Below are 144,179 nucleotides of genomic sequence, written 5' to 3'. Positions count from 1 at the left end.
AATATGGAATGGGCTTTCCAAGCACATCTACCATTTTATCCTGATTTCCCTCAGGAGCCTCTGTGAATCCCATCCTCACGCTGCGTCTACACTTCTCTCTTACCACATTACACACTTGTTGATGTGGACTCTGCATAAACTTGCTTACAGAGACATTTCAGAGATCTGATGTCACAGTGCTGCTCACTGCACATAGCCTACTGTTATGCACGCTTTGTCGATGTTCTGCTGTGAAAAGGCAACAAGAGATGTTCTCTTTCTATAAGACACTGATAGTGTAAAACAGCCTAGCATCATCAGTGCAAGTGCAAGTGCACCAGAGAATGATGAAATGTCATCATGTCTTTCAGGAATACAAATAATAACAGTGTGTACAGTTTAAGTTACGCTCAGCTTTGGCGATCTGTGCACTTGTAATTTTCAAGTCTGCACATGGCAGTCAGTTGATATGTGGTTGGGTTTTTGCTGGAACACAAAATACCAAAGAAACCACATTAAAACAATCATACACTGTCCTCTGGGGTAGAGGGCTTCCCCTGTCTGCCAAGGTGCCACTGAAGGCCAGGGCCCTAATTGTGACCTGCAATAAACACTATGCAGTGGGTGTGACTCTTGGGATTTCAGGACATGATGGTAAAAGCGCTCTGTGAACAAGCTGTCTATAACTTTGAGATGCAGCTAAATGTGGTGGGGGTGGTGAAAAAAGCCTCTTGACATAAGGCGCCTGTTTAACTTGGAGCAGCTCTCTTTTACAGAAATGTCACAATATGGGAGATCAATTGCAGCCATCTGAAAACCCAAATTGTACTACTTGACTGGTGCTTACGTAGGTTTCCATGCTCTGGAAGCCCCCACATATGGCACACGGGACAAGCATATATATATTTTCCTTTTCAGTCTCCATGTATGAAGAAAAAAAAGAAATATTCCAGTAGAAACACTTCACAGGCATTATATTTTGATTTCTGACAGAAGCAATCAGAGTTGGCAATCTCTAAAATGAACAGTTGTGCACTAAAAATTGAGGTAAGGTTGAGGTGCTCTCTGTGGTTTTGAAATAGTTCCTGTTCCATCTAGATTTCTTTTTCGTTGGTGTTGTACAGTGAGTTGCGGAAAATGAAGACAGATGCAATTAGCAACAATGTTTGGACTCAGCCCTCTGGAGCCGGCGGCACTGTGTTTACTTTGAAATCTGATTAGGTCCACTGTCTGACCAAGTTGCTTTCACCTCACCGCGAATAACTCTGTACAGATGACTTCAGCACGCTTTGCTTCTGATGGACTCCCTCTATTGCACCTTTGACCTCGCCCATATCCTGAGCGAGAGGCCCTGAGCGGGAAATTATGACACATCAGAATTAGGCTTCCTCACTCTCTTGCTCTTCTCTCGCTTGGCTTCAGTGTCAAGAATAATATTCAGCCCCTTGTCAGAGCGGCACCATACTAGGAATTGACATTACATACACAGTACGAATCCGAGGATGTATTGCTCCCCTGCTACCTCATGTAGTAGCATGATTGCTTATTGTGGATTGAAGTATTACGACATGTAGTATATTATGTGTTGTTAGATTGGTTTTAATGGCCAATTGTCCCGTCTCATTCGATTTGAACAGGGATTTAACATTAACATGCATGAGATTACCTCCAACAGACTTCTGCACAGACTGGTGATGTGCTTCATTCATCATAAGAAATGATGGTAATTTGGAATTAGAAATACTGACACCATAAATTGATTTCCACTCGAACACACTCCTGTGCTCCTGGAAATTATTACAGTAAAAAAAAGAGATATTGGAGGACTTTACATTTGAACCTAATCTTACATAACCCTCATAGAGTCTTATTAAAGTGAAAATTTGATCTCTTTGAAGGGAGGATTTGGCTTTAACGTAACAATTTTGACACCTCCAAGCCAAATATTGAAATTTTTTTTCTGCGTTGTATCCAAGAATCACATCATCTTCATTCTAAGTTGCGGCAGCTGGTGAAGTTCGGTCATTCCAGCAGCATTTTTTTGTATCAGTCCAACTTGAAATTATAATAATATAAAGCACTTCTACAGCCTCTCAGGGGGTCTAAGTTGAGGTTTGACATTCATAGAAGTCGTGGCTATTGTTCACTGGTCTTACTTTCTTTCCACTATTTCAAGAGCGGTTTTATTCAGAGGCCCCCACTTAGCTACATAAATACACACAATAGCAATTATTACAGAAATGTTCAATCCACAGGAAGAATATTCAAATCCCATCCCCTGTGCAGTGGAAGCCTGTAACTAAACAGCATAATCTGGAGTTATCAGATTTCACTTTTCTTTTCTGGTAAGAATACTCATGACCGCAAATTTGGAGATAGCGCCATGTTCTCTGTAATGTCATGTTTTCAAAGAAAATTGCAGAGGAAAAGTGAAGTTATGCATGACGAGAGGAGAGAGCCTTGGAGCAGAGCTTGTTGAGCGAGGATTAGAGGGGTCAAATATTGATCGACTTCCCTGTGTGCCTCTTGTGTGATATTGCTGATGTGTGAGAGTACAAGTCACTCCTTGTTTGTGCAGTGGACATGTGTTGTGCAGATGTTCTGCCACCCTCCGTGCCATTGGGTATAGTTGCTGTAAGTTTATATTGTTTTCTGGCCCATAGGCCTGGTCGATAACCTTCCTTCCATTGCCATCGAGTGTGACACTGCTGAAGTCAGCACTGGGTTCTGAATCAGGAGCGTGGGCCGCTGATTTATAACCTGACACGCACTTGGAGTGAGATGATGCATAGCTAAAAAGTTTACAAAAGAATAATTTAAATTCGTATGAGATGCTGGAATCCGGATTCAGGGCTGGGATGCTTGGCTTTGCAACATCCAGCACCGAGTCATTTGTCTTAAGATCTTATTGATTTATATTTTGACAGATATTAGTATGAGGCCAGTGGTGGGTGTCTTTGGCAGTGTCATCTCCTCTCCCTCTCTTCGACTCATTTGTTGACCAAGAAAGCTTTCAGGGAACTAGAGAGTTGAGGTTTTTCATGGAATATTTGGCCCATCACTCTAGCACCCCTTTCAGTTTATCCCATTAAGGCAGAGGAGTATTTTCTGCAAGACAGACAAGTAGAATGATGGATAACTGTTTTGGATGCTGACATGTGTTGGTGTTCCTGACAGCATCCCAGTATTGAACCTGGATATCATGTGTGGTCAAAGCCATCACTGCCTGCAACTGCTTGATCCAACAAAAACACACACATGCTTTGATTTACAGAGACAGAAATGGTGGATGACTGTTTATGTTTACTCTGCTATTATGGACTTTGTTTAAAGTTTTGATAAGCCTTTAGCCCAAACCTATTCATTCACTGGCTAGGTAGTGTGAGTGCTGTTGGGAGCAAATCATTAGCTACAGTCACTGTGTTGGAAGGAGGATATTACAGAGTTGCAGAAACATTGCCAACACGCAGTTATGTTAGAGAGCAGATCAGCGTAAACTGTATCCACACAGACATTGAATTTGACAAACAACAGTCAAAGCAAAATAAGATTAAGTTCATCTTTCACAATAACTGTGCACAATAGTACACTTTGCCTGGGAATTGCTTGGCATTTTGGGAAATTTGCTTATTTGATTTCTTGTCAAAAGTGAGGGGAGAAGATTGACACCACTCTCATAGCTGCATGCTACATATGAAACTACAGCCAACCGCTGGTTATCTTAGTTTAGCATACAGATTAGAAACTGGGGGAAACAGCTAGCTGGTTCTAAATTGCCTACCGGCACCTCTAAAGACTAAAAACAAACAAAGCATATCTTGTTTGTTTAATTCGTACAGAACAAAAATGTAAAGTTGCAGACTGTTTCTCAGACAGGACTTCCTGGTAACTTAATGTTGTCAACAAGACTTTGGGAAGTTGTTGGTCATGGCCAAGAAATATTTGGATACATAATTCCTTGTAAAACTGCAACTTGTTGATTGTATAGCTGAGGGGAGATAAGTTTGTATGGACGTACAAAAATTTAAAAAGTGCCAATAAATAATTAAGCAAGCTGTTTCACACTGTTTCCAGTGTTTATTGCTAAGTTACACTAACTGTCTGCTGGCTCCAGCTTCATATTGAAAGGACAGATATGAGTGGTATCAATCTTATCTTTTAACTCTCTGCAAATTCCCAAACTGTTAAATGATTTCTTTAAGCAGTTGTAACTTTAAGTTTGTTTGCTCTAACCATATCTCTAAACTGTTGCCCTCATTTTCAATACAAACTTATCTAGTAAGTAAAGTAAAAAGTAAAGTAAATTCTACAGTATTATCTTAAATATTTTATGGTTTAAACTGTTTTCATTTCCCTCGCGCCAAATGCTCCCTCTTGCAGTTTATTTATCATATGTTTAATATTTAATACTCAAGATATTACTAGAAAGTGTCCAGCGGGAAACCGCCTGGATCCGTCCACCGTATTTGCTTTATTGTTAGTTTCAATCTTCCCGTGCCCATTTTCCCAACTCTCTGCAATTCATGGGTTTGGCTTTGCTTTTCTCTAAGGAGATGGATGAGCAAGCTGGCACCGCATCTTTTAAAAAACATTGGTTAGTTTCAGGCCCTAATGGTGTTCAGTGGCTAGGATTGTTTGGTTTGCAAATTTCAATATGGACTCTATCTGAGACATTTTTTTTTCAGTGCACTGATCAAGGGCTAGTGTTGAACAGAAAACTGATTCCAAGAGTCTGAACTCTGGATGAGATGAACTGATTGAACAGATTTTTGTGAGATCAACATGTTAGCAGCAAAATGACATTAGAGTGGCATCAGCAAAGAACTGAACAAAATCAGAAGGAAGGAAAGAGAATTCCCCTGCACATTTCTCCAAAAGACCACCTCCCAAGCACCTTTTTTTTTTTTGTAAAGATTGGCTGGTTGAAACAAGAGAAACCAATGCAATTTGGCCCTCATATCAGTGTTTAAAATACATGATTTCTTGTCATTTTGGATTTAGCATGTGGTATTTAACTTATCGGAGAATGCTTATTAGCTTTGCCTGCACCAGTTAAGATTTTTCCCACTGTTTCCTAATTCAATATTGTTTAATAACAAGTATTATTGCCTGCACTTAAAATGCCTGCACACAACTCACATTACACTGAGAATGGACAATATAGTGCGCGTGCTTGTTTCATAGAGGAACAATTACTGGGTTTTGATAATTTTGCTCTAAAGTAAGGGTGGAGGGACACATAGGTTTTCCTGCTCAGTAAGGTACTGTACAAAAATTATTTCTTGGTTTTTCAACTTGTTTGTTACAAATACAGAATACAGAATACAGAATACAGAATAAAGAATACAAATACAAAATACAAATACCAAACAAGCAAAAACTATGTGTCATAATGACATTTGTGTATTAATTAAACAACCATAGGTTACTTGTCCCCACCCTTGGACACGACTCAGAGAAGCACACAAGCGGCAGGCGGACCTCCAATAATAAACATGCGTAATTCTATTCTAGAACGGTCACAGTTTTTTCAGGTTAAGGCACAAAAACCACTTGGTTAGGTTTAGGCAAAGATCATGGTTTGGGTTAAAATAATTACACACACTAAACCATGTCATGTATAAAAGAGACAATGCCGGCTATTGTTTTCATACAGAAAACAAAGTGCATTCTGCTGTCTGAAAGTCCCGTGTTCTGTCGACCCCATCCATCTACCCCAACCTCCTTATCTCACAGACTTTGTTGCTTTATACTACCTAACCTGATTTAGTAATTACTACAGCTGCTAGAGGTCGCCTAACAATAAAACGTAGCAATGTGTTGTAACAAGCTACTTGCACACACGACCTATTCATGGGCTCATTTTTAAAATGAAAAATTACAATGCCCTCATCCTTTTTTGACCCCTTTTCCCACCCTCATACTTTTTGTACAGTCCCTAACTTGTTAAGAAAAGTAATGCAGAATTGAAAGAATGAAAATATACAAACAGCCTACACCAAGAAAATATGAGCGTGAAGGAATGGATATAAGCACTAGCTATACTCACATCAGTGAAAACGTGTCAAGAAAACCTTAACACAGACAGTATTTCATTGTGACCTTATGAAGCCAACTTAGCAAAACTGGCTGGAGCTTTTAATTTTTTTAATTAAATCCATGAATCATTTAATAAACTAAATTGCCCAATGATACTTGCCAAAATTGATCAAATGATTGTATGGGTGACTCTTTGTACTGCAAAACCTTTCCTGAAACAAGGAAGACGACACAAAGGAGGCTTCAGTGGAGTAAAAGCTGTGTTTTCTCGTTTTTTTTTTTCTTTTTAATTTTAAAGTAAGCTGCCACTGAGCCCGAGCTGACTATGTCAGAAACACCCAGTAAAACAGCAACTGGCCATGGTGAGTGGTGTCTGTTTATGACTCATTTCTACCTGCTGTCAGGGAGAGTGGAAGAGAGAGAGCCCAGTGGTAACAAGGGCAGAATTGTGTGAGGACACAAGACAGTACCGTGTGGTTGTCAAGAAAACAAGCTAGTAGTGAAACCTATTAGAGATGGGTCATTTAGTAGCTGATATTGGCTGTTGTTGGCCGTGTATGGTGGACACATGGGCACCTTTATGAGGCAGCTGCTGAAATGACGGGGGAGGAAAGAGGATGGTTCAGATGCACAGTGAACACATTCTAACCTTGTGGAAAAGTCAAATGATTGGAAATGATCTGGTTGTTTTCATTAAAATTTAGCAGGCTGGTAGTGGGGGTTCATCATGACTATATTTACCCTCAAATGGTTTTAGTCTCATAAAGAAGTCACACACAGGCTTTTAGGAGAAATATTGGTGGTGTCTGGAGGAAAGCCGATGTTTTCACATTCAACAAAAACCTTCACTTGGATCCCTCTTTATAAATTAAATGTTTCACTGTATCAACACCACAAGGAAATTATGGGAAGTTTGAAAGGTTTACAAGTTACAGTCATGCATCCTTTTCAGAAACCAAAAAAAGTTTTTTGGGCACTTAGTGTTTAAGGTTTTTATCTATCAAGCACAAGCAATGCCATCAAGAAGGAGTCTGATCAGTCAGTCCTAAATTCATTCTGTAGCATGACAACAACCCCAAACATACAGCCAGAGGTATAAAGAATCTTTAGCAATAAGAAAAGGCAGATTCTATTTTCATATAGGCTACATATATTATAGCCTATAAAGCATGGTAGAGACAAGCACCCAGGTGTCTGTAGCCAACAATGCTATTTGCACCCGAGGTGCCAATGTAGCTATTTATACCTGTGTTTTAGACTCTCCAGGATCACTTCAATGAGTCACATGGGAAAAGGCTTTCTAACACATGATTAAGGTTCTGAACGAGTCTATTTTAACACAAACCATGATCTTTTCCTAAATATAACCAAGTAGTTTTGGTGCATAAACCATAAACTGCGACTGAAAACTGAATATAATAAAAAAATAAAAAAACGAGTCAACTAAGTCCTAAATAAAATACGTAAATACCATCTTTTGATACAACCCAGTCTCCTGGAGGAGTCATGTGCTTAACCCATTCATCCACCAGGACCTCTATATGTGGATTCGTCGATCTTTAAATCTCGCCTGACTAACCCTATAGTAGTTTATTAATTAAAACACCTAGTGTATGGCGCTTATTATATGGATCATTGCAACAATGTACACCATCCTGTACACTGTTTTTCAACAGCGCAAAAAACATGACGGAGCCATTGGGTGTAAATAGCTGAATACCTGCTGTGTGACTATTTTGACCTGGGTGCAAAGAGACACTTGGTTTAGAAAAGCAAGGATCCCTGCAACAGGTGTTATCCCCCCCACAACCCCCTCCAGAGCCCTGATCTCAGGAAGTTGCCTGGGTATTACATGAAGAGACAAAAGACACTGAGACAGCCTAAACCCACAGAACAACTGTGGCAAGTTCTCCAGGATGCTTGGCACAACCTACTTGCCAAGTTTCTTAAAAAGAACTTTCTTTTTAAAACGTCAATTGTTCAGGAGGTTTTTACCTAGAGCCAAATTATCTAGAGCTCTCCTCCTCTCCAAAACAAACAGACCAGGTGATTTAAACCAGTAAAAATACTAAATAAAGTAGTTTCATGTTAAAAATTGTCCCAGAGGGGCTGTGAGCTGAGCTGCTGCTAATGTTTGCTCAGCTTGTTTCTCTGATAACTTATGATCCAGACGTTCAGGAGTTTTTTTTTCTTCACCACGAGCCGAGTGATCTGAGTTGAATTATTTTTCTCTCTAAAAAAAATGGACCCGGTGATTAAATCTGCAAAAAACACTTAATAAAATAGTTTCACAGTTTCATCACTTGTGACAGATAAACACAATACTGACAAATGTGCAAAATGGATATGACGCCATACAAATGGCTGAACAAATGAAAAGGACTGTTGCCTTGATTAAAATTATAGATTTCTCTAGGTTTGAAGATTGCAGGAAACATTTGGGTAAGTACACAACTCAACAAAATAGATCACATAGTATAGTAAATATATCACATTTTTATGTGGAATAATTACATTATACCTTTAAAATTTAATTTAATTTATTCATTTTAGTTCCTGCACACTGCAAAAACATAAAGGGAAGCAAAAAGTCATTTGAAACTATGGAATTAGCCATCATATATATAAAAAACTCAACAGTATTAAAATACCTGCATCTATCTATCTATAGAACTGCATATATATGTATCATATAATAACTGCGTACAAACTTCATAAAAGCACTATATATATATATATTCTTTGTATATATATATATATATATATATATATATATATATATTTTTTTTTTTTTTTTTTTTTTGAGGATGCTGACAATGTCGCTGATTGGTCGGCCCCTCTCTACACAACTGCATCATACATCCACTTCCCTTTCCCCGGAGCAAAGATGGCGGAATACGACCTCACCACCAAGATTGCTCACTTTTTAGACCGTCATCTCGTTTTTCCTCTGCTGGAGTTCCTGTCTGTCAAAGAGGTACGAAATATATCAAGATATAAACACTTCGCTGCCATTTTTGGCTAATTTTGATAACTATTTATGGCTTTGAAACAGTTGTAAAAGCCATGTACGCCGACGAGTTGGTCACATTTTTTGCAGCTGTGTAAAGAAACCACGTTTAACCGTAGCGGAGCCGGAAATGTAGCTCTCTACGTTCAAAATAAAAGGGGAAAAACACATTACTTTTGACAGGGCATGGGGAACAGAACAAAAGAAATTGCTATAAACACTTAAGTGATTAGATCGATGTATGCAGTTAAACCACAGTTTAACATTACGAAAACATTACGCTGAGAAAGTTTGCGCACAATATCGATATCGAAAGGTTACAATTGTTTTTTACATTTGAAAATACAGTACCGGAAGTTGTGCGTTTCATAGGGATTAGCTTTACACTGGTAAAACGAGCCACGCGCTGTTTCAGATTCAGATGTTTGTAGGAGTGCGCGTTTCCTACACTAGGAGCATTAAGTTTTTCACATTTGTTGGGCGGTGCTCCTTTATACGTTACCACACTACAGGTCAACGATGTTGCCGCCCAATAGGGAGGTACTGGGCAATGAAGCACTCGAAACAGAGCTCCCAGGCAATGCTAATCCATAGAAGGTGAAAACGTGGTTGATTTGAAAGAATAACTCCAAATGAACGGCAATGTACACTTAGGCAACGGTTTGAGGGGTATCGAGGATATGTTGGAAAATATTTATTAACACTGATAAGAACATTTAACTACTACGGCCCGTAGACATCGCTGAAACTAACGTTAGCGTTAGCTAACCGTGGGAAGCTAATATGAACGTCAATTCCTGCTATGTTCGGCAAGTTAAGCTGAACGTTGTAATAGTACCACGAAGCATAGCCAGTAGACCATACTGGTTTGTTCAGTACAAATTTTATGTTCATAATGTAACACCATAATGTCATATATATATATATAACTGATATATTAAAGGAAAACCCCCAAAGATGAGTGGAAGAAATAGGACAATACGGCACGTGGGCTCACTATATGGTTTGAGTATGGAAATAATGTGAATCATTTAACACACCTATGGGAGTTTTTGGACTGACAGGGAAGTAGAAACCTCCAGTAGAGTTTAGAGACTTGTAGAATCAATGGCAAGGATCTTTGAAGCCGTTCTGGAGGCACATAGTGGCCCAATATCTTGTTATGGCACTATATGCTGGTATATCCTTTAATTTGTCACCCATCTGTATATATTGGCGTATGAAGGCTGATTCAACTCACTGGATCAAAAGCTATGAATGGAGAAAATGTGCTAAAGCCATTATCCACTAAATACTGTATTTTATTAAACTAAATACTTTAATTATTTATTTGGAAACTCAATGTATCAGTCTTTGTAACTTAGTCAGAGCTTAGTGGTCACATAATAGGCCTATTGTTTAAAGCCTTCCCCCTCACCTCTGTTTTATTGACTCTGTTTCTTAGATCTACAATGAGCAGGAGCTGCTTCATGGCAAACTGGACCTCCTCAGTGACACAAACATGGTGGACTTCGCCATGGATGTGTACAGGAGCCTTTTTCCTGACAAGGAAATCCCCCATAGTAAGTGTTGACGAGTGGTGCATATACAGTACTCACCCCCATTTCTCTAGAGCTAACTCACACAAAACCAAGAAAGATATTAATATTGCTTGATAGACATCATAAAGGGCAGCTCCGCTACACCGCTTACTCCATTCAGAATTGATTTAGCAGTAAACTTTGTTTTACAGCATTTTCAGTGCTGGGGTGCAGCCCATGCACATCTATGTTTATGTTGTTGCTGTAGCTAATGACTTTCTTTATCTTCCCTGTGTCAGCTCTGAGGGAGAAGAGGACGGAGGTTGTGGCCCAGCTTAAGCAGCTGCAATCAGAGACAGAACCCATTGTGAAGATGTTCGAGGACCCTGAGACAACAAGGCAGATGCAGTCTACCAGGTAAAGCCTGTAATTATTTTTATTCAAGAGTAGTATGAAATTTATTGCTGAGCTTAGTTGCCATGATTCTAGTATTAGTAAAAACCTGTTATTTGAAACAGTAGACTGCATGGCAGTATTGCAAAGGGATTTTGTAGAGTCCATGGAACTGTATCTTGAATGAATAATGTTTTTAGCTTTTTCAGTGCTCTCACTGAGCGAAGTCAGCAAAGACAGAAGTAAAAAGAGACAGACGCAAGATGTTGTGGTTAACTTTATTAAGACTGTTTTGTCATCTACAGTGATTAAAATATTTTGGTCATATTCAGTCTTTATCCTTTCCTTTGTTTCTTGGCGAGAGCATGTATAGTTAATCAAAAGCATTTTCCATTTTCATCTCATCTCAGTTTGTACTGCTTTATTATATTGTTTCAGCTGGGCTGTAGACATATGTTTATTTAAGCCACAGATTTGTAGGAACTGTTATGTGAGATTTAAAGCCTGATAATAGCAATATTGACTTAGCACATGTCTATGTGATTGTTAGTTTGCTGTCAGTATGAAGTAAGGAGGAAATCTACCTTTTGGATGAGGAATCATGTGTCTGTCTTTAGTTATACATTATTCTTTCTTCATACCATTGGATTTGTAAAACAATAGGAAACGCATCTGGGGTCAATGAAGAATTCTCTCTAAGGCCAGCGGACATGAACAGTTTTATTCCACCATTATGGCCTAAATTATTGTTGATGCAGTTGTTTGTTTTTAACATTGTGTCTGGATTAGAGGATCATCCAGTGCTGAAAATGTGAAATGGGTTGATATTTGAACCCTGATGCCCTGTCTATTGAGGTTAATATGTACAGATCCGCAAAGCATTTTACAGGGTAATAGAACCTATTGGTCTTGGTACCTTTTTATTGAATGGTTACCAGGCTTTATTTCGACTACTATTTAAGCCAGAAAATAAGCCCGGCGATCATAGTAAATCACATTATTGTCATATTTATAAACAATGTCATTATCAGATAGACAGTCTGCGGATTATGTTGAACATTAGGGTAATGTATGATTTCTTTTCTCATTTGTTTGGACTTGTTAAAATATGGAACTACCTTTGGGTTTTCCAGTCAACATGCTACTGATGGCTCCTTGACGTTTTCAGTGCAGAAGGTGGCAGTAATGCTGTGCAGACTTTTTCATGAACAGTTGCCACTTGTAAATCTCAGTAGCTGGCTCTCATCTAAATCTCTTTTAACAAGTGAAGAGTAAAATGTAATATGTTTTGTATCACTGTTAAGACATGGTGCAGAAATTGTTTTTGTTCTTTCTGTGTCTATGCGGGAGGATATATCTGCAGTGTCGTTTGATATAGGGTTTAAAAAGTAAAAAAAAAATAAAATTAGGTATTGACATTAATGGAAAGTGAGTGTCCTCTATTAGCTTCCAAGCAGGAGATGGCCCCCTCCTAAAGCAGTGGAGAATCCCACCTCAGACTAAATGAAAATCTCTTCACACACATCACACATGCCAGCAAATGCACATTCTAAAAGTACGCATGCCCGAGGTTGACATGTAGGTTTAGTTTGGTGTCTACAGAAATTCCAAGATTTTAGGTCACAGGCAAAGTTGTAAAATGCAGTAGGGATAAGACAGCTAAGAAGAGCCAGTGCATTCCTCTATTTTGACAAAGCCATAGAGACTCAGAGGCTGTGCTGAGAAATCAGGATTCACTTTATTCACCAGACATAATTTGTTAGACATGGCTAGCATAGATTTGTAGTAGCCAAACCAAATGTAATAAACAGCCCATCACACTGTTTTAAATATGAAATGGTCTTCATTTATGTACGGCTCTTGATTTAGACCAGAAGTGGAAAAATATACCTGAATGGGGCTCCAAACACCAGGATGTCAGCCAAACGGCGACTCAAGTTAAATGGCCTCTAACTACAGGAACTGTCTTGATTTTTTTTTTTTTTTTTTTTTTTCTTTTTTTGTTGCAGGGATGGACGAATGCTCTTTGACTATTTGGCAGAAAAACATAACGTAAGTTGGCCTGATTTGCTGACATCTCACTTCTTCACTGCATTTCCCATGGCTCTTGTGTGAACCCATGGTTGTTTTAGGGGCGAAGTGGGAGGGGCAGGCTGAGCAGGGAAATGCAGAATTACTTCCCAAAACCCTTAACTCATTTTCAGGGTTTGTATGGCTTGCACAAATTCTGCGGACATTTACATTCTGTGGTGAATTGTTAAGAATAAACGGAGTAGCTCGGGACTCGTGGATAGAGCCGCAAGAATGCCGGAGGTTCTATATTTACCGTGATGTTTGGCTTCCTACCCTCCCCTCCATCGGTCCCCTCCCACTCCGGTATCCCGCTGACCTGCATGCTGTCCTCAGTGCACCTCCACACAGCCCAGGCTCAGGGTCCCACAGCCTGCTGTGGGAAAGGCTTGGGCGGCCCGGAGCACCCACTGCCTGTCACAGTTTGACTGAACCTTAGTGAAGGGCCTGACGTCAGTGCACACTGCTCTGAGATACTGGACAGCAGGAAGGACAGTTAAATATAGGAAAACAAGTAGGCTTGAAATGATAGCCCTATATATACATATACATCGCTAATTTAGTTCACATGACCACTTCTTGGCAGATTTGTTCCAAAAGTTAAATATTCTCTTGCCATGGCCAAATACCACTGATATGATATAGCAGTGTTTACTCTATATTCATTTAGCAGTGGTGTGCCACCACAGTGGAAACTATGTTGCTGCTACAAGTAAATATGAAATTAAAATTGGATTTGCAATTTAGTTACAGTGATCTAAAATATATTTGGTGTAGCTAAGACATTTGAGAATTGATTTTTTTAAATTATGATTTAAAAAAAAAAATACAACACCCTAGCTCTGATGAAACACCAACACAAAACTGGAATTTCCTTAGGCACCAGAGCGGCATAAAATAACAGAGGACGCACAATGTTTCAATTGAAAATATGCTCAAGTATTGTTTGACTTGGTCTGTCAACGATTCACATGTTCTCTGTTTGTGATATCGATACACTCGTATTTCTCTTGAAGTTTCGTCAGGAGTACTTGGACACGCTATACAGATATGCCAAGTTCCAGTACGAGTGTGGAAACTACTCCGGTGCTGCAGAGTACCTCTACTTCTTCCGTGTCTTGGTAAGTTTTCAAATTTTTATCTCACTCATTCAACACCATTTAACATTAATAGTGATGTTTGCTGATAACTGTACACATAACTGTGTCTGCAGTGTTTTACTGTCTGTTATGTACTGCTTAAGGCATTCCTCTGACATATTAAAATTGAACATCACATTACGTCTGCCAGATTGCTTTAATTCCTCAAAAGGCCAATGCTCGCACAGGATAGGAAAAGAACACTTAGAAGTAATTGAATGTGAAAAGCTTACGTCATTGCCTATTCAATTCACTGCACGTCTTCTGTATTAGGAGGAGACTGCTGCTCTAGGACTTGAGTAGGATCTTTTACTGGGCCAAGTGATCAGTGGCGGAATGCATAATCTGTCTGTAGTCTTCTCAAGGGGCGGGCCTCAGTAGACAGTTTATTGATTTGAGTGCTGTGGCCAAGAGTCCCTTGTCACGACTTCTGAGCTTATGGTGTGCTTAGTTATGCAAGGCATCTGTTAGTTAGCACGAAGAGGGTTCCACACATTTTGCAAGGTGTTTCTGGAAGGGTGTGTGCCTGTGATGGGAGGGGTGCTGCTCTTCCTTTCCTCTATTTAAAATGATAAGTTGGAAAGAAATGACAATTGTATACGTTTATATTTATACGTATACGTTTGATTAAATGATATTCAAGTTAACTGTTTTTAAAAATCAGATAATGCCAATGTTTGCTTTACAGAGGAAGATAATTACAGTTCACAGAGAGCATTGGCAGAATTCTTGTTAGTGCACATGCACACTCCCTATTTCCTCTATAAACAAAGAGATTTGTTGCCTGGGTTCTGGAGTTTGTGGTTTTCTCCCTTTGCCCTCATGAGTGAAGGATGAACGAGGCTGTGACTGTGCTAGGTGCAGCTCGACTACAAGACTCGACTGCTGCTTCTCTGTATTCTTAGTCAAAAGCTTTTTATTCTGTGAAAGGTACCACCTCACCTCGTCTTTTTAGAGGCGTCTTTTTTATATTCGTGAACAAGTGGTTTAGGGTTTGACTGTTAAGGTTTTATCTTCTGTGCTATGCTAGTCTTTAGTCTTTAGACGTAGACTAGCAGAGGTAGCTGCATCTCTGCAGTAATTGGTATTTTTAGAGAGGCGAAAATCTCCAAAGTAGTGGACATGTCAAGAAACGAACACTGTTGTGCAAGATGTTTATATCAGGTGCTGATGTGCTGTTGATTAGATTCTGTGGCATTTTTTCCAGTCAGTTCGAAGTATTGTGCATCCCTGCAAAAGACAACGAAATGAGGACTCAAGTCAGTGACTCAGATATTCAGAATTGCTGGCTCCTTAACATTTTTCAAGCTTGTTTAATATCCTATCACAAGTCACTGTGGATCTTGACAGAGTGAAATGAATAAAACACAAAAGCAGGAACAGCACCAGCCATAACTACCAAAAGAAGTGGGAACTTGGGAGAGAAATAAACTTTTCACACATTGACTGTGGAAGTTCTTCACCGTGAATGAAGACGACCCAAAGGTTGCAATTTGTAATACTTCTAAAGACAAAGTAAGACATGGAGGAACTGCCACAAAAACATTTGGAACAGCGAACTTAAAATTAGACACTTAAAACACAATCACCCTGCTGAGCATGTCCAATTTCAAGAAGGTAGCATCTCTATTGCCTACTGTAATGCTTCCTTCAAGATCACATGCCGAGTATCTTCAAGCTTGTGTCGACCTCCTTGTTGACTTAGATTATTGCTCCATTTGGAATAAAACCAAATTTCCAGCAGAAATGTAGCAACTTCTGACTCCTGATATGATCCTGTATGAAGTGTGAGTAAGTTCAACTCAACTGAATGTCCTATAATGACCAGTGAAACCAGCCTGCATAGTCAGTGGTTTCCAAGTGTCATTCACTTGTCCTCTTGCTTTTGTTTGTCTTTGGTTCAACATTTAGCTTTGCGGTAAAGCCAGGACTCATGCCAAAACCAGCCCTGAAAGAATGGGCAAGAATCAGATCAACATTTTGTCTATTCATTAGAGTGAAAAACATTAAGACCATCTTTTGTTCCTATTCTAATTGGCATTTGATACTGCACTGTGTTGCCTCTTGTCTTTCGGATGTCAGTGACTCTGGCTAGTCATGCACATTCACTATGCCGGAGTGTCCCCTCCTGAAAAACTTGGCAGTGGCTCTGTGCAATGATGAACCGTCTTCGCTATAAACAACCCTCTTAACGCAAAGCAGTTGGGTACTTCATTTGATGGGTTTTTCACTGATCTGCCCAAATCTGTAGAAGGAAGAGTTGCATCTGAGACAAAATGACAAGTAATTCACCCAAGCTTTCCACTTCCACTCCCTTGCCTAAAAAAAAAAAAAAAGCATTAAAGAAAAGTTTTCAAAAGCTTGCAACGGATATGTCTCACTGCTCCAGCAACAGTTGTTTATGGCTTTGCAACTCAGTCTAAATAAACCAAAATTGCTCTAATTGAGGTATGTTGTTCGAAGTCCAGCAGAGAGGGTTTTTTTGTGTTTTGTTTTTTTGTTTTTACCCCTCAAATTGTGAGACCCCACATTTTAAGTTCCAGCCAGATCGGGCTCTGTAACTAGATATCTGTTGCTTACTCTCGACAATGCAAGAGGCTTTTTAGATGGTGAGGGGGAAAGGTAGAAATGGATTTCATTAGTGGGATTCTGTGTACTGCTCTCCCCCTCCCCTCTTCTTGGTGTTTTGTGGACCTCCCATCCTCACAGGCCCCTTGTCTGTCTCCCCCTCCCCCGTATGGGAGAGGTGAGGCTCCATAAAGTCATTTAACGTGGGAAACCCAGTCAATTAAACGAAGGAAGCCAGCCTTGCAAAATCCATGCCTCAGGTCTTGTTACAGTGTGGCCTAGCCCGAAAAGAGCAACTTATTCATATCCATCACTTAATGCAGGGATTGAATGTTAAGAATAAAGATTGAGTATCCCGTCGGATCCCCAGCACAGTAAATTTATTGTTGCTGGTCAGTGAGTGAAATGTTCCCATTTCACAAACCAATGGAAACTTAAGGTGGAAAAACCCAGGTATTGAAACTTTTCTAGCGTGGCCACTAGTGAAAGCCAGACAGTGTGCGTGTGTGTATGTGTGTGCGTGTGTGTATGTGTGTGTGTGTGTGTGTGTGTATGTGTGTGTGTGTGTGTGTTGTGTGTGTGTGTGTGTGTGTGTGTGTGTGTAAAGCTGCCATAACGACCTGGAGGTTAGCCAAACATAGCAGGCAGGGACTTCCAAGAGAGGGAAAAAACTAACAAACAAAACAAAACATTTCAACAGATGAAACACTGACCTTTTATCCTAGCAGTGTAGCTGTTTTTTTTTTCTCTAAGTGTTACAATACTGATCTCTCTTTTGACTTCTGAAAAAGATCATTCATAATGGACCCGAGTCGTACTCTGTGATCAAAGAAACTCTGCCGCTCTGGATGGATGAACACACCGTCTTACTGTGTTCTCCTTTGGGGGAATACCACAGGAGATTTTCCAAACATTTTCCTGTTACCTGCCATCGTCTCATATTATAGCAGTTTGTTGAAATGTTATCAGAGTGTATCTGCCCTTAGCCACGTTAAAAAGAAAAACCTTTTATATCTGAATAATTTGACCAATTTGTGGGGTTCCAGCGGAAACTTGCTCTTTTTTTAGTGTTTCCTCCGCTCGTACATCTGTCGTGTCTCACAGTCCACTTCAGCGGCTGTCCGCCGGTGTACGAGAGTGTGTGGTTAGCATCTAGGTTTCTCTGGCCGCTCAGCAGACACCCACCCTGACTTCCTGCTTGACTCATGTCACTGCGTCTGGTGTTTGGTGTTATCGTGAACTACTGTGGCGCAGAGTTTCCCATGAGCCCTAGGGTGTAGTCTAATGTCCACTACAGTGATTGCACTGCCGAGGTTCAGAGGCATTCTCAACCTGTGTTTCATTACCTGATTCTTTTTTGTTTGTTTTAGTCTGTTCTGGAAATCAGAAACAGTAGCCTGCGACATTTTTCAGGTGATTATCTTCACAAAGATGTGTCTCGTTAATGTCAGTTCATATTTCAGCCTAATTACCTTGTGATAACGACCGAGTTGTCTGCAGTTACTGAAGGTAAAGTCAAGTCACTTCATATGTCAGGGGAAGGAGATTATTGCAATTATCATTCTGTGGCCTGAAATGCAGTTAAGTTTTCAAAAACAAATGTCAGTGGCAGCAGCAAACTGGTATTTAATCACATATTAGGCATTGTTATTTGGCTAGTTAGCAGATGTCATGTTTAAGTGCTTGACAACCAGCACAGAACATTTCTTCATGATCATTTTTTTTTTTCAGTTTTTTTTTTTTTTTTTTTTTTTTTTTTACTGAACAAAAACATGACATATGTAACCAGAAGACAAAACAACAATCACAGATCAAACTAACACACTAGGTCGCACTAAACAAAGTAAATAACACATTTCTTACTAATTATCAATCAGGCTTGCCAACCTAAATAAGCAACAGGATATTAAATGGTAAAATAAATAAATAAGAAATCATAGCGATTCTTTTTTTGTGGTTCTTCAGCCTCATAAGGAATGTATTGAATATTTAATACTTATTATTATTTGACCAATAAAATAAACAAGTTATATAATGACAAATGCCCATCCCAAGATACCAGATAATTTGTTTGATCAACACTCCAAAAACTCACAGGTTTACAATAAAATGAAAATAACTATTAAATCGTCCAGTAGAAATATCACACTTCAGTATACAGGAGATCCAAAAACATTTCTCACAAGAGATACGGTCGCGGGTCAGTGCAGAGTCGGACAATGTTTCCTGCCACTTCCTAATGGATGCTAGGTGTGTTTGCCCCACCCTTTAGATTAATTGATCATTTTTCATTTAATTGCAATCAGTGACACAATCTATGGCTTTTCAAGTGCAGGGTGTGGGTGGAACCAAATATCTGGTTTAGAATGTTATGTTTGTGATATAACTACACTTTTAATACTTTTATATATATGTATTTATATATACTTTTAATACTAATGAGAGTGGATTTGACTACTGAATGGTATGGCAATTTCAAAGAAAGACTTTGGCTTCATGATCCTGTCTTCTGATTCATACTGTGGAATGAAAGTCAGGATATGTGGACCTCTGCTGCACGAATTTTGGGACTATGATACTAAATCACAGGATCATTCTTAACTGCAGACAAGTTAAATGACATTTGAAATGTTTGCTGTAACTAGGCCCAAATTATAATTGCATTGATTATAAGTCTATCATTGCTGATATGCAATTAGATTTGAGGACGTTCAACATTACACAATCAAGTCAAGCTCCACTGCTATTAAAATGATTTAGTTCTTGCAAATTGTTCAGACAGCGTAGTGGCACACATGCTCCAAACATGCCTTCACTTGATGTGGTAATTTTCAAACTGTATGGTCAACTGCAATGCAGTGGCTGTTGTATCTAAAAGTGCAGCAAATTCACTTTTATAAAAAGCTAAACAGTCTTTCATGATCCATTTCTCTCTTTCTGTCAAGCTCCATTCCCTTAGGATGACATAATTTAATCAGTTTATCCAGTATAAATAAGAAAAGTGACTGCGCCGTGCAGCCGTGCCACTGAAGCCAAGCAAGTAGTGGGAAGTCTGGTCTCACTGTGTATGGAGGCAGATGTTGCTGAGCAGTCCGCCGACCTGTATAAGGAGACGCTTAATCAGCATTTTGTCTGTCAAATAACGTGGAAAAAGTTGCTGTTTCATATGTTGTAATGTTGTGAGGTTTTAGCAAGTGTCCCGTGTTGTCTCTCCACAAGGTCCCATCGACAGACAGGAATGCCCTGAACTCTCTGTGGGGCAAGCTGGCCTCTGAGATCCTGATGCAGAACTGGGAGGCAGCCATGGAGGACCTCACCCGCCTGAGGGAGACTATCGATAACAACGTAAATGCTCCACTTCTCAGAATTTGATATCTCATCTAGATTCCCTTACATAGACTTCCAAATTGACATTTCACTTTCAGTACAGCTCTGCTGTGGCATTTTATTCCTAACCCACACGCACTCATCTGACTACTTAGGAACTTAGAGTTGAGAATGAAGTGGTTGTCTGTGTTTGATTGATGACCATTTAGGAGGCAACAGCACTTAATGTCTTTTTTCCTTGTACCTTGTTGGAGAAAAGGATTTCTTCTACGTACAGTGACTGTCTTCAAATGAATTTAAAATCTAAATTTTTTTCTTTGTTGCATGTCTGTCTCTTCTTGGCTTCTCTGTCACCTCTCTTCCCCTTTGCCTGCCTGGATTTCTGTCTTTGCCCTGTCCAGTCTGTCAGCTCCCCTCTCCAGTCTCTGCAACAGAGGACATGGCTCATTCACTGGTCTCTCTTCGTCTTCTTCAACCACCCCAAGGGCAGGGACAATATTATTGAGCTCTTCCTGTATCAGCCACAGTAAGTACATTTATAATACAAAATTATTCTTCAGTTTCTTAATTTCACTTGTTCTTTTGCACCCAGGAAACTGAAAACTCATGAGAGAATACCTGAAAGTAGTTTTAAGATGAGATTGATTTCCCCTAAACAAGGGCAACAGAAAAAGGCAACGTTCTGAAGCTTAGTTGATCCTTAAAATATTAAAATGGGTATATAGTAGTTCATTATGGTAAATATTTTGAATGTATAACATCTCTCTTTAATTATTTTGATAACAGTTGTTTTTGACAAATGTTTTTTTTTTTTGTCTCCAGCTGTGTTGTTGTATTGTGACAATTTGTGTGTATGTGGGTATTCCTCTGATGTGTTGTGTGATAGGTACTGTGTGTATATGTGTGGTTAAAGTAATTGGATTGAGTATTACATTGCATCTCCAAAATAACTCTTGATCCTAAAAGCATTTGGAGAAAAGGTTGGCCGTTTTATATCATGAACTTGATTTAGAGAAAACCATTTGCTTTAATAACACATTTTTGGGTGGTGGGCTTTTTCGTGAACCCTGCTGGTATTTTTAAAGTGGTTTCAGAAGTGTGTGTTTTTCGTGTGGTCTGTTTACTCTCCAAGTCAAGAACGAGGCCATGTGTATTGCAGATCGGAAACTTTATACACTGTGTTAAAATTTGCACACCACCTATTTTGATGTCTTTGCTCCCTCCGCCTGTTCTGATTGCAGGCTTGTATAATTGTACAGATGATTGGGCTCCACAGACAGTATGACAGGCGACCACAACACAGCACTCTCAAATGTCTGGTTCCCTGAATTTTACTCAGTTTTTAATTTTATTGTGGATGATTAAGGAGGCCAGCCCAATAATTACTCATGAAAAGCTCACCCAACCATCTGTGTGGATAAACTGAGGTAGTTTTGTGTGCTTTGCAGTTTCACAGTCTAGAAACCTCATGTTTTCCCCACTGAGGCTTGGCTTGGCTCTTGTTTCCCATCTCTTGACCAGTACTTCCTTTGGCTGAAGTCAGTGACCAGTGGCTGGCCTTCGGCTCCACATTTGACCTCCGTTACCCCTGCAGTCAGCAGATGTTGGTCCAGAGCCTTGTTTGTGTACTACTGACAGACTGCACTGACCTCAGAGCAAATAATGCCCCCTAACTAAGAATGATACAGGTGCAAACTGGTGGAATATGACTGCAGTAGTACGTGCTGTGTCACTTCCTGGTCTGTATTACTTATTCAGTTGTTTAACATCATTTTGGTTTCCAGATGAGCTGTGAAACGGGACCTTGTTTCTCTGTCCCCCGTCTGTGTTCTCCCACAGCCCCCCCTTCAGCAGAGGAAATTTGAACTCATACTTGATTTCTTGGCTGCATGCCTCAGTAGCATCTTCAGCAAACCAGTGCAGCGATGCTTGTTGCCTCAAAACTTCTCTAAGTGGAGTAGGGTGAATGCCCCCTAGATATGGTACAGTGACTCATGCAAGATTGCTTGCTATTGGACCCCCCCTTGAGAGTGAGTAGGTGTAAGTTAATCAGGAACACAGCACAGAGCGTTGCGGTCTTCCACGGGAGTCAAGCAACTACAAAGGGAGGGAGAGAGGGAGGGAGGGAGCTCTCCTAAAACCAGGCTGACGATGGCTTTGCCAAAGAGCCCACTTCTGTTTTTAGACTGAACATCACAACTGCCACAGGTCCCCTGTCCCTTTAATTGTTTCAGCTAATTAGTTGCCGGCACTCTTTCTCTGAACGCCATGTGTTCTTCTGGACCCAGCCATAGGAGACCTGAAGGGGCCCACTCCACTTCCTCTTTTCTGATTTAATTTGGTCAGTGGGGGTTTGAGTGCAGGGTGAAGTTCAAAGATAGACATTTAGAAACCAATAAGGAGCTTTGGTCATACAGTTAATGTTGACTGATTGCCATCTTGACAAGGAAAGGGGCGTGTACTTCTGTGTGTGTCTGTGTGTCTGTGTGTGTGCAGACCTTACACGTTGTTTTCACAGAACACTGTCTCCAGAGTTGGTGTGGGATTATAATCAGCCTGTAACGGCGTCCCGTCTCTTGTGTTCAGCCCATAGCCGGTTGACCTGTGGTTGAAACATCAGTCCCTGATGGATTGGGTTTCAGCTACTGGGCAGGTCCCTGCTCACTGATCTATATCCTCTTGTCAGGGTTTCCTTTTCCTCCTCCCTCTCACAGGACACTAATGAAAGAGACAGCTTAAATCTGGGACCCTTGTCCAGCAGTGAGAGTCCTGTTAGGACATTATCTGTTCAGCTGCAAAGGCTTTTTCTCTGCTCTAAATGCCAGGAGCCCCATAAGCAGCCAAAATGTTATATTATGTGTCCTTGTAAAGACCATGTCTTTGCTCTGATAAGTGATTACTTTTATCCTCCCTCATCCCAGATACCTCAATGCGATCCAGACTATGTGCCCCCACATCTTGCGTTACCTGACCACAGCGGTCATCACCAACAAGGATGTCCGTAAGCGCCGGCAGGTTCTGAAGGATTTGGTGAAGGTCATACAGCAGGTAACAGACTTTTCCTTTTCACACAGTTATCAGGTCATTGCTTATAGGCCATACATGCTTCGAAGGATGAGTAACTGACCATGTAACCCAAGAGCAATGCTATCACTTCTTTTAAGAGCAGGAAGTGTATAGTAGGGTTTGGGTCCAAGCTGTAGAAGCTTTAAACCCATTACTTCTTATAAATGTTAGTGAACTGACTGAATTGCAATGTACCAATGCCTTCTCTAGCAGTAACAGAAGCTACTTATGAACTAAGCACAGTGCTCTCTGGTCTCTGGCCTCAGCTCAGGTTGGGACTCTGAGTGTAAGCATGATTTGCAGCTGTTTAGATTTCAGAATGTGTTTTTGCTCAAGTCCTTGTAAATTGTTATGTTTATTTAGCTGTTGTGCCCAGCAGGTGGTCACTTTAACTAAATAGTCACTGAACAGCTGTAGGATTTGTGTATTTTCTTAAGTGAATATACACATGATGATTCCAAAATCTGTCTGGATCTTATTTTAGTAATTGTGTTAAATCATGTATCACATTACATTTTGCTATATATATGTATATAACTGTATGTCTGGTTTATTTACATCTTAGCATAGCTAAACAATGGTTTTATAAAAGATACGTATGTTGTGGTGATAATTGATTTGATTATGTTTAATTTTTTTTCAGGAATCTTACACCTACAAAGATCCAATCACTGAATTTGTGGAGTGCCTGTACGTGAACTTTGACTTTGACAGTGCTCAGAAGAAACTCAGGGAGTGTGAGTCGGTGAGTAACCACTTCAGTAACCTCAACAACACTCATTTCAACCTTTTTTTCCCAAACTATGAGGACGAGCTAGTCTTGGTTTATTGTGCCTCTCCATGACAATATAAAGGTCTTCTGAGGACCTCTGATTTGTGGGTCAGACTTTCACATGCAGCCCTGCAGTAAACATGGTTAGTAATCATGTGATCTCTTGTCTGACCTTCTGCCCGTTCACACAGCGTTTCTATTTGCTGGAGGTCTGCATGGGTCCAGTGCAGACAGAACAGTGATAGTCTGTCCCTTGTATCATACTGTCAGATACTGTCCAAGCTCCTTGGACACTGTATGACTCAGGCTGCAGTCAGATTTTACTATGGCCTGTAATTGACCCATCAGGCTAGTAGTTAACAGTAAAAGCTTTATAAGCAGAAGTCTCCGCAGAGGCGTGCAGACACTCGTTTTCAGTGGGAGATCTGTCATAGCTCCGCCATTTAGAGCCTTAATTTGAATTTTGGTTTGTAATGGCTAAATGTAGCTGTAGTCCTTGATGTGAGAAAGGAACATGGGTAATATACTATAAGAGTCCTCTTTTTATGTTGAATACAAAGCTAAACACACAAAGAATGCTGTGTTATGACATACACATTGCAATTTTATGTAATCATTTTGTTTATCTTAATATCAACAAATTCCTGTGATTTTGTCAGATCCCCCTCTTCTGTAGATCTGTGTCCAGTCTGTTCTAAAAAAGAGTTGTTAGATATTTATCACCATCTCCATATAAATTCAGTCAGAGAGCATCCACTGAATGTTTAGTAATAATTTGTGTTAGAAATAAGGCTGAACATTTAAATCGAAATCGCACTATCACCAAGTGCAATCTCCAAAATCACAGAAGCTGCAATTTTTTGATAAAGGTCAAATATGTCTCAACATACCCAAAACGAAGCATTGTGGGGCTACAGAGATGCCCCGGCCAACAAATCATATTCACCAGACATGGGAACATAATTCTTTGGTACAAACAAACCCTTTTTGTTATCAAAAGGGGTGGACACAGCTGAATAATATTACACAATATTGACTGTGATTTTATATTGGTTCTACCTAGGTGAAGCTGCCAACTGAACTGCCAAGTGAATATGCAAAAATGTTAGAAACACCTTATAATGCAAAATAACACTGCAACAATATAACAATGCCGTAAAACACAAACTACAGCTTCAATAATGACAATGGTCTTGAATCAACATCTCTCTGATATAGTATTTTAAAAAAAACATGAAATTACCTTCTGTCAATAAGTATCCTTTTGCATTGTAAGGTCAACTTCACGTGGTTTTTGTGGGCCCTGGTGTCAGTGTAACAAACAATTTTGAGGCTTTAATGTTTGACTTTCTACAAATTCCTCAGTGTTTTAATTCTTTCTAGATGAGCCTGCTGATCTCAAATGCTGCCACCGCTGTTTGCGTATTTTAAGACACTCCAATGCACATACAGCTGGATAAACAGGGTGCACACAATAACAGGAATACCTTTACAACGTAATAATAATGATTTAATGGCAACAAATTATGTGTTGCACTGATGGCATAAGCCCAGGATGGCTTATTATGACAGTTTGGTTAGATCTTGTGGACACAATCAGCGGACAGTAATCAGATTTAGAGAGAGAGCAGGTGTCCTAGCCGGTGTTGTCATATATGTATATTTTGTGTAACTTGATCTACTAGGGCATTCTTTGCATATACACGCTGTAATTTGGTTTTCCCAGATGACATGATAATTTGGACCTACAGTGGAATAAAAGGCTACAGGGTTATTTGGCCCCTTTTTCATCTTTTGCCTCTTGACGATAAACCTTCGAAATGAAAAACATCTGGCCTGATCAAATGGTTCTTTCCCAGGAGTAAATGTTTATAAATCATGTCAGCGGTTTAGTGAAGGTTCCGTTTCATTTTAGCCCATTTTCAAGCTAATAAAAAGAGTCTTCAGCTTCAGCACTATTTAACAAATGAGGAAGTTATAACCAAACTCATCTGGGCAGATTTGTTTTTACTTAGTTATACCCTCAAAAAAAATGTGTGCGTGGTCAGAAAAAAATCCACAGCATGTTCCAAGAGAAAATGAGATTTTTCCTGTGCAAAGGCCTCCAGGGGCCATCTCCAAATGATGACATGTACTATCAACAATATTAGAGCTGTATCCTATTTCAACTAAGACATGACACACGCCCTCAATCACAGACCTTGTTAAACACTTGCATGCACTTCTTAGGAGCTGTCTGGATTGGTCTTGACCTTGCCTCTTGGGGCTCTTTTTACAGAGACTCTTCTGTGCTTGAAACATATTCTCAATCCTTGCTAACTCGAGGTCACGGCCCAAGTTATTCCAGGTGCTTTAAACACTGGACTACCTGTCAGTCTTATCAGAGCATGTCCAGTACGCACAAAAGCCCTCTATTGACCCTGTTAAGTTCACAAGCAGGTCTAGCGAGGTGGGTGGTTCCAAAAATGTTTAACAGCACCTTTTAATGCATTGCCTGTGATGGTCTGCAAACATTTCCCAAAATGGCCCTGTTTGAAGTCAGTGGTGAATTTTTTTTTTTCCTGCAGAAATTCACACGCAAACCCTTAAAATGCGCATTATTTCAGAGGTAAAAGGATGTTTCAGTGATTGAGGTAAGCGGATACCCCATTGGGATGGGCTGTTGTCTTGATGAGCATTTGTAATGCATCAATTTTGAGTCATTGAGAAGAGTGGCACCCATCTATTTACTGATTGCTGTAATAGCAAGATATGGGTATTGTTTTCAGCTCCCCTGTGTTCAGTTCACTGTACCCTATACAATAGTTTGAGCTAAGTGCTTTCAGAGGGGGAGTTTAGCTTGGTTTAAATTGTCCCGTTCAGGCTGCGGATTTTTTTTTTTGTTTCTTTCCCACTCCACCTGAATCTGGAATCACTGTCAGATGTTTGAATCTTGCATGTCAAAGTATGAAAAGTATAGGCCTACCTATAGTCAGACCCTCAGATTGCACATAAAAGGGCTCTTTAAGCCCCTTTCAGATTTTGTTTAAGCTTTTGTGGCCTGAATCCCAGATGACAGTAATTAGGGCACTTAACTCCTCAAAGTTTATCAGCCTTAGATAAGCGTTGTCATAGCTGAAATGCGCATTGCCTGATAGCGCCATGTAGTTGGGATTTATTCAAGCAGAACTCGGGGCAGATAGCGGCTTTCTAAGCTTTAGCAAACCAAGCGCTGGTAATTCTTGAAGAACTTTTGAAGATGGAGGTCTGTGATGTGATATAGCACTTGATGGAGAGTTGGAATGCAGCAAGCATTGAGAAATGGGACCATTTCACACAGTGGTACCTCTGGGGCCATAGCTGGGTCATGAACATTTACAGTAGATGAAGTAGATGAATCGGCCATATGCAGCGGTGTCAAAGAGTCCAAGCAAGGCCGTATTTCTTACTGGTAACAAGGCACAGGTGATACAGTATATAGACGGTTGAAAAGACTTGCTCTCATCTGTGAGTTTATTTGGACTGGTGCTGCTGCTGCCGTTGGTGGATGACTGTAGCTGTGAAATTTGGTGATCCTGCACAGGAGAGTCGACACTGAACCACCAGACCAGATGACTGATGACGAGTCACAGACAATAAGGTCCTCTCTGTGGTTGGCTCTGGTCTTACTGTATTGTCTCATGTGGTGGCCAGTGAAGTCAAATATTTGTGGTTGATTTGAAGCACCTTGCATGGCCTCGGGTCATTAACTAACTGACTGACTTACTGACTGATAGAGAACTTTCATTTTTAAAACTTTTGCCAAAACAGACCTTTTGGTAATGTAACTTTTGGTTCTGTTTACTATGAATATATCTAAAATGGATTGGACCTTGGTTTTCACTGAATAGATTTTTTTGCTTAATTGAATAAGACATGGATTATAAGAGCAGACGGATTGAAACTTGTAATGCTGCTCTCATGACTCAGTCTAAAGGTCTCAGCTTGATTCTCCTAATGAGTCTAAGAAAAGCTCAGACTTGTGTGCGTATTTAACTGTTTCTCCTAACTAAAACCTTAAACTGTGAGAGAACCTTTTGAAGTGGCCCAGTAAACAGACAGAAATAACTCTTTGTGTAATATTTACACAGCTTTTAAATAACATGCTTTTTGTCTCTTAGGTTCTTGTGAATGACTTCTTCCTGGTTGCTTGCCTGGAGGACTTTATTGAGAACGCCCGCCTCTTCATCTTTGAGACCTTCTGCAGAATTCACCAGTGCATTAGCATCAGGTAAGTCACTGAATACAAACCAGACTAAGGGAAACTAAACTTTGGAAGTCAGTAGTGAGTAGGAGCAGTCACATTGGTGATTTTGTATGGGGATACTATGGTTATTGCACAGCAGAGTTCTGGCAGACATCCCTAAAGACTAACAGGAAGTCATATTTGCTATCTCCAGACTTTGTAGGCATTTAGTAAGCAGGAAGTAAGAACATGGGCTTTGTGATCTGTGGAATTTTCCTCAGATAAGTGTTTATGGCCCCGTCCACACACAGCCATGCTGACCGTACACATCTTGAGGATTAAGCATTGTGGCGTTTAACTGCTTCCAGGTCTCCACAGGTTGCTGTGCTCACTAAACTTTTAAGACCACCTGTCCGAGAGCAATTCATGGACAGGTTTCTCCCAGGAAGAGGTCAGGATTCAGATAGCTTTAGATGTTCCTAGTTACTCTAATGCACAGGAACATTTCAGCTCCTTTTCTTCAGGGCGATGCAGGTCAGAGGGTTCTTTAGGTTTCTGTTAACTCCTATTTCAAAATTTAGTTAAGTTACATTAAATAGAATAAAATTGACCTTGGATGCCTTCCCCGAAAAGCAAGAAATCTCATCAATCCTAATTATAGTGAGCATTAGCGGAGAGGGGAAAAAAAGGTTATAGTAATTGTTACAATTAAGAGAGATTACAGGATTTGGCTGCTGAGTGACAAAGATAAAGACAGAAGCATTCACCCATGTCAGCTATTAATCCTCATCTTTGTAAGGGTGGATTTGTGCTTGTTGCTGTATCTAATCTCCGATGTTAGATAATGCATATGTTATTTTATTGTTCATTTTGTCCCTCACTAATTGATAGTACAAATTTCTCACTGCTATATTCATAGTATGCTGTCCCTCAGGCATATCATGAATACTGAAGGTTTGAAGCAAAGTCTGCATTTCAAATACAGTCCACGAACACATGATGTTCAGTGGAAAGAGGGAATGAATTACTTCTGTTGACACGAAAATGATTGCATTGACTGTTATATAGAGCCGTGGAGGTCTGTAGTCAAGGTTGAACCGTGGAACATGATCAGGCCCTGTCGAAATCTCCAGTTGCAGATTGTCTGGAATTGATTAGGAGTCCTGGTTCTTTTTGGCAGACTTACTGCAATTGGATCCATTTACTTGTTAAGGACCACAAAGGTTAGTGGTAACACTGAAAGAGGAAGTTGAACGGTGATTTTTCTACTTTTCACCTTTTTCCTGCGTCCTCGGCTCTCTGTTCGTTGAGGTTTCCAAAGCAGGAACACTTATCAGGGTCAGTTTCTGGGATTTCCATGTTTATTTTTGGTGGTGTTATGACGATGGACAGAACATGTCTATTTTTGACAGACACCCAAATTCCATGTCATTAGTACTTTGCCCAGAAGCCCTCTGTACCCAAGTGTGGATTCAAATGAATTTGATGGCTGTTTTTAATGAGGACATTTTTACAGCTGTTGGCCATGATGGTTTCACAGATATTTAGCTCGCCTTTTGCCCACAGCCTGGAACACAAAAGTGGACCCGAAGTCGGCATAATTGAGTTATTTTATGCAATAAAGTCTTATGTAAAACGTACTGTAGGGAGTGAAAATGTGATTCAGACTGCACTCATAATTGCATACACACACATCCTTTTGTCTAGACTGTTCAGTGTCCTGAGTGTGTGTGTTTCCAATTTAGCTTTGTTTTCCCGGTTTGATTTACAGGGTTTATTTCCTTAGTCCTTCCATGAATGTTTCAGTGGCAAGACCCTGCGTTGACCTCAAACGCACACTTGTCCTTTGACATTTTGAGTAAATGCTTGAGACGCGATCATTTGGGCAGTTTTTTTCCCCCTCATCACTAGATTGTATTTGTACACAACAGCTCACTGGTAGTTGGAAGGAGTGTCTTGTGTATTTGGATGTAACACTGAGGATCTTTCCACCTCACAATTGAGTCATTAAAAAGACCACACGATCATTTTGGTTTCCCCGAAAAATCAATTTTACCCCAAGCCGAAAGCGAGGTTGCTCCAAATGGCTTCAAGTCTCCCAAACGCTATCATATGTTAGTGTTTAACAATGCATTCATTTTAGACCAGCCATGTTAAGAAGGGGGCTACTTTTGAGAAGCATCCCCCATCCTCCTTTCTCTTCTCAAAGCGTTAGACCCCAATCCCTGACCCCTCTCTTCAAGTGTGAGGTAGGTATTGAGACCCACAGGAGTCCCCTAGCCTGAAGTCGAAAGCTCAGGAGCCAGAGTGAGTAAAGGGTCGAAATGAAAGTGATCCCCTCTCCCCCAAGGAACGGGATCATGGTTGTGTAAAATAAAACCAGTCATGGAGGCTGTCTGCTTGGCTTAAGGGCCAAAGGATGTCAATAGTGTAGGTTGTTTGAGTCCGACCCATTCCCTGCTCCCTCTCACATCTCCCTTCTTTTCTCTTTTTTTCCTTCCCCTCTTTCTTACTTTCACTTGGGGTGGCTGCTGTAGAGCTCTCTGAGACAATGAGATAAAGTAACCCTGCTCTGATATACAAATGTCCTTCCTGGGAGGAAAACATTGCCAGACTTTCTTTTATAAATTAGATTAGAGGACTTTGACTGGTACAGGCCAAGGCCCTGGGCCTTTTGGGGCACGCTCTGTTCCTGTGTTATGCTGCACAGATCACGTTTAGAGGGGTTAGGGGTTAGCTTAACTCCCCGGTGAGGAAACCAGATCATGTTTATTTTGATCATCATATCTGACCTGGACTTGACTGACTTGTGCCCCCACTTTACTGAATTGCCAAACAAAACACCCAGTACCGCTGTGCAGCAATCACTTAATCACATGGGTAAAATCGGAACCAATAACAAATTTCATTCAAATTTGCCTTAGATTACTTGATTGTTAGATAAATAAGTGAAGGGTGTTTCTGAATGTCGGTGAGCATGATGGAGCGATGCTCTTAACAGTTGTTGACAATTGTTCTTGTAGTTTTTACACTGTTTTACAAAAAGATACAGGGTTAAACATAATGCACACAGCTATACATTGTTATGCAATCCATAATGAAGGCCCTGCTATGTCAGATGGGTAACCTTGCATAGCAGCGAGATTTCTCGTAAGTGTGAATCCAACTTGCCAGGCGCCAAGTGATTCGCTTGTGGCTGAACCACAAGGGTTTGGACCAATCAGCGTTCTATAAGGGAGAAACTATTACCAGCTCCAGAAAGGCGACTGGGTGCCTTTTATGCACAAGTTTTCCCTATAAAAATGGCAAGAATCGTCTACAAGCATGCTAAGTAGCTTTCAAAGCTCCTCAGATTGCGGCTTGTTGCGTTTCCTCTTAGGCACTCAACTTCTGCTTCTGTGTCATTTGATAGACAGATGATTCATCCAATCACCTGACAAGTATTTTTTTGAAAGTTTCTTCCCTTTTCCAACAAAGTCTTCCCAAATGGTTCTGTATAACAAACCATCTGTCACTTTATCAGACAGATGCTAATTCAACTTTATGGTCATTTTTGATGTAGCAGTTTGAGTCATGTTTGATTTCATTAATTTGGAAGGTGTTTGTTTGTTCAAATAACACCAAGTCAAGTCAAATCAATCATTATGAGGTGCAACTATTAACAATGCACCACTTGCTCTAACAACATTTAGACCCACAGACTAAAAACCTTGGTGTTAAAAGTGTCACTCTGTGATTGCTGACATGTGGTATCCATCACTGGCCAAACTTGCGTCATTAGACAGCCGACACTTTTCCGAACTTGTTAGGTTCCCATAATAATCCATAGGAGTAATTTTGTTGTCATGCGTCGTTTTCCCCAGGTTTTTTCGTGACCTGAAGTGTAATCATCTGTCCACCAGAGCTAGTGTTACTAGTTTGTGGATGTGAGTGACAGGTTAATCAGTCTCTCTATACTCTTTCCTCTCCTCTGAGCTGCTGCGATGCTCATGAATCAGCTCACAACTGGTGTTTTTCTTATTCGTTATCCACCTCCTCCATCACTTCACTGTGGTGAAAGTGTTGAGAGATATGCACTGTCACTTGGAGACCAAACCCTATTTTGCTCATTATGCTGAGGTAATGCTCTTTATTTGTTGTTTATGCTTTTAATGCCCCATCCAGACACTGACATCATTTCACTTCCCTTCTTTATGTGGTTTTGCCACCATTTGGCCAACATTCACTGGTTAGAAAGTGGTTGTCTTTTTTTCTGTTTGAGCCTTGAGGTAAGACAGACATTATCACAAATCCCAAATAAGATTACTTTCCACCAAAAGAATGTCTTAAAGAAGTCAGACTGAGAGCGACAGTTGCAATCAGAAATGGCGGTGGTGGTGGGATCTCTTTGCAGAGCCGTGGCGTGAGAAGTGGTTTGGTCTGGTCTGAGCAGATTCTAGCTTACTCACTGAAGGAGTCTCACAAAATGTGATTAATGGACCAGGAAGTGATAATTAGTTGAGTAAATTGTTTTTATATAGGCCTTATAACCCCTATTATTTTGTGCAAACAAACGGTGACTATACACAATGACAAATTTGTCCCTACAGTATTTGTGTTGGGTTTTTCAGGAGTGGGAGGGGTCAGTGTCTTGCTTTTGAGGTAGAATTGCTGTAGTAATTGTGGGCAGTGCACAGGGGGTTGAGGATATTTATTGGGGCCCTTATATGAAATGTGGTAGGCGTGGAGGGTGGTGGGGGTCAGACAGGAGGGAGGGGGCAGGAAATGTGGGGCGGGAAGGGGGACTAGATGGGGATATCGAGGGGGTCTAGTTATTTTGAAAGCCACAAGGGAAGCCAGCTGCACTGGGTAAAGCTTTGGATCAAAGAATGCCAGCCACCCTCATACCTCCCCTCCCCACGCTGTGACACATCCACGTCTAGCTGTATCAAAGAGCAGCCCAGTCTCCAACCTGGCTTTTATTTTAAGGGACAGTCACTGGTTGGACCTGTGTGTCATGACGAGCTTAAGTGGCCAGGTGTCCTGGACAGAGGTTCAAAAAATAAAAGGTTAAGTAACCACAGAGGCTCACAACATGGGGCAGTCCTAGCACTTCTAATTGAGTTATTCATACAAGTCTGTAAATCAAGCTCCCATTAGCAGAAGACCATTAGATGTGTTTTGGAACGTGCTTCATATTATACACCTTTGCCTGAAGCGCAATATGTTAGCCATCTATTAAAACTGTCAAATGAAAATAGTGACTAGTCATTTGGCAACTAATGTGCAACATCCATCATAATGTAGTGTAGTGTTAACTAAGAGTTATTTGGTGCTATTACATATTTTAAGTATACATCATGTTCAGAGAGCAGCACAGTTTAATTGAAGTCACTGTTGTCAGAAGATCTATCTTACCTCCAACCTGCACCCACATGTTGTGTTGAAGATTGAGACACTAATATCAACAGTAGTTATTTTTGATTGTTTTGATTATATTGTGAAATATGTTCTCTGTATTTTTCTGTTATGAACAAGCCAGTTCTAGCAGATCTGTGAGGTTGTTCTTTTGCACAGCAATGCTTTCAGCTAAATGCTAATGACTGTGTGCTAAAATGCTTACAAGAGAAGGCGCTGGTGTTTAGAGCGTACAATGTTTACAATGTTCACCACCTTTGTTTAGCGTGTTAACATGCTAACATTTTACTAATTAGCACTAAACACCAAGGTGCAGCTGAGGTAGACTGGAAAGTCATTCCTTTTTTAGGTATTTGACCATAAACCAAAGTATTGGTCAGAACTTTTGACCTCATGGTGGCACTAGTAGAAAAGTCACAAGATCACCAAAGTCATTCTGATGCATCCTCTGGGAACCATTAATAACTGTACAAAAAAATGTGCCTGTCCATCTTGTAGAGGGTAAGATGTTTCACTGAATAAAGGAAGACTTTGACCTTGTGGTGTTGCTAGAGGAAACGTTAGGGAATCAAGTCAAGTCAGTAGGAGTCAACCACTTGGCACCATGAATTTCTGCACAAAATTTTGTGGCAGGCCATCTGAGACCAAAGTAATGGACGGACGGACGGACCAACATTGCCATCCAAAACTTCAGGCCCTGTGGTGGAATCTATAGAGGAAAGTTTTAATGCATTGACAAACACCAAAGGTTTTTATTTTTATTTTGTCATCCCTCAAAATGTAATTTAGTAAATTAATGAATTATATGAGGGCCTTGCATACAGTAATATTAGTCTCATGTCAGCAGCGTTATAGACTGAGCCCTTAGGCATTATATACATCCCAGGGTGTTCCCTTTCATTTTCTGGAGAATCTGCACACCACTGAGACGGACGACCCTTTCTTTTCCCTCATACCCAGACCCAGGTTTGAGCTCCATGTCTCTCTGTTTTCTCAACAGCATGCTAGCAGACAAACTGAACATGACGCCTGAAGAAGCTGAGAGATGGATCGTGAACCTTATCCGCAACGCCAGGCTGGATGCCAAGATAGACTCCAAACTGGTGAGACCTTGTGTCTTCTTCCTAAATCAATCGGCTCAGTGCTGAAGTGTTAAATCAAAGCTTTTCAAACAGACTTTTTCAATATAACGGTGGTTGTGCTGTGTGACATCGCCCCTTACAGAAGCTCCTCCTGCTTGTCCTCAGGAGGATAAAGAGGCATTATTTGTGTCCTGATTTTGTAATTGAAGGGTAAAGACTACTGTAAGGACATCACAACCACAATATCTCACCCTTATTAGGTCCCCTGCATGTTTTGACATAGACATTACAACAGTTCTCTGTAATCAGCAAATCATAGCCCAGTCTTTCAGAATGACATGAATTATCTGGATGTGCCTGCAGTAGATGTGAATGTGACCTGTGTAACTTGTGGTTGGTGTTTGTAGGATGGTGTGTCTGCAAGACCAAATTTGATTGGCTTATTGGCGTTATTGTGAATCTGTTGTCTATTTTTGTCTGTATTTTCCAGGGCCATGTGGTCATGGGGAACAACGCCATCTCTCCATACCAGCAGGTGATTGAGAAGACTAAGAGCCTTTCATTCCGCAGCCAAATGCTGGCAATGAACATTGAGAAAAAGCAGGCTCACAGCACCAGGAACGAGGTGAGTAACACACATACTGTACATACAAAATGCACACAGACCACCTCTCCCAGCTGGAGGGGACCGTCCCTCCCTTTACCGATCAGATCGCTAGAAGGTCAACATGAGCTCAGGGCAGTTCAAAGCTTCTCAAATGATCAGCTCAGAAGAACAAGGCTGAAGAATGTTGATGAACAACCATCAACAAAAGCTCTCTTTACACGAAATAAGCCAGTAAGAGCAAGTTTAACAGAGTGAAGGCTTTCATCCCTCCATTGCTCTTCAAAGGCCTAATGACAAGGTAGATTCCAAACAACCATAAAACGAGTCCTGAGCTCAGTGACTCAGCTCAGCAACGTAAATAAGGTGGACCCTCACTGGCTTTTGGTGAACATTACTCAAACCTAGAGTTCCCTGCACTTAGGACCTGTTGCAGATGTCTGGCTCAGGGTCCAGTCATGCCATTTAAGTGTGTTTTTGATGTTGACCTTGTGCATTTTAGTGGTATGTAGACTGCTCAAGTACTACAACTACACAGAATGTCATAATCACACACATACTCTGATCTGAAGCTGGGAGCTGTTGCTTCACACAGCTCTCCACTGCATGAAGACATGCGTGTCTGTGAAAGCAGATTGATGGGCCGATTCCAGCACCTGACAGCACCAAGGCCACAAGAGTTACAACAGACATGTTAAATGTTCACTTTTTAACTGTGCAGCTCTTGAGTGGCTATCTTTTGATGTGCTCAATTACCCTCCTTCCTATTGTTCTAATATCTGTAGCAGGAGTGCTGCCATAACCCTGTCCTGTAAAAAAAAAAGCATAGACCCCCCTCATTAAGGAGTTTTTGTAATTAGACAAAAGAGGCTGCAAACAACTCACAGAGCACCACTACATCCTGCTGTCCTCAAGGCTACAAATCACTTACATATAGAGAACATTTACTGCCTGCCATCTGGACTGGCTGCTTAGGGTCCCTGTCAGCTCTCACAACCACCCAGCGCTCACCAACAGAGCACACACATTACACACTCCCGACAGGGAAAACATCAGCGCCTAACTGCTTGCACATGTATGATACTTTTTCACATTGCCTACAATCAACAGCAAAATTTTGTTGTGATCGGTTTCAGTAATCCACAAATGGTCTAATGTGACTTTTTTTCATGCTTTTCTTCCAGACACCAAACTGGGCAGGTCAGGAAGGTGGATTTTAGTGACACAGTGAAGATGGATCATCCGACTGATTGTTTTACATCCTTTTTCCACACTTGTCTCTCCAGGAGCACAGTACTGTTTTGCACTTGGTTCAAATCATCACCAATTCAATAAAAGTGACCAACAAAACCATTTTCACCCATGATTGCCTTATTTCTGGACATTACAAATGGCGGTTGAGGTTTGAGTGGTCAGTGTTTTTTGTATCGGTAATACTTGATGAAGTTTTAATGTGTGCATTGAGTCACTGAGTGGGACAGTTAAGACTGCTGTGTGTGATGCGGCTCGTGTGCGCAGTAATGATGAATGGCTGTTTAGTCAGTTGGTTTTATGGTGTTTTAGTGGTTCGCTTCACCGTGGCAGGCAGTCTCACTGAGTGGGACGTCAGCTGAAGGGGGCAAACAGAGGTGATGTACAGTTACCAGTGGTCACACTCTCTGCCAGTCATCCTGCCCATCTGAGGACATGAGGGAGCCATAAAGAACCATTAGCCAGACGGACACAATCTTTTTAATGTCCCACCCCACCCCCGCTTTTCTCTGCTTTCGACCTTCTCATAACTCAGTCCTCTGACTCTACCTCCCTCCCTCCTTTATCGCAGTTGCTCACAAACAGGCCTTTATTCCTTCACCTCTTTAATTTTCTCCATCTTACATGTAATTTAACTACCAAACAAGGGTTTTATGTAAAAAATACACCTGCTTTATTAGGTTAATAGTGCAAAGAGTGTCTCATCACTTGAACGTGTGCTTCACCCACAAATCCCTCTCAACAGAGGTATGACAATGTTCTGTGCAGAGAAGTAGGACAGACTGATGATAGGTGTTTTCCTTCTTATTTTTTCATATAATGCATCAGTCCTAAGTGCACTGTGTAATATGGAGGTGAAAATGTGCTTCTTCTTTTAGTGCAGTGGTTTTTGAAAGTATTCATTACTGTAAATCCCAGTGTATTTTTTTTCAATATACTTTCAAATAAGGCCATAAAAGTTTTAAATTACTGACTCAACGTGACGCATCAGGACATTGTGACCGGAGGAAATAGACAAAACTGTAGCACTATATGTCTCAGTCAATACACAGAGTCTGTTTCCATTTGTTTTGTTAGTACCTGCAGTAAGTCGGTCCAGGATGCCTGGCAGTACAGCTTTAAGGTACGTATGAATGGTGGAGCTCACTAAATGTATATTTGTGTACATCAGGTAAAAGCAAAAAAAAAACAAAAAACGTATCGACTAAAAGCCCCTGAGAACTTGGTTACAGATCTTAAGATTTTCTTTAACAGTAAACATCCCATGGTCATATTTATTAAAAACTGAACAGTCAAAAACATATAATCTTGGTTGATCAGAACCCTTGTTCAGATACTTGTAAATCCTGATTGGTGCAGCAAATGTCCAGCTGAGCCCCGCCCCCACCCATTCAAATTAGTGAGAACAAACTAACAGAAAACCCTCAATGAAGCAACCAAAACTCTTCCAACTTTGTCAAAATATGCTGACACTTTTCTCCACTTTGAAAACTTTGAATCTGACCTGAGTACAGCCTCTGTTCAGTAAACTTTTTTTTTTTTTAAGTCACATTTTAAGCATTGAGAGTTTCATATTGAAAAGACAGATTTTGGATGGAGTTTAATACATTAAAATGAATTATTAGATTTATGGTGGCAGTTCAAAGATCATTCTGGACCTTGTAAACAGCATTTGACATGATCTCACCTCCAGGTCCATTAAATAACTTCTGGAGCTTGCAATCATATCCCATGATCCTCATCACCAGTTGGAATATACAGAGTTGTAGGTGTTTAAATTTCCTTTTTATTTTTCAGTTCATTTTTTAATTCAAGCTCCAGAACGGCGGCCAAATGCACCTTGAGGTGAGAGTTTTGTCGACTAGACTTAGGCTGACTGCAAAATTGTTTTTGTACACGTGGCCCATAATGTATCAGCTTTGTTTGTGAATGTCATGTTAGATTATTTCTGGACACTGAAGTTTGCCTCTTTTCCATTTGGAGCCACAAACATGGAAAGTTGCTAAGTATAACATGAACTTTCTCATTTTGCCTCACTCTCATCCTGCCCCTGACATTTTGGAGATTCTGACTTTTAAATGACCAGTCTGGGCTGGATCTTTATTTTATTATTTTTTTCTTATAGTAAACTGTGACAGCAGCCCACGCTGAAGACCATCCAGTCTGGAGCTCTGATGAACAGAGTGTATAGCAGCTCCCCTCATTGCTGTTATGTCACTGAGGGCTCGGAGCCAGACCATCCAAATGCTGACGTCACCCCCCTACTTCTGTGCACTGCAACGAGTGGGAGGGAGGGATGGAGAGAATAAAGTGATTGGTTTACCGGCCCCCTTCTCCATGACACATCATGAAAATAAAAGTGCCTGAGGCCTAAATTATCACATTCACCTTAACCGTGCACTTTGAGATGTTTTTTTAGAGAGGAATCCAAACCAGCGGCACTGCCTGTGGCTAACAGCCCTCCTCACCACAACCTCTGTCACTGCTCTCTGGATAAATAAATAAACAAAGTCAGGACAAAGGTCACTATAGGTTTTGGCAAGGAAACAACCATCAACCATGATTCCTCCTCATCTTTTTTTTTTTTTTTCATATAGGTTTTTCCCCCACACACTTTTTTCAATCAGTTCCAGTTATGAGATGGAAACTTTAGTTGTGTGTGTTTTACTGTCTAAGGGTAAAAATCTCTCTCATTGGTTTCTTTGGTGTAAAACCACCTTCTAAATGAACCTCTGTCATGTTTAACATGGGAGGTCTGTGTGATCTTATATAAGGGCAACCAGTCTGAATTTAGATTTTTTTTTTTTTTTAGAAAGGAAATAGTTCAATGTCTGGAATAATGGACATTATAGTATTATTTTAATATATATATTTGTCTTATGAACGGCTTTGCAGTCATCCTGACTTTCCTCTGCTTTGCAGTGATACTGACATGGACCAAACAGCTCTCACATGAAAATAATTTCCTGAAATAAATAAAAGATTAAGTGCCACACCTAGTGGCTGAAGGGGGTAGAGCATTCACAACTCGACTTCTAATCAGGCTGTGGAGCAGCAGCTGAAGGTGATAAAGTGGCAGCAGAAATCCTCCGTACAGTTTGGTCGCCCGTCTTGCATGTGCGAACTGAACTCCGGGAACACCTCTGTCACTAACTTCTCTGACGCCGCTGTCTCGCACTTCAGCTCTGATTTGTAATTATTCTCTGCACTTATCTGCAGAGTTGACGAGCTGCCAGACTCTGAATGTCACAGAGGAGTGGACGGCTGCCAGCTCCTCATGCCCCCCCCCCCCCCCCCCCCCCCCCACACACACACACACACACACACACACACACGCGCGCACGCACGCACACGCACACAAAGGTAAGCTGTTTCTGAGTGAGGGAGGCACTCTGCCTCCACGCTGACCAGATCACGTCTGCGCTGATGAGGTCGCGCGGGTCAGTGTGAAAGGCCCGGGCCTGGAAAAGCCTGAACTTATTGAATGATTTATTCCATGTTCCACAATTACAGCCCCTCCAACGGTTATCACTGATTCTATGAAGAGGGAGGAGGAGGAGGGGGTGGGGGGGTGAAAGAGGCGTGACGAGATGGCTGACTTGCGGGCCCTCCTCATTACGCACGTTATGCAGATAATTGCTTTTTTTTGGCGAACCTCTAATTATTCAATAGGGCTATCATCAGTGGAAGAAAGCTGAACCCAGATAGTAACTGGACTGACTGTGCAGCAATTACTCCATTTTTCTAAACTTTAATTTGAAACGTGTATGAAGACATCCAGGAGAAATTAAGTAGAAGCTTAATTATGTAATGAATTCCCAAAGAATTTGGATCTGCATTGGGATTTTAAAGGAATATTCTGGGTGTTGAAATAACTTTAGTTACACACAAGCTGTGATCTCCTTTAAAAAAAAAAAAAAAAAAAAAATATCATGGACTTTCTTTCCTGAAGGATGTTTCCAGCTTTTTCCGCTCACTAGGACCCAGAGGCAGCCTCGTACCGGCCAGTGTGGGTGAGTGCAGCGGGGGTGGGGGGAGACTACACGAAATGTCATCTTCAACATCTCAAATAAGAAGAAACACAAAACTTGAAAATCTCCACACGTGACAGCCGCGCGGCGCTATATGAGGAAAAAGGCAGCAAGCATCAGGACCAGTGGAAGAGTCAGTCACCGCTCAACCTCAGCAGCGCGCAAAACGCAGAATCACTTACTCAACACTCGCCGGCTCTCGTTTTCTGCTTTAAAAAAAAAAGAAACTGAAGCAACACATGTGAGTTTGTTTCTGCTGCGCTGCAGGACACGGACAGGACGAGCTGGTGGGAGGAAACGCAGGTAAACGGAATCTAAAGCTTTTCCAGAGAGGAAGAAAAGGACCCCCCCCCCTACACACACACACATACACACGCACGCACACACACACACACACACACACACACACACACACTTCATTCACAGCTACCACCTTTTTCCTCCTCCTCGGACCTCTTGCTCTCTTCTGTGGGACACAAGTTTCTCACACAAAAAGGGATGCTGCATGTTCCCGAGCCACACTTGCACTCAGAGGGAACCCAAAGTGGACCGGAGCGGAATTACACTTCATCTGGTGCAAGGTATACGCTCGACCGACACGTTATCTCACGGAGCGTTTTGGCTACTATTACGCACGGCTGCGCTCATTTTTGGAGGGGGCGTTTGAGCAGTACGCATTGCCTTTGCATCTGCGATTGTTCCAACACATTAACACACAGAAGAAGCTTTTCTTTTTTTCTTTCTTTTTTTTTTTTGTTTTGTTATAATCCCCACCTCTCTCTATCAGCTCCACGCATCATTATTTTGGGAAGGTGTTGATTTCGTTCCTCTGTTATCACAGTAACCTCCTTTGTCATTCTCCCCGCAGCGCACCAAAAAACGGACACTTTTACTGACTGGAGGATCAGCGCGCTCCATAAAATGATCCCAGTCGGCGACGTGATACCATGTCGCATCTCGTCTGATGTTTGACACATTTGAGGAGCTACTAAAGGAACTGGAGGAGGACATTGCAAAGTCAGAGAATTCATCCCAAGCCCCGCTGGCACCTTTTTACTGGAGTCCGAACAACAGATCGCCGTCCAGATGCAGTTTCGACTCTTCTCATTTGCCCTGATCGTATTGAACTGTATGGAGTACAGCAACTGTCAGGCGCCATCGCACCGCTGGAGGAGAAGCAAAAGAGGTAACGCGGGGTTATAACCTACAGGTCTCACAGCAGCATCCAGGCAGTGACTTTAACAGATGGTTAGAGAGTTTGTGTGGGTCACGGGAGGCAACGGTCCTAAGTCCTAAACAAGGTTTCTCTCACGGTCCTCTGAAAGTCTCCTTCTCTTCGTGTGTATGTGCACGTTCTCTGCAGGTTCTCATGGAGCACGGTGCGCAGGGAAAGTCGGAAAAAAAAACACATCAGATATCGAAAACTATCAGTGTTTGACTTTGAAATCGCACAGGTGAGAGTGTCCGACGCAGATTGTAATTCAGGAAAATTCCAGAAAATTTAAAACTAAGCCACAATTCAACTCTGCAGCATCTGGTGTAACTTATTTACCTAGTGAAAGAACATTTTCCGTATTATGTAACAGTTTCAGAGCCGGTAGCTAATGCGTAAAATGTGCGCAAAATTGGCCGCGCGTGTGGCTGTCCAAAATTAATATTAAATCGCGTTGCGTCAGTGGATTGGCTAATCGTATTTAAAGCACGTTGTCAGACGCGCTGCTAACGCCACTTCCCGATGGTGTGGCCCCAAACAAAAGGCGCCCTATATTATTTATATGTGGAACTGCTAAGAAAAAAAAAAAAAAAAAAAAGCTGCCGCTGCGGGTCGATCTATAGAGAGCAGCGGCTTATAGGAGGGGAGGGAGGCGGGGGTCGTATTGTTGGGAGTTATTTAGTGAAAGGATACGGAATCCCTTTCCTCTGACTTATGAATTGCACATCTCCACCCCAGCCCCCCTAAGCTGCTTTTAATTGATCTCATAACCACTTTGAACAATTGGTAGGAAACCCGCATGACAATCGCTCAGCGGAGGCGCGCGGAGTTGAGGAGGAGATCAGCCCCTTTGTAAATACTACTCTATCCTCTGAATGAATGAGGAGACAGTGGGATTAGGAAAGTGGCCCCTGCCGAGACCTCCTCAGACCTGTGACATAACGCATCGCCGAGATCCTCAGGGTGACCATGAGAGGAGACCGTGTAGCGGACCTTGTGGTGGTACAGTAGAAAAACTCATTTAAAGTCAGGGGAGAGACAGGGAGGGGTGGGGGGGTCTTGTAAATTGTAAGGCAATCACAGATTTAATCATATGCGCTGCGTGCCAAGGGGGAACCTCCACACTCTGCAAGCCCTCCACTGCCCATCTGCAAATAATCAGGCAAACACTGCGGGGTACTGGCACACACACGTTTTTCAGCCCCTCTGTGTGTGTCTCTCTCTCTCTCTCTGGACTGTGTGATCTTAGATAGTGTGTAGGTGATAGAGTGCAGTTTTCTTTGTGTGATCACTCTTTTATGAGAACTGTGGCTGGTATTCTGGATGGTCAAGCGGCAAATCCAAGTCTTTCCATTTGTCTTTAGGGGCCTGTTTATCTATGTAGTGTGCATGCCTGTGTGTGTGTGTGTGTGTGTGTGTGTGTGTGTGTGTGTGTGTGTGTGTGTCAGAGAGAGAGAGAGGGCTGAGCACTATAAACTACACATTGTTACCGCCAGCTCTCAGAGCGGATGTTACACTTGTCAATCTAATCCCATTCAAATATGTACAGGTTTCGGCCTTACAGTAATGCTGAAAGTGTATGTGTGTGTGTGTGTTTGGAGGGGGAGGTTGAACAGCACTTTGGGCCAAAAGTGCCATTCTAGCAAGCAGTGGCAGCCGGCCAAGTTTTCGGTATTTGCTTCCTTCCTTTATTTATCACGGTTATATTGAAAGAAGCATGTGTAAGAGATCATTGTCCAATAGGCCCAGAAATGCTTGAATATTTTTCTAGCCCTCAAGGTCCCTGTGACAGCTTTATATACAGCCTGTCTGGCATGCACGGGGAGCTATCCAAACCTATCAGGAGTGTTGAGACCCAGACATGTTCGAAACTCAGTTTGGCCACACTCCGCTCCCCAGGCGTGACAATTTTAATGCGTAACAAGACACATCCTGCGTGATTTCACAAATTTCTTTTTCCTTTTTACACGCATAAAAGTTTTGCCCTTGACATACTGCGTGCACGCGGCCACATGACTTGAGTGAGGTGTAAGGGATAGAGCCGCCGTTATAATTAGGGGATGTCAAGAAGAAAAACAGCCATCGCCTGTGACTCGGAGCGCTGCTATAATGTACGGGCACGGTCGAGATTGGGATCTTTGTGTGGTTTTCTGGGCCGATCTTGTCTTGCTCTCACACTGGATGGCATGACCCAATCTCCCACTTAGCTGTGGTAATTGTACATATACATTTTTTTTTTCATGTAAAACAGATGACAAAACATATTAAATTTACACCTCCTTACCCCCTATCCTGCCCACCAGAAACAGGGAAATGATGCCAATGAGCCCTGCTATGATATCATAGTTAGACACAAGGGTATTGCATTTCATTTTTATTCTCTGGCTAATGATGCCACCTGCTGACTACATAAAATCAGGCTGGAGCACCAGTGCTGCCTGAAGGAACAGAGACACACAGTGGGGCCCTAAGACATTTAAACAGGTAATGAATAGCTAATGGCAGTGGAGAGTGGTGAAAAGTTGCCATGCGATACTGTTAACCCTTCCACATCTACCCAGAAATCCCCAAATTTAAATTCCCAGCAGGCCTCAGCATGTTTCAGATCACATTCGACTGTGTAATCTGTTACTCAACTCCATTCCCAGATGTTTTTGAAGGACAAAAAGTGATTAGATGAAACCAGTGCAGCCTTGCAGGGCGGAGGGTGTGAGGTCAGAGATGCATGACATTTTGTACTGCTGGTGACAGTCAGCAACAAGGGTGGGTGTGTGTGTGTGTGTGTGTGTGTGTGCGGTGAGTTTTTTATGCAAAAGTACATAGAAAATAATCCTGATTTGTGGCTGAATGTGCCATTTTTTCAACAAAGACTCACATAGAGTGTGTAGAAACATGAAACTCTCAAGTATTACACTCTTGTAAATTGAGTCTGTGTTTGTTGATAATGGGGCTAAAAAAACTGGTGATTTGGAGCTATTTTCAAGTCAGATGGCTGCACAAATCAAAAAAAATGATAGCATCTCTGGACACATAGTGACCTCTCTCTTTCTAAGCGTTGGAAATCAAGCCTGTGTGTGCTGAAGGCTCATACGAAGTCCCAGGTTTGTGGGTGTAAGTGTTAATGTTGGAACCCGGCACTTCAGCGCAATATAATATGTTGATTAAGTGCCTGACGGGGAGGAGAGGGAGCGCTCCAAGAGGCTGCTTTTAAACCAGCCTTGCCACTCTCGCCTTTGGAAAAAGTGAAAAAGCTCTTTAAGATGGCACGACTGCTAACAAGGTCTTCTCACATGATGCCACTGCTCTAATCCAGGTGGTGTTAACCCCCGCATCCTGACCTTTTCTGACTCCATGAAACTGAAGGAGTCGGTTTGTTTGATTCACGTGAGGCACCAGATTGATCGGCTAACAGAAATGCTGAAGTTTGACAGTATGGAATAGCAGCAGCCCTCTCTCTTCTCCTCTCCTCTCCTCTCTTTGGAGGTTGTGCTAGTTGAAGAGAGGTGGGGGGCTTTTTAGGGGATGAGGAAGGCATATTTAAGCAGATCAGCTGGAAAGGGCTGAATGTGAACAGCATCACCTGAGAGGGATTACAGCGAGCTGAGTCTTGACCTGAGCCCGAGCTCTGGCGTCAAGGAACAGAGCTCTGTCTTTTCTCTCCCAGGCCCCATCAGCCAGGCCTCGATAAGTGTAAATCTGTGTATGTGTGTGTGTGTGCTCAAGTATGTGTGTGTGTGTGTGAGAGAGAGAGAGAAGGAGAAAAGAGAGAGATACACGGGCAGCCTGCAGGTGCGTGTTCCCGATGCTCTAATCAAGACATCAAGTCTAGAACGACGTATACACCCCCCTATCAGCTACGCACACCCAGCCCCCCCCCCCCAGTTCTTCGACCAATCAAATCCACAGTCTGTCTCAGGGATTATCATGCCCATTAAGTACAATGATTCACTTATGTGCCGTATTGATAAATCACATTAGTCTGACCCAGCCTCCGAACTCTGTCGAAAGACTACCTCCTTGTTTGACCTACTAACCCATGCATGTCGATCCTGGCCTGTAGCACAGCTCCTGCTCCGAGTCACAGCGGTATCAGATGAAGCCGGTGAAAGGCTCCTCAGTGCGCTCATGCCATGCTACACTGCCGAAAACCCCAGCAGAGGAAAAAACATGCAGTGGCATGAACTTTCTACCGGAGAGAAAGACACTGAGAGATTCTTTCGGGCACCACGTGATAAAGTGGGGATGATCTGTTTCACTTTTTCTTTGTTTTTCCTCAGGTTAAAAAAAACAAAACAAACTACTCTTCCCCTTCTTGTAATAATCCTAAAAACTGAATGAATCCTAATGAATTTGATTGGACAAATGATCCTTTCTCTCACTTTTCTGCAGTTGGTTTGAGAATTGAACAAGGCAGGGAGGTGGGAGACAGGATTCATAATCATCTGTCAACTCTTTGCGTGTTGCTGGATCCATTTCCCATGGATGAGAAAGAGCTTGTTTTGTAACACTTCTGCACAGTTCCATTTATCACATCACAGGGTAAAAAATATTCATTGTGCGTGGATTCGGTCTCTCCTTTTCCTTTTTTTTTTTCGAGGGGAATACGCAAGGGTATCTTCTCTTCCACCCTCAATCACTGTCAGCAGAGGATCCCATGTGCTGGCAGAGCTAAATGCCAAACAGATGGTTTTATTTCAGGCTACATTTTACCACACTGTAAATGTTCATTTTTTCGGAAATGTGAAATAAAACGAACTTATTATATAAAATCTCATAATACACTCCATGTTTCCTCGTGGTGATTGGAAACTCCCGAGCAGCAGACAAATAGTGCAGTGTCCCTCCAGAGCGTGAGGGCGATTTTGTAACCCTCACCTATGCCCGTTCCCTCAATTGCACACTCCCCTGAAGCAATTACACCTTAATATGTTTCCTTATAAAGCTACTAAATATGACCAGCCAATTTGGTCCGATGCTCTCAAGTTTATTGGGCTGTAAAAATTCTAATGTGGGAATCATTTCTAAGTGCCACACATAAAACAACAACACAAAAGGAGCATTTTTTGAAAAAATGACTCATGCAAGGGCTTCATAGGTAGGAGAGCTGCCCAGAGCCGGAGATGGAGCCCCTCAGGCGTACACTGAAATGCACTTCCAGACTACTTACCTCTCACATTACTAACACACACCTCTAAAAGAATTCAGTGAAGAGCTGTTTAGAGGTAATGACATGGACACAATAGGCATCCATTGTGTTTTTCCCCCCAATGAACGTGACCATGGGGATTGTTAAAAATGACCAATTTCCCTTTTGTTATTTACAAAAATAAAGCAACTAAATTGCACTTAACTGAGTTAAATAGGCCCAGTTACCAAGGTGAACGCTAAACAGTTGTTTAAAGCAATAATCCTTCCTTTTTATTCAAAGAGTTAAATGAGAAGATTGATACCACTCTCACATATGAAGCTATGGCTAGCAGCTGTTAGCTTAGCTTAGTATAAAGACTGGGAACAGTTAAATTGGCTCTGTCCAAAGGTAGCAAAAGCCTACTAAAGCTCACTAATGAACACATTATATCAGTAATCTGTACAAAACACAGCATCACCAATTCATTGCTTTACTTATAATTGTTGATTTTACTCTTTGGTATATGTACAGAATTAACAGGATGTGATGTGTTAATTCATTAGCTTTAGAGGTGCTCAGGCCGAACCAGGCTGGCTGTGCCTCCATGTCCAGTCTTCATGCTAAGCTAAGCATATTGGCTACAGGCCCCAGCAACATATTTACTGTACAGCTGTGAGAGTCTGTCTTCATCTAATTAATAGCATTTCCACAAATGTCAACAACTTCATGGCATGCATCTCACTAACTTTGGAAAAGCCGATCTGAGACACTGTGAATGTGATTGCACACCTTCACTAAATGTGTTGAAGAGCTGTAAGGATTTACTGATCCAACAGCCCTTCGGAAGGAACCTTAATGTCTAATGTTTCTAGAAAAGGCAACACTCTGTATCTGCTCTTGTTTGCCATGTCAGTGTGTTTCTCTCTGTGCGTGCCGACCACTACCTACTTTGCATCGATCTGCAAGGCCTCGAAATCTGAAACTCAAGGAGGCCCCTTGAGAAAATACACCGACGTGTGCAGAAACAAACACACACACACACACACACACACACACACACACACACACACACACACACAATGACTCGTTTGGCGCTAAAGCCTGTTTGCATCAGTGCCTCCTTGACTGGCTGCTGCTCGACAGAACAGGGAGGTGTGGGGCTCTGATTGCTACCCCGGTGCCCACCCCTTAACACTCGACAGATGGACAGGAGTCCTTTTTTCCCCCTCTCCCTGCTTTTATGGGACCTCTAATTATGCTTACATGCCACATCAAAATAAAGCTCAGCATGCAATGCCTTTGGTATGGGGAGGAAGTGAGCTGGTCAGATGCAATAAAGGGTCTCTCTTTGGAGCCCGCCTGTAATTTGGCCATGGAGAGGTAAAGGTAAAGGTGCTGCAGCCACCACTGTCACTTACTGACTGTCTGAGGCTCTGTGTGGAATTACTGCACATCTGTTGTGTTGATACACTTGAATACTTATTAAAACAAAGAGCGACTGACTTGTTTCACAATTTGATCATGACATTCTAAGAAAGATAAATCCAGCAAAACAAAAAACAAAAAAAATAACATGCAAATATGTGACAGGATATTTTAGCCACACCCTTGATGTATCCCAGCCAGGGACTGTATGCAGCCTCTGTTATGACTTTGTTATGGTTTTGGCTGAGGTTGGGGTTACTCTTGGTAATTGGGCACCCTTAGACTAAATGAAGACTTGCCTGTGGTATTAGGCTCGGACTAGTTGGGACAAGAGCTTTGAATACTACAGGCTTACACTGGATCTTTTTGTTTTCCTGGGCATGGAGCTGTGTTGAGGCTGGCTTGTGCTTCTATCTCTGAGCTCTCAGGCCTTGTGGTGTGATGAGGGGAAGGCCTCATGGCTGCCTGCGGAGTGCAGAAGCACCCGGCGTGTTTTTAATCAGGAACAAGGCTGGGAGTCATTACTGGGCCCTCGATGCTGAGCTCATTGTCTCCCTGACTCCCTCTGTGGAGAGAGAGGAAGACACAGCGAGGGGAGGGGATAGTGTGTGAGTGAGGGGGTGTGGGGGGCAACATAGCGTGCATTTCACATGTAAAGAGGTCTTAGGGGGTCATTCCCTGTAGATTTATGTGGTCAGAAGAGAATGACCAAGGAGGAGGACAGCAATATGAAGAGAGGATGCACACAGCAGTAGAGGAGTGATTGAATGAGACATCCATCTGTCTGTTATCAGACCATAGCAATAAGATTGTAGATCAATCATGTAATGGAAGCTACAGTACGTAATATTTTGCCTTGAGGCAGCAGAGTGTATTGCTTCAGACTCACACCCTAATTATGAGCTGTGCGATCAGACAGCACCTCTGTCTTTACACCACTTTTAGCCAACACCGCCTCACATCCTAGTCGTCGAGCTGTAAGCACATTAGCCCGTCTGCTCTTCCCTGTCCTTGAGCTTGAACAAACCGCACAGATGTTCACTGTTTTTCAACATGCATTATGTGGCATACATTAAGCTGTTTTGCTGCCTTTCTTTACCGTTGCTGACGTGACTCTCCTAATAGCCTTACCTCACTAGGGACAACCATGCTGACCACAGGCCAAGAAAAAAAACAAAAAAGGGCCTTGAATTCTCTCTGAGTCTCCCAGGAAACAATGCTTTAGGTTATTGATGTTTAAACCTGCTTCTTTGTCCACTTGGGGGCAGCCCAACAAGCTGTAGAGACAACATATTTCCACATTTTTAAAGTTGATATGGGGAAACAGTTGTTTACTTACACATCCAGAAGATAAGGAGTAACAGTAGCCTTTATTTAGAGTTGACTAATGTAAGTGTAGTATTAATTCTGCCTTTAGCTGTGGTCTGGTCTGCTGATGCTAATGCTAATGCTCCACTATGTTCAACAGCTAACCAAAACAGGGAAGCTGCATGTTCATAAAACCAAAACAATGAGCGGAAAGACTGTAAAAACAAAAAAAGAACGCTGTTCGTTCATTATTCGGTTATTCATTTGATCCATTTATTGCTAATATATAAGTATTTATTACTGCTGTTTTAAGGTTTAGGGTCGTTGGTGTTAGTCTTCATTGACAGAAGCAGGGACTTTTTTTCCAGTGTGCGTACACCCAGACTGAATGGCGGCCTTGCTGACGCCTCTCACAATCAGCCTTTTGTGGGTGGATCCAACATCTTGTCAATCCAATTACAGCTCACAGTTTGCTTCCATGGTTGTTGCAGTTGGGTTTTATAAGTGAAACAGCCCACAGACAGGTGACAAATTAAAGGAAAGGACGTGGATAAATGAGTGGACCAAAACAAACGCAGATGCAGTGGGGTGGGGTGGGGGTGGTGTGTGTCACTGAATAGTTTGATGATTGTGAAAATAATGTGAATCAAGACTCTTTTATGTTCCTTTAATGTGTCACATATGTAGGTTGGCGAAGGATCTTAGTCTCAGCGGAGGCTTATTTCAAGCAGTAAAATGTTAGGCTAATGTATTAACAACAAAATGACAAAAAATATTGGTTGTAATTGGTTACCATGACACCGGTTTCAATTATCTGAACTGTTGCCACCTGTCAGTTCTGCACATTGGATCATGCCTCTGTTCACCTGTCGCTGAATACATATGAGCTGTCGTGTGTTTCTCCACCGCCGGGCCCTCTCTGCACCAGAGTGGGCCCGGCCCTGTTCGGTGTAATACAATGCATGACTGACCCAGCTTGTCGTGTGGTTGTGGTCTTCGTTGTTGTTTGTCTTGTTGTTGCCTGTGTTGACTTAAGCTCATGCATGATTTCTGTGCTTTGCTCTGGCTAAAAAGAGAAAGAATGGGCCAAATTTGTAAAAGCGTGTTATGATTTTAAAGCAGAACATTTTTTTATGTTGCGCTTTGTCAAAGAGAACATCAATTGTGGTGACTTTTCTCTCCCCATCCGGGTTTCTCACTAATCTTGTTTTAGTATCCAGACAATGAAACAAGACTGTGGTAGAGACAAATGCTAGACAGAAAAGAATAAAGCTTAAAAAGAAAAAGAAGTCCATTTACATTTCTCACATTCCTTCACTCTTTTTTCCTTTCTTGTTATGCACTTGTATTACATCTTGGCTGACTTCTCCTTAACTGGATATTATTTTATTTGGACTGGGGCCAGGTCTCAGGAGCAGCGGCCTTAGCTGTGTAAACAGCTGTCACCAGCAGGAGTCATAACTAATAGATATGTGTAGGCAGGGGTCACATGTAGTTTACATGTTTACCAGCTAATGGCTTCAGAGATGGTACTGCCCTGGTGCGGTAATGGACAGTAGTGAAGTTTAGTGGTGCAACGTATGGCTGGTTATCATCATCATCAACGACCGTGAACACACACATGCATATTCATAAGCGTAGCTAAACAGTGTCTTCTTTAAAAAAAAAAAAAGAAAGAAAGAAAAGAGTTTACATAACTGATGAGATTAAAGGTTATTTTTGGAGAAGAGGAGAATATATCTAAGCTGTTTAGAGAAGTAGAGACAACTCCTGTGGTTGAGTTACTGCACAGCCCTTTGGCACATCCAGCACCTTAGAACATTGTTGGAACAGCAGCCAATACATGACAACCCAATTTGCTGCTCATTTGTTGCAGTAAACACTGTGGCATGTAGACACAAGACAGGTACAGCTCCGTGCATCTGACTCTGCTGCCTCCATGAAATAATACACTGAGTGACCTCATGCCACCCAGAGATTTTGGATGCAAGTCTCTGTTTCTTCATCCAAAAGTTCTTTTTATCGCAACATCTAACACCTTCGTTAGACTCTAGCTCACCTGCATACCAAAGCTCTTTTTTTTTCTTTTCTTTTTGTGGCAACAGATTACGTTTCAACACCCAACGAGCGCATGTAGTGCTTTTACTGAGAGGAAATTAACTTTGCGCCACAGAAATAGTTGTTCATTTTACCTTATGTGCTCTACTCTGGCCTGTGGAATATACTCATCCTTCATACTTTATGAAAGGGTTTGTTCCAAGTTTCCCTCACAGGGCGCTGTAGAAAAGAAATGTGTACTCCTGAGGGCTGAGCGCGGCCTTTTAGAGCCAACACGAGCCGGTTCCTGTTAAGAAGCTCACGCAGTGCCAGCCATTCAGGTGCAGCTCTGTGGTTGTGTTTGAGAACATGAGGCCAGATGTGACCCAGACACCTGCTAGAGAAGGAGGTGGCGTCTCTCATCTGGATGCAGAATACCCGTCTAAACAAACTGTATATCACAGGCCCGTGAAGCACCTCAGATGAACTTCTCTTTAAAGCTCTTTTGTGTGTTTGTGTGCGTGCCTGTAATAACCTTCATGTTTTTGATCAAGACATGGCAACATTTAAAGACAGCTGAAACAACATAATGGCTTCAGTAGAAAAATATCAGTATTCTTCTAATATTTAACCCTCTAACCAGCACAGTTATCAAATCATGGTGTGGCCCTTTATCTAGCATGAAGCAGACTTCAGTTAGGTGAGAAAACAAGCAAGGTTGTCTCCTTTTCCCATGAAAGACATCATGTAGATATTGGATCTTGCCTGTTTTTTTTGGGGAGAAAAATAAGGCTTTGATGTTTAGGAGTTTTCTTTTGTGGCAGGCACCATGTGTGAAAGTGAGACCAGGTCTTTACCATCTGTCCCCTGTGGTGCACTCCACTTTTGACCCGGGCGATCACCTCAGATCTCCCTGCTGGCCTCTGCGGACGAGGAGTGTGAAGTTGTATCTTGTTAAAGGGTTAATGAGGTCGAAACTTTGCGGCAGACATTCACGTCGTGCCAACTCGAGAAGAGAGGAAAATATCCCAACAATAATAAAACTCTAAACGGAACCATTCTGCTGCATAATAAGTACTTTCACTTTTGATACTCTTGGTATATTTTGCTGATACTGTACTTTTACTTTCGTAAACTGTCACGAGAGTCGATCTTTTCATCTAACTGTCAGAGAAAATGCATATTTCCCCAAATATAAATATAAATATGAAGTTTTTCTTAAAGTATTTAGTATTTAAATATTTAGTGTTGTTTTTAACTTCTCCAACACATTTCTTTACTTTTTTCACAATAAGAGTCTGCATATTAACCGTAACAAAAGTCCATATATTAAGATTCATTATGAAAGGTTTAAGGAAAGAGGGAAAACAAAAGTGTTGGTAGAAAAAGAAATTAAGCAAAAACACAAACACTAGACCACCCACAAAGGTTCATTACTTCACTGAGCATGAAAGTGTAAAGTTGATCTTGGAGAAGCAGTTAAACAACCTCAGCGACAACAACAAAAACAAGAAAACAAACCAAAAAAAACTTTAACTCAAGGGCCACTGACTAGTTTTTTTTTTCCGCCAACCTTTAAACCGCATCCCATGGTCATCAGCAGATACACAATAGCAAAGCTTTTAGGTACTAGCAGCAAACCCCATCTACTGATGAAGGCCTAAAGATGGTGATGAAAGCTCTGGAGAAAGCAAATGAATGGACCTCCTGATTTTTATGTGAAATGAATAATTTCACTCTTAATTCTGCAGTGCATTTCATTTCCTGTCACTTTAATTCTCGTTTAACCATTTTCATGCATATCTTCACTTGCACTGACTTAATGATGCATTGAGTTTTTTTCTCTAATTCTAATTAAGTGAAGAATTTGACGACTTCTTCTGTAACAGGAACTAATACTATTTGCCTGAACATTCACATTTTTTTTAGTTTACACTCTGTTTTTGCGTGACACCTCTGCAAGAGATGAGTATCTCCCATCTGGATCTGCATATATGTTGTGCTTTCTGGCAAGTCTGAAAAATCCCCGTCCAACTCCTTTGTTTTTCAGATGTGTGAGCTGGAAGTCGGGATGAGTTTAGTCAAGGTGATGACAAATGGGGAAGGGAGAGCGAGCACGGGTTAGGGTGGGAGAGATGGAGCAATCCTACATGGGGTGCAAATATGCCAAGCATGCCCGCCGACTTCACTGATCCTCGCCTGTGATGTCCTCGTTCTCCTTCCGCGCCGAGGGGAAATCCGCGGGCCAAGTCCCTCTCGGCAGCGTGTGCGCGTGTATGTGGCAGGCGTTGTGGGTGTGTGTGTGTGTGTGTGTGAGTGAGTGAATTACTAGACTTCCAGCACGTTGAGCTACAGGTGTGAAAATTAGGTGTGAGGTTTATGTGTGATAAATTACCAACATGTGGGCTAATGGGAGCCACTCCACCTTTTACTCCACCCACCTTTTTCTCTTTTCCCTTTTCTTCTTTTCTGCTCTGAGGGGAAAACACATTTCTCCCACAGCTTGACTGGATTTGAGGGAGTGTAAATATTGAAAAATTCAAACTTCCAAAGCCTTTCCCCTTCTTTTGGGGCTCATGTCTTACTTTGCACTGCTTGTGCTTCATCTTTAGGCCGTAGTTTGATTGGTTACTGTCCTAAGACCTTTTTAGATTTATATGAGATATAACACAAAATAATCACAACAGTTTCATCCACCTGTGTTGATGAAATCATACATTTCCCTGCGGTTTATGAGATTTCTTGGAAGGAAAAACTTTAAAAAATCCCGAAAAAGTTTCAGCTGAATTTCATTGAGCACCATTTACACTGCCACCATAGTTCGTTTGCATGTCTTTCGTCTTTTTTAATTTATTGGCTTTATGTAATTGATGTGGGTGGTCTCTACATTTTGAGCCAGTACGAAAAAAATAACTAAGCCTAACTCTAATACAGTAAAAATACAGTTTCCTCTTTTTCTTCTGCAAGTATCTAAATCTTAAAAACCATAAGAGCCACAGCAAACAAGCAGCCCACATGAGTTACTGCTTGTCATTATAAAAACGTCTTCTTTCTCTAGATATTTGGACACCAGCTCCATCAGTTACATGTACAGTAGGTCCATTATATTTTGTCATGTTGGAGATTTCTCCAACAATATGAATTTCCTGACAAAAAAACAACAACAACAACAAAAAAACTTACTGTATTTTGCAAACACCTCCTGGAGAGTTGAACTAATAATTTCCAAATGTGGCGTGCATCATCTTTGGACCCTCATGACTAAAAGCTATAAAGGGATTTATTATACTCCATATAGTTTTGCAGCTTAAGTCCAATGTGTTTTGGCACAAATTTACATAGAGAGCCATGATGTATCCAGTTCAATCTTCAGAAATCGTATGTACGTCATCTCATCATCTCACTTCCTTCGACAAAGATTTTCAACTTTTATATTAATCTGAAAAGTGCTCAGCTGATAGTAGTGTAGTTGCCATTTTAATGCTAAAATACAGATACAGATCATGTATTGAGTTGCTGAGAGATGATAAAAAATGATGGAAATTTACGCAGGTGTTTCACAAGAACGTCAAAATAATTCTTTGAAAGAGTGAATAAAGATGGTTGAGAAGAAGAAGAAGAAGAAGACGACAAGTTGGCAAGAAACATAATCCACATGCTGGTCTTCTGTTGCCTGCCCAGAGACTGATAAAGCCCATCCTCGTGTGTGCTTCCATTCTTGAGTGTCATAAAGTCCTTTCTGCACCTGCGCTGACAAACGGGGCGTAGGGAGAATAAAGTGAGTATCGCCATCAAGAGAATCAAAGACAGATGCTGCGTGATGACCTGTGCCACTCAGCAGGACGTGCCAGGTTGAATTAAAAAAAAAAAAAGACAGACAGAAAGAAAAAAAATTAAAAAAACGAAGATGAGAGAGAACATATGTCAGATTTAGTTTTATCGTATGTGCATCTCACATAAAAGAAAATCCCACTCTTCATAGCTGAGCCATAAATACATAAAATACAACACCAAAAATAAAATGGAGCCTCACTCACAGCTATTTTTAAATGTGTCAAAACTCTTTTAGGATTTTTTCCCACCACTGGAACAACAGTTGAAGCGATTAGACGTTTGTAATGTTTTAGTGCATTGCTAAAATAATGTTGACACCGACTGTGAACAGATAGTTCGTTGTTTTCAAGGTCAGGCTGGACCGTAAAACATTTTATGGGACCGCAAGCCACAGTGAAGAGGCGATGCTATTACTTGGCCACCACATCAAGGTCATTGTCTCAGTTTTTTCCCCCTCTTACGTGACCGTAGGGCTTTTCCATGCTGGTCAGATGTCTGTTATGGTCAGGGGTTTTACGTGTCCATCAATGGGGGCAGAGAGTGTGAAAAGACTGCAGAGCATACCGTGAGTTTAGGTCGGCTAGGTCGCCTTTTTATTTCTAATTTTCCTCAAACAGGAATTACGAGGTCTCTTTCACATCAGGGAATCCAGATGTGGGATTTGACCCAGGACATGGGATTTAAGTTATAATCCATCATAAAGATATTAATAAGGAAGTGAACTAACCTGGGGTCCTTACATAGACTTGGAAAGAGTGCAGGGGCGAGAGCCATGATGCGTTCAGCTGGACAGATGGATGAAAGGTGCAGAGAGTCAGACTGACTACATATTCAGAAGAGAAAATGATCTGTACAGGTTAAGTTTTCTGGGAAATGTAGGAATAGTGGTCTCAATGATAGTTTCATTTACCTCCCAGAAAGACAACAAACGAGCGTCTAGCAACTCCACTGCTAACATTTTCTTTGTCGGATGGTAAATACGATCATCCGGTGAGTCAAAAGCGGTTTTCTCACCTGCATGAGTCTGTGGCTCAACCTTTTGAATCACACCAAAGTAAATTACCCCGAGCTCGTGTTTTATTGTGCACTAAAAAAAGTGTAGCTTTAAATTGGCCCCCATTTTCCAGTTGCCTGTTTGAACCGAGGTCTGCCTGTTTTACCCATTCAGTGCTTTCGAAACCACCGTCCTTTCAAGTGAGGGTTCAAATCTCCACGCTGCCCGCCTCGCCCGGTGGATCTGTGTCACAGGAACACACTCTGGCCGAGCTAATATGTCTGACAGCAAATGTGTTTGCTCAGTCTCATGCTGCAAAATCATTATAAGCAGCAGGACTGTCCTAAATTATAAACATGTGCTTACAGTATGATCTGTTAAAGTAAACTGGGGAAAAAAAAAAAATGTAGATCCTAAAACCTGACTATTTCCAGCTGGAAAAGAGTCAGAGGCAAGTCCAACATATTTTCTGCTAAATTGGAACAGAAATGTGCCTTCAGCGCACAGGCCCGATGTACCCCCCTCTTACCCCTTCTGTTTTTTCTCCACACTTTTTGAGCTAAGTGCGACTTCCAAATCCATGACAAATAAAGTCACGGGCCTGAGAAAGGTTTGATGTCATTTTCCATGTACCGCCTTTTAACGAGCTTGAACAATGTTGAGACGTTACAACAGCTGGTGAACTCTGCCTTTCACAGCCATGGAGTGTGAACCTGGGATGGTTAGGTTGGGTCGAACAGAGATCCAGAAAAAGCGGCTGCTGCTTCTTCTTAACGGTTCAGTCCGCCACCAGTCGGCCGCTGGCTGCACCGCTCCCCTGTCCCGTATCTGCCCTTTTCTCTCTCTCTCTCTCTCTCTCTCTCAAGCTTTCTCTTTCTCCTCAAAAGTGGAGCAGCAGTAAGCTTATACCATCATTTAAGGGGAACAAGGGAGGTGGACAATAAACAATAATTGTCTCAGTGCCACGAGGAAAGCGTATAATTCTGTTGGTGACTGTGATGCTTTCCACATGAGAGCACAAATCTTCTTGACCTGCTGCTGCTATGCAGCTCCAGAACCTGAGGTTTGTCATCGCTGCCTCTTCACTGTATGACATTTATGGATAAGAATATATGTAGTGAATAAAGTGAATCCCTGTTTTTTTTTTTGTCAAGTAACTTGATGATGCCAAACTTTCTCATGTGTGCGGTACTGTAAGAGCGTTTTTCCCTAACAATGGACAGTGCGGCTGCTGGTTAGTTGCATTCAGTCTGTATTATTAGATTTACATACCAGGGGCCCTCGGAGAAATGGAGGAGAACTGCGAGAATAGAAACTGTTGTGTTATATTATATAATATAAGCTGTTGTCTTCAGTTTGCTGCGTTATGATTCTTCCTCGGGTCTGCTGCATTTCCAGATCGCCCCAGTAGTCTCACTACTATCCTGTGCTGTTATTTGAGCTGTTAAAATAATACGTGAGATAAACTTTACTCTAATCAAAACAACAACGTCACAAGCCTCAAAAGAAAAGATCATTAATCCTTATAAAAGTGGTGGTAGCAGGTCAGGGAGGTGATGATGGAGGGAGTTTCTTCTTAGAGAAAGTATCGTCTGTGCTCGCTGAAACAAACTCTGTGATTGAAGTGAGCAGCTGAGAGGTGAGAAAGAGCCGTGCAACCGCTTTAAAAAAAACTTTTTCACATATGCCAGACCACAAAAAATTCCACATCTGATAAAAATATATACATGAATATGAATGTTTTGGCATCACTTCTTCCCATTTTGTTCATAAAACATGAAACAGGAGGAAGTGCCACTAAAACTAAAGATTTGTTTTAACTTTTATTAAAAATCCAACACAGTTTGTGTTGTCCACTTCTTATATGTCGGCCATAATAAAGTTTGTTTGATATATTTCTTATACTATAATGTATTTTCTTTGTGTTATTTTTTTTTTTTTAGAATGATAATAAAATAGTCACATTTAAAGACCTGAAAATGGTTGCACAGTATCAGTTTTCAGCAGCACTGGCTTTAAAATGTTTTTATTGAAGTCAGCCTGCAAGAGCCCAACCTCAGTGAAACCCTACGTAAGAATGTCTTCTTGTTCTCGATGTTAAGTTCGGGGCTCTAAAAGAAACACAAAAATTATGTGCAATCTGCCTTGTTAGGGTTTCGGGTTGCAGAGAGTTGGAATGGGTCAATGTGAATGATTTCATGGGTAACGGTAGGTGAATGGGAGGCAGGAAGTTAGCCGGCCGTGGGTGGAACCCCCTGTATATGTGGAGGCTTTTGGCAGCCCTGAGCGCAGTCTGTCACGCTTGCTTTGGACTCATAAAAACGTACCTGAGACAGAGTTTGGGTTTCTGCTGGATCTCTCCGCAGCCCCTAATTGCTCTTGAGCTGCGTTCAGAGCAAACCTCCCAGCAAGGGCTATACGGCTGCAGAAAGTGCTGCGCTCCAAACATGCTGTTACTCCTCATGTTCCAAGTGACTGATCGTTACACGTGAACAAAACTTCACCTGAACGGCTTTGATGCTTATCAGTGAATAACCGCAAGGCCATTTCACCATGTAATGTTGATTTCACGGCTTGAATTTATGATTTTTGGAACTGTCACATGCACTGGTTTTCAAAAATGATGATGATAAAAAAAAAAAAAAATGCGATCAAAGGAATAGTTTATAGACATATTGGGAAGAACACAATTTTGCTTTCTTGCTGAGAGTTAAATGAGTAGATGAGTAGTGGTGCCACTCTTACATCTGTACTGGGAGAAAAGGGAAACATCTGCCTGGCTCAGTCCAAAGCTAACAAAACCTCTCTAATTAACATGTGATATCTTTTTTTCTGCTAAGCTAAGCTAACTGACATATTTATGCAGGGTCATATGAATGGTATAAATCTTCTCATTTAATTCTTGGCAATACAAGCGAATGAGCAACTGTTGAAATATTCTTTTAAAACACAGGCCTTCGCATGAGGTACGTTTTCTACTGTACATACAAATGAACAAAGGGACTGAAATATATTTTCCTCTATTTGTTGAACAAGAATCATTCTCAGCCTGGGTGTCACAATATATTGTTGATGAGTGAGGAAGGATATGTGAAGCGTTATTTGTGTGGTCCCTTTACAAGAGCAGCAGCTCCATACAAGCCCTCTGCCTTTTACACATGACACACTGAGGCGCTTATTAAGCCTTTGTGTTAAAAAGTCCTTGTAGAGGCTTCTTCACTGATGTTCATATGGACTCGGGCTTTTGTAAATATAATACTTGAGGCTCAGAGGGATCTTCAGTTAGCTGTCAGAAGTGGGAACTGCGGATTTGTTTTGTTTCACGTAATATGTATTCTGTGGTTGAAACTGTAAACGACATTGGTTTATCGTGTGCAGGGAGTGGCACGTCGAATGACGTGTGCGCCGTTCTCCTGTCTTGAGAAACATGTATGGTGAACCTGATATCCATAATCTCACAATGCACTTTCTGTGCGGCTTTTCTATATGTCCGGGTCACTTCAGTTTCCATGTGATTGACAGAGGAAACACTAGAAGAGCTGAGGCATTATATGATTTGTGGGGGAAAGAAGAGGCTGTAGAGGGCAGTCGAGCATGTGTCAAAACACAGTTAGCATTCGGATAGACGGGGTTTTAAAAGTATCTGCCGGTTGAGAACAGGAGAAAGATATAATATTCAAAACAAAAACCACATCTAGAGCTGAGAACACAGCCCCCAGCACACTAAAATTACAGCTTCATGTTCCTGCCATATTAGGTTAATCTGCAGTGATCTATAGAGACTTCAGATTGTCATACACTAAACCCATTTCCCTTTGATTTTCTCCTCTTTGGTGCCACTTGAAATCACGGCTGCTACATGCATTATAAACTGCTTTCAATTTCCATGAAAATAAAGCATGCTGAGGTAAAAATTATTTCACTTACAAGTACTTTTTTTTTTTCTTTTTTTTTTTACAATGTCAGTTCTCATGTTGTAAAGGAGCTGCTCTTTTATTTCGTCTAGTCTCAAAAATCAGATTCATATGAATGAGTGTTTTCTGTAAGAACGGCTGAAACCTCCTGGCAGTCGACAGATTGATGTAAAGTGCGTGAGACATTATGCCGGTAGTGTTGGACGTGAGTTGGACAGCGCTGCTCCAGACACTGTGAATTGTGGCCTCCTTCCTGACATACCTGTGGCCTGAAACCTCCAAACCTTTCCACAGACGCACACACACACACTCACACTTATCTCCTTAGATCAGGCTTTCTCTCCACCATGCACAGCCGTCCCCTTCTTTTCCCCCAGTTGTCTGCTGATTCCAGGATGTGGGATCTGCTGCGTTCAAACGGCGTGTGATTATGTTCTCCTCAATCAGTGCGCATTGCGAGATTAGCAACCGGCAAAACAAATGTTTAACAACAACAGAGTTGAGCGCCATCTTTGAGCCAGACTCATGAAGAGGCTTTTCAGCGACTGTAATTTCTCTGCTGATTGACCGGCCAGTGATCTAAGATGACCACAATTCCCAGATTTTATTTTTCTATTATTGTTTGGATAGTATTGTTAGCACACTGTTAATAGTTATGTCGAGGCTGCCCCGCTCGAAATGAGCTGGAGATATAAGCTTCCCAGCCTCTCGGCTCTTTACTTTTGCCAAGTTGGCTTTCCTCTTCTGTCAGTGTTGTGTTCAAGTTTGGCGAGGGCAGAGGGAGTAAATATGACCAAATTAATGTGAATGTCAGTTTGCTGTAAACACATCCAGACAGTATATTCTACAGAAACATATGGTTAAGTATTGAGGTTTGGTCTGAGTTTAGTTTTACTGAATGGAAGGACTGACAGAATGCAATTTGAGATATATTAGAGAAAATTTAAATGTTTGTGGTGTTACCTGACGGGAAAAGAAACACCTTTTTTCTACACTTTAAAAAAAGAAAAAAAGGCATTTATTATGTTTTTTGTGTGTTTTAACATTTTATACATGTTAAAATAAAAAAATATGAAAGATTTTAGAAATTTCTGTATGGGACATGATTTAAAAACTGTATCAGAAAGTCAAAACAGCACCTGTGTCTGCCGAGTCGAGCCAAACGACTCAGAAAATGCTGTTTGGAATTGAGAGACAACCTGCATTGTCACAACTGAATGAAGAAATAATATTTTACACGCTGGATTGACAGTTGAACATATCACAGTTTTTCATGTGAGAATTAGAAGAGCCAGAACTAGTCATAATTTGGAGGTTTTCATTCCTCCTTCATGTCGTACCGAGCGAGTGTCGACTGGAGATGAACTATCACCAGTGTGTGTGATGAATAGGCTCGCCGTGCACGTCCCGGCGCTGCTGTGATCAATGGGGTGTCACTGTAAAAACCTCATCCCTAAAGACCATCGGAGACACATTTTGATTAGCACTTAATCTTACTTCCATCCACCCCAGCTTCAGGAGAATGAGCGCAGTTTGGCAGAGCCGGCGCACCTCTCTGAAGACTGTCTCCCAGCGCTCCAGCAAAAAGAAATGAAAAAAGATGAGTCCAAGGCAGCCACTGACATCTGCTGACTGATTTTCACATGATTACAAACTGATGCTTGCACTGGGCCCACTTAGCGCTCACTTTCGTCTGGGTGAATCTGTTCAGAGAAATCTAATATGCGGATCCACGGCCAGTAATGCCGGCATGCTCTGCTCTGTCTCTCAGGGTTTGTCCAGTTTGCTGCACAGTGTTTTATTAAGCGTTGTGGTAGGTCGCTCAGTTTGAGCGGCGCTCTTACCCGTTCCCTGCTTGTGATATTTAAGACTTGGCTAAGATCAATTGAAGTGTTACTCTCATTTGGAGAGATTGGATTCGCCCAAGGACATTTTCCTGTAAACGGGACGCTAAGGAGTTTACACTGAAAGTCACTTATTGTGGAATGGACCGTCTCTTTACTGGGTCCTTTGTCTTCCGCAGGCAACTCGAGCTGAGGCCACAGCCACTGCGGTTTTTGGGGGCTTTCATCGGCTGTCTCAACACAATCGTTCCGCAGGCCAGCTCTGACCAGAATTAATGCAATATTCACATTCATAACCAATCAGCATACGAACGCCGAAAGGGGAACCAGAGTTTGCATGAATGACAAATTGTTGAATTGGACACATTTACTATGAATTACAGAATATCCTGCTGATATATCTATTATGGTTGTTTTGGTTTTATCCTTGTACTCGGCTTGTTTTCTACCGGTCAGCCCTCCCAAAGTCGACTCCATCGTCTCAAGTTCACTCTGTTCTTGTCATCGGGTGAAGTCGGGGTCGTCCACACATGAGTGATGGTCGACAAGAGTTCTGCTCTTCTGTTTGCTCGCACAGAATAAACAGCCTTCTGAACCGCCATGCTAGATGCACTTTCCAATGCGTAGCAAAAACTAACAGCGCCACTGACCTACATTTAAAATTGCTACATTCTCTCAGGTCCAGTTTGAGCTACGCTCCCTGTAGCATAACGCTAACCCGCACCACAGTTGGGTCTGCACCGCCATCGTGCACCAGGTAGAAAATTTGAGATACAAAAGGAGCCTTGCAAGAACTGTCAGTGAATGATGTGATTAAATTAAACACAAAAGAAGGGGCTGGTATTAATCCTCAAGAGAAAAAGATGGGTATGAATCCAATGATCAGTAAGGTTGGTTGCATTAAAACTTTTTCTCTTGGTGATGACCATCATGGATCTTGTCTGTGTGTGTCAATGACGACATTGACACACACAGACAAGATCAGTGTTGAAACTGACTGAATGTGGAGCAATGCCCAAGATACCAATGCAAATAGGTTTACCAACTACGAAAACAAAGGCTCACATAGTACAAAGCATTTTTTTGACAGATTCCTGGTTAATTTGGAGGCCAGGTGGCAAGTGTACTGTAGTTATTAGATCTGAATCTGCATGTACGCATAAATCATCCCCACATTTTCCATGATTTAGAGATCTCCGCCCGATCACACATTTTTTCCCAGTGTGATATTACAAGTGCTGATTCTGTAACATCACACTGAAATACCCTGGTTTTTAAATAAGCAAACATTTATTTAAAGTAAAAGTTCTTCTGTTTTGGTAAAAATGAAAATGGCAACAGGTATTTCCACAATAGCCTGAACACAGTCTGACATTTTTACAACTAAAATTCTGGATGTCACAGCTACCTCCTCAACAACAGTTTAAAAGCTCATAATAACATTTGGCCGCCGCCCAAAATAAATAATAAAATATAACGAGTTCAGCGGTCCAAACACGATCTAATTTGTCCCTGACTGAAATGAACCTTAAAATATGTTCACGTTGTAGAGAATATGATTACTTTCCTCATACATTATATGTTTTTTAACGCACCTGCTGTTAATCAGAATGTTGATTTTTATAGACATAGATATAGATATAGCTGCGATCTGTGCAACACTTGTAGTAATAGGGCAAATTGTTGTTTTGTTAAAACTCAATTTTAAGGCTTTGAAGTTCGTACAGCAGGTCGTCTGGACCAGGCTTGGGGCAAAAGTGTGTGAAGCGACCACATTCAAACCGGTGTCAAGCCTGTTGTCATAGAGACGGGTAATCATTCAAGTGGAGATAACTGTACTTTTTTTTACAACCTTTCCTCAATGGCATTCATGATGTTGCACTCGTTGTTAAATATGAAAGCGGTGAAAAAAGAGGGCTTGAGAGATGTTCAACCTCTTCCTGCTTTCTCACCTCCACACACCCGGTCAATCAGTGCATCAAGTGGGTAACTGCTGGATTGTTGATGTCAGAAAAGTATGTGCGGAGGAGTTGCAGATACTGTTTGAATCATACTGACACCATTATGCAATGTCAATTTAATTCCATCTTATTAATCACCTCTTCCATTTCCTCCTCTGTGTTTGTCCTGCAGCTAGCTATGGAGCGTACCCCATCTGTAAAGGCTGCTCGGTGTGCTCCAGGGACAACGGCTGTGTAAACTGCCAGCCCAAACTCTTCCTGTTCCTGCGGAGGGAGAGGATGAGGCAGTACGGGGAGTGTCTTCACGACTGTCCAGCCGGATACTACGGCATGCGCAGCCCCGAACTCAACATGTGCTCCAGTGAGTCCTCCCGAGTCTCTTTCGCCCGGCCTCCCTCACACTGCACCTCTACCCCTCAGTCTCCCGCACCTCCCCGACTTTCCCCCCTCCTTTCCCCAACACTCCCACCACCCCATCTTCCCCAGACGCACATCAATTATCAATTATCCAGAGAAGACACACATACCTCGCAATTTGAACGGCTCATCTGTTCATACAGGTGGATGCAGGCGATGAAGTCTCGTCTTAGCAGTGTCTCCCTAAGGATTTTTCCAGTCAACTAGGATGAGCGCTGTTTCTCATTTTTCTTTAACACTCCCTTTACACCTGCATTACCTAACATCCTATAGTCAGGAGGATGTTTCAAGGCATGGACTCCAGGTGCCAATGCAACCAACATGTGCTGAAGATACACTGAACATACTCCAGAGGTGTCGTCACATTAAGAGCAACACATAAAAACCAGTCCTTTTGGCCTTGATGCTCAATATTATATTAAACTACAGAGGTGATTATATATTAGCATTAGGGCATGAAATTAGCTTCTGTTGTCGACTGTCTGCAGGGGCTTGTGGATTGAGACTCTCACCAGACAGTGTAATTTCTTGGCAGTACTTTTTGGCTTTCAACAGAAAGCCAGTCACAAACGTGCGTCCAGATCCTCCACCATCAACTGTACATTGATCAGAGTTAGATAAGAGAAAACAAAGCATTAATCCTAAGGATTAGTAGTGTGTTTATGATTGAATTCTAATTGTATTTATTGTTACAGTGGTAAAACCATTTTAGATATTTTGCTAATAGTCGTCTTGTTGTTCCACATATTACACTTGTGGACTGCAGTAGGTAGTAAATGTTTTTTTTCTTCTTTTTTTTTCATTATCCCTTTCCGTAGAAAACATTGTTTTGGTTTCATAAACTGAAACAGACTACGCCTTCAGTCTGAATTATGTTTTACTATTTAAAAAAAAAAAATTAACTGCAAACAGTAACATTTAGAAATTGAAATGTTCCTATGAGTCTTGTTAAGGAATAACTTTAACATCCAATTAATGAAATTTCTCCCTCTCCTCCCCATGTAGCACCCCGGTCTCATATCATAACCTTATTTTAACATGGAATATGTTCTGATAAATACAGGGAGAGAGAGAGAGAGAGTTATAGGTTTACACTCAGCCTGAGGTGTTGGCTGAGTGTTTCATATGAAAACAGAGAGGAACTTGAACCCATTTGGTTCCCTGAGCCAAACTTCTGACACATGCACTAAAATGAAGCCCCAGAGGAGGGTGTCCAGACCTTAGGCCTGATAATATGAACATGTAGCGCAGGAAGAAAGATTAAAAACAAACAAAAAAAAAAACATTCTGCTTACCCAATCACTGCCGACCTTCATGCAAATACATCCGCTGACTCCATTTGATTATGAAAATGAAAAGCATGGTAAAGCTGCTCCGGCCAGTTTTGGATGTTGGACTGAAACGTCACCCAGACATCTGGTAAAGTGGTGTCAGAGCATGTTCATGTTCAAGCTTCATCAGTGTGGGAAAGTAATGTGTTCATTAGTAATATGTTGCAGTGATGACTTTTTTCCATTTGGAATTCAGTTCAGTAATTACGTAACAGTTAATGATTCCTCTAATGCTCAGGACTCGGCTTGAAGGGTTTGAATAATTTAATATAATTTTCCTCCCTGTGCGTTCAGTTAACACGCTGGTCTGTCACATATTAGCTTGGTGCAGGTGTGAGGATGTAGTTATCCATATAGCAAAATAAGATTGAAGCAACATTAAAATGTTGTCAGACAGAAGTATGAATCTGCATTGATGCTTGACATTGACACCTAATTGTTCGTTATGATGGATGTTGAATAAAACATTGGGTTTTCAACCATAATTGATACTGAATCAATGTTGATTCAGCCTTCATCTAGAAGGCAGTCTACATCTAAATTTTTGATTCAAGATTGAAACAATGTTAAAATATTCAATTCTGTGCTCTCATAATAACAATACTAAGGCCAGACCTTTGCAAGAAGTCTGCTAACTTCAGAGTTTAGTCTTATTTACATTTTTTCAAGTAACATTCAAGTAACTTTGTCAACACTGTTCTTCATTCAAAGGTGGACAAATATATGAGACAGTTAAAAGAATCTGAATCTAACATTGTCGGAATTTGATTTGAGTCAGTCGATGACATTTGCTGTGATGGGATGTTGCTCTCTGTTAAAGCATCTCTGTCATCACAGACATTGTGCAGGAAGTTCTTTTCACCTGCAGTTTTAACCAGTAGAAGTCTTGTTTAGCTGGTATTGATTGGATACCACCAAACAAAACACTCCCACATATGTAAGTCCGAAAGGCCCCACAGTCATTTCACCCTATTTTCGTAACTCAGAGAAAATTGGAGGAGAAAGACATCTTGTTCTCTGGTGGAAAGGATTTTTTTTTTTTTACTTTAACCCTGCTATCCTAACCACCACTATATCCCCATGCTGGGTGAATCTTGACTTAAACTGATCCTGATGTGTGGCAAGTTAATCTGAATCCTTCTCCCAAACTGCTCATAGAGCAACATCTTGTATTGTCACGTAGCATCAGATCTCAGAGCGAGACCTACTTTGATGTGATCACTGCTTCAGTCATGGCTCTCTAATCCACTTCCCTATTTGACCCTCACTCTTAGCTGCGCTCCGCATGTCATTTTCACTAAACAGTTCATGTCCAACTTCCATAAAGGGATATTTTATTGGGTTGGAAGCTAATTGTCAGGTCGGCGAATATTTGTGAGTTGACACGGGCAACTGGTACACAAGGTCTCAAAGGCACAGTGGGCAGATAGCGGTGAGGGGTTCTCCACCGACGCGAGTCGGAGCTGCCGTGTGCTCCTGGTTTCCAAAGAGGCCTGGAACGTGGCATTACGTCTATGTTATCATGAGCTTTTTAAACGCAGGCTCTGAAATCACTCGGGGAGCAGCTGCTTATTATTACACCAGAGTTTGTCTGTGTGATCTTATCTCATTCAAGAATTTTTCATGGACTGCCTGGGTAAAGGAAAACATGGGCTAGACAAGCAAAAGGCTTATACACTCAGGCACTCGCTGGCTGGAGCCTCACTTTCAGTTTTTGTGAAGGGGCTCCTGAGGATTCACGGGCATGTGACAGAGAGAGCTATGGGTGGAGAGATGAACGCACCTTTATACAACGTGCACTGATAATGTGATGCAATTTGACGCAAGGAAAAGTCACCAGACAACTATAGATTGAGCAATGAGGACTTTAAGACCATTGCAATACTGCTAAATACCAACTGAAATAATCAGTTTGTGAGATATGCTCATATGTATTATAATATGCATATGAGCATAGAAATATATTCTTATCTGTATAGAATAAATTATTTTTAATGGTGGGAAAAACATTACATTAAAATAAAAATCTTCACTATTCCTTTCCAGCATGTGTGAGTTGCAGGCTATCCCAGCATGCATTGGGTGAACAGAAGGGAAAAACTCTTGCCAGTTGTTGATCTGAAATGTCACAGACTGTAAATTAGGTATCAACTTCCTGCTCATAAATACTGGGAATTTATAACTTCTAAGACCAGAAGCAGCCCAGTGCACCCTAACTCAGCATCCTAATCTATCGGCCTTACCATACATAACCTACTCATTTCTCAGAAGTATTTAAGAAACCGTGCCTCACATGATGACGGTTAAATTTAAGGCTCACTGTTCTGGGGTGGGGGGTTTCCCTTTCACTGCAGAGAAAATAACACCATAATTAGAGCCAAAAACAATGGGAACTATACTTTCCGCAACATAACTGGAAGCCCATTTACAGCTACACTTCAGCTGGATTTCAACGAGGCCCGAGATGTGGGAGCCGCAGCACCATTATTGAGATGTTGCCGGTTTGTTAGCAATGCCTCTTTATTTTTAATTTTTTTGTTGCATAATACCTTTTTCTATACGTCCGTGTATTATGTTCCTTGGGCTGTGCTTGGCAACGACTCCTTTCAGCAGCTAATGGATGGGTCGATGTGAGCCAGAAACCAAATGCAGCGACTCCACTGTTATCCGCAGAGTTTCTTATCAGCCGCCCAGAAGAAGTCCCACACCAGTGTCTGTGGGTGTCAACCCGCCGCTCCACGGGGAAAGACTTGTAGCGGCAGTCACACAGTGTACTCCGTTATGTACGGCCAAATCTGTCTGAATGCGGTGCAGTCATGCTCTCGCCTCAGTCACATTTCATAATACCTCGGTTTTAACATACGTTCCCAAGCCAAAGCGTATTCAGTCATTCTGTATCGCAGGCGAGCTCTCTGGCTGAAAGAGTTATGAGCTGAAAGGCGACTATCAGAGCTGTCTTTTATAAGAGAGAGAGAGAGAGTGTTGAGAGGGTCAGCACGAGAGCAGGGCTACATTCAAAACTTCCTCCCTCGGGGTGTATTACGGACCCCCCACTGCTACACACACATACATATACTTAAGCCACCAACCCTGTTGCCTTACCCCACTGCAGTGGCTTTTAAAAAACACATAGAAACCCCAGCTGTGTTCGCTGCCAACCAACAACCACCCAGATCAAGGCCTGAGATTGCCAATATCCTGGAAGCACAGTTTAAATATCACAGCTTCATTCAGTGCCAGCGTAATGTGCCACTAGAGACTCTTCTGTCTGAGGTAATTTAAAAAAAATTAATTTAATTTTTTTTACTGCATTTCGCAGACCGAGGGAAATCTGTTACCAAATCCCATTGTAGTCCTTCGAACTGCTTTGTCACATCAAATTAAGGCTTGAAGTAGAAGCTGCTTGGGTGTATCTTTTCCAGGATCGTTTCAGTTTTAAAGCACATCATGGGATATGTCATGTTGGAGGTGGATAAGAGCCGTGCATCATGGGCCTCGGCCAAATGCGTACCGAGGCTGTGTAAAATAACGAACGAGTTTTTCAACCTTTCGTTGGCAGCGCCGGCGGCCCTCTCTCTCTCTCCACGTCGCTCATTCAACTTCTCTCTTTTCTCGCTCTAATTCTGAGCTTGTGGGTATTTCCATTGCACAGTCTAACCAACAAAAAAGACCAGTTGCTTTTGGCCTTTGAGTTCCACCAAGGGACATTTAATCATCACAGCTTTAGTAACCGCACTTTCAGATTTGCCAGACAATACAATGGACCCACCAAACCAAGCCCTGCTCCCAGGACATTACAGCCAGACGCAGAGTTGAAGCGGGTTTTTTCTCAAAACAGTGCATAATTGTGCATGCTATAGTGCGAGTGGAGGAGCTGTCTTGCGCTTGACCACTGTCTGATGCTTGCCTGATCTGTCTGTGTGTATGCCGGAGCTGGCCGAGCAGATACCAGAGCAGATCCCCTGTATATCACCGACTGTGTTCCTTGGAGTGAAGAAGCTAGGACGACGGCTGACACATCTGTCATCCCCGATCTCTCTCTGGAAGATGCTGATTGACAGGAACACCACCCCTGCTTCACCGAGCCCGACACCGAGCGTGCGGTGGAGCACCCATGTGGAAAAAAAACCCCAAAAAAACAGCCTGAAGAGAGTTCGGCCTTTACCATGAACTCTTGCCATCCGTAGCTCCACAAGACATGGCTGGGTGGCAGCGAGCAAGCCAGAGCTTCCATGTCAGCCAAACCCAGGGCCTAGAGAGTAGGTCAGAGCTGTTCGACTCAGCTTGGAGGCGAAGGCTGGAAAAATAGGGCTTGTTTTCCCCCTTCACACTGCCAGGCCTTTTACGACATGGACACCCTTGCTGCGCAACATCGGGTCTGGTTAGCTTTCTGAAGGAGGCTGAGGCTCTCGGTACACTGATGAGCAGCAGCCTCACAACCCACCTCCAGCTCGGCTAACGTAAGGGACCCCGCCTGGAACATGAGAGGTTCATTAATCTTCACAAAATGATTTAGCACCCCTTTCTCTACAAAGTGAATATTCACGTAAGGAAATGGAGAGGTGGTGCTGTCAGTCCGCGGAGGTACAGCAGTTGACTGAAGCTGACACGACGCTTTGAGTGTCCGTGATAAAAATCTATCTGCTTCTCCATCCAGACCACAGCTGAAGCATCGGCTCCTGCCAAGCATGCGCCATTAGATCATAAGTGACTCATCTCTCAACTTCAAATGCACTTGACATGCAAACCACATAGTATAAAATCAAACAAACAAAGAAAAAAAAGAAAGAAAAGAAAAACAGAAACGGTAACAGTGATAATGGTAACGATGGAACTGCTGCAGCGGTGACGACGTCTCTTTCTCTCGCGCAGCCTCTGACAGCTGAAGCATGAGGCTTTTTTCCTCCTGCGTTCATCATGTAACTCGCAGCCAGAACCAGGCCGGGAGATAATGATGATAATACGTTTAAGTCCCAGGAACAGTGGGCCTTCAGTGGGATCTGATGACCTCATTATTTCTCATTAGTCTCCCTCAGGCACCTAGATGAAGACTTTAAAGGTGGTCCAGAGGTTAATCCTGCAGGGAGAATGAACCCTGCTCCCCTGTATCTGTTTCTGGAGCTGCCGGACGAGCTGCCTCGCTGCCGACCAGTCCAGTTTCCAGTGTGGGAGCTGATAGCCCTCGCCGTCCCAGATAGCCTTTTGCCTGATAACCGGACAGAGGGAATAAATGTCTGTCATAGTGATCCCTTCCTACCCACCTCGTTCTCTGATGACCTCTGACCCTTAAGCTCTGCCTCCCTCTGCATTCTAAATCCCGTGGAGCCGCATTGATGTGTCATCCACCTCATCCATCACACATGGCGACATTATTACTTATCTTCTATTTAGAAAACAAGATTTCCCAGCATTTGAGCCATTGTCTGACTTCATCTGAAACTGTAACCAAGAGTGATGTTTAAATCAAAAACCCTGTTATGTGCTACTGCGGCTGCAAGGATACAGTGTTTCACACATCTGTGTTGCTCGTATTTACTGTCAATAACTGTGGATTGCACAACAACCCCAGTGTTTCAGAGTACTGCCAGATGTTCTTGCCCCCCCCCCCCCCCCCCCGTTACACTTTTATTTTTTTGTTTGGGAGCTAAAAGTCTCTCAGGTGATGACAGGCCTGGGAAGTGTGAGGGGTAAAAGACAGCTTTGTGCTTTTCAATTAGCTTGGTGATTTATTAGCCTGCTGCCTGTATTGGGCTTGTCTTATATCAAACACAAGCCTGACTGATTCCACCCAGAAAGAAGTGAACGAGAGGCAGAAAAAAAAATGACAGCAAAATATATTTATACCTCCCTCACGCATTCCACACCAAAATCTCTACAGCGCTGCATAGCTCCAGAGATCCAAGACATATGTCGAGATATAAGATAAAAATGGAGCAAGAGAAAAACTTATTTAAGCTAAATAATATCAGGTGATTGAATTAATTACATAAAAATGACGTGAGAACACAGGAAATTGCTAAAGAGATTAATGATTTATAGTCAGAATTATATTTACAGAATGTGGAGTGCAGCTTTATTGCAGAGTGGGTCTATCTCCAGCCATATCTGATTGGTATGTGTGTGTTTGTGCATATATGTGTGTGTGTGTCCATGGTTTGTTTAGACTGGTCGGGAAAGCGTGAGACCAGAGTGAGTGGGCAGAGGCCATACTTTAGGGTTCAAAGTAAAGTGGGGAGGGACCCCCTCGTTTTGCAGGAATGTCGAGGAGGAGGCCTGATGGTTAGCTGGAGATGGTGTAATTAAGGGGTGTGATTGTGAGAACCTTCCCTTCCTCGGGCCTTGCAAGGGTCACAGATAAAAGAGCAGCCCTCAGCCCTCCGTCGCTCTCACATGTGGAAAATCACAGCGACGCAGGTCTACGCGTCGGGAAACAAACACGTGCACTGACGTGCGGTTGCGTCCTCGTGCGAGATGCAACCAGAGGGGCAGACGACACTCTACCTGAAGACCCATGCAAGGGCAAGGAGGTTATAGGTTGTGGTTCCCTAACACTGGAAGCCTATTGGCCAACAGGGCCACATAGAGCTTCTGAGGAGCTTCATAAATTAGACAGCGCTGGGAGGCTCCTTCTAATCATGTGGGCCTGTGTGTCGCCGTGTTGGTGTGGTTGTTGTAATTTGGCCCTGCCTGACTTGCTATTTGCAGAGTAAGAGCTTGATGACACATTGCTAGGCCTTTCTTAGAGAGCGCGGCGCTTGTGTATCATGCGCAGCGGCAGGGTGTGGCGTGGGAGGATAAGTGCGCTCTTGTGTTTGCTGACTAAACGCATCAGCATTTGTTTGGCAAAGCTGCGCAAAGTGTTATTGCCCCCCCCACCCTGAGCCTGCCCTCTTCCTAACCCACCTTCCCCCTTTTATATCATAGCCAGACGTTAAAGGATCCACACAGCTGGCCAGCTTTGTGATCATTAAACCATCATTCATTCTTTAATGACAACCCGACTTCCCAATAATCCTCAGTTATGGAACGGCTGAGGATCGGACCAGTGTGGAGTGATAAGACAGCATATTAAGGACAGTGTTTAGCTCTAATGGGATGTATTCTTCCTGTTGCAGCACGCCATTAGTTGAAAACATGTGAGCTGTAGTGTGTTTGGATCCAGACTGTTGCATGTCAGTGCAAACTGTTGAAAGAGGTCAGTGTGACATAATTCCTCACCGTCTCTGCTGTTGTGTTTTCACACTGTTTTCTCACTCTGAACAAGAACAGGAAGATGAAAAAAAAAAAAAATCTGTCAGGCAAAACAAGTTTTCTGAAACACACTTGAGCCCCGGAGAGAAATGATCCGCAGGGCATCGCTGGCTTTTCTTTTTCTTTTCTTTTTTTTTCAGGAGAATCTAATCCTCTGAAGAACCCTGTCCCCAAACCCCTTAGCTCTCGATCAACTCCAGATGAGAGGGCTGCTCAGACCCTGATGGCTCTCCTCTTTCTCTCCTTCTTCCTCCAGGATGCAGGATAGAGAACTGCGAGTCCTGCTTCAGTAAAGACTTCTGCACCAAGTGCAAGTTGGGCTTTTACCTACACAAAGGGCGCTGCTTTGACAAGTGCCCCGAGGGCTTTGCTCCGCTGGAGGAAACTATGGAGTGTGGAGGTACGTGAAGCAACACAGATATGTACAAAACATGAAAAGATCCGGTTTCAAAAGAATAAACAAACTCTCCTTACCTGTACACAGTATTCCATAACTTCTCAGTTGGTCTGCTTATTTAAGACCTAAAAACAAGCAGTTCAACTCGGACCACACACATAGAGGTTATAGTATCCACAGTAAAGCTTCTTCACCCTGTATTAAAGCTTGACCTGTAGGTCTTTGAGTTGCCCTCTGCTGTGGTTTCATCACTGTTCCTGTGTGTCTCTGCAGAGGGCTGCGAGGTGGGCCAATGGAGCGAATGGGGAGCCTGCACCAGGAGAAACAAAACCTGTGGCTATAAGTGGGGTCTGGAGACCCGGACGCGGCACATTGTTAAGAAACCACCCAAGGACACGATACCCTGTCCCACCATTGCTGAGTCCAGGATGTGCAAAATGGCCATGAGGCACTGCAGGAGAGGTAAGGATGTTAAAACTGCCATATGTTCGTGTGTGAGAGAGATATTCTGTCAGTCCGTCCCGACTCCATCCACGTTCACTCCCATCCAAGTTTACTCTAGTCTGGTGAATATTAAAGAAAACAGCCCACTCATCCCATAGGAGTACTCCTTCCCCCTCTCTCTCAGTTTCACCTGTCTCATGTAACCCCTGTACCTAGCACTCAGCCTTGTTCTTTCCCCGTCTGTGTTTTTGAGGTGCACACACTGGCATTTCCGTGCATGAAATATCAGTATTTTTCCATGACGGCCTTGTTTCAGCCAGAGGTATATATACCCCCACCCCCCCACCCCTCCAATCTCTCTTACTCTCCTCAGTGGAATTCTTCAAAGTAAGAACTGCAGGTTTCCTCAATGGCCGTCTCTGTTTTCTCCCATCAGCTTTGAGAGATATTTGCGGTGCACGCAGCATGTACGTCGGGCCATTAAATGAGAAGTCAAATCTGGAATTTCTCCATCTGTGAATACAGCTAAGGGAAATATTTTTTTTTTCAGAAAGTAAACCATTTCTCTCAGATGGTCCAAACACACCATTTGGGGTGATGGCCTCAGTTAGCAGAGCTTTTAAAATAAATGTCTTTCCCCTTAATGTCCTTTTACATCTCTCATAAACTTTGGATTAGGATAGGCCAAGTGTAAATATTTAATTCACCAAATAAGGAAGCAATTACAGTGGCAGATATCATTCAGTCTGTCAAAAAAAGAAAAATGTTGTTTAACAGAAAAAGGAAAATATTGTAACCTTGAGGATTTCTCTCCATCTTTGGCCTGGAGTGTTGAATGGGAGGATCATTTAGTGAAGTGGTGAAAGAGTAAATAAACTTGAAATAAACCCTGATAGTTTCTCATATTTCAGCACTACCAAGGCAGCCCGTGCTCTCTGGGTTGGAAACTGTGATTCCATGGCACATTTAGTTCCTACATCCCTGTCCCGTTTGTCGGGGGAAACTCTCCCCAACCCCCACGCACCACTTCATGACTTTACCATGACTGCTTGACCTTTTCCAAGAAACTTTACGACCTTCTTTAATTAAAATTTGGCATTGTTGCACATGGTTACTGCCGTCCATTATCACAAGCATGAAGTCACTGGGAAGTTGTTGTTGTGAAGAAGAAAATTGAGTGCAAAGCAGAACCATTTGTCTTCAGTCCTTTAGAAACTGACAGCAGACTCCCCATGTCCATCTTACTTAAAGCTACTGTTCCCTGGCGTTGTGGTCATTGTAAACCTCTCATTACAGTTCCTTATCGAATGACTGAGTTACGTCTCTGTGGAGGATCAGTGGCCTCAGTCGTGTGATTAAAAGCTGCGTGTAAAAGTGTCACCGTGCGTGCATCTCTGTAAGGCTCGTGAAATGCTGCAGTGGTCTGTTTAATAAAGGTAAATTTCAGACTTAGGCATGTGTTGTTAAACACCCCCCCCCCCCCCCCCCCACCCCAGCTGCTAGTGAAAAATCCCCACTTGGCAAAAGCCAGTGAAATGCAACACTCTTCAGTTCAAATAAATACAATGTAAAAATGTAAGCGGCTAAAGTCAGAGGAGAGGAGAAACACTCCACAGATCCAGCGCCATCGCATGGGAGCTCGACTGACTGACATTGTAAAATAATCACTTGCCAGGAGTGATAATAAAGTAGAGTCTAATGGGAGAGGAGGTCACCCTCTGGAATACAGGTGATCAGGAAGTGGTTGAAGTCTGTTGAGGAAGATCGAGCTGCAGTGCGGCTGAGTTCATAATGACATACCTTGCTAGGTGACCTTTAAAGGTCCCATGTTTTACACTTCTCTGGTGCTTTATTTGAAGTTTTATTATCCATAAGAAGAAATATTTGTGCTTTTAAGAACCATAAACTATCTCAATGTAGTTTTTCCATCTCCTCTCTCAGGCCTCTTTCTGGAGCTCTAGCAATAACAGGTCAGTGAGCCAATCAGAGGAGAGGAGGCTCTGAGCCTCTCTTCTGATTGGCTGACAAGCACATTTCAGGTAAACTCTCAGAAACCAAATCCTGCAAGGCTGGATGGTGGGTCCAGGTGGGCGGGGCTAAATTCATGGTTGAGAGCGGTGACAGCTTTTTTGTGACATCACAAAGTTATAGAAGTCCTGACGGCTCATTTTAAATCACAGTTTCTGAATACAGGCTGTGTGCATTTGTCTGTGGACTGAGCACTTTGATACTTTCACAGTATTAATACAGAACCTAGACCTGCTTTATGATCACACAACACATGGAAATCTCACTTTATACAATACGGGACCTTTAAAATGTATACACAGGCCCCTGACAGCTACTTATAAATAAAAGACGTTGCAATGCAGTATGGTCAATGTTGTCTTTAAATAGACTTTAGAAAACTGTAACCTCAATGTATGGATTGTAGTCATATATAGATATATGTACATATAAAGAAGTGCTTGGAACTTTAGACAGTCTAAAAATGGACATTTTTTTATCAGCTCTTCTCACCAGACACCAGACACCAGACACCGATGTTTATGATAGGCATAGGATTATATAACTGCAGACCATAAAGATGCTGTGGATTAAACAGAGACAGGAAATAAGAGGAAGCAGCGTGGAGGTATACACTATTTATGGCAATGCTTATCTGATCACCCTGGCTTGCATTTCTACATTAATATGTAGAAATTACACTGGACGTCATTGACAGATCCCTGTCTCCCAGCTTAGCTGAGGCGCACGAGTCAATGCGAATGATTTCCTTCTTTCTTCTCTGTGTCTGAACAGATCTAATCCCTCTGTAAAACGTACACGAGCAGAGAAAGTAAAAAAACCCAGATAATGTCAAGAGGCGTTTTCACGGCGAATACCACGAGTCGTGTAAACCGTGTCTGATGTGTTCCGTACAAGCTGCCGATCAGTGTAAACAACGTGTATCATTCGCACTGCTGGGATTCATTTGCTGTTCTCTGCCGGCGTTAGCCAGAGCAGCATTGTCCCAGTAACACACTGGTACATGGACAGACAAAATATGTGGTGGTGCACCGTCAAAAGAGCCATTTCCATCCAACTGTCAACTTAATTTTAAGCAAACTTTTAAAGGTTGGCAAAAATAATGAATAAATTTGGTGTGTGTCCATCAGCTGGGTTCCACTGAATATTCAGACGATGTTCTCTCAGGAGGATTGCTGCACTCCAGTTAAAGTGGACATCTGCATGTATGACAATGCAGGAAGGCTGTAGTGGACAAATGTTTTAAAGAACTACTTGAAAGCATCGAAAGCCATATTGAATAGTTTGACCTGCTTGTTTGTTATTTGGCCTGCGCCATTATTTATTGGAAAACATACTTCCAATGTTATTAATCACATAACTTCCGTAAACATCAAGTGAGTAGAAAACTGTTCGTGCAATGTTAATAAAAATATTTCCACCGTTTCCATCCGGCTTTTTGAATCCGCTGCATCGTTTTCATTCAATACTTGAATGGAGACGTTGCTCGACAGTCTCCGGAGGAATAAGGAAGTCTCGTCTCACGGCCGCTCGGCTGGTGTGTGTGCCAGGCGTTTTGCATTGTACCCTGGAGACGGTAAAATGCTCTTCTATCATCCTGTTCCCTGGAGCGGCGTTCTGAGCAGACCATAAACAATAAAGAGACTTTATTAATAGCTGCTCCGGCCCTATCAGCACTGACAGGCTGGGTCCCCCCCACCCCCTCTCTCTGTCTGTCTCGTGAGCTGATGGGAAGAAAGGTGAGGAGACTGATAACACTGTGGTCCCCGCCTGTTCCATATTGATGCCGCTGAGGAATTCCCTGCAGAGATTTCCCCTGTCATCAGATTCACTGGTTTACAAACAGACGTGTGTGACAAGTTTAATTCCTCTTTCTCAGCTTCTTCCCCCCCCCCTGCCTATCAATCCATCTGCCTTGTTTCCTTCCTTTCTCTCTTTCCCACCCACTCTACGACTGTATAATCTTTGAACACCAGCTGCCTCTGCCATGTCACTGACATTAGATGTTGTGTAAACAACTTAAAATGTTAAAGCCCTCGAAACGCCCACTCTTAATGTAATCCCTGATTTGGGATTTATGCGGGTGTAAAGTCCAACACAAATGCACCATTGCCACCCGGGCTAATTTCCGACAGTTTTACAAAATCGGCTTTCAGATTCTTCTGACAGACACACAAGTCTTTATGGTGGCAGGCGGGAGTGACATTTGTGCAGCACGGCTTGCTTGATTTGTAGGTAAAAGTAGTCTTTAAAGGGGCGTTTGCAGCAGAGGAGGCAGCTGAGCCCAAAAATTAACCCAAACAAGAACAGAAGTTTTACTATATGAAGTTATGAGTTGTAAAAATTTATAGCTTAGCAAATTTTGGAACTGATAACAGAAACATATTAAAGACCTGGTTTTCCAGAACAATGCAGTTCAATTTACACTGAAAAGGCTTCTACGAGCCCGTGGTGACTCACAGACGCCCCACTGACCACAGGGAAAGAAACTGAGGGAAAGCATAAAAGAGAGGAATTACGAGAGAGGAGAAATACACAACGATTATCTTTGGCCATTGGCTTTGCGTACCTGTGCTTGGTGAGCTACGGGTCTTTGTGGGAGTATGGATCTCCCGCGTGTGTAACCAGAGAAACCCTTTCGGCTCAACCGAGGCCGAGCCCTCCATCCCATCAGTCATCTGTGTGCCAGGATCCAGCCACCACTAATACTGGATGTCATGACTTCTGTGTGCAGTTTGTGTTTATACTGTAACTGTGATAGCTACCTTTTCTAGTCACAATGCTCACTCCATTCCCCCTGCCATCAATTTGAAGCTTTGGATAAACACATTTTGTAACACTCTCGGTGGCAGGGGTGTAGAAGAGGATAAATCCACCTCCTCCCTCATCCACAGTGTGAAATTTAAAGGCCCTGAAAGCTGTTTGTCTGTCTTTAAGGCCATTGGACGTGACAGAGAGGCGGGCATTTGATTAATTTACTGCATACGCACCTACAGTCTGGTGCGAAGGACCAAAGTGAACCCAGATCCGCCCTGAATCGACCAGACCCTGGGAGGATTTGGTTGGCTGGTGGGATTTACGCCAGGTTCTGTTTGAAACCAGTCTGGTTCTGCGGTGAATCCACAGTGCTGTGGACCTCCTGGTCCTCACCGTCTGCGAACCATCTGCTGCAAAGTCTCTGCTCCTGTAAAACGATGCACAGAGCAATGGTGATTGCCTCAAATCCGCTCTGGAGGAAGCTCAGCCGCCTTGTCTGTAGCGCATACCGCTCGACACGCCAAACAATTCCGGTTTCTGGCAGTCTTTGCATACGAGCGAGCAGTTAATGCGCATGCATGCGTATGAGCGTGTGACACACAATTTTGGTGTTTATACTCGCTGAGCCAAGAGTTTTAAGCTCTGGCGAAAGATGCCATTCACTTCAGAGCATTTTAGTTACGCACTCAGCATGATCACATCTGAGTCTGGCCTGTGTTTGGCTTGGAAACCCAACATCCAAACACATTTCTGGATGTATTTTTGTCAGACGTAGCCTTCTCCCATCAGGCCAGCTTATTTCTAAAACAGACACATGCTTTCAACTTGAGGTTAATTGATGGAGCATGTTCTTCTTCTGTCTCAGCAGAGGAGCTCATGGTGCAGTTTCTCCAAGCCAAACAACAATCGAGCGCTGCCTGAGCCACCACGCTGAACTCTGCCCAAAGCACTTGAGAACAGAGGTTTGCACTTCTGTTCCTTCGTGTACTTATCTCATTATTGCGATTAATGTTCGCCGGGTGTGCTGTACGGGAAGTCACTACTCTTGGATGGGAGAGCTGGTGCACAGATGACAACTCCCGCTGTGTGCTGCAGTGGAATGACGGGTGGGTGATTAACGGCGATCTCTGGCCTGGGTAATATCACGGACAATCCGGATCAGTTCTTCCCGCCAGCGGGAGCGGAGTGAGGAGCATTTTCCCAGGACAGAAGGAGAGCACTAATTGGCAGCCGCCCTGTCATGGTGATTATGTGTGCCTCACACCGCAGCCTGTTGTGACTGGGGGAGCCACGGCTTAATCTTCATTTAATAAGGCTGCTCCATAGGGGCTGACACAGTAGCTGGTGAGAAGGCCTCAGAAGTACCCTGCCTCCTTTGGATAGCACGGATGGCCTGGCTCCGGACACAGAGCCTGGGCAGGGGTCTGACTGGGACGACCCCTCCCCACCCCTGCTACCACCACCACCACCACCCACCCACCTCTCAAGCTTGCAACGTACATTAATTTAATCAAACACTGCTCCAATCTGGTTGTGAAGATGAAAAAACATAATGATGAGTTCCTCATGCTGCACACGCCTGTGAAGCTGTAAAGCTGAGATGACAGAGAGTATTTTGGAAGCGCTGCACTGTGCTGTAGTGAATAAGAGTATGGGTGAAGAGGAAAGACACATCAACCTGTCATTGACTTGGCCAGGTTTCCAACATCCCAATGCCAATGGCAGTTATGGTCACCGCTGCGGTCGCAGTCACAAATTAACACAAGTTCTGTTTCAGCTATCCCATATTTGCAAAATCTCTGCCATAGATTATTCTTTTTTTCCCCCCGTCTCCACGCTTATGTTTTATATCTTCTCCTAACCAGATGAAAATTGATTATCTAGGCTCATGTTTGGACAGGCAATCAACACTTGCTTTATGCTGATATTCTCAAACCAAACTTTCGGGTTTATTTTTCTGCCTCTCGTGCAGTTTAGTGGTGTTAAATCTTCCATCAGGGGAGAAAGTCATTACCAGTTGTCTCTGAGACTTCTCTGTACTGGGTACATTCCTTATGGGGGGGGGGGGGGTGATGCTGGAAGCCGGGAGGAGGGGGAGGTCCCTGATTAACTTCCCACTAAGTGCCCCTGCTCTCTGACCAAAATAAATATGGCTGCTGTCATTTTGTCAGCAACTGCCTTCAGAGAGCAATATTTGAAACACCCCATGATCCTGCTGGCTTTTATATGGAGAATCCATCGTCATACCACAGGCATGAGCCATAAACACGTGGAGGCCTTTCAAAGACCGGGGTGGTGGTGGGGGGGGTGGATGGGAGGAGGGGTCAGCGGCACTCGCTGGGGCTCCATACTCCACATTACTGTCATCTGGTCTTTTCCAAGCAGGAAGAAAAAGAGGGAGGGGTGTGTGAGTGAAGGGTTTTTTTTTTCACACTCTTTGGCCCAGTCGAGTTGTGGTTTTGCTGAACTGCCTTTTGTAGACTCATGTACACACATTAGATACAGCCGTGCTCTTATTTGCTTGACTCCCTTTACTGTGAAGTGTGCATCGGTGATAGTGTTATCCCAGTGAATTCAGGCTGGCAGTTGTACGAACCTTCATCAGAACACGTTTTGATGTCGAGCAGAACGTGATGTTTACACTCCACCCTGCATGGGTTTATGAAATAATGACCTGAATCAATCATTTGCGAGTCTGAAAATCTGGATGTCGTTGCGCGTATTGTTTCGGAGTGCGACTTTTGTCGAAGCAGGAGGATCGCTGCGTTGGTTGCGACGCTTCCGCTGTCGTCTTCTGGCAGAGGAAATGAGGCATATGGGCTGACATCAACAGCCCCATCAAAAACAGACATACACAAACAAACAAAGTGGCAGCAAACTGGAGGGTGGCGGGGGAGATACTGTACAGAAGTGGAATGTTTTCATGTTCTCATGCCCCACAAACAGGAGCTATTTCCCCCCCGCTGTGCAGTATATGGGGCTGATATTGCCCATGACACGGTCGGGGCTGTAAAACAGAACGCTCCCTTGATGGGCAGTTTGTGCCGTTACACCCTGTGATTTTTTTTTTTTTTTTTTTTTTTTTACGGCAGTCGAGACACGGTCTGTGTCTTTACAGGGATGGATGGCAACAGCTCGTGATGACATCTTTAAAGTAGGGTTCGGCTCATTCACGGGGCTCTTTTTGGTCTTTTATGAAATATCTGGTGACTGCCAGCCAGAGACGTCCAAGATGGAGGTTTGCCCCTGACCACAGTTGGTGATTATTCCCTTATTTTATATCAGATGACCGAGCAGAGAAATCGATACAGTGAGGTGCTAAAGAGTTTTACAGAACAGCCTCAGGGGTGGCAATCTGTAAAACCTGTAATGAAACCTGCTCACCCTGCTTTAAAAAATTTCATTAGTATAGATTTGGAGTGTGCCATGATTCTCCAAATGTAGCTTGAGCAGCTCTTCCACCCGGACAGGCGTAAAATTCTAGGAAAACATTGACTTTTGTACTTTACTAGAGGTTTTTGGGGTGATGACATTTAGCAATATCCAATACGGGTGCAAGGTATCATCTGTTTTCTGCCTCAGTCCAGCCCAAACATATCAAGTACCCATTTCAGTCTAACCCCAAGTTTGAAGTGTCAGGGTTTCTCACCTCATATTTAGATAACTGGAGCTGGTCAGAGTGGGATCTGTCTGATCGTGCTGTATCCCTGCACCTCCTCTTTCTGTCTGCCAGACCTCCAGTCCAGCACTGCTGCCAGCTCTCCTGTGGGCCGCAAACGCTTTCATCTCCACATCTACACCGCACCAGGCAGACGAGGATGCATGCAAACACACACACACACACACACACACACACACACACACACATTTACACAGCCCAGAGTGTGAGAAACACGTAATAGACACAGACAAACAATAAAACAGACCTCACAAGCAGAGCAAGTCACCACATTATCTACTCTTTTCCTCGTCGCAGTTTCCACTCTCCTTTTCCTGTCTCGCACTCGAACGACACTCTTTCACTCAAGTATCACATATCAGAGTGCGTGGCTCCCTGAGGAACAATGTGCATGCCACAGAGGAGGGATGTGTTCGCGTGATGCACATTGTTTGAAGCGGTGCTGCGTGCACTGCAGTCCTCCCTCTCCAGTGGTCTGGCTGGAGGAGCAAAGAAGGAAGGCTCGGAGCTGAACAGGGGAGCCTGAAAACATCTGGTGCACAGTTGCACTGGCTCAGCCACCAGAAGCTCCTCTCTTCTCCTCTCCTCTCCTCTCCTCCTGTTTCCACCCTCCTCTTGCTCCATCTCTGGTGGGCATCTCTACAGAGACATCGCAGCTTTTAATTACAGCTGATGATTCAGAGAGAGGCTGTGGCTTCTGACCCACTCATGTCCATGAGCGTGGACCCAGTGTGCAGACATGCAGACACAACAAAGCAGCAAGTATAGGCCTGCTGGCCCTTGGCTGTGTGTACATCTGTGAGTGTGAACTAACAGTGACAAATACGGGGGGGGGGGGGCATGCAGACGAAAAACATTATAGCCATTATAGTGGTAAGTAGAGGCCAGGGCCAACTTACCAAGGCTGTAGAGCAATGCACTCCCATCAACACCAAAGAGCAAAACGCTAAGGTGATGTCACAGATGAGCAATTGCATCTTAAAGGAGCAAGCACATTATCACAAATTGTGATGTCACCAGGTTTTAAACCAGCTTCCACAAGCCTGTCTGAGGTTATTTATGAGCTAGAAGATAAGCCCAGAATCAGGGTATTTATACATTCTGAATTAACAATTAAACTTGCCCCCAGAGTGGGCAAAATAAATCTTTTATTTTCTGCACCTAACTGTAAACACAGCACTGATATACTATAGTCTAATAAGCTTGATATGTTAGCAAATATTTACCTATTTACACATTCAGCTGACATGGAAAGGAATCGCTGGGTCGAGCGATAATTCTCTGTAGGTTCGTCAAATGACACCTTTCACCTTAAACATTGTCATTTGACCCATCGACAATAGATAAAGAATGACTCAAGCAGCTTTAAAGTATAAAAGCCAATGATACATATGTTCTTTAAAAAACCCATGTCACACTTCTGACCACCACCTATCACCCTTTAAACCGCAAGTCAGGTCACACATTCACATATTTTCATGGATGTAGTAAATGTTAACTCGTATTTAAAACCAGAAGAAATCATCTGAGACATCCTGTAAGGAGTAATGTTTTTTGAGATTCCATAGTGGTGTCTTTGTACAGACTATGCTGCTATGAACATGATATTACTGTCATTTTAAACAGTTGTAGGTAAAATTTGATAACTGGTTCTTAGTATGTGCAGCCAAATGTGTTGAACATATAGAGTGTTGATTTAAAGTGAAATTTAAAATGTAAATAGTGAAATACTGTATGTGATGTAGTTTTGTTAATTTATCCATGACACAATGCGACCTTTTCTTAATTTGGGAAGCTCACATTTGACACCTATTTACCCGTGTAGTTGTTTAGTTACTGATGTTTGCATTTAATTCCTCCACATCATTTTCCGATTGCATTTTTAAGATTTTTTGAGTCTTGTGTCATCAGAGAGAAACATCCTTTCTGTTGCCTTTTCACAGCACATAACATAATAGATCTCCAAGGACAATCTCAAGACATGATTAAGTGGTTGGTGTCATGAAACTCAACCCATTCCAGGTACCATATCAAATCCCTTCAAACGTAAATGCTCCTTCCCACTGGGTGGCAAGGTTCAGGACCGTAATCCCGACAGGCCTTGAGACAGTTCTTTCGGATTAGTGGGAGCTTAACTCTCCCTTTGATTTGATTCCTTTTCTCCTTCCCCTACTGCATCTCTGACAGCTGCCTTCTGGAGTACACAGACCTCTCCTCGGCGAGGTGAGACCCTGAAATGACCGTTGAAATTGCACTGTAATCATACGCAGCTAAAAACAACAAGAAAATGTCTGCCATATGCCTTAAAGCCCTCTGTTTGTGTTTTAGTGAGTTGAAGGGGGATTATTGACAAGAGCAGGAGAGCGGTGCCTGGATAGAGGAGCTGAGTGGCGGTGACTCTTATTGCCTGTGTCTGTGATCAGATCTGTCAGAGCCACTCAGCTGTCTGTCTGCCTGGTGTTTGACAAGTGTTTGATGCAGCACAGGCCTTAGAGGGGATCAAGCCCTTCCTGAATTGGCTTTACCTCTCTCCCCGTGCAGCAGGAGCTCTGTGAACACATCAAACATAACCCCTACGGACCCTGCCCCTTCTTCCGCTATGAACTAATGAACTATTTTTATTGAAAAATATGTGCACACTGTTGGATCATCAGAGGAGTCTGAACAGCAGTGCCCTTCGAGAGTTAGCAGAACAATCAAAGAAAACAAAAAGTGCCAGCCAGACTTGATTCCCTCATCACTGACCATTGCACGGGGATTGCGCCATGATCCTGATGGCCCCTGTCTCTGTTTTGGTGTCTAAGCCCGCCTGACTTAGCTTGGCTCCCCACTCGTTAGGGTCTGGTCCTGTTTTGGGACAGTTGTGCTCCATGTCCAAACATGTGAGGGATTTCCTCCTGGAGTCTCCCAGTAGAGAGAAGAGGGGATGAAAGGACTTGTGCAGAAATGAGATATAAAGAGGGAATCATGCTGGACAATTTCCTCCTATATCCTCCCCCGTTCCCTTAGAGACCCACAGAGACCAGGAGGATGCACACCAGGTGGAATTAGAGAGTGAAGCACGCATGCTCCAAAATACTTATGCACGAGCAGTTGTACACACGCACAGTGGAGACAGCGACTGTGAGGATCAGACATGATCACTTTGTCCTGTCTTCATAAAACCCCGCCCCCCTTAGTTACTGTTACTACACCTGTCAAGCTTCCCCTTCTTGCACAGCACATGAGCGGTTCATGAATTACAGTTGCAGATTTATCGCTCGTGATTGTTAGTAATTTTTGAAACATTGGGCTATTGATTTCTGACAAGGCTCCTCCTTTCCTGCAGATTGTGTTGGCTGATATGACAACTTTTGCAGTTTTTATCAGCCGACTAGCCAACCAAACCTAACTTTAGCTTAATGACTTAGCATAAGTCATAATCCACCAGTTTTTGATCCCTGCAGAAGACATGGCAATAAAGAAACAGTATTGTTCTTGTAATGCCATGTGGAGGTAGTTAGTCCCAGTATTATGAGGGTGGTTTTATTTCAATCTAACATAACTGTCAGCCCTGATTAGTTTAAGGCTGCTAATGTCTCATAGCACTCAGGATTGGTTCTTCACAGTGGAGAAATACTGTAATATACAGTGGATGTGGTAGTGGTGAACATTTTAGTGTAGCCTGGAACCACACAAACTGATTATTGAGATGCTTCTTGGCTTTGGAAGTAACGCTCGGTTACTAGGTAGTGAGCTTGTTAGCAATTGAGTGCAGCTTACTTTAGGCATGTCCTGCTTGGCTGAGTGTATGCTAGTGGTTTACAGTCTTGACAGTTTGCTTATAGAAAAACTCATCTATCCTTCCCTCCTCCACCTTATAACCCCAGAGGGGTGCAGAAAGCCTCCTACTCTTAGTGTACCTTATTGCGTTCCCCCTCATGGCTGGGTTAACAGCTATTTTATTCCTCTCCAGAAAGTGATGTGGTGTGCTGTAATGTAGAGGGATTGTTCATGAAGACCTAGAGGCTCACGGGTTGAGGCTGAGCCAGGTAAATCCTCAAGACAGGACCCTTCGTTGGGGGTTGACCCCCCTGTTACCTGAGGCTCAGACTTAAAGTATACTCAACAGATCCTGGAAATGCAGATTCACCCCCTCAGATAAATAATAACTGGTCCAAGTGTTTGTTTAATAGTGCTGTTGCAGGATGCGCTTTTCCTGCCTCGACGCAGCATCAGTGTGAGGTTACACAGATAATCAAACTGAACTGCCAAGTCCAGCTTTTATTAGCTCTTACTTGTTAATAGCATAGCAAAGATAAGGAACTATATTGAGCTGCAGTGGCCAGTAATAGTGCATCAGTGTAAAGACATGAAAATGTAGGTGACATTTATATCAGAAGAGCTTGAGAGTAGCTTGCTATCAAAGATTGAATAGAAGAAATAAATCCATGCTGGATCTTGTGTCTGTTGAAAATGATTAATTTCATCAGCTCAATGCAATACACTTATCGGAAACTAAGATGGATGACTATCATAACTCTGCAAGACACTTCCTGTTTTATATCACAGCATGTGGGAATTATAAGATGGATCAAAGCCTTTATAGAGATCTCGTCTTGATATAGAGGCTGTGGAAATCAAAGTCGAGTGCTGTGACCCTTTCTATCTTTGAGTAAAGACAAACAGAGTTCACATCTGTAATAACTTCCCAGCCAGAATGATGAATTTGCTACTGTATACCCCAGCAGGTTTCCTGATCTTTGCATCTGCGGTCACATTTGAAACCACTCCCTCATATGCTGCAGCTATCTTCAGCTCACTCTGCCGCGGCCCCATGCATACAACAAATACAAAAACAAACAGGCCCACACCAGCGGCAAGCCCTCGGGAACATCAGCGCGGGGCCTCCCTTTGAGAAGTGCTGAGCTTTATATTTTTCTCATCAGAAATGAAACACAACATTAAGCCATTCATTAAAGTCAACTAAAGCTAATTATCCCTCATTTACCCAAGAGCCCGTGGGGCAGGAGAGCCCCATATACTTAGGCCCAGATGTGTCGATGAGTCAGTCGGGAGATAGCAGACCGCAGAGGGGGCTGCTCACTTCTCTCTGAGTCCTGTGGTTTCGAGGCGCATCAGACTCAGCGGGCCAGTCGCGATGCTTGCTCACTGCCTGGCTGCTGACGTTACCCTCACGACACCAGGGGCTGTGTAAAGCCCAATGCAATACAGCACCATTTAGTGGAGAAAAAAAAAAAAGTCGATAATGATCCATTACATGCCTTCATTCAAAACTGAAAAATGAAGAGCGACTATCCTACCTCACGAGCTGGCACAGTTTCTAAGTTTCGCAGAGACTGAGTCGGACAAACGGCAGGCCTCCACTCAAATGACCTGTCGTAGCTGCAGGGGGCGACAGTGTGCATATAGATTCCTGCTTTAAAGTTAAAATACAAATCTTAGCATTTTGGCAGCTCCAACTGGAAGCGGGAAAACTGTAACAGTTGGCAGGATGTCATACCCCAGAAACCATACAACGTCATGTGATTTAACTCCTCAGAGCTAATTCTTCTTCTCAGTGTCTGGTATACCCCCACCAGACATTTAGAAATAATGGCTCAACCACTTTACCACGAGGATGATGAAATCTAGCCTTTGTTGCTGAGACCAGTTGTCTGAGCATGAGGCATCTGCTCACTGCAGTTCAGGAGAGGCATGTGAAGTTTGTATTAAACCCCTTCTGCGTGTGGTGAATATGAAGCTGTTACTGGAAGCTGCTTTGGGCAAAAAGGTTACAACAGTGATGAGATACTATTCCCTGTTGACTCCTCACTTTGCAATCGGGGCTAAAAAGCCAGGTGTATTTTTCCCTATAAATCACGCCTAGTGCAGCTTTAAACTAATAAACGTTACATGGATTGGTAAGAAACCATCTGGTCCTGTGTGGAGCTCTTTTTTAACTTCCCCCGATCCAGAGAGTTAGAGCTGCAGTCGTCATGTTTTGCAGTAGAGTCCAGAAAAAGTCTATGTACAGCTATTGTGTTCAGTGAAATGCGTGATGAAAATCAATGAAAAACTAAATGTTGACCATATTAGTTAACATGGACTGATAGCCCTTTTAGATTATTGTTTTGGAGTTGCGGAGGTTATAAAAATTATTTTGAAAATTTTATGAAAATTTATGCAGAACCAGAAAACCATGGACACGAGAATTTTTTTTACAGCTCATGGTAAAATCCTGCTTTATGTGAACCAGCCACTATTGTGATATTCAAGAGTAGCTGGTTAGTTAGTATATCAAGCTGATAACTAAAAGGTCAAGTTTCCACACTAGTGCTGCACAGTAAAGCATTTATTAACACATTTCAGAGATGTGGTTACTTCTTGAAGCATCTGCTCCAACGGACAGATGAAAATCATTTGGATCAAATGGATCATTTTTGGAGACTGTAACCCTCCTCATATCAATATGTGAATCAAATTATTATTATTTCATTTGAGGTTTGACAGGTGTTCTTTTATTTACATCATCCTGTTGCACCCTATCCTTGTGCTGTAGTTAAATGCCACCCGACCTATCCACAACAGTAGTGGATGGAAACATGCAGTAATGTGCATTTTCTTCAATACTTTAATTATGTTAATTTTAGATGGAAACTTGACTTAGGTACAGGACTTCTGGAGCAATGTCCTGTTTTCTGTTTTGAAGCCTGTTGAATGCAAAAGATGTGATGTTTGGAGTTTAGAAGGTTTAGAGACTTGGTTGTTCAAAGGTACTTTTGACAGAGCTGGTAACAAAAGTAAAATAACTAGCTAATTACATTTGCTGTTTAGTTATGTAATTACCTTGCCTTGCGTAATAAGCAATGATAAATTGGTTTAAATTTGTCATTACATTTGTCCAACATCACACAGATGTTTAAAGAGTTTTAATGTACAGCTTCAGCGCAACACTGAATATCAACCTTAGATGTATTTAGAGGATTACAATACAGTTGCAGCATCAAAGTGTATCTTGGAAACCTGAGAAATCATAACTCGAAGTTTCCAGCTTGGAAATCTGACCTAAGAGATCCTTCCATTGCATTTTCCCCAGTACAGTAGGAAGAAGTAGTTCCTAACTTTCCAACATTTCTGAAACACTGTGTAAGTGTTTAAGTGAAGGTATGGTAGAGGAAATAGCTCTGGAAAGCCAGATCTTACTGTTGAGTTTTTTTGGAAGTTGGCCTAATTAAACATCTGTCATGGAAGGTTTCTACTTGATAACCCGCCTCTGAGCACTCGAGCCAGAGGTGGTAACCCAAACAGCGCAAGGGAACAGTTACCATATTGTGAAACGCAGCAGAGCATGACTTTGAACTCTGGGTAGACTGATGGAGAAGAAGTTTAATGTGCTGGGTCATCATCTGCTCTGTAACCTTCCAGGGCAGGTTGTGGCTGCTCCTTGCTGGTGTGATTGACCTTCTCCAGAGGGGAAAAAGCACGCTGTCTGCACTGACCACCGGGCGTATTAATCACCGTGTCAGTCATGCATGTTTTGCCGGGACTTCTCCGCTTAGAGACGTTAATCTCCGAATCGGGTTTTCGCTTTAACTTATTGTCAGTGAAAAGGAGCATCAAAGAGTGGAGCGGTGAGCTAACCTGCTTTTTTAATCTCCGCGCAGATCCTCCACTGGGTCGTAGATGAGAAGATAATGACCGACCTAATCCCAACATTAGCTTTTTAAATCGGAATGTGTATGTTTTAAATCATTCTCGCCTAGCAGCATGGTGATAGTAAGCAGAGCATGGGGGAAAGGGAATGACAGAATGAAAGAGTGAATGAAAGAGTGTGATCCAGAGTAACCTTGTTAGGGCTAAGTGACGCTGTGCAGAGAGCCTCTTGTCAGTTGGTTGGCAAGATGAGCTTCTTGTAAATGATTGTCCTCTCTGTCAAAAGGCTGATTTCTTTTTTCCTACATCTGACGTCTGTGTCTCTCTCCCACTTGTTTTCTTCTCAAATATTGTAGCTTTTTCACTCCGTCCAGATCCGGGTCTGTTACAAATTTCTGCCTTTTTTACACTTTAGCTTTATTTTCATCTGTATCATGTTCTGCTCTGACTCTGAAGTCGAATCAGCCTTCTGCAAAAATTTCCCTCCAGGCAGACAGCAGCACAAAGCGCCATTAAAAGTTTTTGGCCTACCTCTGGCCCACGCCTTTATGAACTATGGGTGACTTGAGGTCATACAACTGTGTCCCACCTATAAATCAAGCGAAAACTTAGTTCAGCAGCAGTATAGATCAGTGTCAGCGTCCGTAACCTTTTCCCAGACAGAGGAGTTGTCGGTGTGTGAGTAAAGAGAGCACTGGCTGGCTACAGATCCTTTCCCCTTCACAGCATTATAAATGTATGTGTGAGGAGGCCCTTAATGGCTGCTAATCCAATTTCTGCCACTGAAATCAAATCTCACTGGCGCCAGTAGTTCTCTCCTTCCCTCACAAATAATGGCCTCCGCTTTGGCCTGTTTATGAAAAAGACGAGCCGCCAAAAATTCCGGCTTTACCTTCCTTAAGTCCACCTGAATCTTCTTCAAAATTGTTTGGATTTTTTTTTTTTTCTGCGCACCCCATCCCAGCCCCCCCCCCCCCCCCCCCTCCTCCCTCCTCCGTGTCCCACGAAAGTTATTAATTGACCGTCTGCGTCGAGTGGAGGGATGGGGTAACAGGAGAGCAGGGGAGAGTTTTTCAGCAGTATAGGATCCCATTTACCGTATGTCTTAATGCCTTCTCGAGGTCAGCAATCGATTTTTCTCAAACCACAAGCAATGGAGATAAGATTAGGCCTTGAGTTCCTGCAATGCCGACGAGGCCGTTAGTGGATGAAATCACTTGGCCTGTGCCGACAGTCGGTGCATTGCTCTTTTTTAGCAGGTCATGGCCTCTGTGATTATAGGGTAACGTATAGATACCCCAACAGTAGTCTCAAGGCCGGCGAAGCGAGTCTCTTTTCTTTGGTTGAGAACTCTTCGGTGACAAAAGAGCCTGATTTCAGAGGAATACGACACTGTTTCACGACGCAGACTTTCTCTCATGTAAACTTATACATATTCTTGATTTTGGTCCCCTTTTCCAAAACAAAGATATTAGCTTTGACACAGATGATGGGAGCTTTGGCTTTGGCTTCCTTCCCCCTGGATATGGATTTGACTGATTATCTTTCAGTGCATCAGTTGGACAAGTAGTCATATTGCCGTTCCGCAAGGAGATATTATTCTGGAGTGCAAGCCTAATAATATGATACGTATAATAGCGCTTAACTCTTAGTTGGATCTTCACCATGCAGTCGGCTCAATTATTGCTGAGAGCCTCAAATAGCATCGCAGGGACACGGAGGGGAAAGGGAGAAGGAGAATGATGGGGAAGAAAAAGCAAAAGCGGTGGATCCCGACTGGCTTTGAGAGGTTATTGAGGACCGTCCACCACAGTGCGTGCAGAGGAGTTTAATATTTCTTTGCTCTCTGGTTTGGCAGCTGAAAAGATTGGAAATGACACTAAGTGTTTCTCAAGCTCGCATAGGTGATATAGAAGCTCGCAATCACTGACGCACAGGCATAAAGAGCATGTATATCATTCACACATGCATGCGCGCACGTACACACACGGACACATAAAAGAATTCCACAAAGGTCATTTTTGACAGCGGTAAACAACCGCCCCCACCACAGGCTCTGCTTCTGATTCAGAATTACAAAACATTTTGATTTGCTCTTGAGATTTTTTTTTTTTGTTTGTTTGATTTACTTTTAATTTCAAATGTCAAGCTGGCAGAGGAAGATTGTATCTATGAGGGAAAACTAAACATTGGTGAAATTATGGTTTGCTGTAGTGATAGTAAACGCAGCCAGAACGGAAAGAAAAGTATAAAGAGGGATTATAATTTCTGATAAAAGCCATATTCTTTTGATTTGACCCGTACTGTGCCAGTTACGACGTAAAACAAAGACAGAAAAATGATTTGAAACCTACCGTGCCTTCCAAGACAAAATTATCTTTACATGCTCTAAGATTTATGAATTTGTTCTTGGTTTTGAAAGCAATTGAGATGACTTAATCATTTCTTTCCAGGCAAATTAAACCGTTTCCTCTGTGAACCCTGGTAATCAGCTTAAGTGATTACATCGGTCGTAAATATGAGATGATGAAAGCTCAGTGTTCAGAGTGCATACTGCCCTGAGGAAAAGCTAAATGGGAGTTCTTGGGTAGATATGATAGACCATCTCAATAGGACTCTATCACATACTGGGGGAAGGGGCTTATGTGGAGATTGGTTGCCCTCTAGCTGTCAGCACGGAGATTGGGTTATGAAATATGGTCTAACTTTGGTGAGGAGCTGAGTTTATGAAGTGCCATCAGCTAGTTTGAAGAGTTTGAGCTGAAGGAGAAAACACATAGATAATGCTGGTGCAGTACTGAGAAGCCTGATTAGTATTCAGCTTCCGCAGGAAAGGCTGGTGAATCATACAAATCTGAACTTGTCAGTATCTTCTTTACAAACAAATGAAATCTTCCAGGACTGGTAAAAGCCTGTGATGGGTATGTTTTCTGCTGAGAGCTACAGCATGGACCTGAACTGTCAGTACTCCTGGAGATTGTACAGTATCTTTACAATATCCAGAAACATGTAATTTATCAGGGTACAATTTAAAAGTGACGACTGGAAAGTATCAGGGATCAGCATAGTATATATTTGGTTCCTGCTATAAAGACGTCCATAACTTTGTTTTGTATATTCCATATGTGGCATGATAATTTGACTTGCAGACTGTCTTGACAGCTGTTATCAACTTACAGCGAAAGACTCAACAAGGAACAAAAAAAAAAAAAGCCTTGGAAACAAAGCTGCAGGCAGAGAGCTGTGCAGAGGGAGTGAAGCTGAGAAACAGGGGCCTAAAGTTTTCAGATAAAAAGGTTGCAATGCTATAAAATCTTCATTTCATGGTCCTTCTGAGCTGATCATTTTACCCCCCAAATCACTTCCTTAGAACCTATATAGTTAATATCTAAAAGATAAAGTTTCTGCATTCTCCCTTTAATCTTTATAAAAAGGAGGAAAAAATGCATTATATTACCAATAAAAGTTCAAGCCTTTTTCCCCATTCTATGTAGTTTGTTAATTTGATACAGTCCATAGCTCATAAGGATTAAAAGTGTGCCTACTTATGTATGTCTGTCTATTTGTCTACTATTAATGTGGCTGTAATTAATAAAATTAATTAATTTACATTTAATATATTAAAATGTGTGATTTAAAGTAGAGCGACCACATGAAAACACATGATTCCCACTGGATTCAAAAACTGAGATAGCAGCTTTGGAGCTTTGGAGTTTAGCTACGTGTTTATTTAACTATGTGAATATCGTCAGCTCATGAAAATTGATATTTTTCATTTACTGGAAGCAGCTGGGGAAAAATGAACAAGTACATGTAGTTTAAGTTTTAGCTAAGGCTAGCTAGCTTTCACTTGACATAGCCCCAGGATCGTATCAAGTTGGCTGTCTCTGTGGCAGAAAGAGTCCGGAGATGATCTAAACCAGAGGACAGTTACTGCAGTTTGTCTTGTTTTTAGCTCAGGTAATTACTGCGAAAACCTTTCTTTCATAGAAATCATACATTATTTATTTGGTACATATTCACATAGTAAAACATGTCAAAAGCCAGATTCACATCTTCACTCAGTTTTTGGAGTTACTGCAGTTTACCATATGCAGGCTAAACACATGTGGGTCTTTGTCTTGTTACCCCGTTGCCCCTTTCACATGTATGTTATAGTCTCTTATTGTTATAGTAAAAGCAAATAAGACAACCATGAAAAAAGGAATGAAGCAAGGAAAGAGGGAAAGAGTGAAGTGATGTGATTCACCCAAATAATAATGATCACAAAGCTTTAAAAAGTTGTTGTATCAGTATAAAACAATTAATCAATGAACCCATGAAAGCGATGTGTTTATACCTGTTGACCTCAGTAGGTCAGTCTGCTGCCTGAATTTGTTTCTTTCTCGCAGTTCTGTGTGTGTGTGTGCGTCATGAATGCTGTTACAGAGAGCGTAAAACTCTTTGGATTACAGATCTCCTGCCCAGTCCTGAACTAGCCAGGAAAACTACTTTTTAACTTAACTCTCACATATTTATTTGTGTTTCAAGCAATTGCTGTAAATGCAGGCCTTTTCTGTTTAAATGCAGCCTTGCGTCCAAGGAATGGCCCATGAGGGCTTTGCCTGTTACAGAGGGAGTTTAATGCTGCACAATGTACTTTATTGCCGTCAAATGTAATTCATCTTGAGTTGATTGCTCTGAAAGCCATGTTTATCAGGCACCTAGCAACACTGTTTTGAATGAAAATTACCTCTTTAAAGAGCAATTAGGAAAACGAACCTATAGGCCAAATGCCTTTCAGCTCCAGATTTACTTTAACAAACATTATTGTACCATAAGTCACGCAAAGAATCTAAAGTGGCATCAGCTAAGCAAGTGTACAAAGTCTTCTGGTAATATGTTTCAATTGAAGGGCATGAGATTTTGGTGGAAGTGATGTGAAAGTTGTTTTTCAAAGGGTGAGTTTAACTAGGAGCTGTGTGCGAGAAGCTTTATTACCATGGCTCGGATTGGCAATGTGACTCAAAATAACAAGATTAAATTAATTGCAGGAAATAGCTCTGAGATTGTTTTGATGTTTGCATGCATCTGTATTATTCATTGGGAGACCTTATTAGCAGAGCAATATCTTGCTTTCTCATGCATGTCGGCTTAAACGAGTGAATATTTTCAAATCTACCTCACAGTGTAGCCCTGAGAATGGGAAATAGGTCTTTTGTAGGGGCGCTTAAAAGGCCACTGCAATGCCAGCGTTTATGAGAAGGCAATTAGAGATAAAGCCACATTTAACACTCTTACCTATTTTTCGTGAGAGAAAAAGCTTGAACAAGTGCAAGTAATAAGACCCAGAGTGAGGCAACGAGGGCCTGCATTCGAGACTTGTTTTTCTGTAGCACTTTCCTGTGCTTCCCCCTCAGCGAACCATAGCATGGCTTGTTTCTTTGTGTTCTAGATCAGGATCCAGATAGCGTCTCATCATCCAAGCCTTACTCCACTTTTCCCCCCATTAGATTTTCTTTTCCCTTAAATTCCCTCACACTCACCCCCCCCCCCCCTCCCTCGCACACATACATCTCGCACACACACCTCGTTATCTTATTTGTGGCCTTGGCAGCCAGATTGTTGCTTTGTGGTTCGGTAGCCAGAGTTTTCTCTGTCGCAGAGAGCCGTGGGTGCAGAACCTCCACCACACAAGCTTCCATGAGAGCAGGAAGTCAGTTCCCAGCATGCCTTGCCCATCGCAGTGAAACCTGGGATGTATTAACCTTGGGCTGGGGGGCCTTTCCAACTTGGAAAGAGAGTTATGCAACTTCCCATAGTTATCTCCCCACTCTATTGCAGTGACAGTGAAAAGTGTTGGTCTGAACAGACCTTTGTTTAAAACTGAGGTTCAGTCCTGAGGGTTGGAGCAAACAAAGACCTGATATGTGATGTCCCCGCATACTGCATAGGGTTATCTTCTTTATGTAATGCAGCCTTCTTCATTGGCAAAAGTTACACGACTTGTAATGCATCACTATCAACACTCAAAGCACACCTCCAATCCTGCTGATTCTTTTGAGAAACTTGCAGTTAAAGTCAAATTTTCTTTTCCAAGTGTTTATCTTCCTATTCCATTGCCTTTATCAAATTTAACTGTTGGCCAGTGTAATCAAATCCAAGCTCAACTCTCAAATCCTGAGTTCTCCAGCCCAAAATAAGCAGGTTGAGCTCATGAAATCCATCCCCCAGCAGTCTGTTGTGTGACTGTGCTTTTACATATTCCTGTTTTACAGTAAAATCAATAAAGTGGAGCTCACAGGTCATTAATCTGTTGCTTTTAAAACCAAACCTCGGCACCCATCAATATGTTGCATCATCCCATCGGTGGCTGTTTTGTAAGCCGATGATCAGGTAGAAATTTAACATAATGTTGAAAAAACTGTCCAAATGTTCAAGTGTGAGCGCCATGATTAATACCACAGCACCGTCCCTGGTGCACTTAAAGCAAATATGCTTAGTACAGCCCCACACAGTTGCCAACAGTCTCTTTATAGTAAGGCCAGGTCAACGAGGTTATGGGATGAAACGGTTTTTCTGTGGAAGAAAAGACTTGCATGAATCTCATCACAAGAGAATACCTGAATTCATTTTTCTCATGGAGGCCTCACAGCTTCTGGTCAGTTAGCAATCAGTAAAACATATTTCTGTTAAAATAGCAGAGGATTTATTGGACTTCAAGCCCGGTGGATTACATGCCATGTGGTCGGTTTGCGATAATTACATGAAACACAAAGAATAAACACGTAAGCGTAATATTACGGTGGCCCTGAGAGCTCAATGTACTGCAACTTAAGAAAAACACATACAAATACACACTACACAACCAAATACAGAAATAGAGCTCAAAGCGCCACTGTATAGTATGGGAATTAAGAGCACCCGTATAGTGATATAATATTACCAAACAACTTTACAGTTGATCAAGTTACCACACAGTAATTGATACAGGATGGTCGTTACTTGGAGTGTGAGTAGTACTGAGTTACGGGATAACCATTTTTCCCTTTCTCCCTCTTTACTCCCAGGTGGCTCAGGGAAGCACCGACCCAAAGAACCAAAGAAGAAGAACAAGCAAAGGCTGCGGTTTCGGGCCCAGAACCAGCACAGTGACCACTTGGCCTCTGCACGCTCCAGCCAGTGAGGACTGAAACTACCCATTGAGCAAAGAACCAACGCAAAGCTGCTAGCCGCTGCTGCACCCATATTCTGACCGACGACTATCACGAATCCCACCACCTCCCCACCTGCCTCCCAGCCCTCCCTCCCACCTCCCCCGCTGCCCCTACAGGACACGGCTCTCACTCATAAATCTGTCACTGCAAAAATATATGTCTAACGTAGGATATCAGTATCAACACACTAAACACACGCTTCATGTCTCTGCCTCCCGCTGCTTCTCCCCCTACTGCAGTGACCCGCCAGGTGACTCTGTTCCCCCTGCCCCAACCCTTGCCTTGCCTTGTGGACCTTTACAGTTGACATTACTGAACTCATTTCCCATCATTAACAATGTCATTAACCATCCGGGTTGATGGAAGATGGACAGGCAAACCAGAGACTGTGGAGATGGGAGAGCCAGATAGAGGGAGGTTGATAAAGAGAGGTAGTGAGGGAAGCTAAACTGCTCGCGGAAACGCCGGGTGGGGGGGAGGTTGAACCAGGGAGGATGAACAAAAAGATGGAGGATGAAGAGGCAGAAGAGATTTGGCTGAAGCAAATGATGCTGATGGACAAGAAAATGGCATCTTGAACTGAAAGAGACTGTTTTTTGTTCCTATATTTATGTCAAAGCTACCCTCACCTTCCCTCTAAATGGAGACGGAGTGTTCCCATGTGTGGCCTTTATGTTATGTACATTTTTGAGAGTAATATTAAAGAAATTACCATGCATAGTTGCAAAGTATTTTATTCTCAGCACAAACTGTTTACGTTCAGACCGCTTTATGCTCTAACTGTATAGTGTGGATAAAAAAAGAAGAAATTTAGTTGTTCGACTAGCATGGCAACAGACTCATGTACATAGTTTATCTAATTATGAAAGCTTATTACTGTATTTTCAGTATTGACTCGTTCACCGTTCTAAATGTTTTAGAGATAAAAAGGTTATAATACCAAGCTACAGATTAAAATGATTAAAAACAAATAATAAACATAGCCGCCACATAGCTATTTCATTTATATGGTATATATTTGATTTATTTATTAATTCTATTTTGTACTTTTTTTTGTTCAGTGAGAATTTTGCCTCATACTGTTACTCTTATATGCTGAAATATTCTTTGAGTTCCTTATAACAGTGCATATCTTTAACATGTGGAAAAAGGTTTCTGTCTGATGTCACGCAAAGTGTTGTATTATTCATTTGACCTCATCTACTGATTTCAATGTTTTAAAGAAGAAGAAAAAACGACAAACTATGCTTTGACATATTCTAGGTTTAATAATTAGGATCCAGCAAATGTATGGTCATAGGACTGCATATGTGTACATTGTGTTTTATTAAAATACACTTCATGTGACTGTATGATGAAGCCTTCATTATTGTCTATGGTTATAATATATGTGGCTAAACTCCGAAACTGCTGTTTCCTTGTCTCACTCAGTGTACAATTATGTGATTTCAAAACCATTTGTGAAATCCATCATGTCGCACTGCATGACACAAGTTCTACCTCCAGCCAAAGGATTGGATATGCTCGATTGGGCCTTAACTGCATGACGGCACTGTTAAGGGTTTGTAATTCACTATGACGTAGCCTCGTGAATGCTACAAAACCCCGTGCATGTCGTTGGTGGCTCATTCATTTCCACCATCGCACTGTAACGCCCTAACAACATGCATTTGGCGGTGGCACTTGTCTTTCATCACGCACACACATTCGATCACCTCTTTATGTGATGCACGTCGCACTTATTCACTTTTATGGTCCTCAAAACATCAAAAAACCACTTATAAAAGTCTTATATGGGCAAAGAGAAAATGTTTTAATGCAAGTCACGGCTAATTTAGCCCGAGATCCACACTGTATAATTATTATCCCAAAGGAGAAAAAAATCCAAATCTGCCAGACAGCTCATGGATGCACGGTAACAGATGAATCACATTGTGTCACATATATATCATCCTGGGAGACACAGACCACAGTCTTCCTGCTCTGGTTAACCCCCCAAAATCACACATGATATTTCCATAGGGAGGCTGTCCGTGTTGAAATATCCCACTCTTTATGTGCTCCATGTCTACCTTGAGGCCTAATGCTCAGCAGTTTTAAGTGCCTGAACATCTTTCACAGGTGTTCAAAGCGCCACGGTATATGTTTCACAGGAGGCTATTCATTTTCACAGCTTAACACTTCCACTGTGACAATTGTGCTATGGAGTCCCGAAACTGACAAAATGTAGTAGTAGTAGTTTTCAGACAAGTCAAAAAATATAACTCAATACATCATAAATAATGAATAATAAAGTAATGAATAATACGAAGCTACACAGTTAAAGCTCATTTTCATCATTAAACCTCACCAGCCAGTGCATGTCATGTTCATTGTCCTTCACTCTTTAAATTCTTGTAACAGTTGCTTAAGTTTCTTACCAGTTTGTCAGCTTTACTTCCATCACATATACACATAAATACTGCTACATATACTGCTATATTTAAACATATTCTGCTATATATAGGCTACACATATTCTGCTGCATATACAGTAAACATATTCCACCATATATAAAATAGAAAATTCCTTCCAAATAGTCCTTAACATTACATTGTCTAAAATTGCATTGGTGAAAAGTATGCATTTACTCATTTACTCAAGTACTATACACATACAATTTGAGGTACTTGTTCTTGAATATTTCCATTTTATGTGACTTAATACTTCTACTCCACTCTGCCACAGTGTAGTATTGTAGCTGCTCTTTTACTGCTACTTTTACTTATTTGAAAGATTTAATTAGTAGTTTCTTTTCAAATTATATTTCACAAAAAGCAAAGATTATTTCACAAGAATATTTCACAATAAGCAAAGAATACAGTAGTTATTTTTTATTTTTTTTAAATGGTTAAAAAATTTGTGAAGCAGAACTTTGTTGTTTTTCTTTCCTAACCCACTAACTGTCTCCTGACCCCTGAGATTTATCACGTGGCTCTTCTAGGTTGGTAACCACTGAACTAGACTACTAACTGTGCTGTATATAACCGTATAAAAAACTGTAATTGTGTATAAAAGTTAAAAGTATTTACTTCAGCAAAGGTTTTGAGAACTTTTTCCACCACTGTAAAATTGCACATTCTTTTCAAATAAACCTTAACATCGCACAGTCGAGGCCAATAAGCAGCTCCATGTAGCCGGTCGGGTCCTCACAGTGAATGAAGCAAAGCAAAACTGACTGTTGCAGGGAGTGAAATAAGGCGTAGATGTAGCAAGTTGTTTTTAAAGCCATCTGCTGCTGGTTACAAGTTAATGAACGATTCACAGATGTCATCCCCTGGGCCAGACTATCACTGCTCCAGACTGGGGGATTAAACCTAAAGGCTTACGGAGAGGAACTGCACTGAAGTGGATTCATTAAGCACAAGACCACCACTAAAGCGCACATTGCAGCGTTACAATGGAAAAAAAGAGACAGGGGTACAAAAAGATTCACATCGCAGATTTTCGGATGAATGGGTCTGTTTATTTCTTCTCACCTTTCCCCTTTGACATACATCCACTCATATTTTTTTTTACTGCTGAGAGAAACGGGACACTGATGGTATTCTTAGTGTTGTTAAGAGGGTTAGCAGTCATCCACACATCAGAAGGAATGGTCCTCCCTGTGTAAACCACTTCTGTACGTGTATGAGTGCATGCATGCCTCTGTGTGCGTGTGTGTGTATGTGTGCATGCATGCCTCTGTGTGTGTGTGTGTGTGTGTGTGTGTGTGTGTGAGTGTGAGTGTGTATGTGTGTGTGTTTTAATGTTTGTGCTGCATGTGGTTAGGTGGCTGAGACTGAAGCTCCCTTTTAATCTGACAGAGAGCATTTTCATTAGTTCTGTTGGGTCCTATTATTAAAGCCTGCTTCAAAGGCACAACAAGTGAAACCACTAACAGGAAACGACCCAGTGGGCTCGAAACCGTATAGATCAGTGATAGCAATCTGCGCTTTCAAAGCAGGTTGTTATGGCACGTTAAGTGCATCTATTGTGCGCACTATACGTACCTCACATGACAGTAAGCGGATAGGGGAGGAGGGGCTCGGGGACCTCTGCTCTACATTTGTATACTGTAGCCTTCTGTGAGTGTGCAGTTGTGGCACATGTGACACATTCGTTCCGATGCAGATGGCAGAAATGGAAGTTATGACATTGGTGGGGCAAATAAGATTGCCCGGGATAATAAATGTTGTAATAATTTGCTGTTTTTAATAACTGTATAATGAGCCATCGCTTGCCCTTTGAGTTGGGGGAAATCTGGAATCATTAATCCTCACATGGGTTAGCCGTGGTGTTTGGCATGGGCCTAAACAGCAACGAGCAGGAACATAGTGGTGTCGAAGGACAAGCCGATCTTAATATTTTGAACAAGTTTGCCATATGTTAGCCATCATGGTGTGTACAAACCCGCTAAATGGTGGCATTAAAGGGTGACTTTTACTACTAAACTCGCTCCTAATTGCAACAATGCAATCCAAAGTCAACTCTCAATGCAGATTTTGGCCTCAGCTGGAGTTGCTAGGTAACAAGTTAATCCCGAAAATAAATATGTTCTTCAATAAAAGCTAATTGTCTGTGACAGTTATTTGCTTTGCTGCAGAAACGTTTGAAATGAGAAACGGAGCTGTGCTGGAAGTGCACGGCTGAAGCTGCTGGGTGTGTGGATGTGGGGCACAGCCATGAAGCCGTTCCACATCTGCCTCACCTGCTGGACAGGAAGAGGAAAAGATTCATGGTCTTAATGTTCACCTTGCGCATTAATATCGCCATGCTGTGTTTGAATTTTTATTCACTGTAGGGCGGCAAATGGGGGAATATTTATGAGTCACTAGCTGCGGTAGTGTTTCTGTGATTAGGCTTCATAACAGCAGGTGCAGTGGGGGACGTGGGATTTTCTTTTTTTTTTTTATCACCATTCATTACATGGAACAGACAGGCATTTCTGTACCTACCCAGTGTGGTGTATCCTATGGGTGCTGTAACTATTTATTTTTTTTTTTTGGCTTATTTAACCCCATGTTCCTCAGGCTTTTTTCTTCTACACAGACACAACACAAAGCCATTGTCCCTGTTCACCTGAGGGGAATATAGGCAGAGCAGCTCTGTCCTTCCACTCAGGATGTGACACGCAAGGGCTTTATGACCTGAACTGAATCATACTGCGCACCTTAAACACATTACAGGCTGGGCAAATATTTCCTCTTACTGGTGCTCTGAGAGCCATGGGCACAATCATTATATTGGGCTCAAGAGCCAGCTGTTGAGGACAAATCCACAAGGATTCCTATTTTCCCCCCGCCTGACTCTCTGGCAGCCCTACTCCATTCATTCAATTTTTATATGTGCCTAGTAGCCGTGTTACTACCGGTTTCAAGGGAGAATTAATCGAAAACAGGTCTTATTAAAGTATATTAAGACCAGTTGAATTGGATATAATATGCTCAGTAGGGGCCCAGAAGGGTTGTATCTGAGCCATAGCTGACACTTGTGGCTTTTAGGAGAGGGGATATGTTATTCTGTAGTGGCACTGCACTGCTTCCGGAATGGGGGTGTGTGTATGTGTGGGGGGGGTTATTCTCTTGAGCCAAGTGTTGCATTGTGGGTAAGCAGATTTTAAGTGGGTATGAGTACAGCAGGGGGTAAAGGAGGGTCTCATTGGCCAGGAATGTTTATCTTCCCCCCCGGCCTTCATTCAGGACCGGATTATGCAGTGCCATGCTTCAGAAGCAACCTTTGCCTCCAAGTGGAGGGTCTGCGGAGGAAATATTCATTCATACACATACACATGTAGAAACAGGCATTATCCTACTAATAATAAGCCATGTTGATTGCTCCCCCAGGGCGGGGTTGGTGGAAGTGGAGCCGTGGGGCAGGGTGTTGTGCCTGAGTCTCGCTCGCCGGGCTGGGCTCTCTGGGAAAGACTGGAGCCGGTGATGCTCCCAGTGAGCGCAACGCAGTCATCATCCCTTAGCACAGCAGATTTTATTGGGCAGTGTGTGGGTTGCAGAAATGTGTTTAATCAACTCAGCTGTAGGGGAGGTCTTGACCTCATGACAGTGGTTCCCAGCCTTGATTGTGTGTATGCACGTGCCTGTGTGTGTATGTGTGTGTGTGTGCGTGTGTGAATGGCTCCCAGCCTTTGCTGTGGAGTGTGACCTGCGGTGGAGCCTCTGGTTCACACTCTGCGCTCTGCTGTTGCTGGTTTAAGTGATTAACTGGAGAAAGTGATGACTAATCTGCCGGTTAAAAGTCTGAAACAATTGCAGTCAAACGGGATATTACAGCCAATACTGTATGTAATGTGGCCCTCTGGATCCAATCAAGAGGAACATTATTAGAGAGCAATTCCAAAGCTCTGCTCCACAGTGTTAGATATCCATTTAAAAAAGTATTACTCACAATACTGTTCAGCCACTAGAGAGAGATGAGTCTGTCAAAGGTTTGTATTTTGTCTGCCACAGCGTAAGTTAATTAATACAATTTGATAAGAAGTATCATAAAATGATTTAATTTTGTGCTTTTAAATATATATTGTTATTTTTCACTTTTTTTTTTTTTTCATTTTTAGCAACAATAGCAGTGTGGCAGTGCTGGTGTGTTGGTCAGCCACCGCTTTGGTCCAAACTGAAGTGTCTCAACAACTTTTGGATGGTTTGCCATGAAATTCTGTACAGACATTCACTGTGCTCAGGGGATGAAGCCTACCGACTTTGGTGAACCCCTGACTTTCCCTCTAGCAACACAATGAAGATGACATTTTGGAGTTTGGATTGCCATAAGATTTGGTAGATGCATTTACGTCGCACTCAGGATGAAATGGTATGTTCTGGTTGTTTATTTTTTCTGACATCATTATCAAGTGAGAATTTTAACATGTCAAAAGATCATGTCAATCATCCTCTGTTTTAGCGTCATACAGTTAACAGGGTCTACTCCTACGCAACATCCTGTGGATTTCTCAGCTTACTACCCGAGCACTGTAGATGGCGCACTTTAAAAATGCTTGCTTGAAGATTTACAGAGCTGGTACACTGGAGTTCACCGATGAACAGACCCCTAATTGCTGCCTGCATTGTGATTTGTGTGTGTATATGTGGGTATGAGTCAGATAAAATAAACCACATGGTGTGTGTATGTGTGTGTGAGAGAGTATGAGTGTGTGTGTGTGTGTGTGTATGTGAGGAAGCTGAACAGAACCCTTTGCTCTCATTTATTATCTCCTTGTGTGGTTTGGCAGCAGCTCTGTTGATATGGGGGCGTACAACGGGCATCCGTCTGGGCGCGAGGCAGGCCTGGCACCGCGCTCAGCCCCCTGCAAGGCTGCATGAGGGTGGGATCAGAGCTGGAGTCCGCCAGGCTCCAGACTGGTAGTCTGTGCATGTGTGAATGCGAGCAAACGTGTGTTTCGGTGTGTGTACATACACCTCTGTGTGTGTGGGTAATTAAATCTTAATCACACAGACTTAAACCACAGGTTCACCATTGTTCTGATTGTCACCTGAAGGACTTGCATATGTTGACCTCTCTGTAAGTTGTTTCACTCTTCCTACCTCTATCACAGCGTCCATCTTAGACTGTGTGTTCCCTAATCATTTCTTCACTGAATTAAGACCAGACCATTTATATGACCTCTGTGGTCATTATACTTGTGGGGTGCAATCCAGCCATGCTGAAAGCACAATAGCATGCATACCACCATGGCCGGATGCCATACCTCCCTGTACTGTACTGGATAACGAGCGAAGCACAGCAGAGCTGAGCTGGTGAGCACTTGGACAGCGGACCACCCTTGGAAAATAAAATTGCTTCTGAAAGTGTTAGAGGCCAGGGGAGGAAGTTGCTTCCTTAACATCCCAGTATGTGGGCCTGCATATGAGTTATGTGTTATTGACTGGATATCAATGATAACAGCAATTAAAGCTCTGAGCTGACAGTCCACCCACAGAGCTTCGCACTCACTTTGATGGTATGACATTTAATTGGGATTAACATTAATTGTGATAATACACCATAGTATATACAAAATGTTTAATATACTTTGTTTGATTTATGACAAAGAGCACAAAAATTGAAATTTCAGTGCTTGTTGTGGAAAGGTACAAGACAGGTCCAAGAATTTCATTTTACACAAACCAGAATAAATACAAGATAAAACATTCAAAACATGAAGACAGCAATGGGTGAAAATGAGACACTGCGATAAGCTTCAGAAGCTTGTGAATAGGGGCTCAGTCACTTCATGTATAAATGCAATTTCAGCCACAAAATACTTCACACCTAGAACTCTGAAAAGAATAAATAAATGGTCCCAAAGCATTTGTCCCATCAATCCAAACATGAATCAAATAGGCAAGATACACAATCAGAAATAAATGGTGAATAAAAATAACAGCACAGTAGAGTAACTCATTCCGAAGTCCCCAGCGTTTCAGGGTATACAAGTTTTAAACATATTTTCAGTTCTTTTTAAATCTTCACACACAGCATGTACCGCAGACACCGGGGACGCAGCAGCCGCAGCAAAACTGGCATCTAACAGGGTCACTGTAATTCTTCGGCCCGATGTTGTACGGCATCTGTGTGAAAGACGAGAGACGTGAGCGAGGTCAATCGTCTTTTCTCATCCGCAAAAGTATAAGGGCACTTTGTAGGGAAAAAACAAAGTTACATTTGAATGACCTCAAGTTAAATAGAGTTAATTTAATTTAATCAAATAAACGTACCATCCATGTTTCTATTGATGTCTCCTCCTCTTCTGCAGATGGATCATCATCGCTCATTGTCTCCTCCGGCTGTTGCACCTGTTAATGAATTGTGCACATTTATAAATGACACCTCAGCGTCCTGACAAATACACTCTAATAGCTAATCAGCAAATGAAGTGATTTAAAGTAAAGCTCTTACTCCTGTGACAGGGAATGCAGAGCTCTCCTGAATGTTAATAAAGGTGAGCACAACCACAGCAACCGCAACACTGAGTGTCTTCATCCTCAGTTCACTTCTACAGCTGTTTGTAGTTTATTGCCTCTGTCAATGACTCTTGTCAGCTCCTGTTTGATGATGCGTGTAAAACCTGCTGGTATTTATACTCACTTAGGCCACTGTTGCCTCATCACTGGCAGCACTGCTCCACGAACGTGCTGGGAATGGGAAATGGGAAATTCCGGAAGAATGGCAATGGGATGTTCTTTATTTTTGTTTATTTGTTCAATATTAGCTCAACCAGGATGTTTTAAATGATTTTTCTACAGATCAATACAGCCACTGTATTGCATGGCCTACAGAGCTGCTCATCTTACACCTAGGAAACCCTCCACCAGCCTGCTTGAAATCCTTTTGGAATATCAATTGTGCAGTGTAAAGGAATATGGTCTGATTAGGTTCATTGCATCTGACCAGTGAGAGTGTTTAACCCCACAATAACACAACATTATATTTCATATCATGATGTCCTTCTCAAATGTAGTATTACGTACAGCAGAATACAGCATATACAGCACTGTATGTATACTTAATCTGTATTCCCTAAACTGACCAGGTAAAACATACAAATTGAAAATCGCAGATGGTTTTGTAAAATCATTTGTTTCCTTATTTTGGATTATTACAATAGCGCACTTAATAGCATACCATTTTCAATAGATCAATGCCATATATAATACAGTATAACTGTTAAAGTATCTTAATAGATTGATTTCAGAATACCTCATCTTTATTGCTTAGTGCAAAAAGCTTATTCAAAAGTCAAAAGTCCACAGATAACACTGATAAGATCAGCGGCCTGTGAATTTTAGGTAACTTCAGTCTTTCCACAACTTGTGAAATAACCAAAGTCCCTGACTGACTGTCACTTGTTTAGTGATAACCTTTATGTGACCACATATAGGCTGCAGGCTACAGACCACACACACTACTCATTACTCATTACTTATTTTTTAATATGACAGAACAGTATTACCTTCAGCTTTTCTTTAAAATGTTCATTATATCACATAAAGATCAACACGTCAAATAAGGGTTGCAAAGGAAACGTAAGTCTAACCTCGTCTTCACTATTTTCTTGAACTGCCTTTAAGCCTGCTAAGTTTGTTACTTCTTTGTTAGGTTTGTTTGCTCTTTTAATAAAGGAAATTAAAATCCAAAACGGCAGCATTCGTGGACAAAACCTCTGACCATGTAGTAAATTTTGGTTCTTTTGCTCCTGTTTATTGTGCTTTGGGGGGGATTTTGCTTTAGAAAAAATATCGTTTGTTAAGGATGTTTTTATATATGGTTGTTGAAAAGTAATGCATTACATTTTCACATAGAAACAGGAATAATATGTTTGCTTGATCAATTGAAAAAGCTTGTTGTTTATTCAAAGATTAGATTTGTTTCCTGCATACATATGTGAAAAATTATCATTCTGCTTATTGACTTTTTTTTTTTAAATTTTGTATGCAATACATTCAAGAAAGTAGCTAAATAATTGTTTATAAAATGTTCCAAAAGTTGTCAGGATTTAACATTATCTAAATGGGAAATGTATCTCGGGATATACAGTGTAAATTGGTAAATACGGGTCATGTTCTGAAAATTATTCATTTATATTTATATTATTATAGAAATAATTGATTTTATAAAATATTTGTATGTGCTACAACTTATTGCAGGAAACATGAAACGAATGATCAGCACAAAAACATAATCACGCTAAGAACTGTCTATATAGTTTGTTTCACTGGTGTCTACTTGAGATTACTGGTGTGTAGAAAAGGTAGAGAATGTTTTGTAGTAGCATTAAAATTTATTGATAGTACACAATATATGCAGATTTTGTGAAAATATGTAGATGATACAGTCACATCACTGAACACACATTAACTATAGAGTCACTAAGTCGAATAACTAAACTGAAGTTTTACAAAAACAAATGAACATTTAACGGTTGTTGGAGCAGGAATCCTCAGAATCTGCAGCACAGTCCACAGACACCGGGGGTGCAGCAGCCGCAGCAGAAGCGACACTTAATGCCACGCTTCTGTCTGTTATATGGCATCTGTGTGAAACACAAGAGACATGAGAAGGTGTTGATCTCCAACATTATCACTCACTCTGTTTATTCTCTCTCCTTGTGTGAACAGAGCATCAGGAAAACACATCTGATTTAGTCCATTTAATGGATTCAGTTAACTGAACATACCATCCATGAGTCCACTGATGTCTCCTGATGTTCAACAGCTGGATTGTCATTGCTCACCGCCTCCTCCAGCTCCTGTATCTGTTAAAGAAGAAACCAAAACTCAGAGTCTTGGAAAGACATTCATGGCTAATGAGCAAACGGAATAAGTTCAGGTCAGGTTCTTACCTCAGTAAATGTGGCAGAGCTCTCCTGAATACAAATAAAGGTGAGCATGACGGCCACTGCAACTGCAACACTGAAGGTCTTCATTTTAGGAGAGAGTGACTTGTTGAAGTTGTTATGTTCTTTGACTCTTTTGGTGACTCTTCTCACCTCCTTTGAGTTCTCCTGTCTGATGGCTGAATGTGCAAAATGTGCTGGTATTAATACTCACTTGGGCCACTGTTGCCTCATCACTGACAGCACAGCAGCTGCTTTCAGGAGCACTGCCACTTCCCAGCATCTCTACAGTAAGTGATCCTGGGAAATTCCTGACAGATGGAAAGTGCTGTGTTTTTGTCCTTCAACATCAAATCAACATGAACTTTCTCTCTTTTGCTGAATTGCCCTGAAATACAGCTCTGACTTTTTCTTTTGTCTGAATATGTTTCACATTCACAATGAAAGTATTCACAGAACTGTTGCTCACTCAATGTTTTTTTTTTTTTTTTACCATTCTTACTAAAGTCTACTCACTAAACACTCCAACTAGCTTTCAGGAACAGGCTTGCATTAGGCCCTGAGGAAAGCTGGGAATGGAAATGGGAAATTCCTCTCTTATGGAAACTGGGAATTCTTTATCTGTGTCTGTCTTTTCCACAATATCAAGTCAATCCTGAACTTTCTTTGTCTCTTCTCAGCTGTCTTAGAAGTGCAGCTCTATCATACAGCATGTGCTTATACAAAGTTTGCTTATTCCAAACATCTTTATGTTATTTATAATAAAGAATAAACACACATTAACATGACAGCAGAGTTTCTTTAAATGCTTTTGTTTCCTTATAACATCACTGCAGTTGCATTATTAGTGTCTTAACATGTATTACCAACTGTTAATAGATCGTAGACAAGTCATATACACTGGATCATTTTAAATATATAATAATACCTGAACTGTCAACAACAGTCTACAATACACACCAGCTGCTGTGCTAATGTCTTTTCTTCCTCATCGCATGAACATGTTACAATTAATTGACCTGCCATTTAAAAAAACAATAATGGTGGATAGAGAAATGCAGAAAGGAAATAAAATAAAGGCATGCAATAATGCATTTGATTATTTTAATGTACCTGGAGTAGTGGTTAATTTAGTAAAATCATATTTCCAAGATATTAGGCTATGCTTAAGCACAGCAGGCTTTACAACAGGATGGCAGAGGCTAGAAATAGGCATTATGGCAGGGTGCACGATTTCTCCATTGGCATTCACAATGACGATGGAGGTAATAATTAGAGCTTCTAAGTGGGTTGTAGGTGGAGAGAGGCGGCAGGATGGGATGCGCCTTACACCAATTAGGGCCTACATGGATGACATGACGTTGATAACTACAACGGTGCCATGTATGAAAAGAGTACTTGAGAGACTTAATAAAAACTTAAAGTGGGCTAGTATGAAAATCAAGCCTAGTAAGTCTAGAAGTATCTCAATAAGTAGAGGGAAGTTAAGTGATAGGAAGTTCGTAATAGACGAAGAGGAAATTCCAATAATTAGGGAAAAATCAGTAAAGAGTCTAGGTAGGTGGTACAAGGCAGACTTGAATGACGGAGAACAGGTAGTGAAGTTTCGGAAGGATGTTGCTGAGGGACTGGATAGAATAGATAAGTCAGGGCTTCCAGGAAAGTTGAAGCTGTGGTGTCTGCAGTTTGGGTTATTTCCCAGGTTGATGTGGCCACTGTCTGTATATGAGATTCCAATATCTGCTGCAGAAAAAATGGAAAGATTGGATAGCTTTTACATTAGGAAGTGGCTAGGTGTTCCTAGATGTTTAAGCACGGTGGACCTGTATGGGAAAGGCATACTTAGGCTCCCAGTAACTAGTCTAGTGGAGGAGTTTAAATGTACCAAGGTTAGGACAGAGCTCCTGTTATCTGGGAGTAAAGATGCGGTAGTTAGTAAGGTGGTTCCAAATCCAATCAAGGGGAGAAAGTGGAATCCAAGAATGGCAGTGCAGGAGGCAGAAGCAACACTCAGGCATACAGAGATTGTGGGTAATGTCCAAATAGGCCGGGGAGGCTTGGGGCTTGGCCCAGGCAAACCTGTGTGGAGTAGAGCAGGTCCCAAGGAGAAGAGAAAGCTAGTCGTGGAGCAGGTTTGTAGACAGGAGGAAATATTAAGGGGTGCAAAGGCAGTGGCCCAGGCTAAGTAGGGACAGTGGGTGAATTGGGAAGGTGTAGACAAGAAAAAGCTTAGCTGGAAAGAACTCTGGAGTATGGAGGAAAGTAGTATTAGATTTTTGATAGGGGCAACTTATGATGTGTTGCCAGCTCCCCAGAACCTAAAACTCTGGGTAAATGGAGACCCACTATGTTCATTGTGTTCAGGTACGGCAACTCTAAAGCACATTCTGTCAGGCTGTAATGCTAGTCTGTCGCAAGGCAGGTATACGTGGCGACATAACCAGGTTTTAAAAAGCTTAGCTGCAGGAATTGAAGAGTTACGGAGGCAGGCAAATTCAGGAGGAACTAAAATAAAGAGAATTGCAATCAAGTTTGTTCATGAGGGAGAGAAAGTTGGTAAGACAACAAGAAGGCAAGGCAGCTTAGAAGGTGCTTGTGATTGGGAAATGCAGATAGATTTAGGAGGAAAGCTTGTTGTTCCCCAGGAAATAACCAGTACAAAGCTAAGGCCTGATATAGTCTTGTGGTCTAGGAGTAGAATGAAAGTATATTTCATAGAGCTGACTGTTCCGTGGGAGGCCTTAGTTGAAGAAGCATATGAAAGGAAAAAGCTCAAGTATGCAGAGTTAGGGGCAGAAGCAGAGCAGCAAGGATGGAAAGTTAGGATTTGTCCAGTGGAAGTAGGATGTAGAGGATTTGTAGCAAGGTCTGTTGTCTCTTTGGTAAGGGAGTTAGGAGCAAGTGGACAGAGTGTGAGGAAAATTGTAAAGGACATGTCAGATGAGGCAGCAAGATCCAGTCAGTGGATTTGGATGAGAAGAAGTAATGTTAGCTGGGGGCCCAGCAGGGGGAGCACTTAGGATAGACAGACTCTTAGGAGAAGCAAGGAAGAAATCCAGGAAGAGGAAGTGTTTTTAAGTGGGGGGTGTGGCCTGTGTGAGCCTCTTTGAGACCATGCGGTTAGTCCAGGTGAGGTGGCCTGTATTGTTTGCTTGTATTGATTTGGTTTATAGTGTGTCTTTGGCTGTTTAGGTGAGTTTGTTTGTTTTAGGTGAGTTGCATGGTGTGGTGTTGGGGGGGGGGGGGGGGGGGGGGTAGAGCACAGCCTAATCCGGCGGGGAAGAGTTTAGCTCAAAAAGGCATCTCTCCTTGACTCTGCCTCCCTCATTCAAAATAAGATAAAGATAAAGAAAATAATCGTGGTGTGTGGAGCAGTGATGGCTGGCATCAGGGGAGTGACTCTGGGACGCCAGTGATCACTGTCTAGCCTCCTGGAGGTGTCATGGGACAAACTAGACGAAACACTGGTGAAAGGAGGTTCCCACCTGATGACCCCAAAGACATGTTAGTTATCACTGCTCATTAGTCTTTATAATTATTAGTTATCATAGGACATATTAAGCTTAGGGAGCTATTCACTGAGTCTGGTTCATTTTCTGTAGCACAAGTTTCTTGTGTTTTCCTTAATGGGAGAAAAAGAAAAAAATGGTTTTTTTTACACTGATTAAACAAGGGATCATTTGAATTCTCAGTATGGTCGACATCTTTCAGAATATAACATCTTGTGCAAAAAGCAACATCCCCGACTTCACCACGTCTCACTTAGTAAAACCCAGCTGACGTGTGTGCTTGTGTCACATGACCACAACATCACTGTCAATAAACTAGAACCATGAGTGACTCTACATCTGTTTCAATCTACACATATTTGTTTTCATATGATGAGGAAGCATCACTTTATATCTATTCATAGAAGCAGTTATTAAATATTAGTAACTACTCAGCATCGACCTGCAGCTGTTGGTCTCGATGCTTCTTGTTTGAATAGTTGGATGGAAGCTGTTATGACATCAGACAAAACAACTGAGGTTCAAAACAATGAAGCTTTCTGCTACTTGTAGATAAGAGAAGTTTAAGTCTAAATCATGTGCCACATGTTAATGTGAACACTTTTTATTTCAATAATTATTTATTTTTAGGAATAATGTGAGCAGGCTGTTGAGTTGTCAACCAAAAACTGAGTTACACTGTGAATTATTTTAGTTCTCTATTTATTTGTATATGTGTCACCTGATTATAAATTCTCTGTATTTGAGTTCATTTAAAAATGTCAAAGGTGACCTTAACTTTAATAATCAAAGTCCTGTGTAAATATGTAAGACTACCTTGGTATTAGCTGTGAAGCCTTAATACCCATATTAGAAGTTTATTTTTCTCTTGTTGCCTTTTATGAAGAAAAATCCCAGAGTGTCTCTCAATAGTCATGTTAACAGAAGAAAGGGCAGTTTATGACATTTCACCCACTGCACATCAGTGTGATGTATAAATGATTCCACTTTTTCCTCCATAGATCTTTTTCACAGTAATCACTTTGTGTTGTCCGCGTAGGAAAATCACAGGTGTTACTGCTCACATTACTGATGGCTCTGTTCTATTCGAGTGTCCCAGTAAGTCATGACAGTGAAGCAGTATGTACGATACCAGGACCTTTACACTGCAGCAGCCGAATGGAATTCAGCCATCAGTCATTTTAGTATTCACAGATGTGATTTTCATATTGTGACATGTCAAAAACTCCTCTGTGAAAAAAGTCTGTTGTGTATTCAGAAGCTGTGGAGTGTAGAGAGCAGGAACAATGTTCTGAGAGTGGCAATATGACAGTGACTTATATTCATAATTGAACACATTCACACAGTGTAATATAGTGACATTGAAGTTTATTGTGATAATTCAGCAGATATGTAGGATAACATGTGGATGATACAGTCACATCACTGAGCAAACATTAACTACAGTGTGACCAAATCCAGAAACATCATCAGAACTTTACAACCATGTTACAATAATTCAAAGTGGTAAAACTAAAGCCAAACAAATGAACATTTAACGGTTGTTGGAGCAGGAATCCTCAGAATCTGCAGCACAGTCCACAGACACCGGGGGTGCAGCAGCCGCAGCAGAAGCGACACTTAATGCCACGCTTCTGTCTGTTATATGGCATCTGTGTGAAACACAAGAGACATGAGAAGGTGTTGATCTCCAACATTATCACTCACTCTGTTTATTCTCTCTCCTTGTGTGAACAGAGCATCAGGAAAACACATCTGATTTAGTCCATTTAATGGATTCAGTTAACTGAACATACCATCCATGAGTCCACTGATGTCTCCTGATGTTCAACAGCTGGATTGTCATTGCTCACCGCCTCCTCCAGCTCCTGTATCTGTTAAAGAAGAAACAAAAACTCAGAGTCTTGGAAAGACGTTCATGGCTAATGAGCAAACGGAACAAGTTCAGGTCAGGTTCTTACCTCAGTAAATGTGGCAGAGCTCTCCTGAATACAAATAAAGGTGAGCATGACGGCCACTGCAACTGCAACACTGAAGGTCTTCATCTTAGGAGAGAGTGACTTGTTGAAGTTGTTATGTTCTTTGACTCTTTTGGTGACTCTTCTCACCTCCTTTGAGTTCTCCTGTCTGATGGCTGAATGTGCAAAATGTGCTGGTATTTATACTCACTTGGGCCACTGTTGCCTCATCACTGACAGCACAGCAGCTGCTTTCAGGAGCACTGCCACTTCCCAGCATCTCTACAGTAAGTGATCCTGGGAAATTCCTGACAGATGGGAAATTCTGTTTTTCTACAACATCAAATTAACATGAACTTTCTCTCTTTTGCTGGGTTGCTTAGAAATACAGGTCTCAGCATGCTTATACTTATACTAGTATCAATCTTTGTGACATTTAATAACAAACACATATAACATACAAAATGAAAATGAAGTGATTTTGTAAATACTTTTGTTTCATGCACAGGTTGATTGACATAAATGGGTCAGCAGGGCCCTCCTGGAAGCTGCTTTTTGCATTGATGATAAACTTAACTGAAAAACATAATTTCATGTCATCTTGCTTACTCTCACTCTGCAGAGAAGCATTCTTACTTACTACCTGGCAAATATTCCATAATAGTAATCTGCCAAGGAGCAAGTGCACCTGGCTTTTAAAGAGAATAGGAGATGACATGCTGATTGGTTTATTGTTACGCCCAAAACACACCTGTGACCCCTTTTGAACCGTGTGCGTCTTTTTTCCCACCGTTAAACTAGCAGAAGTGGATTTGGACACAACCTAAATGCACTTGTGCTATGCGTTTTAAACGTTTTAGACACACACACACACTAACGTTAATGCCTGCCAGCAGTCCAGTACAACACAGAATCATCCCATATTGAAAATTGAATCAATACGACATGATTTGTCCCGTATGTACGTGCACAGAACTGTTAGTCATTCCTCATTTAGCCTACATGCACATGTAGTTGATGGAGTTTTGGCGCTTCTTACAAACCAGATGTAGCTACAGCCTCTCACATGTTAGAAAGAAACGGCAAGGCCAATCCTATTAGGGACTCAAAGTAGAGAGCGTGATCTGTTACTGTTTGTGTAGCAAATGCATTGATCAGACACAGACATATTTAAACCTTTTGATCAAAATTATAGCAAGGGACACTTACCGTCATTACCACATTCTACACCCATCAAAATGGCAAGATGGTTTGAGATTGGTAAAAATATGGGACAATTCAGCAACTTAAAGGACCTATGTGCAAGTTTTAATATTGCTACATAGCCAATGTTAGCACTAACAGCTCTTTATTTGCCAGTGTTGCTAAGAGCTGTATCCATCATTGTGTTTACCATACAAAAGGTATAAAAGGGACTCTAGGACCTTTAGCAACGTTTCTTCTACAGTGGTCAGTAAACAGGTGTTAATGTTAACGGTGGCTATGTAACAATAGCAAGACTTACGAATAACTTCTTTAACATTTATAGGGACATGTTCATAGTGTCCATATCCAAATCTACAACCATGAAAGTTATACTGAGAATTCAAATGGCCCTTTTCATCCTCTACCTTTATTTTTCTTCTTCTGTAATTCTGTGTCCGCATTACTGACTCATACATCTACATTTATCCATGAATAATCATTCTTTTAGTTTAATTTTGCTTTTGTTTTAAACTCAATCCGAACATGATTGAGTGATGAGGAATACAAATTAAAAAATGGTATCTAGTGGCCACAGTTTGTTTACTCTAAGAATAATAATATCATTGTCATAAAGCATTTATGTCACACTGTTAAAACTAAATCTGATGTATATGACTTAGCTTAACGATTGGTAATATATGTTAGGACATCTATAATGAATTTCCATTTAAGATGTGTAAAAAACAAAAGTATTTACAAAATCAATTCATTTTGATTTTGTATGTGTTGTGTGTTTGTTGTTATTATATGTCACAAAGATTAATAGTAGGTTTACAGATTAAGTATAAGCATGCTGTATGACAGACCTGTACTTCAGGCCAACCCAGGAAAAGAGAGAAAGTTCATGTTGATTTGATGTTGTAGGACAAAAACACAGCACTTTCCATCTGTCAGGAATTTCCCAGGATCACTTACTGTAGAGATGCTGGGAAGTGGCAGTGCTCCTGAAAGCAGCTGCTGTGCTGTCAGTGATGAGGCAACAGTGGCCCAAGTGAGTATAAATACCAGCACATTTTGCACATTCAGCCATCAGACTGGAGAACTCAAAGGAGGTGAGAAGAGTCACCAAAAGAGTCAAAGAACATAACAACTTCAACAAGTCACTCTCTTCTAAGATGAAGACCTTCAGTGTTGCAGTTGCAGTTGCAGTGGCCGTCATGCTCACCTTTATTTGTATTCAGGAGAGCTCTGCCACATTTACTGAGGTAAGAACCTGACCTGAACTTATTCCGTTTGCTCATTAGCCATGAATGTCTTTCCAAGAGTTTTGGTTTCTTCTTTAACAGATACAGGAGCTGGAGGAGGCGGTGAGCAATGACAATCCAGCTGTTGAACATCAGGAGACATCAGTGGACTCATGGATGGTATGTTCAGTTAACTGAATCCATTAAATGGACTAAATCAGATGGAAGTGGATGTGTTTTCCTGATGCTCTGTTCACACAAGGAGAGAGAATAAACAGAGTGAGTGATAATGTTGGAGATCAACACCTTCTCATGTCTCTTGTGTTTCACACAGATGCCATATAACAGACAGAAGCGTGGCATTAAGTGTCGCTTCTGCTGCGGCTGCTGCACCCCCGGTGTCTGTGGACTGTGCTGCAGATTCTGAGGATTCCTGCTCCAACAACCGTTAAATGTTCATTTGTTTGGCTTTAGTTTTACCACTTTGAATTATTGTAACATGGTTGTAAAGTTCTGATGATGTTTCTGGATTTGGTCACACTGTAGTTAATGTTTGCTCAGTGATGTGACTGTATCATCCACATGTTATCCTACATATCTGCTGAATTATCACAATAAACTTCAATGTCACTATATTACACTGTGTGAATGTGTTCAATTATGAATATAAGTCATTGTCATATTGCCACTCTCAGGACATTGTTCCTGCTCTCTACACTCCACAGCTTCTGAATACACAACAGACTTTTTTCACAGAGGAGCTTTTGACATGTATGTACAGAACTTTCAACTATGTGAAAGAGTGACTGACTCACATCCTCAACCTAAAACTGTATTAAGCATTGATGGCTGGATGTAGACTTTATTTATAAAATAAATTACCCATAGCTTGTCCAATCAATTTGTTTATCAATGTCAGGAATCATTTTATTCTGAAAATCCCATCAGCAGCAGCCTGAACAATGCAGAGATGAAGGCAGGTGAGCTGTGGTGTTGAGATCTTGCCATAGCTTCAGGAGCTTGCAGACGTGGCCCGTGGCACTAATAAAGAATAAATATATAAAGAATAAAGATATAAAGTGATCAACTGTGCGCCACTGATGATAATGAACTCAGGGGTCGCTTGAGTTACCTTGTGCAACAACAAAAATCCCCCACTGCATCTTTCCTGATATCTCTGCTGAGCTGTGTGGCTGCTTCACGTCAGTCAAACAACAATATGAATGTCTCCGCATCTGTTGGAATCTAACCAAACTTTTTTTTGTTTGTTTTGATTTTGAAACATTAACCTAATATTCAAATTACCATTAGAACCAGCACATTAGGTGCAGTTACGATAGATAAAACATTAAAATGTCATTTTATTGTATCATCATTTTAGCTTCATAATGCATGGCATTTATTTCATTTATTTACTTAATCATAGCTGCGATGGAGACACTGCGTGGTGAATGGAATTGTGTGAGTGAGGCACTGCTGCAACAGAAGTTAAAGCAATGATCTGATTGAGGTTTCTATCAGTCAGCACATTTTAAGGTAGAAAATTGAGCTCCCTGTCTCCAACTTAAAGAAAGTTTAGGTTAGGTTCAGTATATAGGCTCCATGCTTCCACATTTCAATAGTTATTCTCAGTGTTAAAGAATCAAAGAATGTTTTTGTGCCTGGCTGCTCCATGTGGACGTCAGAGTCTATTATAACAATACCTGATGTGATACTGTCCCTGTTTTTCCAGCACATGACTGCGGGCAGACATTTGAGAAAACAATAGAAAGACACTGAGTGAAAAAGATGAGACAGACACTGGAAGAGGAGCAAGAGAAACAGGGGACAGCATAAGAGAGCAAATGAGGACATGGTTTCCTTGTGTTGCAGATTTTGTTTTTTTGGCCATTTGTATGCCTTTATATGATAGGACAGTGAAGATAAACAGCAAACAGAGAGCAGGGGAAAGAGTCAAGAAACACACCTTGTGCTATTGCTCTCATGAACTGTCTGGTAATTGCACTGCAACGCTTTCACACATTATATATTAGTAAGATTCAAGTTCATTGTGAGTAGTATCAGCAGATAAGATCACTGAGCATAAACAAACTACAACATGTCCAAATCCACTAGCATCCTCTGATATTTACAGCCACAAGCACAACTGAGTTGTAAAATTGTGGGAGTCCCAGTCTGGTTGAGAAATCCTCAGATCTTGCAGCAAATACCAAGAACTCACAGCAGCGGCAGTGACAACAGCACAGACTGGGGCAGTGAAGCTTTTGCCTGAAGTTATGTGGCATCTGTGTGAAATACAACAGAAGTGAGAAGGTGTTCATCTCCAACACTATCGCTTACTCTGTTTATTCTCTCTCCTTATGTGGAGAAAGCATCAGGGCGCTGTGCAGTGCAAATGCATCCACTTACAATAGAATTAGCTGATGGTATTTGGCTTAATTCATTCAGTTAACTGAACGCGTCCCCTGATGTCTCTTGATGTGCAGCACCTGGATTGTCATTGCTCATGTATGTTGATGTATGTTAATGAAATTGAGACATTTAGGAATAATGTCTCAGAGTTCTGACAAATATCTAATAGCTAATGAGCAAAAGAAATGATTTAGGTGACGTTCTTACTCCAGTGAATGGGAAGGCAGAGCTCTCCCGAAAACAAGTAAAGGAGGGCTTTAACCACAAGCTTCTGTTGGCTGGGAAAGTGCTTGATTAAAATAGATTATTTATATTTTAAGTATTATTCTGTTAAATATAAATCACCTGCGAACACCATAATACACGGACAGGCAAAGTGTATCTCAAGCTCAGGCAATGGTTGGAGAGCCGCATACACTGGTTGTTACAGTCAGAAACTTTCGACTTCTGCCTCTCAACTGTCCCTCTTGCATCCACGTAACAATCAGCAAGCCAAGTAATTCACAAAATGCTTCTGCTAACATTGGTAGAGATGAAAAGAAATCAGGATACTAAGGGTTAATATGGTGGAGGAGGGGCCAGACTCTCCAGAATCTACCACCTGAGGCATCCTGTTGTCACCCCTGTTGCCCCTGACTGGGACAGAGTGTGAGCATCATTTGGCCAGACCCCCCCCCCGGCTCTAACGTGGACATGGGCTAGCTGCAGGCGCTCAGGAGGTTAATAATAGTTTAATAATGAATCAAAGATGTAAAAGGTTAAAATTTAAGTTGGTCTGTATCTTCTAAAACAGTTATGGAAGAATAAGTGTCTTCCGAGCACAAACACAATATAACACAAAGGCCTTAATGTTTTAGCGTGGATATATTATATATTTGTTTAATATGAAGTGAAATTAAACTATGAAAGGGTCATCATAAAATCTGGCTCTGTTCACCTCTTCACCATAAGTACGCACATTCTCCTGTCAAGTTTGTTTTTTATAAATCTCAGCTTTCCACGGGAAGTGACATACGCATGTTTCTAGCCCTGCTCTGTGTATATGCAGCGGTTTTAAATGAGGCCCCAGCACAGCAGACAGATTCACCTCAGCAGGCCCCCATCACTCTCTCCCCTGGTCTCGGGGGTCCCGTCTGTCCAACTTTCAACATCAACCTGTGCGCTATCCCCCCTCATTTCTGTTCCCAGCTTTAAATTTAATAAATCTAACTTCTCAAATTAACTTTTACTCCTCTAACAGTTTGATTGCCACTAAAACCACCACATAAAAAATATATATTATACCTCTCACATCAATACCTTCAATATCACATGCAGATTGGTGCCCTGGGTCTTTAGATCTTCCTTCAAAACTGGGTCATGGCACTGGCAGTGTTGATATATATTTCTGTGTGTGAATAAGCATGAGAACTGATTATCACTTTTCAGAATCAAAGCTCTGATTAGTTGCTATAGGGTGACCAGACGTCCCGTTTCCGTGCACAGTCCCTCTTTTTTGGTGGCCTGTTTAAACTGTGAATTAAAAACAGACTGGAGAGAAAGACGGGCAGCAGATTGATTGGATGTTCTTGCAGAACTGGAGGCTGCAGTTTCAAGTTTCATTTGTTGGACCTAGCTTTTTTTCACAATATTGCCACCTAACAAATTACACAACAGCATTTTAGTAAGAAGATGGACAACCATCAAAGTGTGAGTATGACACCTCATACATATTAAGAGGAGCCGACTAATTACTTTATTATTTATAGCCATCAACCATGCTCCAATATAATAACAAATTTTTATATTATTATTAAAAATACACAATTGCTTGTTTTGGCCAGAGAGGGCTGGCTGCTAGCTATAGCAGCTTCACAAATTAAAAGGTTATTGACCTAAAGCTATCAAAGTAGAGTTATCCAATCAGATTTTCCTTTTATTCTTGTCTCTAGGCAGAGAAAGGGTTAGCTGGCTCACTCATTGGTTAGGAGTTCATAACCAGGCAGTAAACTAATGAAAACAAGCATACCTAAAGTTGAAACTTGAAAACATTTTTTTCATGTTGGAAGTTGTGAAGAACAAGTTGCCCGACTGTCTGCAATGCAATTCACAGGACGATAGGTGGCATAGGTTTCCACTGAATTTTCTGGGATGGTTGACCTTCACCATAGTTTATTACAGTACAGCAGCTACCATGGTCAAAATATATGAAACCGGGACTGCCCCCCTTTTTTATTTCAAAGATAAAAACATTGGATATTTAAATGACACTGTATATCAACCACCAGACAATAATCAAAACTCCATATTGACCGTCAGTCAATATATCATTTTGGTTTCAGAAATCCTGTCACCGTAGGGTTACTGCTCTTTGTAAACTTGTAAGCTGCAGGCCTCTGGTAGAGTTTTGATTATCTCTTCCAAAGTTTGTGTTTTGCCCCTGGCAGCAAAGACCAGTGTGACTCAGCAGAAAACACCATCAGAGAAAATGTGATGGGTATTGCAGTGTAGCAAATATTTAACCCACTGTTCCTCCTTTTCTTCCATTGTGCGCTCCTTGCCTTCTTTACCTCTTCATGTATGGCAGTTAGTACTACAGTTGTGAGCTGTGAGACATTTTGACACAATACTGGGAACTTTGCCAAAGCATGTGTAACACAGGAAGAAAATCCAATGGGAGACCATTGTAATTAGTCCAATAAATGTTTTCACTTGGATGTATTAGAAACAAAGCGGGGCTTATTACAGCGCGCATGGGTTTTATTGTGAGAGCTTGTAAGCGGATGATGTCTTCTGCAAGGAGTCAAAGGGCACTGCTTTTCTGTGGCAATGAAACAATTTAACAGGAGCCCCCCGCACAAAGAAAAACCTGGGTACTGCTATTTTGGATGCAAGAAAATGTGAAACTGCTTCTCTATTTCCTATTGTGAGGATGTAATAAATGCATCAGTGGATTTTGCTTTAATTGAAGTTCTTTTTCTCCTTTTCCAATAACTGATAAAACGATATATATAACAGACACCACTGCAAAGGCATGCTGGGTTTCATTTATTTTAATTATCTGCTAAGTAAAATGGATGCTTATAACTTTCATTAAATCCACAACATAGCACTGATGCTTGCGAGGACTTTCCATAAAAATTGCTCAGGGAGGCTATTTAAATAGAATTACAGAGCTGAAACTGTTACATGTTTTTAATACAGTGCACCGTGCACTGCCATGCTCATTACTGAGCAGGCTAGGTAGCTTAGTTGGGTCACATATATGCCCAGAACACTGTTTTGTAACCTGTAATACCTCCGATTCATAGATGCAGACCTACGCAGACACACAGTCCTGATGGCATGGCTTTGATGGGCTGGGGCCAGCAGTCAGGGCCATAGATGTGGCTTTCTGGAGGGTGTCAGGGGGAGGCTAGAGGGGGGCAGAAAGGGGGTCAGGCACATTCACCACTGGGTGTCGGCCAGCCCAAATTGCTGCCACATGAATGACTTGTGCACTTGTGATTAAGAAAATAGAGGGATTGGAGATGCAGTAGACGGTTTCCCAGTAATCCAGATAGGCAGGAGCTCTGAGTAGACCAGTAAACAGAGAGTAAACATGAGTGCATCAAGTGGGGTGACTGGGTGTACAATATGGCATTGATGAGTGATATGTGAGGCCATTTGCATTGTGGTCACCATGTGGTAAAACCTACAAAGAATCCAGTCAGAGAGCTTCCATTGGCCTCTAATTTGCTATGTCCTGTATTCGTTAATTAAGCCACAAGATAGCCAGTCAGACTCAACAATTTCTTCTTTTTTTTACATTTTTTTTCCCTCTCTTTGCTTCCTGGGAGGTGATATATTTAGCTGTCTCGTGTGGCCCTGCGGGGTGGTTGTTTTGAGGTGACAAAGCTGTCTGTTGCGGCCTGCTCGGTCGCAGCCTGTCACGCCTGTAAAAATGTTTGTGAAGTGAAAAACCCAGAAAACTGTGGTCTCGTGCCAAAAAAGGGTCTTCACTCACTCTCTGTGCGTAATGACAGAGCAACACGCAGGCCGCGCTCGCTGACAGTGGCGTGCTGGTCGGTCCACTGTGAAGTCACTTGACTCCTGAGCATTAAACAAACTTCTTTTTCATTCTAAGCATTATAGCAGAGAGTGAACATCTGTGGGGGGAAGGAACTTATTTGTGAATTACCCATCTTCTGTCCAGATCTCATTAAAAATACCTAGACTACAATTAGCATGGAATCTTAATTTGCCTGGAAAGTTAATTAATCCATATAACTTTCAAGGCAGGCTCGTAAAGACCTACACTCGTATGGCTGTAATACGTTATTGGAGACATTTGCAATGGAAATGCTTAGTCTTCCAGCCACCCAGGAGTATTTAGTAAGCAAAATGGCCTTTTCAACACCACATCTTGTCCCCTTTTCAAATTCTTGACGCCCACCACTTATTCCAAGCAGGCGGTCAAAATGAGGCACACTGGAAATGGCTCCTGTTTTATCCATGTTGCTTTACACCCAGCTTTTATAACGTAACGTGGCAAGCATTACACGATGAGCGACTAATGATATATTTTCTCAGCTGGAACGTTGGAATTGCACCGCGGACCCAAAACAGTGTCGAGTCTCAGTAAATTAGTGTGTGCTGTTAAGTGAAAAGTGAACAGCTCACCAGAGCTGTGCTGGCTCTGGGACCCACAGGGAAGCCGCTATACCTAACAGTGGGAGGGGGAGCCACAGGAGATATTGAACCTATGGGGGAATGAAGCCCACTGTCAGCGAGAAGTCAGCGCGAGTCTCTGAAAAACCCAGACTTCACCCTCTGACAGCTCGGAAATATCCATTTTAATAAGGGGGAAAAGTGGATTTGGCCAGACATCTTCGTTCCTCCCATGGAAACTCATCTGTCCTGGTGTGAGGCGACACCCTCAGTGACTTTTAACCAAAGGGTTGAGCACAGCAGACTTCTGCAGACCAGTAGGCCCCTCAGAATGTATCTGCAGTTTGGTGCTCCAGTTTCTTTGAAAACACTTCAAATCCACTTTGTGTGAGCTCCTCTGACGACTACAGGTCGTCTAAATAAGCCCGACTTTGTAATTAAAGGCATTTTATATTTTTCTCACATTGTCAGCTATTCTTTTTTTCATCTTTTTTCTCCTAAATGTTGCTTCAAGTCAGATCTCATATCAGTCTGTCACATCAAATTTGGAAATATAGGGAGAATGACTCTTGCAGTAACGACTGTCCCTTGTATTAAACCCAGGAATCTTTTGCAGGACAACTAGGCCACGGGGACACCCCATAATCCTGCCTTTGTGCAGCTGTAGAGCCCATGTAGTTTTGAGGTTGTTAGAGATGAAAACTTACCTCACACACATTTCAGTCTGCTGCAGTGGACTGTGTCAATCATTATCCTTTGTAAACAATTTATCGCAGTCTTGCATAACAGAGGCTTTTCCCTAGACACAGCATCTGGCCAAAAAGCCAGCACAAAATTTTTGAGAAGTAGAACTAGTAATAGCCCCTAAATTACATGTACTATTGTTTTAAATACCTTCAATAAAGCAATATATTTGTTACAAATAATGACTTCTTTGATGGTTGCTTAATCTGCTTCTTCCAAAGATTCATTCAATTAGGAACTACAAAAAACGCTCACAAAGGCTTGAACTCTACATTGGTTAACTCAAATTTAAATGTTTAAGAGAACCACATTACCTTTTTTATGATTTTGATTATAATGGGGTCTTATTCAAAACACATGGATGTAGTAATATTCAGCAGCTGCGCAGCTCTGCCTCTGGGGCACTCTTTGTTCAGCTAGGAGGAAGGAGGGGGAAAAAAAAGGGAAAAGGAAAAGAAAAACTTCCACATGCTAACATTTACACAGTGATTTCTTTTAATTGCACTCTACTTTTTAATTTGCCCTGGACTAATGCTTTTAAAAGTAGGACTGGCGGTATTTTATTGAAGTCATGCCTAGTGCCGGACCCAGTTTTCCTGATTGCAGTGGCCTCGCAGCCTGGCTCTTTCCTACCTGACAACCTGCGTTATTCCTTTCATTCGCTATGTCAAACATGCCACACAGCATTTGGGCTTGGAAAGGCGAGGGGAACACACTGACTGGGTGAGCGTCCTCCAGGTCCCCTCTTCAAAGGATTACAGTAAATTAACGTTCCATGTACTGGGTGAGCGGCAAAGTCGAAAAGAATCATGTTTAAAAGTGCGGCTGAACTGGAAATGCAGATGACCTGATAGATACATGTTTTTAAAGGGAAAGAGAAGAATGTTAAACAGAGCCTAACCTAAGAAGCCAGAGGGCAGGCGTAATGTTTAGTGAAAGACTTCCAGTCATAATAAAGCATCTGTCAAACCGGCTCTCTGATACATGCAGAGGGAGGATACGTCTCATTAAAGCACATATCAAACATGTCAGCCACCTGACTCAAACATTCGACTCAAACATCTCTGAGTTTAATGTCCTGATAGAACAACCTGTGACTTTTCCTCCACTGATGAAAAACACCCTTGCCCTGATGAGAAAAACAACAGTGAATTTTCCCGCCCGATATTTACGATTATGAGCCGCCAGTTGCTTTGGCTTTATATCTCTTCTGTCTGACTCCTTGTATTACAGCAGCCACTGCCAGAGTGCGAGGAGAGCCTGGCAGAGCTCAGATCAGCAGTAAAACAAGCCTGTGTCTGGAACTGCATGACTGCTCTGTCCTCCAGTGTTATGTACTTTCATAAAGAAACAACCAAACGGAGTCACGTTTGCAAGGTTAATTGCAGAGAAATAGATGAAAAATTACTGTTTAGCTAAGAATTAGATATGACCCCTTCACGACCCCCAAAGATTCAGTTTTACTTTAGCCTTTCTCAGCCACTATAAAGAACTTTTTATGAGCACAAGACTTAAGACACTACATCTTCTTGCACCACTGCGGAAACGAATATATCAACTGATATAACTGTAACTCAGCCTTTACCAATTTTGCATTTGCTCTTCTACATGGTGCTGTTCTACCCTGCTGGGGCTCCCCTGAGATAAGTGTTATATGTGTCCAGTGCGTTTGGAAGAAGCTGCAGTATTATGGCTGAACAGATGAACGAAAGAGCACCACGTACAGAAACTTACCATCAAGGACAGTGACCTCAGCTAATGAGGAAGGACTACACATGTTGTGTATTTTATGAGCCGATTCCAACTTTTTGACTCAATATACTTAAATTTGACTACTTCTAGGTCAACAAAACTAAACTAACTAAATAAACTAGCAGGTATGACAGTAGCTGATGCAATACAGGACACCAATCAAGAATGACTGGGAAGCTGAGCATGACTAAACTAGACTGGTTTAACCAACACATTTGTGTGTATGACATGGCAGTGCACTCTCACTGCCACCTTAAGTCACTAAATCATATTTTCTCTCATTTTTAAACTTTAAATTACAGTAATGGCCAATTTTGAGAAAGGAAGAACATTTTTTTTTATATGAAATTTTTCAGTGCTGTCATTAAGTTTGTTTCCATCCACCTGCTTTTATGTACATTTTCAGTTTGTGCATAAAAATATATATCTATATATATCTATTTAAATGTTTGGCTGAGGTGGAGAAGTTGGTTTATCCTTGAAAGCAAAATGCGACAAAGTGCAATGGAAACAGGCGCTGTGAACTGATCATGATGTGCATTAAACACGTCAACTGATGAAGACGTCAGCTTTGTGTGGAGCAATGAGGACACCTCAACCTTGAGGTTTGAGGCTTCATTCATTTAATTATGTCATCTCGTTGTGTCGTCTTCTTCAGGGGTTTAGTGGCACCTGTTCATCTTGACACAGCAAACTCCCAATACTTTTCATGATGGTAGCATTTTCTTTTGAGTTAAGAATTGTTCTAAATTTGGATGAAAACTTGGCTGACATTACTGTTTGAATTGGTCTTAATCCTTGTTTTTATACTTTATATAAAATGTTAAAACTTTGCAGCCTCAGCACAATACTATTGATACAGTATCATCCCTCAGAAACAAGTACATCTGAGCACTTTTGCCTGTTTCTTCTATGTACTGTATACTATTTGTTGATCATGGCGCCACAATTATATAAGCAGATGTGGAGGCTGCTAAAGACTGAGACTTACTCAGAATGGATGCTGTTTTTCTGATGAATCGGCTGCTCAGAATAAACAGGAACGCTTCATTAGAGGGGTAAATGGAAAAGTGAGTGTTTATGATCCCAATTACCACCTTTGCTTTAGTGCCTTGCTTTAATCATACCCATATCCTTCTTTCTCACTGAGCACTACAAAGCCTCCCACTACAACACCACACACACACACTCACACACACACACACACGTTCACACACAAATAAAACAGAGCTAGACTTAAGCAGTTCATTTGTTTCCAACTGCCATGCAAAGTGGAAAGGAAAACAACTTTGTTGCAGTTACACAACTTTTGTTTCTGCATTAATGCCTTTACACATCTTAGATTTCATATAATACAAATGTATTTGCTGACTGCAAATAGCATTTATCTTGTTTCATCATATGACTCCTCATGATCCACATGCTATATTCTTCACAAAAGGTTGTAGTTTTAAAGGTCTTTCCTTTTTGGGCCTTCTCTACGAAGACTGGCTCACACAGTCAAATAACCTGTGGCACAAAACCTTTCACCATGATGATCATCATTATAGTTAATCACCATTCATTTCCAGTTTCACAAGAGCCCACAAGATCAAACATGAAGTATTTTGAGCAATCTCCTATGGCATGGTCTGGAACAACAGTTTGGAGTAATTGAAACAATATGCAGCATATCAACACTCTCCGTTAGTGAACCATCACCACAGTTTGCAGATATTGTGATAATAACGTGAGCTTGTTTTCTCCTTGTTGCTGCCACAATGACTGGCACCACAGCTCGGTTCGTGTCGTATGATAGCAACGCCATCTAGTGGACGGAGGCGGTAACCTCACTCACCAGCAGCTAGGAATCATGCAGGGTCAGCCCCAGTACAGAGGACCCTGTGGTAAACAACAGTGTTTCCCTAAAGCTACAACTACAGTCTTCATTAAAACATTGGCTGCAGCCTGATTTTGAGGTCGCATCAGAGCTGGCTTGAAGACATTTATGGCAGGGAGCAACAAGAACAGGGCTGCCCCTGTCACTTGAAACCTCTACGATACGTTATCCAAAGGCGATCCCCTTCTGTTATGGCCAACATTTGATTTGTGGTCTTTGTCTCGGAGACATCGTTTCCTGGGTTTGACACATCTTCAGTTGTTTTTTTTTTTTTTGCATGTTTCTTATTTCACTGCCTCTTCCTTTTCATGTTGTGCACGCCAGCAATGAGGGCTGGACTGCTGTATGGCGAGATGCGACAGTTCAAACACACTGTGGTTCATTAAAGACATCCTGTTGGCTTCCAGAGGGAAAAAGATCCTGAACCAGCCTACTGTTGCTCCAGTCTGCCCTCTAAACCCACACTGGCCAGACCACATCAGCACTGAAGCTGGAAATCACAGGATGACCGTGGTCAACCAGACACACAATACCATTACCATTTGTCATTTCTTTCCTGCGCGGTGTTCAATAGCTGGTACAGTATTGAGCGCTGCTGCAGGATGCCGGTAAGCTGCGCAGATGGTGCTCTGTGATGTTTAATGTCACGTTTGTAGTGGCAGGACTGTCACAGCAGCCTCAACTACTGATGAATTAAACCCCTAACTTTACAGTACTTCACACAATGCTCTATTTTTATTTAATGAGACAGATTGTGTTCAAAGCGAATGTAATAAGAGGGAGCAACCGCTAGCTGTAACTAATGGTATTCAGACAGAGGAAACATGCATCTCAAGCTTAGGAAGGAGAGTTTTGGTTTGAGTAAGTCATGTTGTAATGAGCTGAAGGAGTCACCACCTCAGTTGGCTCATAGGAAGAAAGTTAATACTGAGGTTGGATCTGAAATTGCTGGGTTCAGACAGGAAACACAAAGACAGGAAGAAAGAAAAAGAGAATCCTGAATGATCAACAGCATCTTCTGACCTCATTGCGAACTTGACATTTATTTGTGGAAACGTGGTCAGGGTTGTTGAGAAAACAAACTTGTAGAGAAAAATTCTGTTCATAACCTTTTTTTCATAACTATACATGTATAGCTCCAATACAATTCTATCTCAGCACATACACCTGCTGTCTTAAACCAGTAGTAATAACACTGCGACATTTTAAAGTCAAGTTTGTAAGTAGTAGCATAGTGACACTTTTTTTTTCTTTATGTTTCCTCTGTCAGCCAGTGCATTACATATGAACTGAAACAATAAGTTACAATAAGGGCAAATGTCAGCCAAATTCATGGTGTTTACATCAAATGAATTGTGGGTAATTATGGCCTTTTTATACAAATTTGAGTTAATGTTTACAATTAACATAAACAAATAAAGTGATATATATATATATATATATATATATATTCCTTTTTTGGGTAAGCAAAACAAGCTATAAACACCTCACTGACATATTATGGCCTTATAAAGTTTAAATGGTGAACATGTTAGCAAACATCTGTCTATTAAAATGTTCAGCAGACAGGGAGCAACATTAGCATTCATGTTGAGTTGTGTTTATGGCCACCAGTCAAATGTAAGTCTGATATTCCCTCTCCATTTAACTTCGGAGCAAAGTAGCGCTTTAGCTGCTAAACTATGTTCACCAGCTAGGTGCTAACTTTGTCTGCTGTTTGTTGCTGGAAAGGTAATATGCAGTTACAGCCATCTGCTGCATCTGGATACAAGTCTGATCTGAGCAATAAGACCGAAACAGTTACACTGAAGATGCGAGCCCTAAAACCAAAAGAATGTACCGAAAGACACTAAAACGGCCCATGGATTTGAAGAGAAAACTGATGATAATTCTCTGAGATTGTTACTATAAGCATTCCATTCATCTCTTGTCCAAGTTATTTGACCTGTTAATACTGATCAAAAATATTGATTAATTAGCTTTAATGTTTGGTTGCAAATCATTTGCAATCACTGACTGAAGTCTATGAGACAACAGACAGCAGCAGATACTTGGTTACTGTTTGCTTGTTTTAGGGGCTTTTTGCCTTCATTTTTTTTCTTCATCAAGTTGAGCACATGTTCAGTGGGGTGACCGGCTTGGCCAGTCAGGAGAAGTCTACGTTTTGGCCTAAAAACTCCTTGCTTGGTTGTATCATTCCTACACTGTTTAATATGGATGTGAACACATTCAAAGTCAGCACTTTAACCTCATAGTTAAATAGCACATCTTTAAAAAGCATCTAAAAACCCATTTGTTTTCTTTGGATTTTGCTTGACCTTATAACTTTTACTTTGTGGATTACATATTCCCTTTTTTATACATTTTCCTCTACCTCTACCTCTTCCTCTTCCCTTAAATTAAGTGTGCTTTTACGGTAGAGTGGTAAAACAGTATCACTGTCCAAACACTTACAGACGGCACCGTATATCCTCTGCGTAGCATTCTAACATCACTGAACTGGTAGTAATTTGAAACATCAGCATAATTACCATAAACACACCACATTGTACATAACAGAAAAGCTGTTTAATGGCAAAACAGGAAGCTCTGTTTCAAGCACAAACAGAGTGAAAGCGTTTGAATTCAAGCTGATGACCTCACATCTACTATTGTTTAACAGAGCACTAACAATGCATTACCTGTAAATGCTGTGTGAGTAAATACTAGAAGCGGTATAGGCAAGGGAGCAGTTAAACAACGTGAATGAGTTTGTGTTCATGCATGCATGCGTGCGTGCGCACGTGTGTGTGTGTGTGTGTGTGTGTGGTGCAATACAGTAGCTGTGTACCCGGGGCTCTCATCCAAACAGCTGGTACCCATCTGTTTCTTCTTCTACTCCTGCGGCCTGTGGCTCAGGGAGCGAGGTGCACTGGCATGCGGTGTCTGGGTCTGGACCAATAGTGGGGAGGTATGCACTGCAGGAGTGTGCGTGTATGTGTATGCATGTGGTTTATGACGAGCGAGGGCTCCTCATGTGTATATGTGGTTTCGCACTCGACCCTTGTGTGTGTATGTCTGCGTGTGTGTGGACTCCTGGATGTAGGGCCATGTGTGTGGATTAAGCATGTTTGTGTGTTCATCTGGCCAGCGCTGCATCCTGCGTGCCTGCGTGGTGTGACTGTGTGCGTGCGAGTGTGTTTGTTGGTTTTTAATAATCACATTGTATATCCACTAATATCACTGATACACAGCCATACGTTACAGCAAACATATCTCAAAGTGCTCTGATGCCCTTTTATTGCCTGCACAATTTCTCCCATGATGCAGTTTGCTCCAAAAGTGACTCATTGTGGAGGAGTGTGCAGTCTTTCCATTTATTGTTTATGTAAATCATATAGACTGAACATAACGTCTGCTATATCCTTCCAAATTTCCGTCATTACTTTATGGCTTTATTGGTATGATCGCTCTCTGAAAATATGCGCCTTCCATAGAAAATAAGAATCTTATGATGTTTTAAACAGAAAAAGGCTCACGGTGGCTAAGGTGGTATTTCCGTTGGGTAAGGAAGTAGATGCCTGGAGAATGTTGAGTGCTTGAGGAATAAGATGATCTTTATTGATGTGGCGAATGTTATGTCTGAGGCTTTGTGGATAAAACAGAGTTTCTGCCAATTGGTTTAATAAGACTGTTCTCATGAGGAATCGGTCAAATAATCCATGACCTGCCTTGAACTCAGTCCCACTTTTAATAGAATTTGAGAAAACCTTTCTTATATCTCCACTGGAGGGCAGTGTTAGTCTTGTAATGTGTTGTATGTCATTGGAAACATAGTCAAAGTCAGCCTGACTGATGCTTTCTCTTTTGCTCCCTCCCTTGCTGCCTACTCACTGTGCCTTCAAGTGATTCATAAGCCTCCCAAACTGTCCACAGTAAGCAACGAAAAGTAGGTCCAGGCATTCATATGGGGGTAAAACATGATGCTGGAATGGGTTGGAGGCGGTGAGGTCAGCTCATTCAAAGGGGACTCAAGGGGACCTCATCTGGTCTGACTTCAGTTGGCAGCATTCCTTGTTCAGCACTAAACTATACGGCGATTCAGCTCTCTGAAAGCTGCTACTGATGAACACCTGACCACTGAGCTATTTTGGGGTTAGTCAATTGGACAGAGTGACTTGTAGTCAGATTGTAAGGAACACAGAGGAAGAATGACGTCCAAACCAGAGGAAGCTCAGGCCAGTATTGGACTTAAATAAAAGGAACCTGGTGACACAATCCAGTTTAAGATTCAGCTATGGGTAATGAATACTGCACAAAATACATACAATAGAGGCTTCAATCTGGAAATGTAAACGTTGACCATTAAACCTTATTCTTATTTTGTGCACAAACAGTAAATACAGGACTGAATAATGCACAAATAATGTCACAAACAGCGAGCTATTGCCTGGACAAACTAGTGGAGCCATTTGTTTCTGTTGTTTTGGCAAGACCTGAAAGACTTTAGACAGGAGTCTGAATACAGAGTACAGATCAAGGAGATCTAAAGAGTAGCTAAGAGATCCCAAACAGGGGAGTGAGAAATGTTAATAGACAACAGAGAGACTTTCAGACTCCAGCCTTTCAGACTGATAGAAGTCAACCCTTGTGTTTTGTTGAGCTTTGAAGAATAAGAATAAGAAAAAGAAGTCGATGGTAACATTTGATGATGGTCAAAAACACAGAAATTATCTTAAAGCTTTATTACACCAAAATTAGGAAACATTTCATGTTTTATAAATGTTATGTGTGAAAAAATATAATTTTGTTTGTTTAAAAGTCATTCAGACAAAGAAATTTACTATGTTATACAACATGGTGACATAACTTCCTGTTAGACCTCTTATATACAAGTTGTAAAAACAGCAGAACAATAATAGGAATGAAATCAAAATAGATTTATTTGGGATTTATGAGGGGTGGTGCTGCATTAAAATACTGTCAGCTTGAGTCACAGACTAAGAGCAGATGAAATTGTTTTACAGAAGTAATGTTGCATTTTCCTTAGCTGCCTTCCGAAACATGTCATTAGTACGAAATATTGTTTATAAGAATTCTCAATTATGCTGGCTCTGGTTTTAAGCAGTTGAAGAGGACCCAGGGTCTTTAGTGTGTCAAAAGATATAAAGGACAGCAAAACAAAAGTATATTGTGTAGTCACTTTGAGCTCTTACATACGTATTTTCAAGATGATAAAAATAATATCATGTCAAAGTTTATAATATGCTGTATAGTATCATGTATAACAAAGGTACACATGCAAAGTATACGACATACAAAAGTTGTAATTGTAACAAATACCACATTCATTGTCGAATGGTTAAACGATATGACAATAATAAAACACTCTAAGGTAAGTAATACAAGTCCTAATATTTCATTCACAAGAGAAAAAATTGTTTTTGTTAAAGGAGCTATTTGTAAGTTTTGCTATTGCTACATAGCCAGCGTTAGCATTAACAGCTGTTTACTTACCAGTCTAGAGGAAAATTGTTTAGAGTTCAGCATTAAATTTCATTCCTCACTTCTTCTTAACTTTAATTCATCTCGTTCTAAAAATTGGCCCGTTCAGCAACTGTAAGTCAACACCGGGTGTCAGTTCACTACATTTATACTAACACAACCAGCAGACGATGATAAATGCAAGAGGTACTGCGTTAGAAAGTGAAAGTAGGCTATTATTTCATTCATGACAACTGTCTTAATGACACCACACCAATTTTAGCTTGTCAAGCAACGTTAACCTGTTTGTATAACATTAAAAACAGCTCAGGTGCTCTTTTAGTCTGTAGTTTCTGAGATGAGAACTGCAGCAGAGGTTTTTTAGTGAGCTTGAATGCTGTGAAATGTCAAGTTCATCTTTTGAAATAGACTGGAAACATCTTTTTAGATGGCTCTGTGTATGGCCTCAGTGGCCCTATGTTGTACAGTCAAATTACTGCAGTTTAAAATTATGCAGTTGATTCTGCATACTAATGTATCCCTTCCTTTGCCTGGTGCAACCAAAGGTCATAGAGATCGTGCCCTCTCCAGTTCACCGAGTGTCTGGTGCATGTACTGCAATGACCTGTGCACATCTGGCCGTGAGGGAAGAGTGAGGCATTTGTCACTGACAAGATAATTGAGTTCTCCTTGACAAGCGGAGGTGAGCGAGTGCACAGACAACGTGCCATGAGAGCAGTGATCCTTGAACAAGCCGGACTGTACATGAGTTTCAGCAAGGACATTGTATCTGAAAACAGCCTTTACAATGGAAAATATACACAAAATAAATTATTTCTTTTAGTGTGTCTTTATTTTTACTTAAGTTGAATTATGTAGTCAAGGGTGGTGAGTGGCTGAAAGTCTTCATGCAAGTGTTGGTTCAGAAAGGCCAAGTCAACGATAAAACAGGACCGCAAAATCACTGATGGTTGTATTTTCTCACTGTAGATATCTGCATATTGCCCAGCACTAGAGCTGAAATCCTGGCTGACCTCTGCTCTGGGGTTTGACTGTGTCTAGACTTGTTTGTGCTTTTTCCATTAGGCCGCACTAATGGGCCTTATAGTGCACTGTGGTGTTATAATACATGTGCTGAGTGTATCCGGTGGTTACAGCATTTACTGTAGATAACTGAACGTATCCACAGTCTGCTTCCATTGTACAGAAATCAATAAAGTATAATCCAACATATGCAATGAACCTGAATATTGTAGGTAGATAATCTTATAAGAAAATGTGTTTCCATCTGTTTTTATGCACATTTTCAATTTTCTAGAACAGGTTACAAGACATCTCAACAACTCAAAAAACCGTGTAAAAAAAGATTTCACGCTTGGTTGAGATAGAAAAGTTGGTGTACCAACAAAAAAAAAATGCAACACAGAGTTTGGTGAAATTTGGTTGATCAATACAGATATATTGCGTTTATGACAGAGTATATCTCTGGATTATGCGCCTATAATAGAGTTATGTCAGTGGAACCTTTTCTGACTTGTCACCCTTTAGAATGAAACAATCACCATTTCTCAATCTGTGCTCTTCTCTGCACTGGTGATCTTGCAGACTTGTGAAATGTCATCATCATCCCCTGCTCAGTTTTCTCCATAGACATACATAGATGCTGCACTCGATGACAGATCATACCTTAACATCATATTGCACCGGGCGAGACTGGTCTGTAAACAAGCGCAAGTAAACAGAGCAGCTGCAGTTTTTCTGGATTAAAAGCACTAAAAATTTGACATTTCTCAACTGATTTCAGCAAGTGGTTTTTATAGCCAAGGGTTTATCATCGACAAGGAGTGAAACTTAAAGCCTTGTCTCTACAACATAAGTAATTCAGTTCATGTAAACCCAACGCTGATGCACACTCTTCCTTATGGAAAACAACAATTATAGCCTAAACTCTTGTGATTTTGACACCAAGGTCAGAAAGCACTGATAACAGTAATCATAAATTTACACTCAAGGACAAATTCTAAAACCACTTTGAATTTATTAGTGTCATAAAACGGGAATGAATGCTGACTTGGGGCTGCTGGCATGCTGGCCTGTGTTGAATCCCAAGGGAGATTATTATTATTGTGAATTTTCCTTGATTTTTCAGTAATTAGTTAACATTTAACTTAGTGGCTCTTGTAGAAATGTTACACAATTTCTGATATGGGTAAACACTGACAGTGACTAGTTGGAGCATGGGTTTAGTTACTTGATTTTCGTAGGGTCGTGTCCCATGTCGTTTTTTTAAAGTAAATTTTTTGGGGCTATTTTATGCCTTTATTGGATAGAACAGTAGAGAGACAGGAAATGGGGAATGACATGCAGTAAAGGCCGTCCGATGCGGGACTCGACTGACTGCAGCAAGGACTGTAGCCTCTACACATGGGGCACCTGCTTAGACCAGTACGCCACACGACGCCCATGTCCCTGCCACCCTTAACGGAGCTCACAACCTTGTTTTTTTTTTTTTTTTACATTTCCTGTCTCTCTCTACTTTACTATCAATAAAGGCATAAAAAGCCCAAAAAAAAAAAAAAAAAAAAAAAAAAAAAAACACTTGGCGACAGCAGAGAGGAAAAATTTCCTTTCAACAGTGAGAAACCTCTGACAGAACTGGACTGGGTTGAGAGGAGAGTAGAGAGAAGAAGTTACCAGCTGTGACAGTGGGGCTTAACTTTAGAAACACATCTCTTTGGCTACGTTTACGCCCGGCATCCACACTACTCCGGAGTTTTAAAGCACCCAAAACTGAGACTTTTGGAAACGCTGCTGCTAGTGTGAAAAATCGGGGGTTACATTGTCTGGACGGGCAAAAACAGACCAGACCTTTAGTAAATCAGCCTCGACTACCACTGGTGAAAGCAACATGGATGACGAAATACAAGCGTTGCTGACCTTGTTGTCTTTGCTACAGCTTTGTTTGCTGTTCTTCATTCGTAGCACTTTGTGCAACTAATCAACTGCAGCACAGACATTCAACTTCCTGTTTACACTTACTGATACGGAGCTAAAACGGTCGTCTGTATGGAGATCGAAAATGTAGTGTGGACATAACCTGAGTTGGTGTTTGTGTGTGTGTGTGTGTGTGTGTGTGTGTGTGTATCATCGTGGAAAACGTGGTCCAGTGGATTCATGGATGTTAACTTGGCATCCCATGAGTACTCAGTATTTAATACAACATTATTACAGAGTACTCATTGCTCCGGAATCTTCTTTACATTTGTGTAGTTGAGATCAAACCTTCTTTTTGATCTCAACTACACGCCTGTGAAGTCCTGTGGCTGCATCTTGCAGGGCTGTGATGTTGACGCATGTAAACACAGGTACTCAAAACCACCTCTGTGTTTCTCACAACAGTCTCCAGGACCTCATTTTGCCACAATGACACACACACACACACACACACACACACACACAGTGAAAACAGTACAAGCCAAGCTGTCATGGCTGGTATTGATTCAAGTTCAGTTTCTAGTGACACATATTTCTGCTTGTGGTAGAGGGAGATGGGGGAGAGATGGTGGGAGGCTGGTGGAGGGATGGGCTAGAGGTGGGGGAGAGATGGCTGAGGAATGGGGGAGAGATGGTTGAGGGATGGAGGAACGATGGGGGAGAAATGGTGGAAGGATGGGGTAAAGATGGGGAAAAGATGGTGGAGGGATGGTGGTGGGATGGGGGAAGATGGTGGAGGAATGGTGGAGGGATGGTGGAGGAATTGTGGAGGGACGATGGAGGGATGGGGAAGGGATGGTGGAGGGATGGTGGAGGGATGATGGAGGGATGGGGAAGGGATGGTGGAGGAATGGTGGAGGGATGATGGAGGGATGGGGAAGGGATGGTGGATGAATGATGGAGGGATGGGGAAGGGATGGTGGAGGGATAGGGAGAGATGGCCTCACACCTCTTCTCGCTCCTGTTCCTAAACGTTATCTTCCTCCTTCCCTGTCATCGTCTTCTCCTCAACCGTCTTCTCTTCCCCCGCCTGGTCTCCTTTTTTCTTCTTCTTCTTTTCCACTTACACCATCTTTTCTTTTTGCCCCTCCTATTTCCATTCCTTCTCTTCTTGCCCCTCTTCCCCCTCTTTCTCCTCCTCTTTCTCCTCAGTTTGGCTTTGCAGTGTTTGGTCCGGTCACTGGAGGTGGGGACTCTCAGGCTGTCCTCTGGGTCCTGAGGTTCTTGTGGGTCTTCTGGATTTTCGGGTTCCTCTGAGTCTTTAGAGTCCAGGGGGCCTTCTGGCTCCTTAGTGTCCTCAGGGTCGTCTGTGTCCTCTGGGTCCTCGGATTCATCAGGATCTTCTGTGTCCTTGGTGTCCTCTGGGTCCTTGGTGTCCTCGGATTCATCAGAGTTTTCTGTGTCCATGATGCCCTCTGGGTCCTCAGCCCTCCTCCTCATATCCTAGGTAGAGCCCCTCCTCTTCGTCCTGCTCCTCCTCCACCATCCTGTATCTTGATCTCTTGGGCAGCAGACTGTGCAGGAGCAGTATGGCGGGGGACAGCGGCTCTGGGTCACCGTATACCTGAAGTTTAAAAAGAAAACAGGTGAAAGTTTCACGTCATGTTGTTGATTGTTGTGACATGACTGAAGAACTGAACTATTCCAGTGTCCATGTACGTTGTTCCTGAGCAAATGGCAATAAAGTCTTTTGAATCTTGATGATTATTGGACCTGAGTGCTTTTCCTGAGAATTCACTCCAATGTTAATCAGTCAGTTCAGTTATTTATAGTCAGTGTATTTAAATTTAGCTCATCTCAAACAGCAGAGGAACTGGATAAAAACTGTACCTCTCTGAAGTGGAAGGCCACAGAGCAGAAGTAAGGCACCTCCACAAGCGCCTCTTCAGGAACGTCACCGGAACTCTCACCGTCCATGAGTTTGTCATAGGCCCATTCGCTCTCCGTGAAACTGCAGTCATAGCCGGATTTGTGGTAGGTGAATTTGTCCTTCACAGAGAACTTGCAGTCACTGTCAGTGGATTAATGGTCACAGTCAACACTGCAGTTGTAATTGCTTTTGGAGGACGAGTCAGACTGGGCTGCAAAGAACACATGAAAAACTGTCATGCATGAAGTCATGAAAAAAGGCTGACAGTATATTCATCCTGACTGAAACTCCCATCACACATTACTGGGAAAAAAACACTTCGTGTCATTCCATGAGCAATGTGATAATCATGAATCTAACTGCATATTTAAATATCAAATAATACATAAATAATTAAAGATGACAGTCTGTTATAAAACTAGAAAGTGTCCTGTACTTCTATCAGACATGTCTCTGGTTTGTCATGTGTTTTTGTTGGCACTTACCTCCGAAGTCGCTGGTGTCCTCCTCGTCCTCCAGCTGAGGGACAAGCCTGGGCCTCTGACTGATGAGGTTATCGAAGTCCACGTCCTGGAAGAAGGGCTGTGCCTTCACCTCACTGGCTCTTCCTGGATGAGAAATACGACAATCAAACATTTAGTTTGTTCATAAACACATCTTTGGTCTGGCTTAAGAGCTGCTCCCGACCCCAATCTCTCCACACCGCCTCCCCAGCCCCACTAATGTTGTTATAGTGGGGTCGGGTATAACAGTCAAAGTTCTCTGGAGCTCTCAGCACTCAACAGGACCGAGTCTTTCTATGGACAACCTTTTCATTAAGGTGGATGAAACTGGTCTCACTACAGTTACATGTAGTTCACCCCTAACCATGACACCCATTAATGTTATCATAAAAATTGAGAATGCTGAGCAGTTGGGAGAGCAGTTGCTGTGTGTTTATAAAACAGCTCTACGCCACTGCTGCAATCTGTTTTCACATCCAACATTTGTCCATTATTTGTAAACCTGCCACTTACTTGTGCCCAGACGCTTCATGCTTTCTTCCTGAGGAGCCTCATTATGATGTCCTGGGCATCATGCAGCACCACATCTCTCTCCTCTGGCCAGGTGACATTTTCTGTAAAAGTATATCAGTCAGATATTAGTCATCTGTAATCAAGTACTTCAAATAACAAAGATCTACGCCACCAAAGAGACTGCCAGAAACAAATGGCCTCATCCTTTAGAGCAACATTAACAGTGTAAAGATTGATAACCCAAATCTAAAAGAAATCAGAAATTCAAATTCAAATTCAAAGAAAGATTCACTCAGAACTGCTAGGATGATAAATATAAGAAAATGAAATGAACTAGAAATTCTTACTATTGATGACTTCATTTTTCAGCTCATCTTCGCTGTCTCCCTCGAATGGGAAAGAGACGACCAGGAACTGATAAAGAATAACTCCCACAGCCCACCAGTCGACGGCCTTCCCGTACGCCTCCCCTGGTACAGCTTTGGTGCAAAAAATATTGGCGTTCCTGCGATCTGAAGGAGGGAATGGAAAACAGAAAATGATTGACGAGCACTACACCACATTAACACTGGATAAACACAGATTTATTAAATGGAGAAGAGAAGGAACTAACCTCTCCGTCAGTGAACTCTCTGACGATGTTCTCTACGCAGACCTCTGCTGCCATGTTCAGAGACCCGATCTTTGACAGGCCAAAATCTGTTATTTTAATGTGGCCTCTCGAGGTGACCAAAAGACTGCAAAGGAAGGAAGCAGCAAAATGTCTCATGTTAGATTAAACATCAACCTGAAACCTGAAGCCAAGATTCAGTAAAAAAAAAAAAAAAAAGGGGGGGGGAGTTTCAGTAAGTTCAACTTAAAAAAAAAGACAGCCCATCAAAAAATGATGAAAGTTGCAGTCTAATATTAACAGTTTTCAAACCCCAACCCTGAAAACTAACTTGTCCAACACTGTCCACTGTTTTGGACAGCAAGAACCGACACCATTGCATACATAGCAACAGTAACTAAGGAGAGTGGAGCTTAGTGTAGTGGGTTGGAAATGCTATGCTGTGTGTCTTGGTGGGCGCCGCCATTGAGGATATTTACCTCCGTGAATTTCGGTTTTCTACCGTTTTGTCAGCGCAAGTTACAGACATTTGCATGTGGTAATATACGAAAATGTGTTTAAAAGATTGTTTTAAAGTATAAGCTAGTCAGCCGTGAGTTAATTATAAAGAGAGATACTATATTCAAATTAGTTTCACTTCCGGTCGCTCGTTAACAGGGCGTAGTTGCGCCATTTTGTTAAGAGGTGAAGTGAAAGGGTAAGAGAGTGTTATGCTAATGGTGCAGAAAGGTTCTGTGTCTTATATCAGTGTAGGATGAGTGTAACTGTGGTGTATGTGTTAAAATATGAGTGACTGTAGTAATTTGAGTAAAGTAAATGTGTGTTTTGGGTATTGTAATTTTTGTACTGGTATATTTTATATATATTGTATATATAAATATATTATATTTTATATCTATAGTATATTATATTTTAGCTAAGCCTACTCTTATTTATGTAGAAATTTAAGTCATATGTTAAATTTGTGTGAAACCATTTTTCTTTAGATAGAATGTTTTATATTGTTTATTGTCAATTAGGTTTCAACATTTACTATAGATTTCTGTAACATGTATTTTGGTGTGAATGTGAAACATGAACTCTAAAGCAGCAGGTTTTAGAAAGCTGATATGAATGAGAAATATGTATACTGTTGTATTCTATATTAAATGAGCATCGGCTGGAGCAAGACGCTAACTTTGGCTCTCTGCCTTATTAAACCACAGAATATTCTTATTGGCTACACAGTGCACTCTTGCCTGTGTAACCTTTGCTGCCGGTTCAGATTTCCCCTTGGTCTGGCACCGGTAACATTAGCAACAGTCAGTTAGATGCTTGAAACCAGAAATAAAGAAATGAAAAATCTACTAAATATTGTCTTAACGGGTTGAGGACTTACTTGCTGGGTTTGAGGTCTCTGTGAAGGATACCGAAGCTGTGGATGTACTCTACTCCACAGACAGTTTCAGCAATGTACATCTGACCCACGTCCACTGGAAAACGCCCGAAACGTTGACGCAAGGTATCACAATCCCCACCTACAAGGTCAGAGGGATCCATAAAGATAGATGGTGTCAGATGTTATGTTTACAAGTGTGTGCCAGATGTGCACAGTGGGTCCATAGTACAAAGAATATATGTGACAGTATGTTAAATAGTTAGTGTGCACTATCTTTGATCAATTAAACAAACACGACAAAAAGCTGCCTTCTTACCTTCCACATTCTCCACCATGCATAAGTCCATCTCTGTCTTAAATGAGCAATACATCGCAACAAAGGGGTTGTCGGAGAAGGTGAGAATGTTGTGTTCTACCAACAACTGCTGGACATCTGTTTCGCTGATCAAGCTCTGCCGCTTGATCTCCTTCAAGGCAAGAGCCTGACCAGTCTCCCTGTGACGTACGAGGTTTACAGTGCTGCACAAAACATTGGAAACATGAACAGCTTCTAATACTGGACATCAGCTCTGATATAAAAAGAAACTGTGCAGATGAATTCTTAATGTAAGCACAACAATAATCAACAATACGACATCCTCATTTCATCTTCTTTTCTAATTTGACCAAACTCTCGGGACTACCCAAAGAGTCGGTCTGAAGACAAAGAGAGATATCTGTCTTACTTACCCGAAGGCACCACTGTTGATATATTGGACTGTTTCAAAGTCCTCCATCTCTGGTTGTCTTGGAGGAGGACTGAAAACCGTGCGGGTCTAAATCAGACATGAAGAAAAGAAGAAAGGTGCAGAAAAGCAGCCTTGTTTTTAGGTTGACAGCTCTGCCTTTTTCACATTGGTTTTGAAGGGTTTACAAACAGTATAACATGTCTATTTCTCATTTTAACTGGTTAAACATCAGTGAATGTGTTTGTTTGTTTTCTTGGAGGACAAATTACAAATGAGATAGAAAGACAAGATTATTCATTATATCAGTTATTCTTACACCTCTGTGTTTTAGATGAGTCAATATCATTGTGCACTGATTTAAAATGTTAAGATTTTCTGTTACTGAACTCTTAATAATGAATAAAACAGCACAACAAAGTGATGAGATGTTTCCCGTCAGTCTGACGGATCAACACATACCTCATAAAGAAGCTTCTCCAATTTATTTTGCAGCTGCATAAAGTATTGGGAGTTGACCAGACCGTTGTGGACCACATTGTCGCAGTCCCTGGCCAGCTCGAGCAGCTGGAGCTGGATGAATTTCAGGGTGCTGGTGCCCTGGAGTTGGTCGCTGTCTGAGTGCATTTTGGCTGATTTCTTGGGTTGAACTAGGATGGAAGTCAGAAAATAATGATGTTAGATATTTGAGTTCAGGCAGCATCTGAGGTTAAAGGTCTGAGAGTACAGATGTAAGATTTTGTGATCTAAAGAAGGATGAAGTAATCAAAAATCTTAAAATCTTTTCCCAAGTCAAGAGGGAGTCAATGCAAAAATATTAGAATTTGGGATACACTGTGTGACGTACAATTCTTGTCATATTAAACATTTACGATAAATATATAAAGAATTAAAACATCTAAATGGTTTATAACACACTGTAACACGCTCTAATGTAGTTATCATTTTATTTCTAATAATGAATAACTAAATATGTAAATAAAAATAGACACCATGGAAGAAAAGTTTTCTTTATAATGAGATATTAACTAAGAAATAATTCAAATAAAATGAATAGTTTATAAAATAAAGTAAATACTTACATGCTTCTTGCTGGATAAATAGTTGTCTTTGCTGTTGTCTAACTTGAAATTCAAGCTTCTAACTAACAATTCTGTTTTCTATTCTGAACAAAGGAAAAAGTTGGTTTATCTTTGTCAAATGCTACTAAAACTGACTAAAACGTACTAAAACTCAACAGAAAGCTGCTGTTTGTTGTGTGTACTCGAACAACTATGAAGAGTCCTTCTACCCAGTATCATGACATGTAAGATTCCAGAGGTTCTACAATTCAGTTATGCAAATTGTCATTCCATTCACTTCATTTCCAAACTATATGTATATTAGTATATATACATATATACACACACATATATAAACATGTGTCTATATGTGCTCTATATATTTGAATTATACTCAAATATAGTTGTAGGATGGTGGAGGGAGTCTGTAACCATAACTGTACAAAAGCTGGCAAAAGGAAAAATTACACTTAATGGACAGTGAAAACATCTGCCATCATGATAATATCATATAGGTAATATTGACACAATATCAGTATTTCACATTTAAAATATCATGGTTATCGTCAGTACCAATATATGTACATATGTGTATGTTTGAACTGTATTTCATTACACTCAGACATGTTTCCATAATTGTTTCCACCCTGTGTATATCAATTAAGTAGACAATATATAAAAATATAAAGAGGAGTTACTGCAAGACTGTTGTATTCAGCCACATTTAACTTGTACCCCAATAAACTGGCAAAAGGTAGTGATGGAATTAAGATGAATGTGGGAGTATGGTTATTGTGGAAAAAACTTTGTGTTTCATAGTGTTACACAAAGTCTCATTTTATAAGCAAAGTAACTCACACGTGATTATCCTGGTGAAAGTAATATGTGTGCATCTAAGAGTTTTTGGGGATTTCTAATTAGTCTTGTTCACCATTGGATGGTGGAAGAAGTATTAATATACTTTAGCTAAATAAAAGTAGTGATACAAATTAAGGTCCTGTACTCATTCTGCAACAGAGTGTAAATGTTTTATTGTTTTAAATCATAGGATAATAAATGTTGATGCAAAAAAAGCAGCAGAAACACTTTAACTTCTTATTATCCCACTTATTTACAATATAATCTTTGTCTGACCTTAAT

The 144,179-nt window shown here is 41.7% G+C and overlaps 6 protein-coding genes across 8 annotated transcripts; 3 read left to right on the top strand and 3 right to left on the bottom strand.

Annotated features, from left to right (window-relative positions):
- Positions 1–8,856: 8,856 nt before the first annotated feature.
- eif3ea (eukaryotic translation initiation factor 3, subunit E, a) lies at positions 8,857–36,523 on the top strand. Its single transcript, XM_056381511.1, has 13 exons — positions 8,857–8,995; positions 10,473–10,590; positions 10,848–10,965; positions 12,951–12,993; positions 14,028–14,132; positions 19,938–20,063; positions 20,447–20,571; positions 22,967–23,093; positions 23,755–23,856; positions 28,023–28,132; positions 34,485–34,587; positions 35,057–35,191; positions 36,355–36,523. Exons 1-13 carry the CDS (start codon positions 8,906–8,908, stop codon positions 36,388–36,390), a joined length of 1,338 nt encoding a protein of 445 aa, XP_056237486.1. The 5' UTR covers positions 8,857–8,905; the 3' UTR covers positions 36,391–36,523.
- Positions 36,524–40,329: 3,806 nt separating this feature from the next.
- On the top strand, positions 40,330–98,597 carry rspo2 (R-spondin 2). 3 transcript variants are annotated; one of them, XM_056379680.1, is made up of 6 exons: positions 40,330–40,434; positions 41,321–41,638; positions 64,283–64,471; positions 73,366–73,509; positions 73,780–73,968; positions 97,099–98,597. In XM_056379680.1, the coding sequence occupies exons 2-6, from the start codon at positions 41,539–41,541 to the stop codon at positions 97,212–97,214; spliced, it is 738 nt and encodes a 245-aa protein (XP_056235655.1). In that variant the 5' UTR covers positions 40,330–40,434; positions 41,321–41,538; the 3' UTR covers positions 97,215–98,597. The 3 variants fall into 3 exon arrangements, with proteins under 3 accessions (XP_056235655.1, XP_056235653.1, XP_056235654.1); XM_056379678.1 differs by lacking the exon at positions 40,330–40,434 and adding an exon at positions 40,458–40,755; XM_056379679.1 differs by lacking the exon at positions 40,330–40,434 and adding an exon at positions 40,848–41,033.
- A 6,631-nt stretch (positions 98,598–105,228) lies between these two features.
- Positions 105,229–106,310, bottom strand: LOC130172545 (hepcidin-like). Its single transcript, XM_056381332.1, has 3 exons — positions 106,174–106,310; positions 105,993–106,070; positions 105,229–105,845 (listed from the first exon to the last, which is right to left on the bottom strand). Exons 1-3 carry the CDS (start codon positions 106,255–106,257, stop codon positions 105,744–105,746), a joined length of 264 nt encoding a protein of 87 aa, XP_056237307.1. The 5' UTR covers positions 106,258–106,310; the 3' UTR covers positions 105,229–105,743.
- Positions 106,311–108,035: 1,725 nt separating this feature from the next.
- On the bottom strand, positions 108,036–109,404 carry LOC130172408 (hepcidin-like). Its single transcript, XM_056381133.1, has 3 exons — positions 108,617–109,404; positions 108,452–108,529; positions 108,036–108,307 (listed from the first exon to the last, which is right to left on the bottom strand). The coding sequence occupies exons 1-3, from the start codon at positions 108,698–108,700 to the stop codon at positions 108,215–108,217; spliced, it is 255 nt and encodes an 84-aa protein (XP_056237108.1). The 5' UTR covers positions 108,701–109,404; the 3' UTR covers positions 108,036–108,214.
- Positions 109,405–113,470: 4,066 nt separating this feature from the next.
- On the bottom strand, positions 113,471–114,256 carry LOC130172420 (hepcidin-like). Its single transcript, XM_056381155.1, has 3 exons — positions 114,081–114,256; positions 113,916–113,993; positions 113,471–113,771 (listed from the first exon to the last, which is right to left on the bottom strand). The coding sequence occupies exons 1-3, from the start codon at positions 114,162–114,164 to the stop codon at positions 113,679–113,681; spliced, it is 255 nt and encodes an 84-aa protein (XP_056237130.1). The 5' UTR covers positions 114,165–114,256; the 3' UTR covers positions 113,471–113,678.
- A 2,091-nt stretch (positions 114,257–116,347) lies between these two features.
- LOC130172436 (hepcidin-like) lies at positions 116,348–117,141 on the top strand. The gene is made up of 3 exons (XM_056381177.1): positions 116,348–116,527; positions 116,609–116,686; positions 116,841–117,141. The coding sequence occupies exons 1-3, from the start codon at positions 116,438–116,440 to the stop codon at positions 116,931–116,933; spliced, it is 261 nt and encodes an 86-aa protein (XP_056237152.1). The 5' UTR covers positions 116,348–116,437; the 3' UTR covers positions 116,934–117,141.
- Positions 117,142–144,179: the final 27,038 nt, after the last annotated feature.

Source organism: Seriola aureovittata, chromosome 7, assembly GCF_021018895.1.
Source record: "Seriola aureovittata isolate HTS-2021-v1 ecotype China chromosome 7, ASM2101889v1, whole genome shotgun sequence".
Lineage (NCBI taxonomy): Eukaryota > Metazoa > Chordata > Actinopteri > Carangiformes > Carangidae > Seriola > Seriola aureovittata.
This window is presented reverse-complemented; position numbering and strand designations above follow the sequence as displayed.

Bases quoted from the DNA above. Each gene is read 5' to 3' on its own strand.
- eif3ea (XM_056381511.1), top strand. From the start codon at position 8,906: ATGGCGGAATACGACCTCACCACCAAGATTGCTCACTTTTTAGACCGT. The intron at 12,994-14,027 runs GTAAGTTGGCCT...TTTCTCTTGAAG, and splicing joins ATTTGGCAGAAAAACATAAC to TTTCGTCAGGAGTACTTGGA. The intron at 20,064-20,446 runs GTAAATGCTCCA...TGCCCTGTCCAG, and splicing joins GGGAGACTATCGATAACAAC to TCTGTCAGCTCCCCTCTCCA.
- rspo2 (XM_056379680.1), top strand. From the start codon at position 41,539: ATGCAGTTTCGACTCTTCTCATTTGCCCTGATCGTATTGAACTGTATG. The intron at 64,472-73,365 runs GTGAGTCCTCCC...TTCTTCCTCCAG, and splicing joins CGAACTCAACATGTGCTCCA to GATGCAGGATAGAGAACTGC. The intron at 73,969-97,098 runs GTAAGGATGTTA...CTTTACTCCCAG, and splicing joins CATGAGGCACTGCAGGAGAG to GTGGCTCAGGGAAGCACCGA.
- LOC130172545 (XM_056381332.1), bottom strand. From the start codon at position 106,257: ATGAAGACACTCAGTGTTGCGGTTGCTGTGGTTGTGCTCACCTTTATT. The intron at 106,071-106,173 runs GTAAGAGCTTTA...ATTCATTAACAG, and splicing joins CTGCATTCCCTGTCACAGGA to GTGCAACAGCCGGAGGAGAC. The intron at 105,846-105,992 runs GTACGTTTATTT...TCTTTCACACAG, and splicing joins CATCAATAGAAACATGGATG to ATGCCGTACAACATCGGGCC.
- LOC130172408 (XM_056381133.1), bottom strand. From the start codon at position 108,700: ATGAAGACCTTCAGTGTTGCAGTTGCAGTGGCCGTCATGCTCACCTTT. The intron at 108,530-108,616 runs GTAAGAACCTGA...CTTCTTTAACAG, and splicing joins GCTCTGCCACATTTACTGAG to ATACAGGAGCTGGAGGAGGC. The intron at 108,308-108,451 runs GTATGTTCAGTT...TGTTTCACACAG, and splicing joins CATCAGTGGACTCATGGATG to ATGCCATATAACAGACAGAA.
- LOC130172420 (XM_056381155.1), bottom strand. From the start codon at position 114,164: ATGAAGACCTTCAGTGTTGCAGTTGCAGTGGCCGTCATGCTCACCTTT. The intron at 113,994-114,080 runs GTAAGAACCTGA...CTTCTTTAACAG, and splicing joins GCTCTGCCACATTTACTGAG to ATACAGGAGCTGGAGGAGGC. The intron at 113,772-113,915 runs GTATGTTCAGTT...TGTTTCACACAG, and splicing joins CATCAGTGGACTCATGGATG to ATGCCATATAACAGACAGAA.
- LOC130172436 (XM_056381177.1), top strand. From the start codon at position 116,438: ATGAAGACCTTCAGTGTTGCAGTTGCAGTTGCAGTGGCCGTCATGCTC. The intron at 116,528-116,608 runs GTAAGAACCTGA...CTTCTTTAACAG, and splicing joins GCTCTGCCACATTTACTGAG to ATACAGGAGCTGGAGGAGGC. The intron at 116,687-116,840 runs GTATGTTCAGTT...TGTTTCACACAG, and splicing joins CATCAGTGGACTCATGGATG to ATGCCATATAACAGACAGAA.